This window comes from Salarias fasciatus, chromosome 17, assembly GCF_902148845.1.
Source record: "Salarias fasciatus chromosome 17, fSalaFa1.1, whole genome shotgun sequence".
Taxonomy (NCBI): Eukaryota; Metazoa; Chordata; class Actinopteri; order Blenniiformes; family Blenniidae; genus Salarias; species Salarias fasciatus.
Genome location: NC_043761.1, coordinates 80,887 through 222,258, shown reverse-complemented (window position 1 = coordinate 222,258; position 141,372 = coordinate 80,887). Strand labels below are relative to the sequence as shown.

The following is a 141,372-nucleotide window of genomic DNA, read 5'->3' as shown; positions in this document are numbered from 1 at the left end:
CTCCAGTGGGACAGGTGGTGTCCTCCACCTCCAGTAGAACAGGTGGTGTCCTCCACCTCCAGTAGAACAGGTGGTGTCCTCCACCTCCAGTGGGACAGGTGGTGTCCTCCACGTCCAGTAGAACAGGTGGTGTCCTCCACCTCCAGTGGGACAGGTGGTGTCCTCCACCTCCAGTGGGACAGGTGGTGTCCTCCACCTCCAGTGGGACAGGTGGTGTCCTCCACCTCCAGTAGAACAGGTGGTGTCCTGCACCTCCAGTGGGACAGGTGGTGTCCTCCACCTCCAGTGGGACAGGTGGTGTCCTCCACCTCCAGTAGAACAGGTGGTGTCCTCCACCTCCAGTGGGACAGGTGGTGTCCTCCACCTCCAGTAGAACAGGTGGTGTCCTGCACCTCCAGTGGGACAGGTGGTGTCCTCCACCTCCAGTGGGACAGGTGGTGTCCTCCACCTCCAGTAGAACAGGTGGTGTCCTCCACCTCCAGTGGGACAGGTGGTGTCCTCCACCTCCAGTGGGACAGGTGGTGTCCTCCACCTCCAGTAGAACAGGTGGTGTCCTGCACCTCCAGTGGGACAGGTGGTGTCCTCCACCTCCAGTAGAACAGGTGGTGTCCTCCACCTCCAGTAGAACAGGTGGTGTCCTCCACCTCCAGTAGAACAGGTGGTGTCCTCCACCTCCAGTGGGACAGGTGGTGTCCTCCACGTCCAGTAGAACAGGTGGTGTCCTCCACCTCCAGTGGGACAGGTGGTGTCCTCCACCTCCAGTAGAACAGGTGGTGTCCTCCACCTCCAGTAGAACAGGTGGTGTCCTCCACCTCCAGTAGAACAGGTGGTGTCCTCCACCTCCAGTGGGACAGGTGGTGTCCTCCACGTCCAGTGGGACAGGTGGTGTCCTCCACGTCCAGTAGAACAGGTGGTGTCCTCCACCTCCAGTGGGACAGGTGGTGTCCTCCACCTCCAGTAGAACAGGTGGTGTCCTCCACCTCCAGTAGAACAGGTGGTGTCCTCCACCTCCAGTGGGACAGGTGGTGTCCTCCACGTCCAGTGGGACAGGTGGTGTCCTCCACGTCCACCTTCTGCCTCTGAGGACAGCAGCCGAGGCTGGAGCAGCGTCCTCCAGAGAGCTGGTCTGGACCGTGGGTTCGGTTGCTTCCTCTGTCAGTGAGAACCTGTACAGGGTCTAGTACAGGTTGCTATGGAAACGGGCCATGTGTTGGTGGTTCCACTGCCACGACAGCAGCAGCAGCAGAGCGTGACGGAGCTGAAGCTGAGTGGTGGTTGGAGCAGGAAGTGGAGGTTGGACTGAGTCCCTTCTGGTCTGAGGAGTGCTGGTCTTCACAGGGACGCATGGACCGATTAGAGCCTAATGGAACGTCTCCGGGGACGCTGTAGAGACAGATAGACCTGCAGGAAGCGGCGCCGCCCGGCAGCTGGAATGAAGAATGTCCACTTCCTGTCTGGAGCAAGCAGCAGGGCAGCGGTGCTGGTTCGGGGGGGGGGGTCAGTCCTTAGTCCTTATTTCAGATGTTTTGTTTTTTTATTGTGAACTCTGAATTCAGAGTTTTCCACAGCGATCTCTAAAAGCACCAGAAAACCTTATAGTGAAAGAATGAAAACCAGGCAACATTCAGAGAAAGGCTTTTATTTTTCTTCAAAAGAGAGAATCCGTGCAGCCATGTGGAGGACAGTTTGTGTTGATACAGTATAAGGATTCAAACTCTTCATACTGTATGTTATTAAATCACACTCCGTGTTCCGACTGTGCTTGATGGGCAGTGGGTTGTCTCTGCCATCGATATCTTATAGAACATCTGATCTTATAGACGAGGTGCCTCGTCACGCTGCCGGCCAATGAAGTCGGACGTCCGCAGAGGTCGGCCATCTTTGTCGGGGAATCTGGCTCGCTCGTTACGTTGTGCTGATGAGACATGAACTGTTTAACAAGCTGTAACTCGCTCAAATTTCAACCGATTTTCAAACCGTTTGGTTTGTAATAAACATCAAATCTCTGTTAATGACAAGACATATGCTTGATGAGCATGGCGTGCCCTAAATATATAAAATAAATATATATCATATCCTGAATATTCATAATATTGTTCATATTAGGCTCCATGTTCAAATCCTGACACTGAGATGTATTTCTAGCACTGCAGACTTATTTAGACAAAGCACACATGTCCATATTTTTAGTTTTGTATGGAAATATTTTAAGCTGTGGCAGGGCTGCAGTGGAGGCTGAAGATAAACTATTCACCCACCTGAAACTTCAGAAATACTTAAATCTCATGAACCTCATTATATTGCAGATATTATATTTATTAATATATAACATTAAACAGTAACCTTCCACATTATTAAATCTATTGTGAATGTATAATGCCCCCCATAGATTATTTAAACATGAAATAGTGCACCAGAAAACACACTGTCCGTGCGCTTCCACAGATTTATAATTTCGGAACTGCTCACATGCGTAGGCGCCGACGCCGTAAACCAGGCAGTTTGTGAGTCCAGCGCCGGAGTCGGATGCAGCGATGCGGCGTCGGAGCTCCAGTCTCTGGTTTTCAGGTCATACGGATCAGTTCAGCCACACCGGGCCCTGGCCTCCTGTATGAGTCTGTCTCTACCGTTCCCTCTCGCTGCTCTTCTCCATGAGGGAAAATGCCAAAAAGAAGGTGATGAAATCACTGTGGTGCGCTCACTGCTCTGTTGTTTTCGGCCCCAAAATGGCACATGGGGGGGCGTGTCGCCGGTTTGGTCACGTGTCTGCAAAAGAGCGATTAGATATCTATGTTCTCCGCTGTTCCTTCTTCTCATTCTGGTCAGTTTCTGGCAGACAACTTGTAACAAAGGCACATTACTGCCCCCCACAGGCCACCGGCTCCCAGTCTGCAGCTTCTCCCTGAAGCCAGCGATCGAGGCTCCTCGAATGCAGCGACCTCTCGTCTCCCGGCTTCTCCTGGCAGGAATCGTCACGGCTGAACCGTCTGAGCTCAGTGCTTCTCTGGAAGAAGCTGATTCAACACGGATAGAATCCAGATTCATCTCAGAAGGACGTCAGAATTTATTTTAACTTCAGTCAGTCACAAACAGAAGACAGCAGGGGTCAGCAGGGGTCAGCAGGGGTCAGCAGGGGTCAGCAGGGGTCAGCAGGTCCCCGCTGGGCTGCTGACGCTGCTGTTCATCAGTATCGGCACCAGTCGGGCTCAGTGGGCGGCGGCTGACGTACCCAACCAATCAGAAGTCACTGTGGCCCTGACCTGATCGCCACTGACCCCTGCTTACCCTGAGCATGTTGGGCACAAGTGAGCAAAAGTATTGGCAGACTCAATACTGCAGCGCCCCCTGGAGTGTGGATGCCAGCATCAACAATTTACACATGTAAAACAACAAATGTTCTTTTTTCTTTTCAAATCAGTGCCGTTGTAGGGCTGCGAGTGAGCAGCAGCAACACACTGTCCTGTGTCCTCCGTTACCGAGGCAACTGAGCCTGCAAGTCCACACTGAGGACCAAGGACGTCCTCTGGAATCAACAAACATTCGATTAAGCAGTCAGGCTTCATAACAGCAGTGAAATGATGCGGGGATGCAGTGGGGTTGTGGATCTGCGGTTCCTGCAAACTCAGATGTGAAAGTGTGAAACAAACTAGTCTGAATGTATGAATGTATGAACATATGAATGTATGAATGTAGCTGTGGCTGTTTTTGGGGCGTCAAATGGCTTGTCCTGCAGGATCAGCTGTAAAATTCAGGTGAATGGAGGGTTGAAGACAAGGACATTCAGGAGGGTTGACCTGGACCACAGGTGAGGACAGGGACACTTCCAGGTCTTGACAGCCACACATGGCGGTGCTCGGCCTGGAGGCTGCGGGGTTGAAACGCGGGTCAGGAGGCCGACGGGACCTGCGGATGGGTTTCGGCATTGATGTGGTTCACGTCCCCGGAGGGCTCGGCCGGGCGGGGGCCCTGCAGGTTGGACAGCAGGGTGGTCCTGCGGAAGCTGCTGTCGGAGTCCCGGTACCGGAAGGCGGTCCGGAGGCGGCGGCAGCAAGGCAGACCGCCGGCACGGTGGAGCAGCTGGCCGCTGAAGACCAGGTAGATCCAGGGGTTGCAGCAGCTGTTGAGGCTGGCCAGCAGGGCAGACAGGGTGACGGCGGCGCTCTCCGAGTCTGAGGGGACAGCCACGTCACGTTAGAAGACATGCATGAGGACAAGAGCAGCGGCCACGTGGACCGAGCGGCTGACATAGCATGGCGTAAACACGAGCCCTGACTGGAGGAGCTGCTGCTCAGCGCCTTCAGAGTCCACAGAAATCTCCTCAGCTGATTTCCCCTGGCCCAGCGGGGCGCCATGACAACCGCTCAGCTGTTCAGGGCTGTAGTTTGTCCTCAAAGAGTTTTATTCAGCGTGACTCAGAGTTTTGTTTATTTATCTGCATTTACATGGACTCTGGTCAGACTCCACCGTCCTCTCAGTGACGGAGTTTCAATCATTAACGGTATGTAAAAGGTGGGCGGAGCTAACGAGTGTTCTGATTGACTGTATATAGAGGTGGGCGGAGCTAACGAGTGTTCTGATTGACTGTATGTAGAGGTGGGCGGAGCTAACGAGTGTTCTGATTGACTGTATATAGAGGTGGGCGGAGCTAACGAGTGTTCTGATTGACTGTATATAGAGGTGGGCGGAGCTAACGAGTGTTCTGATTGACTGTATATAGAGGTGGGCGGAGCTAACGAGTGTTCTGATTGACTGTATATAGAGGTGGGCGGAGCTAACGAGTGTTCTGATTGACTGTATATAGAGGTGGGCGGAGCTAACGAGTGTCCTGATTGACTGTATATAGAGGTGGGCGGAGCTAACGAGTGTTCTGATTGACTGTATATAGAGGTGGGCGGAGCTAACGAGTGTTCTGATTGACTGTATATAGAGGTGGGGCGGAGCTAACGAGTGTTCTGATTGACTGTATATAGAGGTGGGCGGAGCTAACGAGTGTTCTGATTGACTGTATATAGAGGTGGGCGGAGCTAACGAGTGTTCTGATTGACTGTATATAGAGGTGGGCGGAGCTAACGAGTGTTCTGATTGACTGTATATAGAGGTGGGCGGAGCTAACGAGTGTTCTGATTGACTGTATATAGAGGTGGGCGGAGCTAACGAGTGTTCTGATTGACTGTATATAGAGGTGGGCGGAGCTAACGAGTGTTCTGATTGACTGTATATAGAGGTGGGCGGAGCTAACGAGTGTTCTGATTGACTGTATATAGAGGTGGGCGGAGCTAACGAGTGTTCTGATTGACTGTATATAGAGGTGGGCGGAGCTAACGAGTGTTCTGATTGACTGTATATAGAGGTGGGCGGAGCTAACGAGTGTTCTGATTGACTGTATATAGAGGTGGGCGGAGCTAACGAGTGTTCTGATTGACTGTATATAGAGGTTGGGCGTGGCATCATGGCGTCCCCCACAGTCTTCTGAAGCTTCCAGCAGGTCGTCTCCATACTGGACTCTGTAAACCAGATGTAATGTGATTGGTCCAGCCTGTCACATGACTGCATCACGTGGATGGAGGAGGAGCTGTGATTGGCTGATTTATGCTGAACTTTAACTCCTGAAATCAAACCAACAGATGACTGATGTGAACGTGGGAGTCTGGTCCAGACGACTCTCTGGATGAAACTAGTGACAGAGACCAGAACATGGTCTGGAACCAGGATTTCAGATGGTTAATTACACTCTGAAAGTCAATATTTTCAGAGGGTTCTAATGGGTTCTAATGGGACTCTGGCTCTTTTTGAAACCAACATCATCCCCCCTGCGGGTAAATATGGTGTTTTTATGTTCTTAGGTAGGGTCTCTCAAAGCAGGTATAAAAAAAATGTGAATAAAGTTTCAGAGTGAAGTCTCATGGAGATTCATGATCAGACATGATGGGATGGGAGGGTCCAGTGGATCACATGGTGTGAACACCAGTCAGCGGGGACCTCGACCATTTCCCCAAATTTAGAGAGCAGCGTCTGTCGGTGCCTGTTGGAACGAGGCGCATGCCCCAGAACCATCGCACCCGTCTGCGGCTCAGACTGTTACCTGTACGTGCACGTCGCTCTCGCTGTCGCAGACTTTCCTAAAGATACGGCAAAATCAGCACAACAGTGACTGGTTGAGACCGGAGCTCACGGGGTGATTCGGCACTCGTACGCATGTGCAGCCAGCTGAGCTGAGCTGAGCTAGCCACGTGAGCCAGCTAGGTAAAATGGCCAGGTGACCTAGCCATGTGAACTAGCCATGTGAGCTAGCCAGGTGAGCTAGCCAGCTGAGCTGAGCCAGCCATGTGAGCTAGCCAGGTGAGCTAGCCAGCTGAGCTGAGCCAGCCAGGTGAGCTAGCCAGGAGAGCTAGCCAGCTGAGCTGAGCTGAGCCAGCCAGGTGAACTAGCCATGTGAGTTAGCCAGGTGAGCTAGCCAGCTGAGCTGAGCCAGCCATGTGAGCTAGCCAGGTGAGCTAGCCAGGAGAGCTAGCCAGCTGAGCTGAGCTGAGCCAGCCAGGTGAACTAGCCATGTGAGTTAGCCAGGTGAGCTAGCCAGCTGAGCTGAGCCAGCCATGTGAGCTAGCCAGGTGAGCTAGCCAGGAGAGCTAGCCAGCTGAGCTGAGCTGAGCCAGCCAGGTGAGCTAGCCAGGTGAGCTAGCCAGGTGAGCTGAGCTGAGCTAGCCAGGTGAGCTAGCCAGGTGAGCTGAGCTGAGCTAGCCAGCTGAGCTGAGCTGAGCCAGCCAGGTGAGCTAGCCAGGGGGAGCACACTGAACATCTTTACATAAAATCATAGAAAACACTGAACATTTCACAGAATACTATTTCCTACAGATGTACTTTGTTACCCTCATCTCCTGATTTTGATAGTAAATTGATTGAAGTATTTTGATGAATAAAGTTAGATTGTATTTAAGTCGGAGTAAAATTATTAAAGTATTGTTTTAATTCATTTTAAATAACTAGAAAACAGACAAACACATGTACTTAATGACTTTTGACTCCTACTATTTAAAATATAAGCAAATTATTTTGTGTCAGTTGTATTTAAGTATTACTAAATTACAAAAAAAGTTCAAGAAGTACTTGATTATCTTCATCGTTTTAGAAAAATTCAGTATACTTCGAGATGTAAAGTGTACTTCTGTAAAATATTTATACTTTACATGTTGCTCCAGAAACACTGAAGCGGATGTGGAACATGGTTCTAGACGAGGAACGGATGACATGAACCGGCTCGTACCGTCCCAGGAGAAGGTCTCGTCCCACACGGACCACATCTGCACAGTGAAGAACGGCGCCCAGCACACCGTGTACACCGCCACGATCACCGCTGTCATCTTGACCGTGCGAAGCTTGGCGCGTGACATGGTGCCGACGCCGCTGACGGAGTTCCCGCCCAGCATCTCGCCGGCTGGGCCCGGGCTCCTCCCGCCGGTCAGGCTCCTCCCACCGCCCGGGCTCCTCCCACAGCCTGGGCTCCTCCCACTGCCCAGGCTCCTCCCGCCGGTCTTGTGTCGAACGTTGGTCCAGATGGTGCGGCAGATGAAGCCATAGCAGAAGAGCAGCGCGGCCACGGGCAGCACGAAGATGGCGGCGGCGGTCCAGGTGACGTAGGCGCGCGGCCCCCACGGCTGCACGAAGTGGCCCCAGCAGTCGAAGACGGCAGAGCCGGGACGCACCTCGCTCAGGGAGAAGATGAAGTACTGCGGGCAGCTGAGCGCCAGGCTGCAGGCCCAGGCCCAGCCGATCATGGCACGGGCGCGGCGCGCCGGCCGGCGGACCGCCCGCAGCGGGTGGCACACGGCCAGGTAGCGGTCCGCCGTCATGGCCACCGTCACGTAGGTGGAGGCGTACATGCCCAGCACCTGCAGGTGCTTGACCAGGCGGCACAGGAAGTCCGGCCCTCGGAAGCGGAAGGTGACCTTCCAGCACAGCTGCGGCAGCACCTGGAAGAAGGCCACCGCCAGGTCGGCCAGGCTCAGGTGCTTCATGAACAGCTGCATGCGCGACGGCTTCCGGCGCCGGGCGCAGGTGACCAGCAGCACGCCGGCGTTCCCCAACACCGCCGCCAGCAGCGCCAGGCTCAGCACGGCCAGCTCCAGCCGGGCCAGGTCCTCGTCCCGGACCAGCAGGTCAGAGTGGTTCCTGCTGAGGTTCTCCGTAGACCAGGTCCAACGGCCGAGGACCAGGTCCGAGCAGTTCCTGCAGGAGTCTGAGGAGGACAGCATGGTGGCTACTGCTCTCCTCCTCCTCTTCCTCCTCTTCCTCTCCCCCTCCTCTCTTCCTCTCCTTCTCCTCTCTTCCTCTCCTCCTCTCCTCTTCCTCTCCCTCCTCTCCTCCTCCTCTCTTCCTCTTCCTCCCCCACCTCTCCTCCTCCTCCTCCTCCTCCTCTCTTCCTCTCCCTTATCTCCTCCTCCTCCTCTCCTTCTCCTCTCTTCCTCCTCCTCCTCTCCTCTTCCTCTCCCTCCTCTCCTCCTCTTCCTCCTCCTCTTTCTCCTCCTCTCTTCCTCTCCTCTTCCTCCTCCTCCTCTCCTCCTCTTCCTCCTCCTCCTCTCCTCCTCTTCCTCCTCCTCTTCCCCTCCTCCTCTCCCTCCTCTCCTCCTCCTCTCTTCCTCTCCTCCTCTTCCTCCTCCTCCTCTCCTCTTCCTCTCCCTCCTCTCCTCCTCCTCTCTTCCTCTCCTCCTCTTCCTCCTCCTCTCTTTCTCTTCCTCCCCCACCTCTCCTCCTCCTCCTCCTCCTCCTCTCTTCCTCTCCCTTATCTCCTCCTCCTCCTCCTCCTCCTCTTCCTCCTCCTCTCTTCCTCTTCCTCCCCCACCTCTCCTCCTCCTCCTCCTCTCTTCCTCCCCCCTCTCCTCTCCTGCCCCTCAGCGCTCGGAGTGACCTCTGACCTCTGGGTTTGTCACCAGCAGTGTCACGGCGTTTCCATTGTGCGATCAGAGCGTCAGTCAGCGGACAATAAGAGAAGAAGAAGAGTGTTTTTTCTTCCCAGCGCTGCTCCGGAGCTGAATCCAGGCTCCAGCGGAGGAGGTCCGGACGCTTCTGAGTCTTTCAGTGGCGACGCAGAGACCACTGCTCTGACCACTCCCACTGCTCTGACCACTCCCACTGCTCTGACCACTCCCACTGCTCTGACCACTCCCTTCAATCAGCGTCTGAGGGACTGAGGGAGGAGCAACAGCAGGCCCCCCAAGCACTGCTGAAACGGCCGGTTACTTTATAACATCCTACTGTGGAAAACAGGAGGAAGAAGAACAGACACACAAAGTCGAAAAGGCTCTCATGGATGTGGTCACAGTATTAATCAAATGGATAAAGTGGCCAAATCTTATTCATAACTGAACAGATAATACTTTGAATCACAAGAAGTCACCCTACAGGAAACATCCAGAGGCTGCTGAGTGTCACAGAACTGACATTTAAGTGTTCACAGCTTTTCTACAGGTGTGAGGAGCCGAAAATGGTGCCTGATGAAAGCAACTCAAATAGGCTGACGTTAGTTTACATCTGCTGCTTGAAAATATTTATGAAAGAGGGAAAAAAAAGAAAAAAATGGTGGAGCACTAGAACCGTGTTCTCTGAAAGAAGCATGTTGTCCACATATAATGATATCTTATGTTGATTGTCACTGATATAGATGCGCTACAGGCTAATTCTTGGCTAATTGCCTGAGCCAGTGATTATATGAAGAGACGGCCTGCAGGACAGCCTGGTATATGCTGCACTGTATAGCCGCAGGGTGAGACGGAGTGGCCGAAAGATGAGACGGATTGGCCATAGGGTGAGACGGAGTGGCCGTAGGGTGAGACGGAGTGGCCGTACGGTCCGTAGGGTGAGACGGAGTGGCCGAAAGATGAGACGGATTGGCCATAGGGTGAGACGGAGTGGCCGTAGGGTGAGACGGAGTGGCCGCAGGGTGAGACGGAGTGGCCGTAGGGTGAGACGGAGTGGCCGTACGGTCCGTAGGGTGAGACGGAGTGGCCGAAAGATGAGACGGATTGGCCATAGGGTGAGACGGAGTGGCCGTAGGGTGAGACGGAGTGGCCGTAGGGTGAGACGGAGTGGCCGTACGGTCCGTAGGGTGAGACGGAGTGGCCGCAGGGTGAGACGGAGTGGCCGTAGGGTCCGTAGGGTGAGACGGAGTGGCTGTAGGGTGAGACGGAGTGGCCGCAGGGTGAGACGGAGTGGCCGTAGGGTCCGCAGGGTGAGACGGAGTGGCCGCAGGGTGAGACGGAGTGGCCGAAAGATGAGACGGATTGGCCATAGGGTGAGACGGAGTGGCCGTAGGGTGAGACGGAGTGGCCGCAGGGTGAGACGGAGTGGCCGTAGGGTGAGACGGAGTGGCCGCAGGGTGAGACGGAGTGGCCGTAGGGTGAGACGGATTGGCCGTAGGGTGAGACGGAGTGGCCATACGGTCTGTAGGGTGAGACAGAGTGGCCGCAGGGTGAGACGGAGTGGCCGTAGGGTCCGTAGGGTGAAACGGAGTGGCCGTAGGGTGAGACGGAGTGGCTGTAGGGTGAGACGGAGTGGCCGCAGGGTGAGACGGAGTGGCCGTAAGATGAGACGGATTGGCCGTAGGGTGAGACGGAGTGGCCGTAGGGTCCGTAGGGTGAGACGGCGTGGCCGTAGGGTGAGACGGAGTGGCCATAAGGTGAGACGGAGTGGCCCTAAGGTGAGACGGAGTGGCCGTAGGGTGAGGCAGAGTAGCCTAACCGAACCCAAATTAATCAATAAGTTAGATAATGCTACCGTACATTAGCAGAAAAAATAAAATAAACTCAATTTTCTAATATGCTTCACCAAACGTGGTTATGTAGTTAAGTGCTAGTTTGAGCTAAGACACCATAACTTACTAATATTACACATTTTCCAGCATATATGAAGATGTTTCTAATATATTACTGTAATAGTAAAGTTCAGTAAGTTACTCTGACATGTAGTGATAAAATTTACCTCAGTTTATAGAAGCCAAATTGTGACCGTAAACGAAGTGCTTTTGCTAACGGTTGACTTTGACGAGCAGGAGTGGGCGGGCAGAGAATCATCAGTTCGGCCCTTTGGAGTCGTCTGGCCCCACCCCCTTGCTGTCTTTTTTTCATTTCTGGCTCCAAAAATCCATCATGTCAGCCTCCGAGCTAGCTTCATTTGCCGCAATTGAAAACAAACGGGTGATATCACGAAGGCGCTGTCCACTTTTTCCTACCGTCTATGGCAGGGGTCATTAACTGGCGGACCGCGGTCCGGATCCGGACCCAGACGCCATCCAATGCAGACCCGGACTATATTTAGCGGAGCGCTGCATGCGGAGCAGTATGGCGTGCGACGTGCGGATCAGTGCGGCGGCGCGCAGAACGGTGCGGCACGGTGCCTGCATGCGGTGCCCATCCAGGCTTCACATGTCCGCGCGTTGTGCATTGCGCGTTGGTCCGCGTGACGTAAAAATCGTCATGAATTCCTGTCCGCTTGGGTCCCGCAGAGCAATCCACGGACGTCCACGCAGCAGCTCGCGGCGGTGTACGCCTGCGCCAGAGCGCCACAGCAAACAAAATATGACGGTAAAAGTGAAAGTAGACGGAGCTCCAGCCTGATGGCTCCACTTCAAGACACCGAAAGAGTGATAAACTTGTGAAAAGAGAGAGCAGACTGTCTGGAGGGAGGAGGAGGTCTGCAGACAGAAGTGAAAGTAACTAATCGCTCCGGCGCCGCCCCGTGAGTCAGAAACAGGAAAAAAAAGCTAAATAAACTTTAATACTTAATGATAATGTACTGACAGTGTATGTGCTTAATTTTCTCTAAATAATCTGTAACAAAGGAGCAGATTAACAGTCTGTAGAGCCGGAAAAGCTTCGAGGATGCGTGGGTCAGCGTTCCTATTGAACGCTGCACAGCTGAGCTCAAAATGTAGTCTGGGAGAACTATGGGAGAAGGCACGTCCGCCTCGGTGGAGCGCGGACACTCCAAAGGGGACACTCCAAAGGGGACACTCCAAAGGGGACACTCCAAAGCGGACACTCCAAAGGGGACACTCCAAAGTGGACACTCCAAAGGGGACACTCCAAAGCGGACACTCCAAAGGGAACACTCCAAAGGGGACACTCCAAAGGGGACACTCCAAAGTGGACACTCCAAAGCGGACACCCAAAAGCGGACGTGGAAACGCGTCCATGTGAAGCATGGACCAGCCTTGGGTTGGGGAGGCGCGGAGCGGCGCGGTGCCTGCATGCTGCATCGGGATCCGTGAGTGGGGTGCTGGATGCCCCCCCCCCCCCCGCCTTGAATTCTGGTCCCCCCCCAACCCTGGGCCCGGCACAACAGACCCGTTTCCCCCCGCCGTCGGCGGGCCTGGAGCCCAGTATGATCAGTCCACCAGGATCCTGACAGTCACTCACTGCCCAGCAACGTGCAAATGAATGTTCCCTCAGAGTTGCTTGGATTTTGGGGAACCACAAAAAACCATTTAGTGATGGGAGGTTGTCAAGGAGGGCGTGGATTCATTTGATTTGATAGTCATCTGTTGATGACATGCAGACGCTCATAGAACTTCCAGGTTACAGCAGCATATATCACACTCATTCAGTTAGACATTATGATGTTCCGGACCTTTGAACCAGCGCTAGCTATAGCGAGGTAGCGGCAGGGCTCGCAGCCCGTTCCCGCAGTGAGAGGAGTGTTAGCAAGCCTAGCCCCGCAGCGTGTCCCGAGCAGCCGGGACAAGACCAGGACCGGTTTGTGACAGTCCGGAGGAAGGCTAGTGCTAAGCACCGCCACGTAGCACTCCAAGAACCGCTTCACGTCTGCAATAGGTTCTCTCCCCTCAGCGACGACACGCCGGCTGAACTGGACACGCTGGTGATTGGCAGCTCTATAGTTAGAGACGTGAAGCTGCCAGCGGTGAAGGTTAGGTGTTACCCGGGGGCCAGAGTGGGGGACATCGAGGGGAACCTCAGGCTTTTAAAACAGGAAGGTAGGAGATTCCGTCGAGTCGTGATTCATGCAGGCGGTAATGATGCCCGGCGGAGACAATCAGAGGTGCTCAAATTACAAGTAGCCTCGGTGTGTGAATTGGCTAAGTCGATGTCTGATGCCGTAATATTCTCTGGTCCCCTGCCCAATTTGGTCAATGATGAAATGTATAGCCGACTTTCATCATTCAATCGCTGGTTGTCTAGATGGAGTGAGGAAAACGGAGTTATTTTTCTAAACAACTGGCGCACCTTCTGGGGAAAGCCTGGGCTCATCCGCAGGGACGGCATCCACCCAACTTTGGATGGTGCAGCCCTTTTAGCTCACAATATGGCTGATCGGCTTCGAACTCTAAATTGACAATCCAGCTATGAGCCCCGGGCGCAGAGCAGTCGTGTAGAACACTCCTCTGTTGATCTTGTTGATCCCGTCACTAATCCTGCTCCCGGATTTTTACAAGTCAAGCATGGAGGTTTACCTAGGCTAACAGAGACTGAGTCTGTCCAAAGTGCTCAAAGCATTAAAAAAAAGTCAATGGGTAAAAAGCTTAACATCTGTACAAGACAAAATAACTTTTCCAGTAGGAAATACATAAAATGTGGTCTACTAAACATTAGAGCAATCTCCACTAAATCTCTGTTAGTTAATGACCTTATCGGTGACAATAACATTGATCTCCTTGCTCTAACAGAAACTTGGCTCCAGCAAGATGACTATGTGAGGCTCAATGAATGTACCCCTCCAACCTATGTTAATTTCCAAACAGCTAGATCAACAGGTCGAGGTGGAGGTGTGGCAGTGATTTCCCACTCCAGTCTTCTTCTTAAACCCAAAACTAATGTTAAATTCAACTCTTTTGAAAGCTTAATACTAACGCTTACTTGTCCAAATTGGAAGAATCAAAAAGCTGTGCTATTAATTATTGTGTATCGACCTCCTGGTCCTTACTCTGACTTTTTAACTGAGTTCTCAGAGTTTTTAAGCAATATAGTATTGACTCATAACAAGATCCTTATAATAGGTGACTTTAACATCCATGTGGATGATTCTGGTGATAGTTTGAGTAATGCGTTTATTGCAGTATTAGATAGTATCGGTTTCACTCAAAATGTTGATGAATCCACTCATAGTCACAAGCACACCCTGGATCTGGTCTTAACATATGGGATAGAAGTCAGTGACCTAAATGTTCTCCCTCAGAACCCCATACTCTCAGACCATTTTTTAATTACTTTTCAGGTTTTGATTGAAGACTACTGTGCTCAAAAAGATAAAATTCAGCTGATACGGACATTATCTGAAAAATCTGTGGCTCGGTACAAAGAATTGATCCAGCCTGCATTTGCTGCATTATCTTGTGAACTCACAGAAATGAGCTTATTGACCAGTGGTGATAATAGTGATCAGTTCATTGACAGTGCTATGCACTCACTAAAATCTGCCCTTGACGTAGTGGCCCCGTTGCAGCTGAAAACCAATCGACCCAGGCGCGTTGCTCCATGGTTTAATTCTGAAACCCGTGTTCTCAAACAAAAAACTCGGCAATTAGAAAGACTGTGGCGTAAATCTAAATCAGAACAATCTCTGAAGGCCTGGAAATGTAGCTTGCTAAGCTATAAACAAATTCTCTTTAAAGCCAAGACATTATATTACTCTCGTTTAATAGACATAAACAAAAATAACCCTCGGTTTCTATTCAACACTGTAGCCAGACTGACAACCAGTCATACTGTAGTGGAACCAGTAATCCCAGAATCTTTAAACTGCCATGACTTTCTTAAATTCTTTAATGATAAAATCATAACCATTAGAGGTAAAATCAGTGAAGCGCTTTCCTCAGATCAAGCTCAGGGAATCCAGCCACTGCCTCCACCTGAAATACCTGAAATACTAGATAGTTTCTCATTAGTAAATGGGGCTGAGATTACTTCAATTGTAATGTCTTCTAAAACCTCAACCTGTCTCCTAGATCCAATTCCAACTAAGCTTTTCAAAGATATCCTTCCAGTTATCTTAAATACGATCATAACTATAATAAATACCTCTCTAGAAAATGGCTATGTGCCACAGTCATTTAAATTCGCAGTAATCAAACCACTGCTGAAAAAACCTAATCTCGATCCTGATATTCTAGCTAACTACAGACCGATATCAAATCTGCCTTTTATTTCAAAAGTCCTGGAAAAAGTTGTGGTTAAACAGCTTTACCGCCACCTACAGGACAATAGTTTATTTGAGAAATTTCAGTCAGGATATAGAGCTTATCACAGCACTGAGACTGCGTTAGTTAAAGTCACTAATGACTTGCTATTGGCGGCTGACGCAGGTCTAGTCTCAATCCTGGTTCTCCTAGACCTCAGTGCAGCTTTTGATACAATCGACCACAATATTCTCCTGCAGAGGTTAGAATGTGAGGTTGGCATCAGAGGAAAAGCCCTCTGCTGGTTCAAATCCTATTTATCTAATAGGTACCAATTTGTTCACGTTAACCAACAGTCCTCACCGTGCTCCCAGGTCAGTTATGGGGTTCCTCAAGGGTCCGTGCTCGGGCCAATTTTATTTCTGTTATATATGCTTCCTTTAGGGAACATAATTAGAAGTCACGATATCAATTTTCATTGCTATGCAGATGACACACAACTGTATTTATCTATGAAACCTGATCAAACTAATCAAATAGACAGACTCAGTGACTGTATCAGAGAAATTAAAACCTGGATGACTACGAACTATCTCCGTCTGAATCCTGGCAAAACAGAGGTCATTATACTAGGCCCCCATAAACTGAGAGAGTGTCTATCCAAACAGATTATTACCTTAGATAACGTCAGTGTATCCTCCTCCTCTACTGTGAGGAACCTCGGGGTCTTATTTGATCAGGATATCTCATTTAAAGCACACATCAACCTGGCTTGTAAAACAGCATATTTCCACTTGCGCAACATAGCTAAAATAAGAAACATTTTACCTAGAAGCGATGCAGAAAAACTCATCCATGCATTTGTTTCTGCGAGATTGGACTACTGCAACTCCCTTCTCGCAGCCTGCCCAAAAAGTGTATTAAAAAACTTTCAGTTGGTTCAAAATGCAGCCGCCAGATTATTAACTGGAACTAGAAGACGTGAACACATTACTCCCGTTCTAAAATCTCTTCACTGGCTTCCAGTCGAGTTTAGAGTTAGATTTAAAATCCTTCTCCTCACTTACAAAATCCTAAATGGGATGGCTCCAACCTATCTCCAAGATGCTTTAACGCCTTATCAACCAATCAGAGCACTTCGCTCTCAAAATGCAGGGTTACTGGTGACTCCTAGAGTCTCTAAATGGACACTAGGTGGAAGAGCCTTTAGCTATCAGGCACCATTTTTATGGAACCAGCTTCCAAGTGGTGTCAAAGAGGCAGACACAGTCTCCACATTTAAGGTTAGGCTCAAGACGTTTCTCTTCGATGCAGCCTATGATCAGGTCAGCTAGGGATTCTAAACTAAACTAAACTAAACTAAACTAAACTAAACTAAACTAAACTAAACTAAACTAAACTAAAACAAACCAAACTAAAGTAAACCAAACTAAACTAAACTAAACTAAAACAAACCAAACTACAGTAAACCAAACTAAACTAAACTAAACTAAACTAAACTAAACTAAAACAAACCAAACCAAACCAAACCAAACCAAACTAAACTAAACTAAACTAAACTAAACTAAACTAAACTAAACTAAACTAAACTAAACTAAACTAAACTAAACTAAACTAAATTAAATTAAATTAAATTAAATTAAACTAAACCAAACCAAACCAAATTACACTAAACAAAATTAAACTAAACCAAACTAAATTAAACTAAACTAAACTATACTAACTAAATACTAGTTTAAACAGTTAAGTATCCACAAAGCTGCCCCAGGAGCTAGAATGCTGTGGGAAGTACGGTGCACTGAGCCCTGTCCTCTAATGTCTGAATGTTCTTCCCTTTAGTCCGTTCATTGCTTTTCACCTGCTGTCCCCCCCTTCGAGGGGGAGTCTTCTCCAGTTTCAGTTGCTGACTCCACTATTACGAAGGCCTATGAACAAGCTCCGTCCGGACCGGGAGGACACCCCTGTCGGTCCTGCCCGTGGACTGGCTTCGGTTCTACTGCTGGGATCCGTGGTTCTTGTGCTGGACCGTCCAACGGACTGTCCTCAACATAGTCCTAGGCTTTACTTCTTATTGTCTCATGCTAGCTGTTGCCAAAGCTGTCCGTCCCTGGGAGAGGGATCCCTCCATACTGTGGTTCTCCCCAAGATTTCTTCTTTTCCCACTGGGTTTCTGGAGATTTTTCTTGCCGGATGTGAGGGTCGAAGGCGGTGGTTGCTTCGTTCTGTCTCGTTACTGTAAATATTGACATATTACCATTATGCTTATTCACTGTTTTTACTTTTACCGACAAATGTAACATCTTGAAGCCCTCTGAGGCAACTGTTGTTGTGATACTGGGCTATACAAAAATAAATTGATTGATTGATTGATTGATTGACCTTTGCTTTAACAAAAAAGCCCTGACCGGACCTCTGTGAATTTTAGTTGCATACCCCTGGTCTATGGTCTGGGCCGAGGGTAGACCAGGGGGTGGACCGGGTGTGGACAGGGTTTGGGCTGGGTATCTATCGGGTTTGGGCCAGGTGTGGGATTGGTTTTAGGGTTAGGGTTACACATGATAGGAAGTCTCTGAGCTCACACCGCCTGCTGTGAAGCTCCTGGGGGGTTCACTTTGGAGGGATTTCTCAGATCAGCTGATCTGACATGATCCCTGTTTTCTGACTGAAGCCTCAGAAAATCATCAGCTGCTGCATTCAGACACCAGCAGAGGACGAGAACACCCTGAGGAACACCAGGACAGACCCTGAGGAACACCAGGACAGACCCTGACAGGAGAGAATACAAAAAACAATCTCTTTAGAAGCATATGTGGTGGCGCTCCAGGACACCGTCCTGTCACCTGTCCTCTTCACCATCTACACCTGGGACTTCTACAACGTGGACAGCTGTCCCTCCAGAAGTTCTCTGAGGACTCTGACATTGCGGGCTGAGGGGAACCAGCTGGAGAACCGGTCATCATCAGGAACTTTGTGGACTGGTGTGAGGACAACCAGCTGAGATGGAACACCAGGAAGACGAAGAAGACGGTGACGGACTTCAGGAGGAGGACTCTTACACACCCACCGGTGAATGTCTAGGGCAGGGGTGTCGAACTCATTTCACATCGTGGGCCACATATGGCCTAGGTAGATGTCAAGTGGGCTGGACCATTAGAATTATACCATACTCTGCTATAAATAACCAAAATATCATGTCTTTCCTTTGTTTTGGTGTAAAGAAGGACAAGAACATTTGGAAAATCTTGAAATTTAATGAACAATCCTTTTACAAAACATTTCATGAAACACCTCATATTTCCTCAGACAAATGTGCAATTTACTTTTATCATTCACATATCTGCATTGCAACTGATCCCACTGATTGTACAAGGGCACAAAACTTTAACAAGTAATTGGTCTTGAAAAATATAGTAATGCACTTTAAGATTAAATGACACTTATAAAGAAAGGAATATTTAAACCTATTTAAACATATAAAATTGAATCCCTGCCTACACCTTAAAAAACTCAGGAGAGTGCTATTAAATGTGTAAAGAAGAAAGTATTGACCTGTCCTGTAAATGTGTGACCTTCATCCATGAAACATACAGACACACACAATACATCCTGAAAACTGATGGAGTTGCATGAACACTAGAATTTCACCAAACTCTTTTGTAGTGAAGCTGCTGACTAACATTAAATTGCACATCTTTTTCCTCACCACAGTAAGGTTTCATCTTCACAGAGCTGTATTCTTTCAATGCAAACAGAATCTAAGGCAGCATTTTAAAGGAGTTATTCTAGTCTGGACTGGTTTCTGTTCCTGAAACTTGGCACCTTTTGGCCTGTACAAGTGCATCAACGCCAGGTGTCCTGACTGGCTGTCACTTTCAGAAAGTCATTTAAGTGCTTGTTTGTGAGCCTTGAACACATTTTTGTTTTGTTGATATTCATTACTGAGAAAATTTGTTCACAAAGGCTGGTTGTCCCAAACATGCACTAAATTTGAGCAGCCAGGGCTGTTAATTTGGGGGACCCTGGTAGGAGATAATGATAAAATTTGTCCAGACCTACAGAGCCAAATTTGTCTTTCAAATCAGCATCACATTGCAAATCAATTATTTCCAGCTGGATGTCAACCGGCAGATCAGAAGCTTTAGCTGTGAAAGGTGAGCGAAGAACTGAAAATTCTGCCTCAAGTTCACCAAATACCTGAAAACGTTTCTTAAAGTCCCACAGTCCTGCAGTCTTGTCTCTGCACCGTTTCACATCAGGTCTGGTCACACACACATCTCTCAGACGGGGAGCGAGCAGGGACCGCCTGCTGTGTTCGGTCTTCTTCTTCTTCTTTGCTGTTTTATGGCAGCTTGCATCCCCTGCGGCTGCACTACCGCCATCTGCTGATCGTTACCTCCCTCAGGAATGTACTCAAATATCCTCCATCTCTTCCCCACTTCAATGCTGTGTTCGGGCTGATCCAAACAGTGCGCCCCCTAGCGGATAGTCCATGAATTGCAGCTAATTAAAGTTTTTTTCACTAGTACGGCTGCGGAACGTTCCAGACCGCAGACCAGCGCAGTCTGTGAGCCTCCACCTGGACGCAGCCTCACGTACTGGAAGTATAACTTGTAAGCAGTCTCTGCTGGCAGCTCTTGGTACTGCAGTCTGGTCTGACAGCTGTACATCCGGACACTAGGGGGAGACAGAGGCCGTTTCTCAATACGCGTACTTCTCTGTACACGGACTCGTGAAACGTCATCAGTCAGAGACCAAGTACTGTTCCAATTCAAAGGCTGTGTTCGAAACCGCGTACTTACCTACTACTCATACTAACTTATTGAGTATGCAGTGTGTTCACACTGGCAGTATGCGATTTTGAGTATGCGAGAAGTTCCCGGATGCATACTGCATTCGCCAGAAATGTTGAGTAGACATCATGAGTTCACTACTCATACTGAAATTACCCAAGATGCAACGCGACGGACATTTGAATAAACTTTATTCAGTTCACAATGACCGTTTCTTCATGATGTACATTTAGCAAGCTGAGTATGGTTCTAGATTTAATCTTCCCTCCATTGTTTGTGCTCGTAGGTATGTCATGTTACGAGATTTCTGATTGGATTGACAATGATTAAAAATAGTAAAACAAAAACAACAACAAAAAAACCCTTACATCTGACAACAAGTCCATGCTGAAAGCGACCATGATGCACCGAAGACGGCGAGCCGATCTTTGTTGAAGAGCCGAAGAAACTGTCCGTCGGTAAAGCATCATAATTGGCATCATAACTGGTCCGTTAACGGGACACCGGTCCAAACGGCGACGTTAAGCCAGATATATTGCTGAAAGGTTGCCTTCTTGTTTTCAAAGTAAAAGCACAGATTTATCACTGAGGTGTTTTTGCATGAGAAAGGGAAAGGGGTGGTTTATTTTGGTGAAAATAACCGGAAGTGCGTTGCTCACTGCGGCTGGCTTGAATTTCGCTGAATTCGTCCGAACAAAATCATAAACGGCTGGTATTCGGACAAATAAACGACACAGTCGGCTCTGAACCACCACTCTGTCGCCTAATTTAAAAAAAAAATCTGGATGAAGTTGTACATTTGAAGAGTTTAGAGCTAAAGTGAAATCAGCTTTAGCAGGTCGATTTCAGCTCAGTGCAATGCATTGTGGGTTATTATGTAGTATGCTGGAGTGTAAACGCTTTGTATACTGTTTGATGGACTGAGTATGCAGGATGCAGTATGGGCAGTATGAGTATGGAAGGATGTAGTAGGCAGTATGCGGTTTTGAACACAGCCAAAGTTCACATCTCACCAAGTACGCATGAAATACCCGGATGTGACTAACTCCGCCCACTTTACAGAGTCTGCTTCGGACCAGACTTGTGCAGACTTGAGAAGCGAAATTACCCAGAATGCATTTCGCAAGACATGCCGGAGGAGGAAACACAGTGGTGAATAAAAAAAATTCTCTGAAATATTAGCGTTATTGTTTGACAGAACGTAGTTTTAACGGTGTTTCAGGCGAGAATATAGCTGTTTAGAATGTTGATATGAAGTCAGTCTTTTCACATCAAGCTTATTTGAAAATTTGTTCCGACGATTTCGGACATTTGGGGACCGGACGGCTTAACGAGGCGACCCGGCGCTCAGCTGCTTCCTGCCGGCTGCAGCAGGCTGCGACTCTCCTGTGGTTCAACAGAGGATCTGGATCGTTTAGTGTGAATCCAGCAGTGTCTTGGTCCAGTGTAATCTGTTTCAGAGTAGATCTGCTCAGCTGAAGGAAACGTTCACGTTTAAAGTTGTTTAATTTAACTTTAATTTATAAATGAGAGGTGAATGTTAATATTGACTATAAAGTTCAGTCTCAGTGGTGTAAATGTCTTCTAGGATCAGGTGTTCTAAAACCCAGCACTTATGGACCACTGACGAAGTTGACACACACACACACACACACACTCACAAAAAAAGAAAAAAAAAAGGAGGGGGGGGGGTAGTGGCTCCTCTTCTGCAACTTGACGGCAGCTCCCTCGACCAATCGCACTTGAAGCAATTGAAGCATTTACTGATGGTTTCTTTCTTTCTTATGTCTGTATTCTTGCTTGTGTTGGACGTCGCTTTGGACAAAAGCGTCCGCTGAATGAAATTGTAGAATTGTAGAATTCTACTGGTTCTACTGGTGAATGTTTTGCATTTAGACTAAAACCATGAACTGTTTCAATCAAGGGACCACTGAGGAACCAGAACCTGGTCCAGAGGTGATCTGCAGCCAGATGTGGATGGAGGGAGGTTTGCTTTTCCATGCTTTAATTAATGCACGTATGAATAATATATTGAGTTGGTAGAGTGTTCTTTTTTTTTGTCCTCCTCAGGGACTTTGGGACGTCTGCAGGGTCGGGTGTGACCAACTTTAAATATAAGAGGCATAATCTGAAGACCTGATCCAAGGTATCAGACCTGTTTCTTTACTTTGACACCAGAGAGGCTTCCTGTTATTGATAAATTGTGATGTTATGGTAAGAATTCACTGTGGACATGTTTGTGTTTCTGGTTATTGAGATAAAGCCTCTTCCTTCCAACAGGTAGCAGTCTGGAGTCATAAAGGCTCCTGGTTCTGCAGGTCTGAGTCTGAACCTCCACCCAGCAGAGGACCAGCTGGTTCATGGGGGTCTGAGCAGGACCAGGGCCTCATCACGTCCCAGGTTGTCAATATAGACCTCAGGAAAGCTCCTCTGGCGTCACAAACACCCTGCAGGAGGATGGAGGGGAAACTCTCTGTTTAGGTAAAATATGTTTCTGTGGTTCTGCAGGAGGAAGAGTTCTGATCTGGCTCCATGAACAGACTCCAGCAGGACGGAGAAATGCCTGAAGACCAGGACAGCAAAGCTCCAGGTTCCTCCTCCTGCTCCGGTCTGGAAGTGGATCACTGAGATGAGGTTCATCAGCTGATCCACCACACTGAGGACGGTCCAGCAGAACCCTGCAGAACCAGACCGGAGCTCCTGACTCCAGCCGGGGGGTTTCTGATGGAGCAGCATCTGTAGGATCTGTTCTCCCAGGAACCCTGGAGACTGGAGTCACATGACCTCTGGAGAACCCTGGAGACTGGAGTCACATGACCTCTGGAGAACCCTGGAGACTGGAGTCACATGACCTCCTTATCGTTGACCTGTCCATGTTGTTGTTGTTGCTGGTAAATAAAAGAAAGAACTTTCCTGATGTTTCCACTTATTTTTGCTTTTATTCTTGAAGGTTCTGTTGACGTTTGATACATTTTCCTTGAACTCCTGACTTTTTTTGTTAGACATGTGTTTAGGATTAATATGTGTCTTTGCTGAATAGTGTAACACACTGATGTATTTACTGAAGACAGAACTGAATAGTGAGAATTATGTGTTCAACTATATAATGTATATTAGACTCATGTAAATCAGTGCAACATGAAGACTGGAGCAGACGGAGGACAAAAGGCAGTAAAACAAAGTGAAATAATTGTGTTTGTAGAAATGCCTGATCAGCTGCTGTTATGCTGAGATCAGCTCCAGGTAGTTAAACACTAATTGAAAAGCTGTTTAGGAGGGCAGGAGGCTAGAAGTGAGAGTAACTCTGTATTACACACAGCATTTATGAGACAGAACAGGTACCAGCAGTTTTGCCACATTTTTCTGTGTAGACCATCCTGTATCGTCATTTTAACCTTTTTCCAATATTTACTGCAGCGACTTGCTATATAAAGTTTTTAAAGTTATTAAATGTATTAAAATATTTTTTTTTTCCTTTCTAATCAATTTTTCAAAACTGAAATGTTTAAAAATAAAAAATAAATACTTTTGATCAGGGGTGAGCTTAATGAGGAGACTTACGGGGTGGAAAACGTTCAGAAAATGACTTATCTGACATGTTTTCAGAGCAGCTAAAGTTTGCGAATAGTCAGAACAGGACAAAAGGATTGTAAATGTTCCCACAGGGAATTTTTTACCTTTGAAACAGTTAGATCACATTTTCAAAATGTATGTAGAATCAAATTCCTTCACTGAAAATGTTTTAACTCTCATAAATACAATAAATAAATCCCACCTTGTGATAGAAAAAACCCCACAAAGGAGTCTTGTGTAAACAAAGAAATCTTGAAGGGTTCAGCCTATATTTCTTTCCTTCTCTCCCTCTATTTTGTAATAATACCTCCACATTGTGCAATAAATGATCTTTGTGACCCCAGGCTTGTGACTTCGGAATTGAGAGGAATACATGAAGCCCACTGGTGTGAGGATCCAGGAAAAGCAGCGTTCCTCTCTGACAGCAGCCTGCTGGGCGGCTCCCCAGATGTCATGGTGTCCAGTGACTGCATCACTGAGATGAAATGTCCCTGCAGCCAGAAATAACATGTTTATAAGTGAAATAGTTATCTGTGCCTTCGTACCAGTTAATAATGTTGTGTGATTTATTATTAAAAATATAAGCAGTAACAAGATAAAACAAATGATGTCATAATAAATGAAGCGGCAGCCACATAACCAGTGTGGAGATTTGTGTTTAAGTAGTTCAGCATCCCTGACACTTACTGCCAAAGAATATTCAAATACTTCTTCTAATCATGCATTCAGATATTATTTGAAAAAACTGAATTGTACTGAGAATGTAATGTTGTAACAGACAAACATAGACCCTAAAGAGAGAATCTCAGATTTATTTTAAACATTTCAGTTTTGAAAAATTGATTAGAAAGGAAAAAATATATTTTAATACATTTAATATATCAATCGTCACGTGGACAATGAAACATATATGGAAAAAAATTCCTCACTCAGTTTTAAAGCACCTGGCGGCGCTCGGCATTTGAGACGCCGGAAGTTGTTTCAAAATAAAAGCGCCTGGCGGCGCTTGGCGTTAAAAGCGGCGTTCTTAACAGCGTTTTGTACCAGGCAATGTATGGCACAAACAGCCACCCATAGGTGTGAGCTCTGCTCTGCGTGTCGATGTTTCCAATTAACTGGTGCCCGTGTTAACTTGTGACCAATACATGATTGAAACATGTAGTCGTTCTGGCGAACGCCGGTTATCGACAGTTCCGGTGAGTGTGTACGTTTAAAGTCTGTTGTGAGTCTTACTTTAACAACTGCTGTAATCAAAATGTGTTTACACAGACCTCCGCCGTCATTCATTAACACGGGACCCAGTTAATCCATAACACCAGTCGGCGATCGCTGGTATTCTGCTATAGAGCTCTTTATACAACTCGCTGTTGCCGGTTTGGCTCCATCCCGCCTCTCCAATGTTTATTCTGTCGGGTTTTTTTTATTAAAAAAGTGTTTTTCAACCACCGTGGCGTTCTCTGCTGGTTTTTTGACTGTGCTGCTTCCTGTTTACTGGCACGTCACACTTCACTATGTATGAACGCTTGCGCAGAACAAACACTCCCCAGTTCAGTCCGCTCCGCTGTCGGACTCGTCTATCAGGGACACGGAGCGGATTGTCGATCGGCGTAGACCGCCTCCTACTACAATCCGCTCCGAGTGAAGCGGATCCACTCGGTCGTTTACATGACACATTGTACAATCCGCTCCACGTACAATCCGCTTATACGTGGTCCATGTGAACGTGCCTCCTGGGGCTGAAGTGACTGAAACGGGCAGCAGCAGTTAAATGTAATGACTGGAGTGAGGCCAGGGTTTCTCAGCACAACTTGATTTCTTTTCCCTTCACAGCTGCAGCTCCTCAGTCAGGACTCAAGCCCCGCCCCCAGCGCGGACACACCCATCCCTCACCGGTGTGTCATTTAGTGCCCTGTGCGTGCACGTGCGCGCCATCTTGTTGGCGCGTGCACGCGCCTCCCTGCAGAACCCCCGGTGCACGTGCATGCATGCATGCGTGCAGCGACTGCGTTGAGGAGTGAGAAGCGGCCATTCCCCCGCCCATCCTCCCCCCCGCCGGAGGACCCCCCCCCCCCCCGCCACCGGCTCCGCGGCTGCGGCACTGGACGGACGCGTGCAGCATGTGAGCGGCTGGAGCCTCGGGCGGCGCGCGGACGGAAGTGAGCACGGCTGTCGGGATCGTCTGTCCTCCTGCGCGGTGCACCTGCCGCTGCCGCTGCGGCGCCGCCGCCTCCTCCTTCTCCATCACCTCCTCCATCACCTCCTCCTCCACCTCCTCCTCCACCTCCTCCTCCATCACCTCCTCCTCCACCTCCTCCTCCATCACCTCCTCCACCATGTCCAACTCGAACAAAAGCAAGAAGGACAAAGAAATCCTGGCGGAGTACGAGAGCCAAGTCAAAGGTAAGCCCACCGGGACCCCGCTGTCCGCGTGCACGCTGCACCGCCAACCTCACAGTCACACCCACCTTTGAAATCTCACCTTGACACACACACACACACACACACACACACACACACACACACACACCTGTGTGTCCTACACAGCTCGTCAGCGAAGCACGAGGCGTCAGATGGGTTCATCCTGAGTGCTGCATGGCGCGTGAGTGGGGAGGAGGTGGGGGTGTGCATGGAGGAAGGCTGCTAGTAGCCCCCCCCACACACACACGCACACACGCACACACACACACACAGGCACACACCAGGTGCAGCCTGCTGCAGTCACAGTCTCAAAGGAATACCAATGCATGAACAACTGAGCGCGTGCGTGCGTTGGGGGGATGAGGGGGGTCAGGTGAGGGGACTGGGTGCTGTGACCATAGGACACCTCTCTTCATCCTCATACCCCCCCCCCCCCACACACACACACACACACACACACACACACACACACACACCTTTTGCCATGGTTACCGTCCTCCTGCTGATGGTCGAAATAAATGACCTTTTCTGAAAGACTCCAGCAGGCTGCTGGTCTCTGCTGGTCTCTGCTGGTCTCTGCTGGTCTCTGCTGGTCTCTGCTGGTCTCTGTGGTGGTCTGCGCTGGTTTGTGGTGGTCTCTGGCGGTCTGTGCTGGTCTGTGATTCTCTGCTGGGTTTTACTGGACTGGGGTTCTCTCTACTGACCCGTGCTGGTCTCTGGCGGTCTGTACTGGTCTGTGCTGGTCTGTACTGGTCTGTACTGGTCTGTAATAGGGCTGTGAACGTTTACAGCCTGTGTCCTGGGGGGACAGCCGGTCCTGGAGGCTGCAGTCCTGCATGTCCTCCATGTCTCCCTGCTTAACCACAGTTGATGGTCATGAGACTTGCTATCAGGCTCTCTGCTGGACTTGGCCCTGAACCTTCAGGTTTCAGGTGTTGAAGCAGGGAGAGCAGGGAGAACATGCAGGCTGCGGCCTCCAGGACCAGGACTGCAGTTTGACACCCCTGGTTTAGTTTTTTCAGCAGCTGTAACGGGACTTCTACCCGCTGAGTAACCGGTTCCACTTCAGAGTACTGATCCTTCTCCGTGGCAGTGTCACTCTGTAACCACTAGAGGGCTCTGTCTCCATGGAAACCTACCACTAGAGGGCTCTGTCTCCATGGAAACCCACCACTAGAGGGCTCTGTCTCCATGGAAACCCACCACTAGAGGGCTCTGTCTCCATGGAAACCTACCACTAGAGGGCTCTGTCTCCATGGAAACCTACCACTAGAGGGCTCTGTCTCCATGGAAACCCAGTCCCTCATGGTCCCTCACTTCTCAGACAGAAGCTGTTTCACCAGTTTCACCAAGTCTCCGTCACTTTTCTTTACTTTGTCTGTGAAATCCCTCCAGCTAGCCTGTGAGCCGCTAGCGGTAGCGGTAAAGAGTTAGCGAGCTAGCTAACTGCAGTAGCTCTGTCCCTCCAGCTAGCCTGTGAGCCGCTAGCGGTAGCGGTAAAGAGCTAGCTTGCTAGCTAGCTGCAGTAGCTCTGTCCCTCCAGCTAGCCTGTGAGCCACCAGCGGTAGCAGTAAAGAGCTAGCTAGCTAGCTAGCTGCAGTAGCTCTGTCCCTCCAGCTAGCCTGTGAGCCGCTAGCGGTAGCAATAAAGAGCTAGCTAGCTAGCTAGCTGCAGTAGCTCTGTCCCTCCAGCTAGCCTGTGAGCCGCTAGCGGTAGCAGTAAAGAGCTAGCTAGCTAGCTAGCTGCAGTAGCTCTGTCCCTCCAGCTAGCCTGTGAGCCGCCAGCGTTAGCAGTAAAGAGCTAGCTAGCTAGCTAGCTGCAGCAGCTCTGTCCCTCCAGCTAGCCTGTGAGCCGCTAGCGGTAGCAGTAAAGAGCTAGCTAGCTAGCTAGCTGCAGCAGCTCTGTCCCTCCAGCTAGCCTGTGAGCCGCTAGCGGTAGCAGTAAAGAGCTAGCTAGCTAGCTAGCTGCAGTAGCTCTGTCCCTCCAGCTAGCCTGTGAGCCGCCAGCGGTAGCAGTAAAGAGCTAGCTAGCTAGCTAGCTAGCTGCAGCAGCTCTGTCCCTCCAGCTAGCCTGTGAGCCGCTAGCGGTAGCAGTAAAGAGCTAGCGAGCTAGCTAGCTAGCTGCAGCAGCTCTGTCCCTCCAGCTAGCCTGTGAGCCGCTAGCGGTAGCAGTAAAGAGCTAGCGAGCTAGCTAGCTAGCTGCAGCAGCTCTGTCCCTCCAGCTAGCCTGTGAGCCGCTAGCGGTAGCAGTAAAGAGCTAGCGAGCTAGCTAGCTAGCTGCAGCAGCTCTGTCCCTCCAGCTTGCTGGGCTGTTTCCATTGCAACTGTTGTAAACCAGCTCTTCCTGACTCAGCCTCCACCCAGCAGGGTTTCTTTCTGGTTTTTGTAACCATGGTAACATTGTGCCGCTGTGTGTTTGATATTTCAATTTATTCAGGAATCACGCCAGTCGTTTCATGTGTTTATTTTTGGTGGGTGTAGTTTTCAGGCAGTGGTGGTGCAAGGGTCCTTGGGGGCTCCAAGCAAGAAATTCATTGGGCCGCCACCCCATGCGTGCACAGGGAAAAAAATAGCTTTTCTGCACACATTTTGCACCTAGCGGGGGCCCTCTAAAAGCCGGGGCCCCAGGAAAATGCCTGGTTTGCCTGTAGGCACGCCCACCTCTGTTTTCAGGTGAACGGATGAATGCATGGCTGTGCTTCTGAGCCTCTTCCAGGAGAAACACCTTCCTCTTCCTTCTCTGTGAAAGGAGAACTATGCAAGATCTGCTCTGGCGCCCCCCTACTGGTCTCCTGTGAAAGCTCACTGTCGTCAACGCTCTCCACATCACCCCCCCCCCCCCGCAGAGAGCGTCCCACTCCCGTTTCCTTTATTTTCCGCTCGTTAGACAAAGTTTTTTTCTGTCTTTTTGGCCCTGCCACCGTGAGCAGCTCAGGGTGGCGTTGCTAACGCTAGCGAGGGTTTCATGTTTGTTTTACGAGCTTTTATCCTTGTTGTCCCGTCTGAGCGCTGTAAAGCAGGTTTGTTCTCGCCAGATGTAGTCGGGTCGGATCCTCTGAAAGCTGCAAGCGCTGTTTTCAGGACACAGACCACGGGGGGGTGGGGGGGGAATCATCGCCTAGTCTTTGTTTACCCCCACAGGGTCTGAAAAACATGTATTGTGGTAAAAAAGTTGCATAGTTCTGCTTTAATGGAGTAAATCATCTGTATTGAAATGACTTCATGGACTGCCGTGAAGCAGCTGTGAGCCAGCGTCTGACCTCTGACCTGTGCAGGAGGTGTGGCTGTAAGGCGACCACGGCTGTGGTTTCGGCTCTGACCCTTGTTGCCATGCCGCCGCTGGCCTGTTAAAAAGATCTTTTCAGTCACCAAAACGCCAACAGTCGTCCCCTCTTTGCGGCGGTGTAAAGCAGCTGCTACGTTCTGTGCGCAGTGACGTTTTCCTCATGGGCCGATTCTTTCGTCATGTGATGCACTTCCTGATTTCTGCACACACACTTGATGCGTCGCCCCTTTGAGAATGGTCCGCCCCCTTGCTGATGCCCCGCCCCCTTATTGTGATAGCTGGATATGGAGGCAGGGCCTAAGGCACGGGCGCCCCGTGGGAGCGGGGGAGAGGGGCCGGGCGAGCGAGCCATGCCGAGCAGTGCGCGCACAGCCCCGCCCCCTATGGCTCGGCGCCCAGTCGGCCCAGCCTAATCGCCGGCCCTGTGTGGAGGAGAAAAGCCTGAAGACAATGTGTACCTCGATACATTTAAAAAAAAAAAATCTGCATTTATATATGAAATTGATATTCTGCTGAGGAGCGAAGCTGCCCGGCGCCCAGGGCTGTGAACAACACAACATTAATAAATGTGTTAACATTTAGCTTTTAGCTTCACTCCAGGCGTCAGCGAGTGCTTCTAGTTAGTGGAAACATCCAAACCACCAGTGGCAGCGCCAGGAAGAACTGAGACGAATGTTTAAAACTCATTTACCTGGCCTTAAGCGAGCCTGCAGAGACGACACTGCTGAGACAAGAAAATAACATGAAATAACAAACCTGGCCTTCATTTCCAGCCTGTAGTGCAATTCCTGTAGCTGCCGTTGAGCGTGACAGTGCATCAGTGTTGAGAAAACAAAGTAAATAGCTTCAGTCTTTCTCTGCTTCAGATGAATTTGAAGATGTGATCAGAGACTCATGGCAGACTGTGACCAGCACAGCATTAGCAGCTGTTTGAACAAAGAATCAGTGTCTGTGAAGGAAAACTGATGGGCTGACTTCAGCAGGCCTCTCTGGGCAGGAACCTGCTGCTACACCTGGACCTGGACTGCAGAGAGGACTTCTGTCCAGACTGGACGGAAGAGGGGAAGGCCTTCCTTCTCTCTCCACCAATCAGTGGGTTTCCAGACAGCTTTAATGGCTGCCTGAGCAGTGGGACATGTGTCCTTTCCTGTCCCGTCGCTTTGGGGCCAGGAAGTCTCTCCAAAGGAATGTGACAGAGCACAGTTGTTTCTGCAGGGTGGGGGACTGAGGGCCCATCTTCAGTCTTCTCCTCAGCAACGACAGGCTCCTCTTCATCAGTCTTCTTCTGAAATCACAATAAAAACATTCGTGCAAAGTTGCCATTCATCTACAAGTCCCTCAAGTTTGCACTTTAAAGCTCGGGTCGACGATCTTGGAAAACTAGCATGTAGCACGTATGTAGCATGTCCCCAAGGCTCCGCCCAGCTCCCACCCCATTGGAGGAGCTCCCGAAGCGCCGCGCACACAGAGTTTGTGATCGCCTCCAATGTTATGAACCTTTCTGACTGCTGCACACAACGCGCACAGCAGCGCAGCGCGCCGCTCCGCTTCCTTCTATTTTTCACGCGAGCCGCGAGCGCCGAGAGCGCCTTGGCAACGCGCTCTGAACCAGGGCCAGCGCACGCCATTGAAATGAACGCGCAGGAGGCTGGTAGAACGGCGAAGGGATTTGATTGGTTCCTTAAGAGCGGTCCGCGCGATTTGATTGGTCGGAGTTTTTACACTCCTGTGGCCGCTACAGCGGTCAGATTTTTTCCGCACCTTTTTCCGTCCACATAATGTACTGACTTCTCCCAGGGGGCAGGGAGCGCTTCACTCAGGATGACAAGAAGTGCTTTTGGACAACATCGTCTAACCTAGCTTGAAGCTCATAGCCGGGTTGATTGTAATGACAGTTATTGAAATGTTTGTTTCCTATACAGTCTTTAAATAGCAGTAAGGGAAATATGGGCGAGATTGGTTTGGCCTGGGCTCCAGCAGTGGTGAAGACGTCCTCTCCTCATCCTCTGTCAGAAAGGGGAGTGCTTCAAAACGGCCATCAAGGCCAGATGCCTCATGCAGAAAGGTTCTGTCGGCATAGCTCTTCTGCAGGTCTTGTTCCAGTCTTCTGCCACGTCTCTTCCGCAGGTCTTGTGTCGGTGCTTCTTCCATGTCTCTGGTGATCGTTGGTCTACACTGTGGTCCTTCGGCATGGCTGGTCCTGTAACGCTGCAGTGACGGACGCCGTTGGAGTTTTCTCTTCAGACATGACGAGCGCTGCAGGTCAAAGTGGGGGCAGGGCTTTAGCGGCATCTTCAGCGTTCAGGTCTGCTTCTGGTGAATTCCACAGATCCTTCTCACACACCTCAGTGGAGGCAAAGTGGAGGAAGAGCAGCTGTTGTTCCACCACTTCAGAGGCGCTGTTCTCTCCGGTAGGAACGTCCGTCATTAGCTTGTGCTCGGGAGGATCCAGCAGCTGCTTCTCTTTGAGGACGTGGCTGGCGACAGTACTGGTCCTGAAGAAGCCGCTATCTGGCCAATCCGTCCCAGCAGACGGTGAATTGCGCTGGTCTGCAGAGAGCGTATGAGCGAAGCGTCGGGTGTGTGTTCATCTACTCAGCTCTGCTGCAGTAGCATGTTGGAGGCCTTGTCCGTGACCAACACTGGGTCCTGGTCTTGAACCTCCCGTCCTTCGACCCTGCTGCAGTGAATCCGCCACGTTTGCTCAGGTGTGGCGGGCAAACACAACTCCAGTTTGAAGTACGTCCAAAAACCATTTTCCATTGTAGAGAAACATGGTGGCATGTTAGTGTTCTGTAGGACTGTGGCCCTCGCCGTCCACGCATCACATGTCATGGCTACTCTGCTCGCATCTGAAATACTCGATTACATCCTGTTGTACTTGTGGGTATAACTGAGCCACAGCAGTTTTCGCCATAAAGTGGCGAGTGGGCCTGGTATCGTGGTTCGCATCCTTCCATCAGCTCTCGGATCCTTCTCACTCGCACCGTCTTCCTCCAGGTTGGGCTTTCTTCTGCTTCGGTTTCTGGCACATCCTGCCAGCGCGGTGGCTTTCAAGGCAACCGTTTTTTCTGTATGAATCAACGCGCCATATCAACACCAAATCTATCTCAAAATCCATCCTGCAGCCCTCATATCGATACGTGCATCCCCTAGAAGCCCGCAACCATGTATTGCCATATGGATTTTTTTTTGCACACCCCCAGTTAAAAGGCGTAAGCGTTCTGTCAAAGTGGTGCTTCGTCGGGGGGGGGGGGGGGATGGGCGGGGGGGGGGGGGGGGGGGGTTGGCTGTCACTAGTGAAGAATAGAACTTTCAAAACGAAACATCAAAACTGGATGGGCTTACTTCCTCCAGCTCAGCGTTTTTCTCATTGCATTTCATCGTCTGGAAGAGAGATCAGCTGGTCTATCTGAAAATATATTAATACTCAATCTTGCATAGAGCGTTAAAGCTTTCACAATGAGGGGCGGGGCTACTTGATTGACAGGTCTGCTATGGAATGATTGACAGATCTTTCCAGCTTCCAGCAGGTTTACATTAAGGAGTCTGACATTAAGATTAAAGGTGTAATACAACATTTTGATTTCCGGGTGGATCACCTAAATAACTGGTGGGTCTGTTTGTCAATCATTCTGACGAGCTGCTTTCGTAAGGCGGTTCTCCGTGCTCGCGCCCAATCAGCTTCTCCCTTTTGCGCAGTCAGAGTGTTTATGCAGCCGGTGAGCTTCTGAGCTAGTACTGACTGATGGCGAGTCTGACATAATGAAACTGGAACTGTTTCGGGAAAAAAAGCTTTATTTATGAGCGAGGCGGATCGCAGAAACTGTAAACAGAGCCGTGCACGGCGGAGAAGAGGAGGTCGCGCTCGTACACTTCCGCGTTTCCTGGGAGAAGCAGGAGAGCCGGGCGATGGTCTGGAGCATGGCGTTGTTCAAAAAGTGAGTAACAGACGTGGGGCTTCGTCTTTTCGAGAAAATCGTGTATTAGACCTTTAAGTTCTCCTGCACTAGTTATTATCCACAGTGACTCAGTTTGTTGACTAGGTTTAATTAGTTGTTGATTCATTGTAACCTTGAGTACTTCCTGGATTAACTACTCAAAAAGACCCGCGAAAGATTCTGCTGTCCAGTTTTTTTCTGTAATTTTTACATTTATATACAGTATAGTGTTAACAGTAAATATGCTGGGTTGTGTTCATTCTTTCCGAGGTGTTGTGTCCGGAACATGAAGTTCAGAGAACTTTAAGCAGCAACAGGTTGTATTTTCCAGGCAGTCGTCAGGATGCACGCTCCTCAGGAACCCATGAACTTAGGTGTGGGGTTCCCCAAGACTCAGTTTTAGGTCCCATTCTACTCTTGGGAACGTCATCAGGAGACACGGCATCAGTTTCCATAGTTACTCTGATGATGCTCATCTGTTCATCAGTCTCCATAGTTACTCTGATGATACTTAACTGTTCATCAGTCTCCATAGTTACTCTGGTGATAATACTCAGCTGTTCATCAGTCTCCATATTTACTCTGATGATGCTGAGCTGTTCATCAGTTTCCATAGTTACTCTGATGATGCTGAGCTGTTCATCAGTCTCCATAGTTACTCTGATGATAATACTCAGCTGTTCATCAGTCTCCATATTTACTCTGATGATAATACTCAGCTGTTCATCAGTCTCCATAGTTACTCTGATGATAATACTCAGCTGTTCATCAGTCTCCATATTTACTCTGATGATAATACTCAGCTGTTCATCAGTCTCCATATTTACTCTGATGATAATACTCAGCTGTTCATCAGTCTCCATATTTACTCTGATGATAATACTCAGCTGTTCATCAGTCTCCATATTTACTCTGATGATAATACTCAGCTGTTCATCAGTCTCCATAGTTACTCTGATGATACTCAGCTGTTCATGGCCGTGTCTCCTGGTGACTCAGGACCAATAGAAACACATTTTAACTGGATCTCAGACATCCAGTCGTGGATATCAGTGAATTTCTTGCAGCTCAACAGGGCAAAGCTGAGGTTCTAGTTTTTGGTTCTGAAGGCCAGAGAGAGAAACTTTTACCAAAACTGCTAGATTTCAAACCAGAGCAACTTGTTAAAAACCTGGGCCTGATTTTTTACTCTGAGCTGGGTTTTATTCCACACATTAAGAATAGAACTAAGATTGGTTTTTAGCATCTTCACAATAAAGCCAGAGTCACCCGTTTCTCTCTCAGGCCAGCAGGAGGCGCTAATGCAGCTTTTATCTCCTGTTGGTTAGATTACTGTAATGCCTTGCTCTCTGGTCTGAAACAAAAACTGTCTCAAATATCCAATTATTACGTGCTGACGAGGACCGGGTGGCGGGGCCACATTACTCCAGTTTAAAGTCCTGATAGGACCAGGGGCGGGGCCACATTACTCCAGTTTAAAGTCCTGATAGGACCAGGGGGCGGGGCCACATTACTCCAGGTTAAAGTCCTGATAGGACCGGGTGGCGGGGCCACATTACTCCAGGTTAAAGTCCTGATAGGACCAGGGGGCGGGGCCACATTACTCCAGGTTAAAGTCCTGATAGGACCAGGGGGCGGGGCCACATTACTCCAGGTTAAAGTCCTGATAGGACCAGGGGGCGGGGCCACATTACTCCAGGTTAAAGTCCTGATAGGACCAGGGGGCGGGGCCACATTCCCTTCTCGCTCCTTCTTCTTCAGCTGATCTGTTTTCACCATCTGGACCCTTGGGGCCCTGAGGTGCTCTGGCAGCGTCCTAAAGCCAGGACCCAGACCCCGGTGAGGCGGTCTTCAGCCATGACGGCCCCCGCCTGTGGAACAGGCAAATGGATAAAATAATCAAAACCCAGTGGCTGTCGAAATTAGAATTCAGTACTGGTCTTGCTTCACAGGAAATTACTTAGACAACAGTTTTCAACGTGAAATAAATGGAAATTAAAAACTTCCGAACCACAAATAGGCACCACTCAGAAACCAACTTCAGCTCGCAATACAAGTACTCAGTACTACTATTATACAAAGCGAGTAGATCATTGTTACCAGCTAAATTACAAAAACTATTTACATTAAGGGAAACGGCGTATAATCTGCGAGGACATCTCGAATTTGAAGTTCCGTTGGTGTGTTCAGCTATAAAATGTATGTGTGTGTCGGTGAAAGGGGTCCGGCTCTGGAACGGGTTGGAGAAAGATTATAAGCAATGCCCTACTCTGTACAGTTTTAAAAAAAAGTATAAAGTAAGAATATTACTGCAGTATAGTGTTGAGGAGGGGCTTTAAATGTTGTTTCGTTATATATTAACAGATGTGGTTGTTGCCTATTGTCACTCTTGTCATTGTTAATCTAGTTATTAACCGCTTTGTGTTGCACTGGATGCAAGGGACCAGCTGGGTGGGGGCCTGGTGAGGGGGGGCGAGTACCTCTCTCAGCTGACCGCTCACCCAGGCTTTTTCATGCACTGCACCAAATGAAGGGAAGCACCTAAATTACTCACATATGTGTACTTACACTGTTTAGATAAATACATGCTGGTTAGGGCAGCCAGGCGGAGGTGTGCTGAGCGGGGGGGGGGGGGGGGGGGGGGGGGGGGGGAGCGGGGGGGGGGGGGGGGGGGGGGGGGGGGGGGAGCACCTCACACAACTGGCCTCCTGTTACCCGACTTCTGAATGCACCGCATCAAGACAGGAATACACCTGTAATATCTAACAACAGTTAAGTCAGAGAAACAAGAAACATACTGTGATTATCATGCATGAGACTAATTAATGATATTGTAATGAGGTTAGTGAAGCGGCTGGATCACCGGGGGCTGAACTGTATGACGGAGGGACTGCTGCCCTGCAGGGTGGAGCGGCATCGCTGATCATCTGCTTGGAACACCATTCAGAAACTGGACAGATCATTATGATGGGCTGCTCTGTGTGTGTGACGTGTGATCAAATGTTTAGTGTGTGACGTTACGACCAATAGATCATGGACAGGTGTGTGTGTGTCTGTGGAATGTGACCATTCGAAGCTCACGTGTTGTTATGGGAAAAGGAAGAAAGAAAAAGAGAGAGAGACTCTGGACCTTGTTTCTTTTTGTTTTATTGTTTCTTTTGTTTTTCATGTATGATTGTTCTTTATAAAGCACCCCACATCGTATAGGGGGAAGAGGAGGATTAAGGTGTGTATATTGCACTGATAGTGTTTGATGCTTTCACCTCTGGACTTGCTTGTTATTTTTTTAATTTTTTAATTTTTAATTTTTTTCTCTCAAACACAGACTGCAGTGGGAGGTGCTGGGGCTCCGGGTGGCTGTATGGGGGTAGGCATAAATACGCTTCAGCTTCAGCCTACTCCTTTTTTTGAGCCAACATGTATTTTTTTGTTGTAAATCTTGAAAGTGACCGATGTAAACTGCTCAAAAAATGAAATAAATTAAACTAAACTAAACATTAAAGAACAGAACTCGCCAGCCTCTGAAGATAAAGGCTGAAATAAATCAATCAATCAAATTATTGCTGTAGTCTTCTTAGATCACACTCCGTTCAGTAGTCTCTCCGGGTCCTTGTCCCTCAGTCTTGGCTCCATGTCTTCATGGAGGAAGAGGAGCGATGAAGGCTGGGCGCTGTGGGGCGATCGAGGAGAGAGAGAACAACCTGCCACTGGGACTCCTGGTGGGACGGGAGTCCAGGTTTCTGCACACTGGGGGACTGAGTCCTCTGAGACACTGGGGGACTACTGGGGACTGCTGGGGGACTGTGTCCTCTGAGACACTGGGGGACTACTGGGGACTACTGGGGGACTGAGTCCTCTGAGACACTGGGGGACTACTGGGGACTACTGGGGGACTGTGTCCTCTGAGACACTGGGGGACTACTGGGGACTACTGGGGGACTGAGTCCTCTGAGACACTGGGGGACTACTGGGGACTACTGGGGGACTGTGTCCTCTGAGACATTCTGGGACTACTGGGGACTACTGGGGGACTGAGTCCTTTGAGACACTGGGGGACTACTGGGGACTACTGGGGGACTGTGTCCTCTGAGACACTGGGGGACTACTGGGGACTACTGGGGGACTGTGTCCTCTGAGACACTGGGGGACTACTGGGGACTACTGGGGGACTGAGTCCTCTGAGACACTGGACGACTACTGGGGGACTGTGTCCTCTGAGACACTGGGGGACTACTGGGGACTACTGGGGGACTGTGTCCTCTGAGACATTCTGGGACTACTGGGGACTACTGGGGGACTGAGTCCTTTGAGACACTGGGGGACTACTGGGGACTACTGGGGGACTGTGTCCTCTGAGACACTGGACGACTACTGGGGGACTGTGTCCTCTGAGACACTGGGGGACTACTGGGGGACTACTGGGGGACTGTGTCCTCAGACACTGGACGACTACTGGGGGACTGTGTCCTCTGAGACACTGGGGGACTACTGGGGGACTACTGGGGGACTGGGGACCCTGTGGCGTGTGCGGCCGTCCCTCCTGCTGCTCGCAGCTCCTCGTATTGAGAACCTGCTGGTTGTAACTATGTGCTTTTCAAATCTGCCTCCTGCTCCGGCTGCTGATTGGTGGAGGGGAGGACTGGCGGGGAGGGGGGAAGTGATGGAGCCTGGCGGAGCAGGAGGGGGGGAGGGGGGCATGCTCACTGCTGACAGGACAGATTTGTGGGGTGTGGTGGCGCCCCCTGCTGGCCCCAGCAGACCAGCAACATGTTGTGTTCATGAGGAAATGCAAATATGGAGCAAAGAACGAGGAGGAGGGAGGACCAGCAGGTCCACTGCAGGAGATTAGTGAGCCAACACACCTGGAGGACTCGCCACTTACAGACAGCAGTCTGAAGCTCCTGCAGGACCAGTCCTGGAAGTGTGTCTGTCCCCCTGTCCCTCACCCCGACTCTGTGTCCCTGGTCTCATGAAGACTCTTTCAGATGCTGAGCATAGATCAAAAGAGGTCTTCGCTTTCTTCTTGTGCTTTTTATGGTTTTTTATCTCTCTTCTAGTCAACTTTGCTGTCTGGTCAAACCAGATCTTGTTGTCAGGAAGTCTGTTCATCCAACTCTGCTTTTGCACTTCAGCCAAATGAGGACATTGAGAAAAACCACAGCGAGGCCTGGGCCCGGTCTCGGACCTGGAGCTGCACCATGCAGGAGCTGATCTTCACAGCAGAGCGCTGCTTTGCTCGCACGTCGCTGTGGTTTAAAAACAGAACATGTTCTCCCCACAGAAGACACACATGGCAGACTATTCTGCAAATTCTCCAACAGAGGGATCACATGCATGAAGGAAAACCCCAGTGCTACAGTGCTAACCACTGCACCAACGTGCCACATTCTCGGCCCGTCAGTGTTGATCCAGTGTGAGCTGGACTGGTCAGAGAGCCATGACTCTATCAGGAGGGTCAGAGGTCGAGACCTGCTGAGAGCAGACCACTGCTTGTGAAGAAACTGAAACTGAAATTGGGTTTTTTTCTTCAGAAATAAATTTTGTTTTTCTTTCAATGTGAAAAAGCGGCTTGTCACTGGAACATTTTCATCAGTTTTAGATTATGGAGACGAGGGCTGGGTTTATTAAATCGATTAATCGATTTTGAATCGATTCTCCTTTTAATAGCCCTATATCGATTCATAAAACCCTTGAATCGATCTATTTAATGCATATTTTTCCCCCACAGTGTCACGTGACATCTCGCGTGACTAGTGAACAGCGGTACAAAACATCATGGCGGAGGCGCTGGAAGCACCGGACCTGCCAACCTGGACGCTTTTTGCGTAGCAGGTACTTAATTTGACATCATGATGCGCTGGAACTCCGTCTCATTAAACTACGCAAAAAAGCTGCAGACATCTGTGAGCGCTGTTAGAAATGTGGACGTGCAGTACTCATGTTGACCACACGGTGCAGCAGTGCAGCGCTGCAGTTTCAACCAATCAGCATTGAGTAGCTGAGAATATTGGGTCTGCCGAACCTTCAGCGTCGGCCGCTCCCTCTTGTCCTCCGCCTCCTCCTCCTCTCTTCCCCCCCACCCCCCCCCCCCCCCCCCCCCCCCCACCCCCCCACCCGCAGCAGCTGGCGGCTAAAACGCTTAAAATGGTGTGTGTGTGTGTGTGTGTGTGTGTGTGTGTGTGTCTTTTGGCAAATATGTACTTTTAACGTTACTTTCACGTTGAAAATACGATGTCATAACGGGGAAATAAGAGCCAAAAGCTTTTTTTCCTATCGACATGAGCGCGAGCTGTGTGTATGCGTGTGTGCGCGCGCGTGCTAAGCTAGCTAAGTGGTACTCTAAAAATTTCACCGAAGTTGGCCGGTCTGAAGCACCAACAAAAAAGAGGCAGATGTCTGGAAATACTTTGGATTTCATTTTGACCCCACGGGTGATGCGCCTATGAAATTAAAGGTGCGTGGCTTGGTAGGTCACTAGAGCAGAGGGGGGAGGCGGAACCTCGAGACGCTGGATTAAAAAAAACCTCTCTTTCTTTCAAAACTCCAGACACGAGCCTTAACTGGAAAAAAACAATCGTCAAAGAATCGAATCGAATCGAAAATCGTGAATCGAATTGAATTCAGCCCTTGTGAATCGAATCGAATCGTTTTCGGAAATTCAAATCGATACCCAGCCGTAATGGAGACCTGCTGTACATGAAGGCCTCAGCTCAATGTCTTCGGAAGACTGACACCGTTTATCGTGTCTCACTGAGGTTTATTACACCTGCAGAGCTCTGGCTCGTCATTGTGATCTGTATTGTGTGGGATGGACGCCTTTGTCCACCAGGAGGTTGGGACATCGGTACATTTTTATTTTCAAGGCCATGCGTGGTCGACTGCCCTCCTACATCTGCAACTTAATCACACGAAGAAGTGTTGATTCTTACGGCTCGCGGTCAAATGATCGTTTGTTGTTCTGTGTTCCTTTTGTCCGAACAGAACTGGGGAAAGAGCTTCCACTGCATGGAACATGTTGCAAAAAAACTGGAGATCAACTGAGATTATCTCATTGAAAACATTTAAAGCCGGACTGAGAGCTCTTGAAATGGACTCTTTAAATAGTAATTGTTTTATGTAATTTGTTATGGACATTGTTTGATGTTTTTATTGTAACAGTTGTAACTTTGCTGCCTCTGGGCCAGGACTCCCTGGAAAAAGAGGTTCTGAATCTCAACGGGATTCTCCTGGTTAAATAAAGGTTAGAGGGAGAGGACCTGAGGACACTGGCGTCCTCGGTGGTCTTCCATGCAGTGGTGTGTTGGGAGGGGGATGGTCTGAGCGAGACGAGAACAGACTCAGCAGACTGATTCCAGATCCAGCTGGGTCTGTGGAGGGCCGTGGCCAGACTGAACTCTCCCAGCAGCAGCCTGCAGCTCCTCGGTGGAAGGAGTGTTTCCACAGCTCGTTCATTCCAGCGTCTGTCAGACTCTACAGTGCCACTGCATAGACTTCACTGTGTGCTGTTCTCATGGGCTCTGGCCTCCTCCTCTGCACACACACATCCACACACACATCTGTTTCTGTGCAGTGGCGAATGCCCATCCTCCTGAGTGTGGTCTGTCGGCGGTGCGAGGCGTGTGCACGGCGTTATCTGCAAAATGTCTGCAATGTTTGCCTGAAATTTTTTTTGCACTTTGTGTTTTCTTGTTTTCCTTTTTATACTTATTTATAATTAGGGATGGGACGAGATCTCGTGTCACGAGATCTTGCGAGATCGAAATGCTGCGAGATCGAATGCCGCGAGATCGAGTACGTTTATATGCAGGCAAAAACTCTTTATTAACTGGAATATTGACCATCTGTAGTAGCCCTCCCTTGATGCACGCCCCGAGTTTACTACTAGTTACTAGTCTGTTCACTACTATGGTTTGTCAGGGGGGGGGAAAAAAAAAGGGGAAAAAAAATGAGTATATATATGTATGGTTGTGTCAGTGTCTGTGTTGGTTGTCAGCTCTGTGTTGGTGTTGTCCAGATTGGGGTTTGGGATTGTTCTTGGTTGCGTGTGGTGCGTCGACAACACTGTTTTGCATTTGTTGTGAATTTGTACATAGGTTGTGCCCCCCCCCCCCCCCTCTTTCTTTCTCTCTTTCTGTCCCTCACTCTCTGAGCGTCTCCGTCCCGGTCCTGTCCTCAGCCATGCCGGATGCCAGCTTTAAATAAAGGCAGCAGCAGGAGGAGACTCAGTCTCGTCCTGCTGCTGACATTAAAATCTGTTCGGACAGTAAAAGGCTACAATCAGACAGTATTGACGCCCCAGCTGCTGAACAGGACAAGGGAAAAAAAAACAAAAAAAAACTGGAATATTGACAGAATAATACATTACACGGCGCACAGCCATAGAAACACGTGCAAAACCCTGAATATGCTCATATTCATATTTAAAAACCCGGTCGAAAGGGACATGAAATACTGTTCTGCGCATGTTCTGTCCGCAAGGAATCTTGGTCTTTTGAGTCCACAAACTACTTCTGATACAGTTTAGTTGCTACGACGTAAAGAAAAAGTGCGGAAACAATCGTTCAGTTCTTCTCTTTTATTGGAAAAACGGTGCATCGCATCAACGAACATTTTACCACGTCTTGCCGGCTCACACTCTTTTTCTAACAGCATGCAGAGAGCCTGCAGCGGCTGCGGCGCCCTTCTTCCTCTGTGGTGTCTGTGTAAAATAAGGTTGAACATGCAAACAGCGCACCTAGTGGCATGAAGTGCAAATGCAGTCATGGCGTCGTTTGTGCGCCGCGGTTTGAACGGGAAAAGGCGAACTAGGCGGCCGCCTAGGGCGCAGTGTACGGGGGGGCGCCGTGGCCGGACAAGGGGCGCCCCGACGCTCCATGTTCCGTGTGAGCACTGCTCTGCGCCGCTCCGACGCTGCATGTGCGTACCGCACCGCTCCGCACCAGCCCCCCCCGTCTCGTCTCGATCTCGTGAGACATCTCGTCTCGTGGAATTTGCGTCTCGTCCCACCGCTATTTCTAATATATTTGGTGTTGTGATACTTCCTCCTGGGGCTGCTGGAACTGTGAAATTTCCCCATCGTGGAATCAGTGAAGTTTTATCTTGTCTGATCCTAAAACAAAGGTCTGGCTGTTTCTCCAAATAAACTCTGACACCGGGGGGACATGCAGGCCTGGACTCAAACATGCCTCTACAGACATTCATCTTGTGCAGTGACAATACCAACCACTTCACCATGACCTGCTGAAATGCAAACAAAAGATCAGCGTGTCCATAAAGAAAAGGTGAACTGTGTGAACTTCAGGGTTAGAGGTTAGGGGTTCAGGGTTGGGGGTTCAGGGTTGGGGGTTCAGGGTTAGGGGTTCAGGGTTAGAGGTTAGGGGTTCAGGGTTAGGGGTTCAGGGTTAGAGGTTAGGGGTTCAGGGTTAGAGGTTAGGGGTTCAGGGTTAGAGGTTAGAGGTTAGGGGTTCAGGGTTAGAGGTTAGGGGTTCAGGGTTGGGGGTTCAGGGTTAGAGGTTAGGGGTTCAGGGTTAGGGGTTCAGGGTTAGGGTTGGACTGTAGACGGTGTTTTCTTTAGTAAAGAGCAGAACAGAGATCCTCGGCTTGGAAGCCATCGACTCAGTTCTTGTCCTGCAGATTCAGGCTGAAGAATGTGAGCCTGTTAAATTCAGTTCATCTTTATTTAAATAGCACCAATTACAACACAGCCAATGACAACCCGGCTTCGGTGTGTGAAGGCCAGGTTCCACTGAAAGCTGAAGGAAGCCGGTTTGCTGGGTGTGAAGTGAAGGAAAAGACAGATCCAAGCTTCACTGCCGGCTGCTGCTGTCCTCCAGCATGTCCATCTTCAGCCAATCACAGCCCGGTACATCTTACAGAAACAGACGTTTATATGGGAGGGTTACTGCTCAACAGCAAGAGATGGCAGCCATTTGAAATACCAATCAATAACCACACACACACACACACACACACACACACACACACCAAGTCGATTCACACAGAACGCTGCCAAGTCTTTAAAACACTCCCTCACTCTGTGTGTGTGTGTGTGTGTGTGTGTGTGTGCCAGATTCAGGCTCTTCTCACCTTCGCCGTCACATGGTTCACACGCAGTGTGTGGTTGCCAAGACAACAGGTAGTGGAGTAGATTCGAGGAGGGGGAGGGGGAGGGGCTCAGAGAGACGGCTGAAGCAGTGAAGCATGCAGCCTGGTGTTACCATGCTGACTGTAGGACTGACTGTGTGTGTGTGTGTGTGTGTGTGTGTGTGTGTGTGTGTGTGTGTGTGTGAGAGATCTGTCAGTGCGGTCACAGGATGTCATCCAAGGTGACTCCTGACAGAAAAACAGTCTCCTCAGTGATCAGATCAGGATGAAGGAACCTAAAAACCATGAAATGTGGATTTTTATCAGGATTTCGTGCCAAAATGTGAAGATTTTTCCTGAACAACTAAAATAAACCAATAAATAAAATGTGCTCGTACGTCAAGTGTTTGATTTTATGAATCCAAAGATTCATTTGCACTAACGTGTGTCACAGCACCCTCTTGTGGTTCAAAGCAGCATTTCAGTCAACAGTTGTCAGACATATTGTAAATGTCAGGCCTTTTAATGACAATAACACGTTGGCTTTTTCCATGTCAGCTTCATTTTAGTGCCACAGCAGAAATCAGCCCAGGACTGGCTTTTTAAAGTCAGATCTGTTAAAATGTATGGATCTGATAGATAGATGGATAGATAGATAAAACTTTATTAATCTCCCAAAGGGAGAAATTCAGGTGTCCAGCAGCACACAAATCATTCGCACGCAAATAAATAACAAAAGTACAATAAAATAGTGCTAAAGTGCTCATAATGTACTCGGTTGGACTCAGGCACATCTGTTCAACAGCCTGACTGCTGAGGGGATGAACGACCTCTGGAAGCCTCAGTTCTGCAGCGCAGTGACAGCAGCCTGTCACTCCGGTCACTCTTCTGAGCTGCGACTGTCCTGCAGTGGATGTTTGGAGTTCCTCCAGATACCCTCCATTAGAGCCCCATCCTCCTCTCCAGGACTGCTCCAGCAGAGTCCACCTTCCTCCCATCACAGACACACACCTCCTGGTCAGTCTGTCCAGCCGACTGCTGTCTCTGTTTGTCATACTGCTGCCCCAACAGACAACCCCAAAGAAAACAGCAGCTGTAGCAACAGACTGTAGAAAATGTACAGCATGTCACCACACAGGTCAGAGGACTTAAGTCTCCTCAGGAGAAGCAGCCTGCTCTGTCCTTTCTTATCCAGAACCCGAGCTGCTCTGACCAGTCCAGTCTGTGGTCAAGGTGCACACCCAGGTATTTGTAGGTGTGAACAACCTCAATACTCTCTCCGTTGATGATGACAGGTTGATGAGAGGCTTCCTGCCAAAGTCAATGATCATCTCCTTCGTCTTCGAGGTGTTCAGAATAAGACCATTGTCCCTGCTCCAGGTGGTGAATCCCGCGATGAGCTCCCTGTACTCCTTTTCATCCCTACCCTTCACACATGCCACAATTGCAGTGTAATCTGAATACTTCTGCACATGACACACAGCAGATCTATGAGCAAAGTCAGCAGTGTACAGTGTGAAGAGAAAGGGGGATAGTACAGTCCCCTGCGGTGCACCAGTGTTGCTCATCAGGGTCCCAGACCCCCCCCCCCCCCCCCCCCCCCCCCCCCGCCCCCCCCCCCCCCCCCCCCCCCCCCCCCCCCCGAGCCGGACGTATTGTGACCTCAGAGTCAGGTAGTTGTGGATCCAGCGAACAAACAGAGGATCCACTCCCATCCTCTCAAGCTTCCCCTTCAGTAGCTGAGGCTGGATGGTGTCAAAGGCGCTTGTAAAGTCGAAAAACATCAACCTCACAGCCTCCAGCTCCCTCCAGAAAGGAGAGCGCCTGATGGACCAGAAACAAGACCGCATCGTCCACTCCCATGCTGTCCTGATAGGCGGACTGAAGGGGGTCCAGCCCCCCCTCCTCTTGAGGTTTGAGCAGCCGGAGCAGCAGCCTCTCAAAAGTCTTCATCACCACGGATGTTAGGGCCACTGGTCTGTAGTCCTTCATCCCTGCAGGCCTTGCCCCCCTGGGCACTGGGACAAGGCATGAGGTCTTCCACAACGCAGGGACACGTCCAGTCTGAAGACTCCGATTGAAGATGGTTTGGAGAGGCACAGCCAGCTCTGACGCACACTCCTTCAGCAGCCGTGGTGATATCCCATCAGGCCCTGCAGCTTTCCGTCCAGGAGCCTCCTCAGCTCCACACGTACCTCCTCCACAGTGAAGGCCGGAGTCAGCAGAGGTGGAGCAGCCGCTGGGTGGAGGAGAGGAGCAGGTCACAGCAGCAGAGGTGGAGCAGCTGCTGGGTGGAGGAGAGGAGCAGGTCACAGCAGCAGAGGTGGAGCAGCCGCTGGGTGGAGGAGAGGAGCAGGTCACAGCAGCAGAGGTGGAGCAGCCGCTGGGTGGAGGAGAGGAGGAGCAGGTCACAGCAGCAGAGGTGGAGCAGCCGCTGGGTGGAGGAGAGGAGCAGGTCACAGCAGCAGAGGTGGAGCAGCCGCTGGGTGGAGGAGAGGAGCAGGTCACAGCAGCAGAGGTGGAGCAGCCGCTGGGTGGAGGAGAGGAGGAGCAGGTCACAGCAGCAGAGGTGGAGCAGCCGCCGGGTGGAGGAGAGGAGCAGGTCACAGCAGCAGAGGTGGAGCAGCCGCCGGGTGGAGGAGAGGAGCAGGTCACAGCAGCAGAGGTGGAGCAGCCGCCGGGTGGAGGAGAGGAGCAGGTCACAGCAGCAGAGGTGGAGCAGCCGCCGGGTGGAGGAGAGGAGGAGCAGGTCACAGCAGCAGAGGTGGAGCAGCCGCTGGGTGGAGGAGAGGAGGAGCAGGTCACAGCAGCAGAGGTGGAGCAGCTGCTGGGTGGAGGAGAGGAGCAGGTCACAGCAGCAGAGGTGGAGCAGCTGCTGGGTGGAGGAGAGGAGGAGCAGGTCACAGCAGCAGAGGTGGAGCAGCCGCTGGGTGGAGGAGAGGAGGAGCAGGTCACAGCAGCAGAGGTGGAGCAGCCGCCGGGTGGAGAAGAGGAGCAGGTCACAGCAGCAGAGATGGAGCAGCTGCTGGGTGGAGGAGAAGAGCAGGTCACAGCAGCAGAGGTGGAGCAGCCGCCGGGTGGAGGAGAGGAGCAGGTCACAGCAGCAGAGGTGGAGCAGCCGCTGGGTGGAGGAGAGGAGCAGGTCACAGCAGCAGAGGTGGAGCAGCCGCTGGGTGGAGGAGAGGAGGAGCAGGTCACAGCAGCAGAGGTGGAGCAGCCGCCGGGTGGAGGAGAGGAGCAGGTCACAGCAGCAGAGGTGGAGCAGCCGCCGGGTGGAGGAGAGGAGCAGGTCACAGCAGCAGAGGTGGAGCAGCCGCTGGGTGGAGGAGAGGAGCAGGTCACAGCAGCAGAGGTGGAGCAGCCGCTGGGTGGAGGAGAAGAGCAGGTCACAGCAGCAGAGGTGGAGCAGCCGCTGGGTGGAGGAGAGGAGCAGGTCACAGCAGCAGAGGTGGAGCAGCCGCTGGGTGGAGGAGAGGAGCAGGTCACAGCAGCAGAGGTGGAGCAGCCGCCGGGTGGAGGAGAGGAGCAGGTCACAGCAGCAGAGGTGGAGCAGCCGCCGGGTGGACATCCATTAGTGTGTGTGTGCGTTTGTGCAGAGTCAAACCGGTTGTAAAAACGGTTGAACTCGTCCGCCATGTCCACATCACCAGGAGCTACACATCCCTTCTCCTTGAAACCAGTAAAGGTTCTCATGCCCTTCCAGACCTCTCGGGAGCTCCTATCCTGCAGCTTCCTCTCCAGTCCTGCTTTGTCCTCCCTCCTGGCCCGTCTCACGGCCCTCCTCAGGTCATGCTGAGCAGTCCTCATTCTCTGCCGGTCACCAGACTTAAAAGCCTCCTTTTACAGTTCAGCAGATGTTTTGTGTCGCTTTTGATCCACGGCCTGTTGTTCGGGAAGCAGCGCACAGTTTTCAGGGGCACTGCCACATCCGTGCAGAAATGTATGTAGTCTGTGACACAGACCAGACTCTCATCCATGTCGCTGTCCATGTCTGAACCCACAAGCAGATTCCAATCTGTGGATTCAAAACAGTCCGTCAGCCTGGCTGTTGTCTCGGGGGTCCACTGCCTGAAAGACCTCCTGACTGCAGGCAGTCTCATCACAGATGGTTTGTATGCTGGTCTGAGGTGTATGAGATTTTAAGCAACCGATTGTCTATGCTCCCCTAAAAAGCATGTGCATTTCTGTCTGTGGGGTGAAATTGTGGAATGGTCTGGATGAACAAACAAACACGAGTAAAAATGTCCATCAACTTAAGACAATTTATAAAAAAGCTATGATTGAAAGGTGTAGAATTATGGAAACAGAGTCAAGTAAGTTTTAGAGGCTTTGGGTTAATCCTTAAGTGGACGGCTTATTCTTGTCATGACTGTCAAACCATGCAAAATACAGGCAAGTTTGTGTATTTATATATTTGTTTGTGTGTGTGTGTGTATGGGTATAATATGTGAATGCAGACGGGTATATGTGCTTATGAATGTGATTTGTTTTGGAAGTGGAACCTCTAATAACCAGTCAGCATATACTCCACGTATGAATGAATGGATGAGGGGTGAGTGAGGGGGTTTGGTTAATATAGAGGGAGACTAAGTGGGGGCAGGACATGAAAAGCTTTTGCTTCTTCCTACTCCTTTTTGGACATATTAAATGATTTATTTCTTTAGTACTTATGAACAACTGTGGTATTCTGTACCCTTAAATTGACTTTTTTATTTTATTTTTATTTTTTCAATTGTTTTCTTTGTCCAAATAAAATTGAACTGAACTGTACGGCCGTCAGCATTAACACCTTGATCTCCACTGGGTCAGTGCACTCCACGGCGTGGTAGAAATGAATCCGGTTTTGACCTCGAGCCTTTTTGTCCCTTCAGCTCACCGTAGCCGGCTCCTCGGACCGCAGCACTTCATTTAGCATCAGCTTTCTGCAGCGATCTTATGGTGGGATAGAGATGAAACGCTGTTCCAAACCTCCAGGTGCTTCAGCTGACCCGTCAGGATTCCACCCGAGCACCAGGAGCACAGGGAGGGCCAGCGAGGAGGAGATGCTCGAACAAATGAGAAGAGATTTAAACTGAAGGAAAGGATGATCTCGGGTTTAGTGTTCCACTAAAACTGGTTCTGAGAAAAGGAAGAAAGACCGGCCCAGGTTCATCAAAGTTCTGAAGTGATCTGTAATCCACCAGCTGCAGAGAACAGCTCGGCTCTACAGGCTGGGAGCTTCTCCGCTTCCTGTCAGGTCATGGAGGCAGACGCTGAACAGGAAGTCCCATCATGCATTTCACAACATCCAGGAAATTAACTCGGCTCCATAAATGAAAGAATACTGACGTTGGTTCCTGCAGGCTCACATCTGCAGAACGACTCCTTCATTCATTCATTTGTTCTCATTACCCTGAATTAAACTCATGTCGTTGTCCCTCCCCCTTCTCCCTCTTAGCCAATCAGCTGCCAGCTCCCTCTAAATAATAATAATAATAATAATGCATTGGTTTTATACAGCGCTTTTCAGGACACTCAGACGCTTTACATTGCATTCTTCGTTCTCTCCATACTGGGTGGTGGTAAGCTGCTGCTGTAGCCACAGCTGTCCTGGGGGGGGCAGACTGACGGAGGCGAGGCTGCCAGTCTGCGCCATCGGCCCCTCCCACCACCAACCATTCACTCTGTTCTGTTCTGTTCCTGGACTTCAGTGCTGGTCTGCTGGACAGACTGTCAGGGTCTGGTGGGAACATCTGGCCAAATCTGCTGTCACCAGGGTTTCCAACTACCACCCAGTCCAAGCGGCTGTGGAGGATGAACTGGGTCTGGAGGAGTCCAGGAGGACATGGAGGACGACTACCCTCTGTCAGACCGTCCAGCCCCTCAGGAGGGACAGCAGGTCTCCGCCAACACTGTTACAGTGGAGGACAGAGCCGCCGTCCTCCACTGGGGACATTAGAGGACGGTGGCAGGAGAACTCCCAGGACCTCCTCAGTCCCGTCCCCACATCTAGCACCTCCACCACTTCCACCACCTCCACCCACAGACTCTTTGGAGCCCAGCCCACACGCATTGACCCTCCAAGAACACCAGGTCCGCAGCGTGTTCAGGGCAGTGGACCAGAGGAAAGCCGCAGGCCGTGTGCTGAAGGCCTGCGCAGACAGATGTCCTCTGTCTTCACCAGCCTCTTCAACCTCTCCCTGTCTCAAGCCTCCGTCCCCCACTGTCTGAAGTCAGCTACTATAATCCCCATTCCCAAGTCCACCTGCATCAGTAGCCTCAACAGCTACAGACCTGTTGCTCTGACACCCGTAGTGCCAAATGCTTTGAGAAGCTGGTCTTAAAGGGGACGGCCTCCCATCGGTTCAGACTTCAGCCAGTTTGCCTACAGGGCGACGGATCCACCGACGACGCCATCTCCACTGCGCTGCTCTCTGCCCTGCACCACCTGGAGAATCCTGGGACTTCAGTCAGGATGCTCTTCATAGATTTCAGCTCGGCCTTTAACACCATTATCCTGGACATCCTTACATCTGAGCTGGCCGAGCTGGGCCTCCCCCCACCACAACCGCCAGGATCAAAGACTTCCTCACTGACCGCCCACAGTCGGTGAGAATTGGTAACAGGAGTTCATCCGCCCTGTCGCTCAGTACCGGCTCTCCTCAGGGCTCTCCTGTACACCATCTCCACACATGACTGCTCACCCATACATCCATGCAACACCATTACCAAGTTCGCTGACGACACCGCTCTGGCAGGGCTGATCACTGAGGACGATGACTCAACCTGCAGAGATGAGGTCCGGCGGCTAACTGAATGATGTGACGCGAATAACCTCACCCTGAACACCTGCAAAACGAAGGAAATGGTCATGGATATCCGCAGGCGCAAATCTGACCCTCCTCTCCTCCGCATCAAAGGTGTCAATGTGGAGAGGGCGCCCACCTTCAAGTTCCTCAGGACCCACATCTCGAGGGTCCCGTCCTGGGCGGCCAATACAACATCTCTGGTCAGAAAAGTCCAGCAGCGCCTCCACTTCCTGAGAGTCCTGAAGAGGACCAGGCTGCAGACGGACCTGCTGGTCTCTTTCTGTCGGGCTACAGTTGCGAGCCTGCTTCTGCATGCCATCTGGAAGAAGGCTCAGATCCATCAAGAGCAGAACAAACAGGCTCAAAAACAGCTTCTTCCCCTGGGCAGTTACAACACTGAACTCAACATGAACATCTCCTACATAAATCACTGTGTATCATTTCTCACCACCACCTACACACCATATTACCATGTGCAATACCTGCTATCTTATTTTCCAACTATTTATTTTTCCTATGTGCAATGTGACATTATTTAATACTCTGTATATAGTCCCTCTCCTCCTTACCCATCACCAAATACTCTATTAACTATTGTTGATTTTTGTCACTCGTTGTGTCTTATTTGTTTGTTATAATGTAGAACTTTTATGTATTTTATGCACTTTAGTGGATCTGCTGCAATTTCGCTGGCCAGGAAACTGACCAGTGACAAAGAATCTTGAATCTTCCTGGAGGAAGCAAAGACTGAGGACTCAGAGGAGGACTGAGGGCTCAGAGGAGGACTGAGGACTCAGAGGAGGACTGAGGTCCCGGAGGAGGACTGAGGTCTCAGAGGGGGACTGAGGACTCAGAGGAGGACTGAGGTCTCAGAGGAGGACTGAGGTCTCAGAGGAGGACTGAGGACTCAGAGGAGGACTGAGGACTCAGAGGAGGACTGAGGTCTCAGAGGAGGACTGAGGACTCAGAGGAGGACTGAGGACTCAGAGGAGGACTGAGGACTCAGAGGAGGACTGAGGACTCAGAGGAGGACTGAGGACTCAGAGGAGGACTGAGGGCTCAGAGGGGGACTGAGGACTCAGAGGAGGACTGAGGGCTCAGAGGAGGACTGAGGACTCAGAGGAGGACTGAGGTCTCAGAGGGGGACTGAGGTCTCAGAGGAGGACTGAGGACTCAGAGGAGGACTGAGGGCTCAGAGGAGGACTGAGGACTCAGAGGAGGACTGAGGACTCAGAGGAGGACTGAGGACTCAGAGGAGGACTGAGGTCTCAGAGGAGGACTGAGGTCTCAGAGGGGGACTGAGGTCTCAGAGGAGGACTGAGGTCTCAGAGGAGGACTGAGGTCTCAGAGGAGGACTGAGGTCTCAGAGGAGGACTGAGGTCTCAGAGGAGGACTGAGGACTCAGAGGAGGACTGAGGTCTCAGAGGAGGACTGAGGTCTCAGAGGAGGACTGAGGACTCAGAGGAGGACTGAGGACTCAGAGGAGGACTGAGGACTCAGAGGAGGACTGAGGTCTCAGAGGAGGACTGAGGTCTCAGAGGGGGACTGAGGACTCAGAGGAGGACTGAGGGCTCAGAGGAGGACTGAGGACTCAGAGGAGGACTGAGGTCTCAGAGGGGGACTGAGGTCTCAGAGGAGGACTGAGGACTCAGAGGAGGACTGAGGGCTCAGAGGAGGACTGAGGGCTCAGAGGAGGACTGAGGTCTCAGAGGAGGACTGAGGACTCAGAGGAGGACTGAGGACTCAGAGGAGGACTGAGGTCTCAGAGGAGGACTGAGGACTCAGAGGAGGACTGAGGACTCAGAGGAGGACTGAGGTCTCAGAGGAGGACTGAGGACTCAGAGGAGGACTGAGGTCTCAGAGGAGGACTGAGGTCTCAGAGGAGGACTCATCGATCTCTGAGCTGGTTGGTCAGCTCCTGGGTCTTAAGGCTCCGGGGGGACGAAGTTCTTCCTGAGTCCCTGAAGTCTCTGGATGTCCAGGACTGTCTTGTTGACCGGTCTCTGCATCATGGTGGTGCTTGGGGACTGGGGTTGACGTGCTTGGGGTCTCACTCCTCAGCCTCCCTGGGACTCTTCCAGGTGCTGGAGGGGAGGATTCCAGAGACAGAATAGAACAGAATCCTTTATTGATCTCACAGTGGAGGAATTCCCAGGTTCCCGAAGCTCAGAACAGCCGTGAGAGGAAACAAGAAGAAGAAATGGTGCCTGAAGACAGGAAGATCTACCTGGTCAGGAGTCTTAAACATTTAACCGGAAATATATAATAAATACTGCATACAATGTATAAAATATTATAAATATAATAAATACAAAAGTAAAAAAGCAATAATAATAATAATAATAATAATAATGATAAATAGTAGTAATATTAGTAGTAATAAATAGTGAACCTCAGATCCAGGAAGAACTATGTGGTTTTCATCCTGGTCCTGGAGCTCTGGAGCAGCTCTAGACCCTCCATAGGGGCTGGAGGGCTCGTGGGAGTTCGCCCAACCAGTCCACGTGTGTTTTGTGGACTTGGAGAAGGCGTTGGACCGCGTCCCTCGCTCAGCCTATCAGAACGCTCCTGGCTGTTAGCATGGTGGCTAGTGGTAGTTTAGCCGTGCTCGGAGCGTGCGTTGTGCTGCCTGTCCTCGGCCTGCTGGGCCAGCAGTGGCTGTAAACCACACGGCGGGTGTCAGCTGATCACGGCGGGTGTCAGCTGATCACGGCGGGTGTCAGCTGATCACGGCGGGTGTCAGCTGATCACGGCGGGTGTCAGCTGATCACGGCGGCGGTGCCGGGGCGTCCCGCATCACTTTGAATGCTCTCGTCCATCAGCATCGGCCCGGCTTGGTGGCGTTCACAGCAGCCACCACAGGACGTCCTGATCAGCTGTCCTACTTGTAAAGTTTAGTTTGAAGGTGTGTGTGTGTTTGTTGCAGATGTTCGGACGCAGCTGGTGGAGCAGCAGCGCTGTCTGGAGCAGCAGACCGAGATGCGGGTTCAGCTGCTCCAGGATCTGCAGGACTTCTTCAGGAAGAAGGCCGAGATCGAGACGGAGTATTCCAGAAACCTGGAGAAGCTGGCTGAGCGGTTCATGGCCAAAACACGCAGCACCAAGGACCACCAGCAGTACAAGTAGGCCTGTGTGTGTGTGTCTGTCTGTCTGTCCGTCCGTCCGTCCGTCCGTCCGTCCGTCCGTCCGTCCAGTCACGTCACATTCACCAGTGAATAAACTGAAGGCTGGAATAATAGTCCTGCTGGACGTCTCCCCTCCTTCCTGACGTCTTCATTGGTTCATTTTGTCACCTGAAGGTTTCAGCTCAGACACATTAAATCAGACGAAGACAGCAGGCGGTCTTTAAACCGTTTTCTCAGCAGTGTGAACCGACGTCAGTGTTTATGCTGATGCCTTTAGAGGGTCTTGTGCTGGACTGTAGTGGTCGGAGCTGCTCTGGAGCCTCACCAGTCTGATTAAATCCACCGTGGAGACAAATCTCTGGGTAGCACGACAATCGAGGTACTTGGGACAAAACAGAACGCAGAAAACGAAGTTCCTCCTGAAATGAGTGTGTTCTTCTTGATCTGTCCTCCAGGAAGGACCAGAACCTGCTGTCTCCGGTCAACTGCTGGTACCTGCTCCTGAACCAGGTGAGGACGCGCCGCTGCTCCTCAGAGCCCAGAGCCTGGAGCAGGTCCGGCTTCATGTCCGTCCCCCTTCTGTCCCCTCAGGTCAGACGGGAGAGCAAAGACCACGCCACCCTCAGCGACCTGTACCTGAACAACGTCATCACCCGGCTGACACACATCGGCGAGGACTCGGCCCGCCTGCTGAAGAGGGTGAGGCTGGACCGGAACCAGACCAGAACTCGCCTTCCCCCCTGCTGCAGCCTCATCCTCATCCTCTACAGCTGAGCTGCTGCTTTCAGTTTTCCCACCGGTCTCCCTGGTCTCCCAGGACGCTTCACAGCAGCTCTGCTGGGTCCTGACCAGAGGGGGACCCTGAACCCTGGTCCTCTGGAACCCGGGGTGGGAGGATGATGATGATGATGATGATGATGATGCTCCCCTGCAGCATCAACACATTCATGAGGAAGCTGAGTTTCTGTCTGCTGTGTCACCTGGCGGCGGGCATGTCTCCATGGTACATGGAGCAGTCGTGGGGTGGAGGAGGAAGAGGAAGAGGAAGAGGAGGAGGAAGGGGAAGAGGAGGAGTCTGTTCAGCATCATCACGTTCTCCGCTCTGCTGCTGAACTTCAGGGGTTGAAATAAAGACGAGCTGGAAGATTGTCCTGGACAGACAGGATTGAGGACAGGAGACTGAGACCTGAGGTCTGGGTGGTCCCTGGTTCCCATGGCACCGGGTGGAGCAGCAGGTCCAGGCTGGTCCTGAACAGTCCGGTTCTGGTCTAGCATGGTTCTTCATGGTACCAGTGTTTGTTCCCCCTGGGGGTGTGTCTGCATGTACGTCCTCACCCCGTCCCCCTGGTACCTCCTGTCTTTGAAGGAAGAGTCTCTGTGGGGCAGTTAGTCACTTGGCGCTGTAAGTCTCTGTGGGGCAGTTAGTCGCTCGGGGCAGTGAGTCTCTGTGGGGCAGTTAGTCACTCTAGGCAGTTAGTCACTGGGGCAGTTAGTTGCTCGGGGCTGTAAGTCTCTGTGGGGCAGTTAGTCACTGTGGGGCAGTTAGTCGCTCGGGGCTGTTAGTGACTGTGGGGCAGTTAGTCCCTCAAGTCTGTTAGTCACTGTGGGGCAGTTAGTCGCTCAGGGCTGTTAGTCTCTGTGGGGCAGTTAGTCACTTGGCGCTGTAAGTCTCTGTGGGGCAGTTAGTCGCTCGGGGCAGTGAGTCTCTGTGGGGCAGTTAGTCACTCTAGGCAGTTAGTCACTGGGGCAGTTAGTTGCTCGGGGCTGTAAGTCTCTGTGGGGCAGTTAGTCACTGTGGGGCAGTTAGTCGCTCGGGGCTGTTAGTGACTGTGGGGCAGTTAGTCCCTCAAGTCTGTTAGTCACTGTGGGGCAGTTAGTCGCTCAGGGCTGTTAGTCTCTGTGGGGCAGTTAGTCGCTCGGGGCTGTTAGTCACTGTGGGGCAGTTAGTCGCTCGGGGCTGTTAGTGACTGTGGGGCAGTTAGTCCCTCAAGTCTGTTAGTCACTGTGGGGCAGTTAGTCGCTCAGGGCTGTTAGTCTCTGTGGGGCAGTTAGTCGCTCGGGGCTGTTAGTCACTGTGGGGCAGTTAGTCGCTCGGGGCTGTTAGTCTCTATGGGGCAGTTAGTGACTGTGGGGCAGTTAGTTGCTCGGGGCTGTTAGTCTCTGTGGGGCAGTTAGTCACTCGGGGCTGTTAGTCTCTGTGGGGCAGTTAGTCACTGTGGGGCAGTTAGTCGCTCGGGGCTGTTAGTGACTGTGGGGCAGTTAGTTGCTCGGGGCTGTTAGTCTCTATGGGGCAGTTAGTCGCTCGGGGCTGTTAGTGACTGTGGGGCAGTTAGTCGTTCGGGGCTGTTAGTCACTGTGGGGCAGTTAGTCACTCTAGGCAGTTAGTCGCTGTGGGGCAGTTAGTTGCTCGGGGCTGTTAGTCACTGTGGGGCAGTCAGTCACATGGGGCTGTTGGTGACTGTGGGGCAGTTAGTCGCTCAGGGCTGTTAGTCTCTGTGGGGCAGTTAGTCGCTCGGGGCAGTGAGTCGTTGTGGGGCAGTTTGTCGCTCGGGGCTGTTAGTCACTGTGGGGCAGTTAGTTCCTTTTGGCAGTTAGTCACTGTGGGGCAGTTAGTCACTCGGGGCTGTTAGTGACTGTGGGGCTGTTAGTCACTCGGGGCTGTTAGTGGCTGTGGGGCAGTTAGTCGCTCAGGGCTGTTAGTCACTGTGGGGCAGTTAGTCGCTCGGAGCTGTTAGTCACTGTGGGGCAGTTAGTCGCTCGGGGCTGTTAGTCGCTGTGGGGCAGTTAGTCGCTCGGGGTTTGTTAGTCACTGTGGGGCAGTTAGTTGCTCGAGGCAGTTAGTTGCTGTGGGGCAGTTAGTTGCTCGGGGCTGTTAGTCGCTGTGGGGCAGTTAGTTGCTCAGGGCAGTTAGTCACTGTGGTTCAGTTACTTGTTTGGGGCAGTTATTCTCTCAGGGCAGTTAGTCGCTCGGGGCAGTTGGACGCGCTGCCAGCCCTGTGGCTGCTCCGTTGGTTCCTGCTAGCAGCTCTCTGAGGCCGTCAGCGGTGCAGTTTATCGTTTTGGGGCAGTTCGTCGCTCAGAGCTGATAGTTGCTGGGGGCAGTTAGTCACTGTGGGGCAGTTAGTTGCTCAGGGCCATTAGTCGCTATGGGGCAGTTAGTCGCTCGGGGCAGTTGAACTCGCTGCCAGCCCTGTGGCTGCTCCGTTGGTTCCTGCTAGCAGCTCTCTGAGGTTGTCAGCGGTGTAGTTTATCGCTGTGGGGCAGTTAGTTGCTGTGGGGCAGTTAGTTGCTCGGGGCTGATAGTCGCTGGGGACTGTTAGTTGCTGTGGGTCAGTTAGTTGCTTGGGGCTGATAGTCGCTCGGGGCAGTTTGTCACTGTGGGGCAGTTAGTTGCTCAGGGCAGTTAGTCGCTCAGGGCTGTTAGTTGCTGTGGTTCAGTTAGTCGCTCGGGGCAGTTAGTCGCCGTGGGGCAGTTAGTTGCTCGGGGCTGTTAGTCGCTGTGGGGCTGTTAGTCGCTGTGGGGCAGTTAGTTGCTCGGGGCTGTTAGTTGCTCGGGGAAGTTAGTCGCTAGGGGCAGTTGGACGCGCTGCCAGCCCTGTGGCTGCTCCGTTGGTTCCTGCTAGCAGCTCTCTGAGGCCGTCAGCGGTGCAGTTTATCGTTGTGGGGCAGTTAGTCGCTGTTGGGCAGTTAGTCACTGTGGGGCAGTTAGTTGCTCGGCGCTGATAGTCGCTGGGGAATGTTAGTTGCTGTGGGTCAGTTAGTTGCTTGGGGCTGATAGTCGCTGGGGGCAGTTAGTCGCTGTGGGGCAGTTAGTCGCTTGGGGCAGTTAGTTGCTCAGGGCAGTTAGTCACTGTGGGGCAGTTGGACTCACTGCCAGCCCTGTGGCTGCTCCGTTGGTTCCTGCTAGCAGCTCTCTGAGGTCGCTGTTAGTTGCTGTGGGGCAGTTAGTCGCTCGGGGCTGATAGTCGCTCGGGGCTGATAGTCGCTCGGGGCAGTTAGTCGCTGTGGGGCAGTTAGTCGCTCGGGGCAGTTAGTCGCTGTGGGGCAGTTAGTCGCTCGGGGCAGTTGAACTCGCTGCCAGCCCTGCGGCTGCTCCGTTGGTTCCTGCTAGCAGCTCTCTGAGGCCGTCAGCGGTGCAGTTTATCGCTCTGGGGCAGTTAGATGCTGTGGTTCAGTTAGTCGCTGTGGGGCAGTTAGTCGCTCTTCTGTCCTGAGTCCCTCCACATATTTCACTGCTGCATGTCAACAACCATCGTCTCTCTTCTAGTCCGTGAACTCTGTCCCTCTCGTAGGCTCTCCCCAGGATCTCCATCTGGAGTCTCTACAGGATCTCTTCTGAGGCCTCACTGATCCACCTGCTCCGAGTGGAGCACCGCTGGATGGATCCAGAGAATCAGTCTGTCTGTCCGCTCACTCCAATGGGAATAGCAGAAAGCCTCCTCCTCTGATCCTGGTTCTGCAGGGTTCTCCTCCTCTCAGACTGGTCCTGCAGGGTTCTCCTCTGAGCCTGGTTCTGCAGGGTTCTCCTCCTCTCAGACTGGTCCTGCAGGGTTCTCCTCTGAGCCTGGTTCTGCAGGGTTATCCTCTGATCCTGGTTCTGCAGGGTTCTCCTCCCTGATCCTGGTTCTGCAGGGTTCTCCTCCTCTGGGCCTGGTTCTGCAGGGTTCTCCTCCTCTGGGCCTGGTTCTGCAGGGTTCTCCTCCTCTGGGCCTGGTCCTGCAGGGTTCTCCTCCTCTGGGCCTGGTCCTGCAGGGTTCTCCTCCTCTGAGCATGGTTCTGCAGGGTTCTCCTCCTCTCAGACTGGTCCTGCAGGGTTCTCCTCTGAGCCTGGTTCTGCAGGGTTCTCCTCCTCTCAGACTGGTCCTGCAGGGTTCTCCTCTGAGCCTGGTTCTGCAGGGTTCTCCTCCCTGATCCTGGTTCTGCAGGGTTCTCCTCCCTGATCCTGGTTCTGCAGGGTTCTCCTCCTCTGGGCCTGGTTCTGCAGGGTTCTCCTCCTCTGGGCCTGGTTCTGCAGGGTTCTCCTCCTCTGAGCCTGGTTCTGCAGGGTTCTCCTCCTCTGAGCCTGGTTCTGCAGGGTTCTCCTCCTCTGAGCATGGTTCTGCAGGGTTCTCCTCCTCTGAGCATGGTTCTGCAGGGTTCTCCTCCTCTGAGCCTGATTCTGCAGGGTTCTCCTCCTCTGAGCATGGTTCTGCAGGGTTCTCCTCCTCTGGGCCTGGTTCTGCAGGGTTCTCCTCCTCTGAGCCTGGTTCTGCAGGGTTCTCCTCCTCTGAGCATGGTTCTGCAGGGTTCTCCTCCTCTGAGCCTGGTTCTGTTGGGTCCTCCTCCTCTGAGCCTGGTTCTGTTGGGTTCTCCTCCTCTGAGCCTGGTTCTGCAGGGTCCTCCTCCTCTGAGCCTGGTTCTGTTGGGTCCTCCTCCTCTGAGCCTGGTTCTGCAGGGTTCTCCTCCTCTGAGCCTGGTTCTGCAGGGTCCTCCTCCTCTGAGCCTGGTTCTGTTGGGTCCTCCTCCTCTGAGCCTGGTTCTGCAGGGTTCTCCTCCTCTGAGCCTGATTCTGCAGGGTTCTCCTCTTCTGAGCCTGATTCTGCAGGGTTCTCCTCTTCTGAGCCTGGTTCTGCAGGGTTCTCCTCCTCTGAGCCTGGTTCTGCAGGGTTCTCCTCCTCTGGGCCTGGTTCTGCAGGGTTCTCCTCCTCTGGGCCTGGTTCTGCAGGGTTCTCCTCCTCTGGGCCTGGTTCTGCAGGGTTCTCCTCCTCTGAGCCTGGTTCTGCAGGGTTCTCCTCCTCTGAGCATGGTTCTGCAGGGTTCTCCTCCTCTGAGCATGGTTCTGCAGGGTTCTCCTCCTCTGAGCCTGATTCTGCAGGGTTCTCCTCTTCTGAGCCTGGTTCTGCAGGGTTCTCCTCCTCTGAGCCTGGTTCTGCAGGGTCCTCCTCCTCTGAGCCTGGTTCTGTTGGGTCCTCCTCCTCTGAGCCTGGTTCTGTTGGGTTCTCCTCCTCTGAGCCTGGTTCTGCAGGGTCCTCCTCCTCTGAGCCTGGTTCTGTTGGGTCCTCCTCCTCTGAGCCTGGTTCTGCAGGGTTCTCCTCCTCTGAGCCTGATTCTGCAGGGTTCTCCTCTTCTGAGCCTGATTCTGCAGGGTTCTCCTCCTCTGAGCCTGGTTCTGCAGGGTCCTCCTCCTCTGAGCCTGGTTCTGTTGGGTCCTCCTCCTCTGAGCCTGGTTCTGCAGGGTTCTCCTCCTCTGAGCCTGATTCTGCAGGGTTCTCCTCTTCTGAGCCTGATTCTGCAGGGTCCTCCTCCTCTGAGCCTGGTTCTGTTGGGTCCTCCTCCTCTGAGCCTGGTTCTGTTGGGTTCTCCTCCTCTGAGCCTGGTTCTGCAGGGTCCTCCTCCTCTGAGCCTGGTTCTGTTGGGTCCTCCTCCTCTGAGCCTGGTTCTGCAGGGTTCTCCTCCTCTGAGCCTGATTCTGCAGGGTTCTCCTCTTCTGAGCCTGATTCTGCAGGGTTCTCCTCTTCTGAGCCTGATTCTGCAGGGTTCTCCTCTTCTGAGCCTGATTCTGCAGGGTTCTCCTCCTCTGAGCCTGGTTCTGCAGGGTTCTCCTCCTCTGAGCATGGTTCTGCAGGGTTCTCCTCCTCTGAGCATGGTTCTGCAGGGTTCTCCTCCTCTGAGCCTGATTCTGCAGGGTTCTCCTCTTCTGAGCCTGGTTCTGCAGGGTTCTCCTCCTCTGAGCCTGGTTCTGCAGGGTCCTCCTCCTCTGAGCCTGGTTCTGTTGGGTTCTCCTCCTCTGAGCCTGGTTCTGCAGGGTCCTCCTCCTCTGAGCCTGGTTCTGTTGGGTCCTCCTCCTCTGAGCCTGGTTCTGCAGGGTCCTCCTCCTCTGAGCCTGGTTCTGCAGGGTTCTCCTCCTCTGAGCCTGATTCTGCAGGGTTCTCCTCTTCTGAGCCTGATTCTGCAGGGTTCTCCTCTTCTGAGCCTGGTTCTGCAGGGTTCTCCTCCTCTGATCCTGGTTCTGCAGGGTTCTCCTCCTCTGATCCTGGTTCTGCAGGGTTCTCCTCCTCTCAGACTGGTCCTGCAGGGTTCTCCTCTTAGCCTGGTTCTGCAGGGTTCTCCTCCCTGATCCTGGTTCTGCAGGGTTCTCCTCCCTGATCCTGGTTCTGCAGGGTTCTCCTCCTCTGGGCCTGGTTCTGCAGGGTTCTCCTCCTCTGAGCCTGGTTCTGCAGGGTTCTCCTCCTCTGAGCATGGTTCTGCAGGGTTCTCCTCCTCTGAGCATGGTTCTGCAGGGTTCTCCTCCTCTGAGCCTGATTCTGCAGGGTTCTCCTCTTCTGAGCCTGGTTCTGCAGGGTTCTCCTCCTCTGAGCGTGGTTCTGCCGGGGTCTCCTCCTCTCAGACTGGTCCTGCAGGGTTCTCCTCTGAGCCTGGTTCTGCAGGGTTCTCCTCCTCTGAGCCTGGTTCTGCAGGGTTCTCCTCCTCTGAGCCTCGTTCTGCAGGGTTCTCCTCCTCTGAGCCTGGTTCTGCAAGGTTCTCCTCCTCTGAGCCTGGTTCTGCAGGGTTCTCCTCCTCTGATCCTGGTTCTGCAGGGTTCTCCTCCTCTGAGCCTCGTTCTGCAGGGTTCTCCTCCTCTGAGCCTGGTTCTGCAGGGTTCTCCTCCTCTGAGCCTGGTTCTGCAGGGTTCTCCTCCTCTGATCCTGGTTCTGCAGGGTTCTCCTCCTCTGGGCCTGGTTCTGCAGGGTTCTCCTCCTCTGAGCCTGGTTCTGCAGGGTTCTCCTCCTCTGAGCCTGATTCTGCAGGGTTCTCCTCTTCTGAGCCTGGTTCTGCAGGGTTCTCCTCCTCTGAGCCTGGTTCTGCAGGGTTCTCCTCCTCTGAGCCTGGTTCTGCAGGGTTCTCCTCCTCTGAGCCTGATTCTGCAGGGTTCTCCTCCTCTGAGCCTGGTTCTGCAGGGTTCTCCTCCTCTGGGCCTGGTTCTGCAGGGTTCTCCTCCTCTGAGCCTGGTTCTGCAGGGTTCTCCTCCTCTGAGCCTGATTCTGCAGGGTTCTCCTCTTCTGAGCCTGGTTCTGCAGGGTTCTCCTCCTCTGAGCCTGGTTCTGCAGGGTTCTCCTCCTCTGAGCCTGGTTCTGCAGGGTTCTCCTCCTCTGAGCCTGATTCTGCAGGGTTCTCCTCTGAGCCTGGTTCTGCAGGGTTCTCTTCCTCTCAGACTGGTCCTGCAGGGTTCTCCTCTGAGCCTGGTTCTGCAGGGTTATCCTCTGATCCTGGTTCTGCAGGGTTCTCCTCCCTGATCCTGGTTCTGCAGGGTTCTCCTCCTCTGGGCCTGGTTCTGCAGGGTTCTCCTCCTCTGGGCCTGGTTCTGCAGGGTTCTCCTCCTCTGGGCCTGGTTCTGCAGGGTTCTCCTCCTCTGAGCCTGGTTCTGCAGGGTTCTCCTCCTCTCAGACTGGTCCTGCAGGGTTCTCCTCTGAGCCTGGTTCTGCAGGGTTCTCCTCCTCTCAGACTGGTCCTGCAGGGTTCTCCTCTGAGCCTGGTTCTGCAGGGTTCTCCTCCCTGATCCTGGTTCTGCAGGGTTCTCCTCCCTGATCCTGGTTCTGCAGGGTTCTCCTCCTCTGGGCCTGGTTCTGCAGGGTTCTCCTCCTCTGGGCCTGGTTCTGCAGGGTTCTCCTCCTCTGGGCCTGGTTCTGCAGGGTTCTCCTCCTCTGAGCCTGGTTCTGCAGGGTTCTCCTCCTCTGAGCCTGGTTCTGCAGGGTTCTCCTCCTCTGAGCATGGTTCTGCAGGGTTCTCCTCCTCTGGGCCTGGTTCTGCAGGGTTCTCCTCCTCTGGGCCTGGTTCTGCAGGGTTCTCCTCCTCTGATCCTGGTTCTGCAGGGTTCTCCTCCTCTGAGCATGGTTCTGCAGGGTTCTCCTCCTCTGATCCTGGTTCTGCAGGGTTCTCCTCCTCTGATCCTGGTTCTGCAGGGTTCTCCTCCTCTCAGACTGGTCCTGCAGGGTTCTCCTCTGAGCCTGGTTCTGCAGGGTTCTCCTCCCTGATCCTGGTTCTGCAGGGTTCTCCTCCCTGATCCTGGTTCTGCAGGGCTCTCCTCCTCTGAGCCTGGTTCTGCAGGGTTCTCCTCCTCTGAGCATGGTTCTGCAGGGTTCTCCTCCTCTGGGCCTGGTTCTGCAGGGCTCTCCTCCTCTGAGCCTGGTTCTGCAGGGTTCTCCTCCTCTGAGCATGGTTCTGCAGGGTTCTCCTCCTCTGAGCCTGGTTCTGCAGGGTTCTCCTCCTCTGAGCATGGTTCTGCAGGGTTCTCCTCTGAGCCTGGTTCTGCAGGGTTCTCCTCCTCTGAGCCTGGTTCTGCAGGGTTCTCCTCTTCTGAGCCTGGTTCTGCAGGGTTCTCCTCCTCTGAGCCTGGTTCTGCAGGGTTCTCCTCCTCTGAGCCTGGTTCTGCAGGGTTCTCCTCCTCTGAGCCTGATTCTGCAGGGTTCTCCTCTGAGCCTGGTTCTGCAGGGTTCTCTTCCTCTCAGACTGGTCCTGCAGGGTTCTCCTCTGAGCCTGGTTCTGCAGGGTTATCCTCTGATCCTGGTTCTGCAGGGTTCTCCTCCCTGATCCTGGTTCTGCAGGGTTCTCCTCCTCTGGGCCTGGTTCTGCAGGGTTCTCCTCCTCTGGGCCTGGTTCTGCAGGGTTCTCCTCCTCTGGGCCTGGTTCTGCAGGGTTCTCCTCCTCTGAGCCTGGTTCTGCAGGGTTCTCCTCCTCTCAGACTGGTCCTGCAGGGTTCTCCTCTGAGCCTGGTTCTGCAGGGTTCTCCTCCTCTCAGACTGGTCCTGCAGGGTTCTCCTCTGAGCCTGGTTCTGCAGGGTTCTCCTCCCTGATCCTGGTTCTGCAGGGTTCTCCTCCCTGATCCTGGTTCTGCAGGGTTCTCCTCCTCTGGGCCTGGTTCTGCAGGGTTCTCCTCCTCTGGGCCTGGTTCTGCAGGGTTCTCCTCCTCTGAGCCTGGTTCTGCAGGGTTCTCCTCCTCTGAGCATGGTTCTGCAGGGTTCTCCTCCTCTGATCCTGGTTCTGCAGGGTTCTCCTCCTCTGAGCATGGTTCTGCAGGGTTCTCCTCCTCTGGGCCTGGTTCTGCAGGGTTCTCCTCCTCTGGGCCTGGTTCTGCAGGGTTCTCCTCCTCTGATCCTGGTTCTGCAGGGTTCTCCTCCTCTGAGCATGGTTCTGCAGGGTTCTCCTCCTCTGATCCTGGTTCTGCAGGGTTCTCCTCCTCTCAGACTGGTCCTGCAGGGTTCTCCTCTGAGCCTGGTTCTGCAGGGTTCTCCTCCCTGATCCTGGTTCTGCAGGGTTCTCCTCCCTGATCCTGGTTCTGCAGGGCTCTCCTCCTCTGAGCCTGGTTCTGCAGGGTTCTCCTCCTCTGAGCATGGTTCTGCAGGGTTCTCCTCCTCTGGGCCTGGTTCTGCAGGGCTCTCCTCCTCTGAGCCTGGTTCTGCAGGGTTCTCCTCCTCTGAGCATGGTTCTGCAGGGTTCTCCTCCTCTGAGCCTGGTTCTGCAGGGTTCTCCTCCTCTGAGCATGGTTCTGCAGGGTTCTCCTCTGAGCCTGGTTCTGCAGGGTTCTCCTCCTCTGAGCCTGGTTCTGCAGGGTTCTCCTCCTCTGAGCCTGGTTCTGCAGGGTTCTCCTCCTCTGAGCCTGGTTCTGCAGGGTTCTCCTCCTCTGGGCCTGGTTCTGCAGGGTTCTCCTCCTCTGAGCCTGGTTCTGCAGGGTTCTCCTCCTCTGAGCCTGGTTCTGCAGGGTTCTCCTCCTCTGAGCCTGGTTCTGCAGGGTTCTCCTCCTCTGAGCCTGGTTCTGTTGGCCTGGAATAATGATGTTGTAATGGACGCTGTATAAATAAAGCTGAGTTGAAGCCTGGCTCCGCTCTGCTCCAGGCCGCCAGGGGCTCGCCGGAGCTGTGGACAGTCTCGAAGTCTCAAAGTGGATTCTGTGTTCCTCCTGGATTCCGGTGATCCTTGGTGGGAGTCTGGACTCTGGGTGCCGGCCTCTCGTCTTGGTTTTGGCCTTGGTCCGAGGCCTCCGTCCTTTGCCAGCCATTAGCCATTAGCTAGCCTCCTCTCAGGTGTGGTCTGTGTTCTGGGAGTGAAGGGCTGAGCCCCCTTCATGCTTACTGGGACCAGAACCATCATGATCCTGTGTCCATCAGGTTTTCCTGTCTTTCCAGGACCACTGCAGTTTGTGGATGTGAAGGATGCAGCGCAGGATTTACACTGATACTACGTTCTCCTCTGCTTTTGTCTTTTAGAGCAAAGACATCATCTTCCAGCTTCAGGAAGACCTCATGAAGCTTCTGAATGAGCTCTACACCGTGAGTACCAGCTGAGGAGGCTGCAGTGCCAGATTCTACTGGATCAAGAGATTTTACTGTGGAGAAAAATGAGTGTTGTGTTACTGAGTTCAAGTTGAGGATTGTAAGGGGATTTTGACCCTGATGGGTGGAAGTGTTAGAGCAGGGGTTTTCAAAGTGCAGAATAGCGAGCCTCCCCAAATAGAAGTCAAAAAGTTGGTGGCCCCCCTTTACCCACTTACTCATACCATCTGACCGGGGGGGGTCCTTATCAATACTGCTTATCGGTATTCCTCATCCGTTCTCTTAGCGATTCTCATTGAGTGAGAAATGAAACAATACCAATGGGTGTTTGCATGAACTCTTTAATATCTTCATCCTGAACAGAAGAAAAACATATCCATGTCATGAAAGCTTAGCAGCTGCAGTCGCCCCAGTTTCATCTTTTGGTGTGAAATCCAGCAAAACTCTGGAGCTTCTTCCTGACGCCAGGTTGGAAAGCTCAAAACCAGATTCCACCGTCTCACACTGGATGCCCCTGTCTGGTCCAGCTCTGCAGCGCTGTCACTCACAGTCTCAGTGTGTGTGCTGTCAGCTGATGGAGGTTGCCAGATCTGCCCCAAATATAATGTTAATTCCATCCAACAATGGAAAGCAGTCCAAACCTCCATCTCTGAAGAAAATGCATGTTAAAACCATAAAAACCGGATTTGCATTTAAAAAAAACACACATCACAAACATATAGCCATTCCATCAACCCACCTCGGGTTCAAGAGAAGCTTGATTGTGCAGAAACCTGCCCAATCTGGCAACACAGCCGCTCCGGTCATGGAGCTTTGATTTGTGCAATTTCTTGTCGTTTGAATTTCCTACAATGAGTAAACCTGTACCTGTATGAGTAAGTAACCCCTGTTCTAATGCATATAATGATCAGATCGCGTTGTTTGTCATATATTCTACCAGAAGAATTACAAAAAACAATGTTACGGCAAAAACACGACAGATTTTATTTTGAAATCACTGATTTAGGAACACGTATCTGTTGTGGAATTTTTGGTGAATCAGAGCCAAAGATGACGAGTCAAGGTGTTGACGCTGCACAAGGAGGATTTATTGAGGATTGCAGAGGAAGCACACACAAATCAGCTGATTGAGAGCAAGGCTGTTGCTCCAAGGAGAATCCAACCCGACTCTGGCAGGACTTCCGGCCATGCCAGGTCATATAGCCAGATCTCACGAGACGAGCAGACGCTGTTTCCAAGTGACTTCAGACAAAACAGAGCGGCCGTCACACTGTGTTCCTGAGAACTTTGAAAACAAAGCATTATTCCATATCAGTATCTACTTTACATCTGGCACCAACTTGGTTCTGTTCAGACTGAAGCAGCAGGGCTCCGGAGTGAGGAAAAATAGGGTCCTTGCTGAAAGTTTCAGGTCCACGGCTCTGTGGCGGCGCCCGAGCGGACCACAGCCGTGCTGTGAGTCCATGCGCAGAGCGCATGGTGCGACGTCACGCACAGCGGAACCGATAAGCAGAATCGTTAAGGAGACAGCCAAATAATTCCTTGGAATCGAGACATGAGGAACCGGTTCTACAAAAGAACCGGTTCTCGACTCCCATCCCAAGCGGGGGCTGGGGGTGAAGAATCTCACAGGACACACTGGCCCTCATTTATCAAACGGTCGTACGGTGGTATACTGGCGTACACCCGTCGTACATCCATATGAAAGACGGGTTGGTTATTTATCAATTTGATCGTGATCATTTGGAAAGATGAAATCTCATGACAGGCCTGACATCGTGTACGCAAGTTTCAGTCAGTGATGACTTGCGGTGCAGTGCAGAAAAACCTGGCGGAGCGTGAAAATAATTATAAAGCGCATCTCAAACACGCTATAAAGCACAAGCAACACACATTCAGATTAAAAAATAATTAAAAATAAAATGATGCCCTTACGGAATTTCTAATAAAATTTTTCCTTGTGGGATTAATACACGATTTTTAACTTTCAATAAGTCCGCTGGTCCATCCTGCCACAGAGAGGAGCAGTTTTAACAGTGTGCAAAGACACACAGCTGCTGCTGCAGAGCAGCTTCAGACGCTCAGATCCAGCGGGGGAAACGCTGCTGTTCCTGTTCATCCCCGAAAATGTGTGTGACTTTTTTTAGGCAGTTTTACACAATATTGCACTGGCCGATAGAGTTACTTTTGATGTGCTTGCGCCACAAGAGGATACGGGAACCAGCAGAGCTGCACTGGGTCTGGAGTCTGGACGGAGGAGACAGGACCTGAAGAACCGCTACTGAAATGTAAATAAACTCTAAAGTTTAGAAAATGATTTATTTAATCAGTGATGTGATGCCAGTAACCTAGAAAATAACATATGAACTAAAGGGAGATGAAATACAGACAGAGGACATTTAGTCAAACATTTTATTGAGATTTCTATAAATTGTCTTTCATTTAAGCAGCACCGGCAGTGGGTGACACGCGCCGCCCTCGGTGGACTGAGTCCCGGGTCCTGTTCGGTCCCAGGTTCTGTTCAGTCCGAGGTAATTCTCGGCACCAGGTCCAGCGCTGGGTGTGTGTGTCTCTGTCTCGGTGGGACCGTCCCCACTGTGGGGGGACACCGGGCCGCGGTGCCGCTGCTGACTTTGAGAGATGATTAAACAAAACAAAAAAACTCTGAGCTGTACAACATGAATCAGCCTCATTATTTGTAATACCAGGGTTAAATCAACGGACCGTTCAGACCTCAGCTGGTGTCTGTTCGTCCAGGTGACGCTGCTCACCACTGCTGCGAGCTTCCTCTAGACAGCGTTTTTCCCTTTAATTTTCAGTTTTTATTCTTCCAAAGAGCTCCTCCTGATTTACCTCCATCTCAGACCTGACAGGATCCATTTCCAGCTCCCAAAAGTTTCTTTTTTCGCTAAAATCCTCCTTTTCCGTGTTTGACCTCAGTGGGCGTGGCTTCGGAACTATGAATATTTCAGGGCGTAACATTGTTAATGACGATCAGATTCAGCCGCCGCATTTATCAACACCCGATCACTCAAACGCTGAGATCGGCGAGGTCCGGAAGTTTTTGTAATGCCACGCGAGCCCCGTCGTACCATGCGCTCACCGCTCAGATATACACCCGTTTGAAAGACGGATTGATAGATGAGGGCCACAGTGTGCGGCTGCTGCGGAAGCCCACACCGTTTGGTTTTTTTTCTTCTTCTCTGACGCTCCGCGCCTCCCCTGAAACCCTCTGGCGCCCCCCAGGGGAGGCGCGCCTCACACTTTGAAAACCGCTGAGTTAGAGGAAAACTTTCATTTCATTAAACCTACAGGTCAGCTACTCATGCAAACTGGAGATTCTCTTCTGAACTTGACAAATATAAAAGCACCTGGTTACTTTGAGAAGTAACTGTTTGGTTCCATAATGTTCAACTGTTACTGATGGTCACACCTGCACAGCTGTCCGCTCTGTGTGGCTGACTTTAATGACTGTCAGATGAGGAAGATGCTCTATAGTCTGATGTCAGAGGAGGAAGATGCTCTATAGTCTGATGTCAGAGGAGGAAGATGCTCTATAGCCTGATGTCAGAGGAGGAAGATGCTCTATAGTCTGATGTCAGAGGAGGAAGATGCTCTATAGCCTGATGTCAGAGGAGGAAGATGCTCTATAGTCTGACGTTAGAGGAGGAAGATGCTCTATAGTCTGACGTTAGGAGGAAGATGCTCTATAGTCTGACGTTAGAGGAGGAAGATGCTCTATAGTCTGACGTTAGGAGGAAGATGCTCTATAGTCTGACGTTACAGGAGGAAGATGCTCTATAATCTGATGTCAGAGGAGGAAGATGCTCTATAGTCTGACGTTAGGAGGAAGATGCTCTATAGTCTGACGTTAGAGGAGGAAGATGCTCTATAGTCTGATTTTAGAGGAGGAAGATGCTCTATAGTCTGACGTTAGGAGGAAGATGCTCTATAGTCTGATGTCAGAGTAGGAAGATGCTCTATAGTCTGACGTTACAGGAGGAAGATGCTCTATAGTCTGATTTTAGAGGAGGAAGATGCTCTATAGTCTGACGTTAGGAGGAAGATGCTCTATAATCTGATGTTAGGAGGAAGATGCTCTATAGTCTGACGTTACAGGAGGAAGATGCTCTATAGTCTGATGTCAGAGTAGGAAGATGCTCTATAATCTGACGTTACAGGAGGAAGATGCTCTATAGTCTGACGTTACAGGAGGAAGATCAGAATCAGAATAGCATTTATTGTCATCATACAAAAGTACAACGAAACTGGAGAGCTTCTCCTTCAGTGCAAATATGATAAACTAAAAAAAGAGCATAAATAATACATAAAAAAAGTAGCAGCAGCCGCAGTGGCAGGCATAAATATCACAGCACCAGGGACCAGGTCGTTGTAAACCCGGGTTCAGGATGGTGACGGCTCTGGGAAGAAGCTGTTCTTCAGTCTGTTTTAGTGTTAGTGCTCCTGTAGCGCCTGCCAGAGGGCAGCAGGGCAAACAGCTGGCCCCGGGGGGGGGGGGGGGCCTGTCCTGATGATGTTACGAGCTCTGCTGAGGACCCGGGGGGAGGAGACATCCATCAGGGAGGGGAGAGGGCAGCCTGGACTGTCCTCTGAAGCCTCCCTCTGTCCCGGACCGGGTGGGGATGCAGCAGGTCAGCAGGCTCTGGATGGACCAGCGGTAGAAGGCCAGCAGCAGCTCCCGGTCCAGCCTGGTCCTCTGAGGACTCTCAGGAAGTGGAGGCGCTGCTGGGCCTTCTTGATGACCTCTGTGACGCTGGCCGTCCAGGAGAGGTCATCGGAGATCTGGACCCCCAGGAACCTGAATGTGTGGACCCTTTCCACACATTCGCCATTGATGTAGAGGGGGGGCGGGTCGCTCCTGTTCCTCCTGAAGTCCACCATGATCTTCTTGGTTTTTTGTGTGTTCAGTGCCAAGTTGTTGTCAGAGCACCAGGTGGTCAGCCTCTGGACCGGGTCTCTGTAGGCTGCCTCGCCTCCCTGTGAGATCAGTCCCACCACCGTGGAGTCGTCAGCAGACTTGATGATGGTGTTGCTTTGGGGGGCCGGACTGCAGTCGTGGGTGTAGAGCAGTCCAGGTTGTGTTGAAGGCCGAGCTGTAATCCACAAAGATGTGCCGTTGTTCCAGCTGGCTCAGCACCATGCAGGGCTATGGTGATGGCGTCCTCTGTGGACCTGTTCCCCGGTATGCGAACTGGTGGGGGTCCAGTGCGGGGGGAGACAGTCCTGTATGTGGTGAAGAACCAGTCTCTGGAAGCACTTCATGATGACTGGTGTGAGGGCAGCAGGGCGGGAGTCACTGAGGCTGGATGCGGGTGACTTTTTCGAAATGGGGATGATTGTGGCGGATTTCAGGCGGGGGGGGGGGGGGGCTGCTGGGGCCAGAGAGAGGTTGAAGATCCTGCAGAAGACTCCGGACAGCTGGTGTGCCCAGGCCCAGAGCACCTTTCCAGGTACACCGTCAGGGCCCGGGGCCTTCCTGGGTTCACTGCCAGGAGCACACGCCTCACATCCTGCCCGCCGACAGTTAGCGTGGGGATGGCGGGACCTGGTGGGGGTGGGGGCGGGGCTGGAGCAGGTGAGTGTCGCTGCGGTGTTTCAAAGATGCTCTATAGTCTGATGTCAGGAGGAAGATGCTTTGTAATCTGGGAGTTAAATGTAGGAAAAATGTCCGTTTACAGTCAATAAAGCATCAAGGTGACATCTAACCATGAATAAAACATTAAAGTGACACCTGACAGCCAGTGAAACATGGATGTTCGAGGTCAGCTGATGTTTTGTTGACATGGTGAAAAACGTCTTTGGTGAATCTAAAAGGTTGAAACAGCGTTTCCTCCTTAAAGGTGATGAAGACGTATCACATGTACCACGCGGAGACCATCAGTGCAGAAACCAAGCTGCGGGAGGCGGAGCGTCAAGAGGGCCGCGTGAAGGGCGTGTCGGGCTCTGGCGGGGGGGCGGAGCCTGTGTTCGGCCTGCGGATCGATGAGCGCCACCAGAGACGCAACGCCGCCCGCAAGATGGAGAAGATGAAGGAGAAGGTGAGGCGCTGACCTGCCAGCAGGAGCACAGCTCAGGACGGTTTACTTCAGATGATTTATCACCTTTTTGTTAACAGTAAGCAGAAGTAGACAAACAATGTCTTAAAGATTATCTCTTCTTATTATGATAAAATATTTAAAATATATTCATCAGTCAGATGAAGTCAGCCCCTTGATTGGCTGACAATGATCGTTCCTGAAGAAGCTGAACTGAAGGCTCTTCTCTTTTTCAGAGGAAGGCAAAATACTCTGAGAACAAACTGAAGACCCTGAAAGCCCGGAACGAGTACCTGCTGACCCTTGAGGCCACCAATGCGTCCGTCTTCAAGTACTACATCCACGACTTGCCCGACATCATTGACGTGAGTCAGTCAGCAGCACCGTGGAGTTCTCTGCCTTTCTGAACGGAGAATCTTCTCACTTCTCAGTCCTCGTGACACTGGAAGTTAGTTCTCCATTGACCCTTTCCCTCAGTTTGACCAGTTTTGGAGCTTTGGATATGATGAGAAAGGCTTTGAGTTGCATTTAGTTTAGAAGACACAAAGAAGACATTCAGAAGGATCTAACATCCTGAGCAGCCCAAGCCACTTCAGCCGGCCCCTCTCCATGTGGAGGATGAGTGGATCTACTCCGAGTGTGGAGGAGCTCCGTCACCTCCCCTGGTGACTGAGCTCCTCCCCCTGGGGATGTAGCTCCTCCCCCTGGGGGACATAGCTCCTCCCCTGGTGATGTAGCTCCTCCCCCTGGGGGACATAGCCCCTCCCCTGGTGATGAAGCTCCTCCCCCAGGGACGTAGCTCCTCCCCCAGGGATGTAGCTCCTCCCCCTGGAGATATAGCCCCTCCCCCTGGGGGATGTAGCTCCTCCCCCTGTCTCGAGAGTGATGCACAGCCAGCCTACAGAGGAAGCTCATTTCAGCCGCTTGTATCCGGATCTGGTCTTTGGGTTTCGACCCAGACTCAGGACCAGAGGTGAGGGAGGGAACGCAGACTGACCTACCGACCCCTTCTTCACCACGACGGAAGACGCTGCACCACCCGCCTGCCAGTCTCACCTCCACCCTTCCTCCACTCGTGGACACAACCCAGAGATACTAGAACTCCTCCACCTGAACCAGAGTCTCTCCACTGACCTGGACAGGACAGACACCTTTCTTCTGGTCCAGGACCAGGGCCTGAGATTTGCATGGTGCTGATCCTCATCCCTGTCACTTCATACTCAAATATAACCCACTGGTGAATTCCCATGAACCCTCGAGCCCCTATGGAGGGTCTAGACCTGCTCCAGGGTTCCAGGACCAGGACACCACAGTCATCACAGTCAGACCTCAGTCCTCCTCTGAGACCTCAGTCCTCCTCTGAGACCTCAGTCCTTCTCTGAGACCTCAGTCCTTCTCTGAGACCTCAGTCCTCCTCTGAGACGTCAGTCCTCCTCTGAGACCTCAGTCCTCCTCTGAGACCTCAGTCCTCCTCTGAGACCTCAGCCTCTGCTTCCTCCAGGAAGACGTGGGGACGGGATTGAGGAGGTCCTGGAAGTCTTCCTTCCACCGTCCTCTAATGTCCCCAGTTGAGGACACCAGCTCCATCCTCCACTGTAACAGTGCTGCTGGAGACCTGCTGTCCGCTGTGGACTAGCTGCAGACTGCACCGAAGGCCAACCATGGAACAGCGATCAGGGAGGCCCGGCGTCCCAGTGACCCCCCCCAGGTCTCACTCTCACTGCCCACGTGGGCCTAGAAGTCCCCCAGTAGAACCATGGAGTCCCCAGTAGAACCATGGAGTCCTCAGCTGGAGCAAAGTCCAGCACCCGTCCCAGGGACTCCAGGAAGACCGGGTACCCTTGGCCAAAACAACAGTGAGGAACCTGTCCAAGCCCCGGAGGACCAGGGACCAGACCCTGGTTCTCTGGGGGAAGTCCAACACATGGAGGTTATAAGCAGACCCACATCAGACCATGCCTCTGGAGGGTTTGGGCTTCAGAGTACCTCTCAACCTCCCCTACAAGCTCAGGGTGCTTTCACACCTGCAGCATGTGGTCCGCTTGAAGCGGACTTGCGTCCCCAACTCCTGCAGGTTCGGTTCGTACGCGCTGGTGTGAAAGCAGACCAGTTAGTTTTGGTCCAGGACAAAGAACTGCACCGAGACCTCCTGGAGGAGGCGGTCTCGGTGCGGTCTCGGTGAGTCCGCTGCTGGTGTGAACGTTGACCGGCCTCGGTCCTGTCCGCTCTGTTGTGGAGAAGGCTTTTTGGTCAGCGGAGGCTTCCATAGCAAGCCGCGCGGCGCGTCACGTCACACATGCTGGCCAATCAGGGTTCACTTCCGCCACCCAAAACACACTATTATGTGAACAGCGCCACCAAGGGGCAGGAGGCTCATAGTGGATAGTTCATCTGCAAAAACAAGTGGTGTGAACGCGAACCAAACTAGTTGACAGCTGCAACATTTATGAATAATTTATGTCCGAGCCGAACCACTCTAGCGGACTAGTAGGTGTGAAAGCACCCTCAGGCTCCTCCCCCCAGTAAGGTGACATTCCATGTCCCAGGAGTCCCGGAGCTGGTCTGTGTCCAGGAATGAGGTTGCTTGGGACTGTGCTCTTCCCCTGGCCCGTTCGGTTCCTTCAGTGGGTGGAGGTCACTGGAGGTCGGGTGAATGCCGACCCTGTGGGCGGAGCCTGGCCACCAGGCTCTCACAGGCAAGCCCCGCCCCCGACCTGGCTTTAGGGCAGGGCCCTGGTTGTGCCATACCGAGCGCCGTAGCAGTCCTTCTGTTATTCTCTGTTGGGGCTTTTGAACTGCTTTTGGTCTGGCCCAATGCCCGGGACCTGTAGGGGGCCCTGCCAGGGGGCCCCCTGTGGATCCTGTAGGCACTGAAATTCCCCCAATATGTTACGGTGGCAGTTCACGGATGGGGGGGAGGAACGCATCAAATTTAGATACATTTTGGAAATAACAGTTGGAAATTTTGCAGTAAAATTTACAAAAAAACACATTTTCTTTTGACATCTTCTCATATCTCCCTCTAGAACTGCCACCTTATTGTGGTGGGGGAGTTTGAGAGCCCGCATGATCTCAGGAGCTCTGTTGCTGGGGGGCTTTATGCCCCCTAGTAGGGTCTCCCATGGCAAACAGGTCCTGGGTGACGGGCCAGGCTGAGAGCAGCTCAAAAGCCCCAATAAGAAGGAAAACAACAAAGGTTGTGACGTCGCCCGGCATGGCGCAGCCGGGGCCCCACCCTGGAGCCAGGTCTGGGGTTGGGGCTCATAAATGAGTGCCTGGTGGCCGGGCCTTTGCCCACGGGGCCCGGCCGGGCTCAGCCCGAAGGGACGACGTGGACCTGACTTCCGGTGGCCCCTCCACCCGCTGAGGGAACCGTAGGGGCTGGGTGCAGTGTGGATCGGGTGGCAGCTGACGGCAGGGTGCCCGGCGACCCGATCCTCAGACACAGAGACTGGCTCTAGGGACATGGAATGCCACCTCATTGGTGGGGAAGGAGCCCGAGCTTGTGAGGGAGGTTGAGAGATACCGGCTAGATATAGTCGGGCTCACCTCCACACAGCCTGGACTCCTGAACCCTCCTCTGGAGAAGGGCTGGACTCTCCACTTCTCTGGCGTTGCAAGTGGTGAGAGGCGGCGGGCTGGAGTGGGTTTGCTTATGGCCCCACAGCTCAGCGCCAGGTGCTGGAGTTCACCCCAGTGAACCAGAGGGTCTGGTCCCTGGTCTTTCGGGTCGGGGACAGGTGCCTCACTATTGTCTCGGCTTACAGGCCGAACAGCAGTGCAGAGTACCCGGCCTTCTTGGAGTCCCTGGGAGGGGTGCTGGACAGTGCTCCGACTGGGGACTCCATGGTTCTACTGGGGGACTTCAACGCCCACGTGGGCAGCAACAGTGAGACCTGGAAGGGGGTGATTGGATCGCACGGCCTCCCCGATCTGAACCCAAGTGGTGTTCTGTTACTGGACTTCTGTGCTAGTCACAGTTTGTCCTTAACAAACACCATGTTCCAGCACAGGGGGGTCCATAAGACCACCTGGCACCAGGACACCCTAGGTCGGAGGTCGATGATCGACTTTGTTGTTGTGTCGTCTGACCTCTGACCTCGTGTCTTGGACACTCGAGTGAAGAGAGGAGCAGAGCTGTGGACCGATCTCCACCTGGTGGTGAGTTGGATTCTCTGGCGGAGGAGGAAACCGGACAGACTTGGCAGACCCAAACGTGTTGTGAGGGTCTGCTGGGAAGGTCTGGTGGAACCCTCTGTCAGCAGGGCTTTCAACTCCCACCTCCGGGAGAGCTTCTCTCAGGTCCCGAGGGAGGCTGGGGACATTGAGTCCCAGTGGACCATGTTCTCCATGTTCTCCACCTCCATTGTCCAAGCAGCTGCCTGGAGCTGTGGTCTCCAGGTCTCCGGTGCCTGTTGTGGCGCCAACCCCCGAACCCGGTGGTGGAGACAGGAAGTGAGGGCTGCCGTCCAGCTGAAGAAGGAGTCCTATCGAGCCCTGGTGGCTCATGGGACTCCAGAAGCAGCTGACAGGTACCGGCAGGCCAAACGAACTGCAGCCCGAGTGGTTGTGGAGGCAAAAACTGGGTCTGGAGGAGTTCAGAGGCCATGGAGGAGGACTATCGGTCGGCCTCGAAGAAATTCTGGCAAACCGTCTGGCGCCTCAGGAGGGGAAAGCAGGTCTCCACTAACACTGTTTACAGTGGAGGAGGAGCTGCTGACCTCAACTGGGGACATTGTTGGACGGTGGAAGGAAGACTTCGAGGACCTCCTCAATCCCCTCGCCATGTCTTCCTGGAGGAAGCAGAGGCTGAGGTCTCAGAGGTGGACTGAGGTCTCAGAGGAGGACTGAGGTCTCAGAGGTGGACTGAGGTCTCAGAGGAGGACTGAGGTCTCAGAGGTGGACTGAGGTCTCAGAGGAGGACTGAGGTCTCAGAGGAGGACTGAGGTCTCAGAGGAGGACTGAGGTCTCAGAGGAGGACTGAGGTCTCAGAGGAGGACTGAGGTCTCAGAGGTGGACTCGTCCATCACCCAAGCTGAAGTCACCGAGGTGGCAAGGCACCGGGGGTGGACGAGATTCGCTCTGAGTATCTTAAGTCTCCAGATGTGCAGGGACTGTCTTGGTTGACACGTCCCTGTAACATCGCGTGGCGGTCGGGGACAGAACCTCCGGATTGGCAGACCGGGGTGGTGGTCCCCCTGTTTAAAAACGGGGACCGGAGGGTGTGCTCCAACTGTAGGGGGATCACACTCCTCAGCCTTCCTGGGAAAGTCTATTCCAGGTACTGGAGAGGAGGATTCGACTGATAGTCGAACCTCGGATCCAGGAGGAACAATGCGGTTTTCATCCTGGTCGTGGAACAGTGGACCAGCTCTATACCCTCCATAGGGGCTTGAGGGTTCGTGGGAGTTCACCCAACCAGACCACATGTGTTTTGTGGACTTGGAGAAGGTGTTCGACCGCGTCCCTCGTGGTGTCTTGCTGGGGGGCTCCGGGAATACGGAGTCCGGGGCCCCTTGTTAAGGGCCGTCCGGTCTCTGTAGGACCAGAGTAGGAGTCTGGTCCACATTGCCAGCAGTAAGTCGGACCTGTTCCCGGTGCATGTTGGACTCCGGCAGGGCTGCCCTTTGTCACTGGTTCTGTTCATAATCTTTATGGACAGAATTTCTAGGTGCAGCCAGGGGCCGGAGGGGGTCCGGTTCGGGAACCACAGGATTTCATCTCTGCTTTTTGCAGATGATGTTGTCCTGTTGGCTTCATCGAACCAGGACCTGCAGCATGCACTGGGGTGGTTCGCAGCTGAGTGTGAAGCAACAGGAATGAGGATCAGCACCTCCAAATCCAAGGCCATGGTCCTCGACCGGAAGAAGGTGGCCTGTTCCCTCCAGGTCGGTGGAGAGACTCTGGTCCAAGTGGAGGAGTTTCAGTATCTTGGGGTATTGTTCACAGTGGGGGACGGATGGAGGTGAGATTGACAGGCGGATCGGTGCAGCGGCCGCAGTGATCAGTCGTTGTATCGGTCCGTTGTGGTGAAGAGGGAGCTGAGCCGAAAGGCGAAGCTCTGGATTTACCAGTCAGTCTACGTTCCCACCCTCACCTGTGGTCATGAGCTTTGGGTCATGACCGAAAGGACAAGTTCCCGGATACAAGCGGCCGAAATGAGCTTCCTCCGAGATAGGGTGAGGAGCTCAGTCACCAGGGAGGAGCTCGGAGTAGAGCCGCTACTCCTCCACATCGAGAGGGGCCAGCTGAGGTGGCTCGGGCATCTGGTTAGGATGCCTCCTGGACGCCTCCCTGGGGAGGAGTTCCAGGCATGTCCCACCGGGAGGAGATCCCGGGGAAGACCCAGGACACGCTGGAGAGACTATGTCTCTCGGCTGGCCTGGGAACGCCTTGGGACCCTCCCAGAGGAGCTGGAAGAAGAGTCTGGGGACAGGAAGTCTGGGCATCCCTGCTGAGACTGCTGACCCCGCGACCCGGCCCCGGATAAGCGGTGCAAGATGGGTCGATGAATCTTAAAATATCCCAGAGGAAAAACATTGAGTTTCTGCACTGGCCTTCTCCCATCCTCACTGACCCCTCTCACCTCCTCCTCAGACCCCTCCCACCTCATCACCTCCTCCTCAGACCCCTCCCACCTCCTTCTCAGACCCCACCCACCTCATCCTCAGACCCCTCCCACCTCATTCTCAGACCCCTCCCACCTCATTCTCAGACCCCACCCACCTCCTCAGACCCCTCTGACCTCATTCTCAGACCCCTCCCACCTCCTCAGACCCCACCCACCTCCTCCTCAGACCCCACCCACCTCCTCCTCAGACCCCTCCCACCTCATCCTCAGACCACCTCATCACGTCTTCCTGAGACATGTCCAGGGTGTGGGACAGACAGACAGTCCGGGTGTGGGACGGACATGGTGGGCTGTGAGACTGACGGACGGTCCTGTCTCCACAGTGCTGTGACCTAGGGTACCACTCCAGTCTGAGCCGGGCCCTGAGGACCTACCTTTCTGCCGAGCTGAGCCTCGAGGCCTCCAGGAGGGCGGGTCTGGAGGTTCTGGAGGGGGCCGTGGAGGGTCTGGACCCGGCCCGGGACCGCCAGCGCCTGCTGGGACTGTATCCCAACGCCTTCTGCCCGCCGCAGCGCTTCGGCTTCCAGGCACACATGGGCGACGCGGTCAGTTCCTCCTGGTCCTCCACTCAGCGTCTTGTGCAGACTGTTGACGTAGTTTTCAAAATGAAAGTCTGAACATGTGGGGATGAAGATAATCTTCTGTCTCTCCATCTTCCTCTTTCACCTTTCTCCACCGATCTTCCTGCTTCAAACCATCCAAGCTGTGTTTGGTCCCTGCTCCTCTCAGTGTAAAGCTTCTTTACATCACTTTCATTTCCCTTCCCAACAGAAACCAGCATCTGTAGGATGTGCAGACATCAGATTAACGGTTTAGTGTCAGTAACATGAAAACAACACAGGTCCAGCCAGAGGACAAACCAGAAAATGAGACAGAAGACAAGCCAGAGGAAGACCAGAGGATGAATTGGAGGAGGAATCAGAGAAAGACATAAGACAGAAGCCATAAGACAGCCCAGAACCCACTGGTCCCAGTGTTCTGGTGTCGGTAACATGGAAGAACCAGAACAATAATCAGAAGAAGAGCCAGAAGGCTGATCACAAGAAGAACCAGGAGAAGAGCCAGAGGAAGAACCAACATCAGTTTCCTTTGTGTGACACATTTAAAAGGTGTCTGGCCGGCCGGCGCTTTACAGCACAGAATGTCCCGTACAAGGCCAACAATGACAGAGTAGAGACGAACACAAAGACAAGAAAACCCAACAGTCTGAGGGGACTGTGCTCAGCTGAAGGCCAGCGTGAACCGCCAGGATTTTACAATACCAGGCAGAGCGCACCGAGAGGAGGACTGTTCCAGTCTGGGACCCTGTGGAGGACCGGCTGGTCAGCTGACCCCAGAACTCTGGAGGGCTGGTGGACCCTAACCTGAACCCTGGCTCCAGTCCCTTCAGTGACTTAAAAACAGATAAGAGAATCTTAAAATCAATCCTGCACCTGGCTGGAAGCCTGGACCTGGACCAATCAGGAAGCTAGCAGAAGCTAGCTGAGGACCTCTGAGGACCTGGACCAATCAGGAAGCTAGCAGAAGCTAGCTGAGGACCTCTGAGGACCTGGACCAATCAGGAAGCTAGGAGAAGCTAGCTGAGGAACTGGACCAATCAGGAAGGTGGATGAAGCTAGCTGAGGAACTGGACCAATCAGGAAGCTGGATGAAGCTAGCTGACGACCTGGACCAATCAGGAAGCTGGATGAAGCTAGCTGAGGAACTGGACCAATCAGGAAGCTGGATGAAGCTAGCTGACGAACTGGACCAATCAGGAAGCTGGATGAAGCTAACTGAGGAACTGGACCAATCAGGAAGCTGGATGAAGCTAACTGAGGAACTGGACCAATCAGGAAGCTGGATGAAGCTAGCTGACGACCTGGACCAATCAGGAAGCTGGATGAAGCTCACTGAGGAACTGGACCAATCAGGAAGCTGGATGAAGCTGGCCTTCACCCCGGTGCTGAAGTGCTGGTGTAGTTTGAACGCCCCATCAATAACACCACCCAGGTTTCTATCCTGAGGTCTTATTCAGGGTTTCAGTAGACCAGGTAAGAACCAGAAGACCAACCAGAAGACGAGCCTCAACAGAACCAGAACCTTCTAGTCTCCATGTCCTCCACGCACTCAAAGTCCAGCTTCCACATGAAAAACTCACGATGCTGGTCTGGGCTCATTCTTGCACTGTGGAGCAGGTGTGGGCAGTCCTGGTCCTGGAGGTCCAGGTTTCCCTGCTCCAACACTCCTGAAGGGAGTTACTCGTCATGATGAAGCTTTGCTTCCCACTGCTTCAGAAGTTGCCTCTTTATTGGATGTCCTCCAGACTCGGTCTGTCCAGACGGCCGCTGCCCCACACCAGAAGACACATCAGTGGACTTCAGCCATCAGGACCTGGAGAACCAGAGTTTGACCTTCGTTCCAAAGAAAAAGTGTCCGAAAGATGTGCCGTCCATCAGACGGATCAAGCAGAACTTCTAGATAAGAGTCAACACAAGAACATCAAGCTGTTGGTTTCTTTACGGCCAGATTCCTTTCAGGTGATACATGTTCTAAACACAGCAGCACGCTTCACTCCGAAGAAGAGAACACCATTCCTCTCACGTTCATGTACAGCAGGTGTAGCAGGTGCAGCGATGTGCTTCCTGCCTGCCGTCTGTTGGCTTCGGGGAATGTTTGAGTTGGTAATGAAAGGTTCTTGTGGTTCTCCAGGTGACCCAGATTGCCTCTCAGCCTCAGGTCCAGGCTGAGCTCACCCTGCGGCTCACCCAGCTTCAGACCCGCCTCACATCTCTGAAGATCGAGAACGAGGAGGTCAGAACCTTTCACAAGCTGCTCTTCCCCTGTTCTGCACGTCACTAACTCTCCGAACCAAATGTCCTTCAGATGGAGCCGATACCGCTCGGAACCAGAGAACACTGACAGGAACTGATTTTCAGGAACATTCTAGAGTCAACAGGAGAGGTCACCTGTAATGTTCTAGATTTAGCAGCAGAGGTCACCTGTAATGTTCTAGATTTAGCAGCAGAGGTCACCTGTAATGTTCTAGATTTAGCAGCAGAGGTCACCTGTAATGTTCTAGATTTAGCAGCAGAGGTCACCTGTAATGTTCTAGATTTAGCAGGAGAGGTCACCTGTAATGTTCTAGATTTAGCAGCAGAGGTCACCTGTAATGTTCTAGATTTAGGAGCAGAGGTCATCAGAACCAGAATCCTTCAGAATCATATTTATCGACAGTACAGTTGCCCATACAAGGAGTTTGATGCTCGGACAGACACCAAGCCGTCTCCTGCGGCGCCTTATCTTGAAGAGGTCATCAAGAGTGGGGGGAGGGGGGTGATCCAAAAAAACTACATCAGTTCAGAAGGGATGGAATTATTAAGAATTCCGTGATTCCGATTCCATTATCGATACTGCTTATCGACACGATTCCTTATCGATTCTCATTGAGTGAGAAATGAAATGACACCAGTGGTGTTTGTATTAACTCTTTAATATCTTCATCCTGAACAGAAGAAAAAATCCACGTCATGAAAAGTTGCAGCGTTGCCGGTCGCCCCAGTTTCACCTTTTGGTGTGAAAAACAGTCGAACTCTGAGCTTCTTCCTGACGCCAGGCTGGAAAGCTCAGTACAGCGTCGTTCATTCTTCTAATGAGTATCATGAGTAGATTGCGTTGTTTCTTATATATTCCAACAGAAGAATTACAAAAACAATGCTAAGGCAAAAACACGACAGATTTTATTTTGAAATCTCATATTTTGGAACACGTATCTACTTTCCTTCTGGCGCCCGACTTGCTTGTGTTTAGATTGAAGCGGCAGGAACAACAGGATCCTTGCTGAAAGTTTCCGGACCGCGGCTCTGTAGCGGCGCCGGAGCCGGTCTGTAGCGGGGGGGCGGGTGCTGTGTGTGGATTGAGATCAGGACTCCAGGTGTGTGTGCTCCTTGGAGCTCCAGTCACTGCGTCCCAGCTGCAGATGGTCGTTGCCGTGGAGACGACCTCCACAGAAGCGGTCCGGAGGTGAGGCGGGGGGCGTCGATGGAGAGAAGCAGTTCTTTGGCATCGAGTCAAGGGGGGTTGTTCTGAATTCAAGGGGTGCCAGGATGGCCAATCAGCTGCTGCAGTCACACAGAAAGAGAGTTTTTAGAGAGAGCGACGGGAAAAGCGTCGTCCTCCTCCAACAGCCATCAGGAAACACCTGCGATGTTCTCGGGTCGCCAGGAGAGGTCACCGTTAGGTTGTCCAGATCGAGCCTGTGCTGTGTGTCAGGAGGCTTGACAACAGGTGAATGAGGAGAGGCAGAGGGAACACTCATCGCAGAAACTGGACAGTCTGATGATCCAATGACTTATCAGGAGAATTAGGATTACAAACATCTGTTGCACTCGTCAGTGCACAGATAAGACAAAGTCTCATTCCAGGTTTTTAGAAGCTGGTGTGGCCGGACCGCTGTGGCGGCAGAAGCAGCAGTCTGGTTCTGCTGCTGATCATCAGTTTTCCCATAAAGCTCTGCTCAGTCTGTCAGTTCACCAGTAAAACAACATCCTGTTAGCAGCAGCGTGAGCCGTCCTCTGTCCTCTGTCCTCCTCAATGAACCACTGTTAGCATTAGCATGATGCTAGCTCCTGTCTTCCTAGTGAAACAGCTGTGTTCCTGTGAGCTGGAGGAGGAACTAACGTAGTCCTCCGACAGCAACAGGAAGCATGAGCGTCTGTGGTTAGCATCAGCATGCTGGAGTAGCAGTTAGCTTCTGCCAATCTGATGCATCCATGAGTCACCACAGCCCCGCCCCTCTGCCCCTTCAGGTGAAGAAGACCTGGGGGGCCACCCTGACCACCCTGCAGGACATGACGGTGCTGGAGGACTACGACGTGTCGCAGAGCTTCACCCACAGCCCGTCCTCCGAGTCCGTCAAGTCCAGCGTGTCGGACGGATACCTCAACAAGCCCAGTCTGGCCAAGAGGCGGGCCAACCAGCAGGAGACCGAGCTCTTCTACTTCAACGTGAGTGGAGCCGGACCCTGGATCCACAACTCAAACCCCACACCCTGAACACGAGCCCTGAACCATCAACTCAAACGCCAAACCCCACACCCTGAACCTGAACCCTGAACCCACAATCTGGAACCCCAGAACCTCAGTGGCCCAGTTCACATGGGTGTTTTTTTCAACGATGAAGTGTGTGTGGTTCCAGGGTGTTTTTAAGCGGGAAGTGGTTTATTCCGAACTAATTAATTCATAAATTATATTCATGAGCGTCATGTTAAATCCTCTCTCATGCCGGGGTCTGTGCAGGGTTCTGATTGGACGGGGCGCCGTGACATAGTGACATCTCCAGGAAGTAAACGGTGCTTTTCTCTCTTTCTGGGCTAACTTCGACGCTGCAGCTTTGAAGATGTCCGTGTTGTTTTGCTCCCGTTGATCCGATCGTTTCATTTTATCCATTTCTTCCAAAACTCCCGTTAAATAAATGGTCTCCGTATGAGTTGAACGGTGAGCTGCTGGCCACCATCTTGAAATATTGCATCTCACTAGCGGGCTAGCGGCAGAGCGTGAGCAGAAGGCCGGAATAATATCGTCTAATTTACATGTAATTCTGCTTCTGAGGGAGAATAAACCAGCCGGTCTGTTCAGATTAGAGGTTAGGGTCAACCAGAACTCTAACCCTTTAGAATCAGGCTTTATTCGGATTCATACAGGAATATCAAGTCCCATGTAAACACTTGGACTGTGGCGACAGATGCTAACTGCTAGCTTCCTGCCTCAGGAAGACCAGGACTCCTCTGATGCAGCTCTGCTTCCTGCTTTAATGAGTCTTCAGTTTCCTTGCGGCACACTGCCGATGCTTTCAGCTCCGATACGACCCTCCGCTGTCTCTGCTTGACTGGAAGTTTCCACCACAGCAGCGTTCCAGCTGTTTGAATTCTCTCCTGACGGCTGGAGAGTGAAACTCACATTTCCTCGTCCTGTCGACATAATGAGTGGAAAAACCAACATGTCGTTATTGTAACACTGCTGTTCTGCCTCTTGTACCTGTAGAAAAGCTGTAAACGCTGGAATCTCACAACTCGATGTTTATTGAAACTCACAAGCTGCTGGACGTGTGTTTAACTCAGATCAAATTAAGTCCCACAGGACGAGCTCAGAACGGAACATTTTCATGGACTGTCCTCAGATTTGTCCAAAATGTGGATTCATCTAGAACAGGGTCTGTAGAGGGCCACATTTGTCTTGATGCCCCCAGTGGCGGGCCATGCTCTCTTGAAGTTGTGGAGCGGGGGGGCACAGTAGTGCACGTTCAGGTTCTTTAATGTTGAAAATGTCGACTAATAAGGACAGTAGGGTCCGTGTACCTCTCGGCCATTCGATTTTCGTTGTATTTTGGGAAATCCAAAATCGGGAAACGAGCCAACTTCCGTTTCCCGATTTGATGTTGGGAAACAAAATACGGGAGACGTTCCGTTTCCCATTTCTCGTTTGGAAATTGAAAATCGAAAAACAAAAGAATGAGCCTTCATATGATTTCTAATTATGCGTTTATCAAACAAAAGTCGGGAAATAAAATACGGCCATTTTTTAATTCTATTATTTCTCAAGTTGGCATTGCCGGACAACCGGAAGTCGAGTTTTCTCTTCTTCTGCTGCTGCTTCATTCTCTTTGCTTCTGCTTCTCCGTTCACTACACCGAACTATAAAAAACACGCATTTTCTTTGAAAATGTCTTTGGACGATTGGGCCCACTTAATAGTGGACATGAATGCCAGCGGCATGACTGCAGGTGGAATCTCTGCACACCTGTGCAGTCACTTTGGCCTGGTCCGGGGGTTTCAGACAGAAATGTCCGAAGATGGATCTCGGAGCGCCGCCTCTCCACCGTGGTGTCTGATGATCGACTCCCGGCTGAAGTCGCTGCAGCGTCTGCCGAGGTGAGCAGCGACATGCCACATTAATTTATATGAGTATGATTAAAATGGCAGCTTTTCATTGATTTTACTGCAGTTGTACAGCGACACCTACTGGCAGCAGCAGCACACTGCAGATTCTGCTGCCTCGGATCTCATTCATCACGTTGACACAAACACATTTTCAGGAGAGAAAAGCACACATAAAAAATAGTAATATCAAATCTGAGGCTACAGATGCTCTCAGTATCAGTAAGGATGTTTTCAGTTACAACTGGGTATTCACACTTTCTAATGAACAAATTATTCCATTTTGTATATTGGTTATTGGTTCATAATACAATCCAAAAATGTGTTATTGTTCTTCTCAACAACCTGATGTTTTTCTGTTTGCTGTTGTGTGTCATTTTCATCAACTTACTGAATCGTGTGTTTCTGGAATTGATGGGTTGGGCCAACGTACGGGAGGAAGATGATGACAGGATTCCTGTCTTCTAAAGGCAGACAGCCCGTGAGAGGAGGGTGGAGCTGCTTTACCAGGCTCGCCAACATGTAAGCCTACTTTCCAGAGAATCACAGCCGAACAGTAGTTAATTCTGTCAGATTTACCAAGTTTCTTTTGTTTTTCTCTCTTTTAGGGAGCCTGGAACCTGAACCCAGTCCCGTACAGAGCGGACTACTTTGGACAGAAGCTCCACATGGACCAGAATGAGGAGCTGGTCATGTTTGGAGTGACCCATGTTGTTGCCATCGATGGGTACAGTGGGAAACTGGTGGCCCATTCCACCATGGCAGTTAAAAACAACCTCAGAATACATGAGGAGGTGCACAGGTAGAGTGTTAACTCTTACACGTATTTGAAAAACAGTGTAGTTGTGACAGAGACACGGGATGTTAAACTGAGGTTTCATGTCGGCGTGTTGTGAGAACGGAGAGAGCATGACTTTAGACCTGCTGTCTTTTGCTCTTAAACACAGACATATCAGCGTATGTACTCCTCATGTTGTTTATTGCTGTTGTTTTAGGGCAGCAGTGATGAAGTCCGGGCTGCAGGATCAGCTTCGGGCAGACTGTGGGACGGAGTTTGATCTGAGTCTCTTCATGCAAGAGAAACTGTCTACAGATACAAGGAGCGTCCAGCATTTCTGCAGACGCCATCGACATCGGTAGGTTTTCTTTGCTGCTCTTTTTCCGAACGACACATCGTGAAATGAACATGCTCTGATAATTCAGTTTGATTCTACTTCACAGGAATGATATTGTTGAAATATTTTAATGTTTTACTTTTTCATCCATTTGAATCTTTTGTTTACATGCAACCGATCATCATTCATGAATTCAAATCTCTCCTGTTTTTGTACTTCTTTACTTCCAGAACCATGGCATCGAGCGGGCTTGGGTCGAGGTTTGTATGTTTTTCTTTGTGTGAGATATTAAATGTGTTTAACTGAGCTCAGATACAATTTAATTGTGATGTGTGTGTGACTTTGTAGGTCAACAACAGGGTCAACTACAAAATCAAGGCCTGCCCGACACATGTGGGACCAGGAGGTCCTGGATATGCAGGACGGGGTTGTCAGGTTCTGCGTCGCAGCTCGATCATGCCGGGTCGCCAGTGCTGGCACCAGCCGGTTTGTGGAGTCCTGGAATGCTCTCAGAGTTCCTGGTACTTTCATTTTCATGCTCCTTGGTTTAGTGTGTCTGTATTCGTGACAGTTTGAGGAAAAATAGTGACCAGTCACTGCAGGTCTTGGCTATGATGTCCTGCCTTTTGGCTGTTTCAGTTGTTGTCCTTTCTGTAACCCAGTGCAGGAAGAGGGATCCCCAGTGTTCTGGCCTCAGGGGGCGGTCCAGTCCAGGTTCCTGAGAACCTGCTGCCTTGTGGCTCTGTAGCGGCAGACTGGTACGATGCAGAGAGGCTCTTCCCTGACCAGGGTCTCAGGATTTGGAGTTGATCCTTTCACCACAGAAGAGGCGAGACAACAGGCTGGAAGACGGTTTTCTGAGGCTTTTGGCGACATCGATGGCATCACCAGTGACAACCCAACGGCCTCTCTGGATGCTGCAGCACCTCATCCATGTCAGCAGTGAGTGAAGACATCAGGGGACAGAAAGAAAGCGCAGAGAGTTTGTTCTTCCATTAAAGTTCCTTGAAAAAAGTTTGAATGTTTAATTTTTTTTCTTTTTGCAGCACAAGATTAAGATAAGGGTTGTTCATGAATTAAGAACAGAATCAAGAACCATATAATTAACCAATACCCAGGATATGAAATATCAATACATTTATTCCATAATACTGCAAATAATGACATTAGAAAAATTCAACAATTAATTGCAACAATGAGATAAACTATGTACAATCACAAAATAGAAACTACAAAAACATGAAAGTGCATTGAACAGGAGAGCAAAGGAGAAAACACATTTATTCCCTGATTTGAAAAAGGCCAAGGCAGCATCCAGACCCTTCGCCTGGTGGACGTTTGACTCGAAGTCTGGGCTTCTGCGCTTCAGGCAGCGGTCTGCGTTTCTGAGCCACTGCCTCACACAGGCTCCGCCCCCACCAGTGAGCCACAGCAGGTGGAAAACACGGGCTCATCCATGATAGCTGTAAATGCAAACACAATTCTGATACAGAAACGTCACATTTAAACGGTACATTGAAATTACACAAAGTGTACGTTAGCTGAAGGTTGTATCTTGCACTTCACAAGTCCCTGTGTTACTAATCTTCTGCACACCTTTACAAACCAAGCAGGAGAAAGCTTCCACTGCTGGCTGGACATCTTCTCGAATTTTCTTCATGGTCATCTCAGATAGCTGATTGATGTTGTCTGAGATGCCATGAAGGCTCTCAGCAGCATTCTTCAGCTCATCGATGTTGTGGATGACATCCTGCAGACGGCCGTCTGGAGCCCTTCGACTTACATGTGGAAGCAAAAAAGAAGCAACTGACGACAAAGGACAATAAATCATTTAAAGGTGCATTAAGGAGTTTTACAACCTTAAAAATACTTATTTTCAACCATAAATATGTTCCACATTTTTAATGCTGTGTACAATGTGCCCTGACATATTCATTGCTAGTACCGCTAACAGCGCTAAATTCTCACTTGAAAGTCACAGTGCCGGTCCGGCTCCACAGTTTTTTGGGGAGAATTTGAAAGGAATGACGTAATGCGCGCTCCGGCTCCTTGAGTTTCGTTTTGTCCGCCATTACTCCGCCAGATGCTTAGTGAGCAACAACTGAGCAGGATCTTCCAGAAAGTCAGAACAGACTGGCTTCTAGCGCTGCAGCTCCACACAGACTCCACCAGGGAGAGACACTTACATCTTACTGGAGCGCTGCTAGAAGAGCGAGGAAGGAGTTCTCCTCTTCCGTGCACGTAAGCCACAGGGACGAGTGTTTCACTAAGCGGCATTACGCCCAAGGCCTGCAGGGGGCGCTGTTTCGCATAAAACGTGCAAACTCCTTAATGCACCTTTAAGATTTCTGTGTGTAAGATTCTGTTACAATGTGTGCAGATAAAACGCACACATTGTAAGTCACGACCTAAATGATGCATTTTTACTTCATGTCAAACGTTAGTGCTATTATCACATTTCACTGTGTCACACTAAATGCATTCAATCTGTGTGTGTGTATGTGTGTGTGTGTGTAGTGACACCGGCTTCACTAAGGTCTGTCTGTCACAGTCTAACACACAATGTGTTTCTTACGTATCCCAGTCATCGTCGGCAACCGGAAAAGACGCGTAGTCCTCCGCAAACGCAATCCACACAACCGCTCTCTCTGGAAGTGGTCCAGCCCACACTCAGTTACCTTCGGTCTCTGGAACTGTCAGTCCGCAGTTAATAAGACAGAATTCATCAGTTCTCTGATGAAACTCTCAGACATTCAGGTCCTAGCCCTGACTGAGACCTGGATCCGCCCAGAAAACTCAGCTACACCAGCTGCACTCTCTGCGTCCGCTGCGTTAAGCCACACCCCTCGCTCTACTGGCCGAGGAGGCAGTGCTACGTTAAGCCACGCCCCTCGCTCTACTGGCCGAGGAGGCGGTGCTGGGTTCTCATTCCGGACAACTGGTCCTTCTCCTCACTGCGCCCGTCGAACAACAACACAACGTTTGAATATCATGCTTTAACGGTCACTACTCCCATCAAAGCATATATTCTGGTTGTGTACCGCCCACCAGGGGGCGATCTGGACGGCTTTGTCTCTGAAATGGACATGTTACTCTCTGACATCCCTGATGATGGCACACCACTGGTTGTCATGGAGACATGAACATTCACGTTGACAAACCCCAGGCACAGGACTTTTTGGCACTGATGGCTTCCTTTGCACTTGTACTGGCTCCGCCCCCCCCCCCCACAAAGCTGGCAAAATCCTTGACTTGGTGCTGACTCGTAACTGCTCCATAGCAGAGGTGACGGTTACTCCACTACACCTATCTGACCATTTCCTGGTAAAATTTGCGGCTGCCTTTCTGCCGCTGCAGACCCCGACACAGATGGTCTCCTTCCAGAACCCTGAAGTCCCTCACAGCAGCTCAGCTCCGTCCTGCCGGACTACTCTCACTTCTCATCACTTCCTGTTAATGAGGCTACAGAAACACTCTGGTCCTCTCTGGTCCTCTTTGGACAAACTCTGCCCCCGGGTGTCCAAACCAGCCAAGACAAAACAACCAGGTCCATGGCTCTCAGAAGTTCTGAGAGAACAAAGAGCTGGACTCAGGGCAGCAGAAAGAAAGTGGCGTAAATCCCACGAGCCGCTGATTGGTCCTCATACAAACAGAAACTTGCTTCCTTTACCTCCCGCCTGCAGTCCGCAAAGAAAGCTTTTTATCAGAACCAGATCTGTGCAGCTTCTGATTCCAGAAAACTGTTTATGGCGTTCAACTCCCTGCTTCCTCCTCCAGCTGCTCAGCCGTCCACTGAGATGATCCTGACATGTTCGCCTCCTTTTCCACTGAGAAGGAGGCTGCAGTCAGAACCAGTTCTCTGAGCCGGACCAGCCCAGTCAGCTCAGACCCACCACTGCTCCTTCTCTCTGCTCGTTTGCTCCTCTGAGTGAGGACGAGGTCTCCAGACTTCTTCTGAGCTCAAAACCAACAACATGTCCTCTCGATCCAACACCCAGCAGCATCCTGCAGACCATCTGGTCCATAATCAGACCTGCAGTCACACATTGTCAACTCCTCCCTGGAAACCGGCATTTTTCCTGTTACTTTTAAACAAGCCCGCGTCCCCCACTGCTCAGAAAGTCTCACCTCAACCCAGCCCAGGCTGAAGACTCCAGGCCAGTCTCACTTCTACCAGTCCTGTCAAATACTGGAGGCTCAGTATTTAACCAAGTCTCTGAACACCTGCAGAACCAGAACCTGCTGGACCCTTTTCAGTCAGGCTTCAGATGAGACCACTCCACCCAGACTGCTCTCCTGTCAGTCACAGAATCTCTGGTCAGTCCTCTGTCCTCCTGCTGCTGGACAGTCCTCTGTCCTCCTGCTGCTGGTCAGTTCTCTGTCCTCCTGCTGCTGGTCAGTCCTCTGTCCTCCTGCTGCTGGTCCGTCCTCTGTCCTCCTGCTGCTGGACAGTCCTCTGTCCTCCTGCTGCTGGACAGTCCTCTGTCCTCCTGCTGCTGGACAGTCCTCTGTCCTCCTGCTGCTGGTCAGTCCTCTGTCCTCCTGCTGCTGATCAGTCCTCTGTCCTCCTGCTGCTGGTCAGTCCTCTGTCCTCCTGCTGCTGGACAGTCCTCTGTCCTCCTGCTGCTGGACAGTCCTTTGTCCTCCTGCTGCTGGTCAGTCCTCTGTCCTCCTGCTGCTGATCAGTCCTCTGTCCTCCTGCTGCTGGACAGTCCTCTGTCCTCCTGCTGCTGGTCAGTCCTCTGTCCTCCTGCTGCTGGACAGTCCTCTGTCCTCCTGCTGCTGGACAGTCCTTTGTCCTCCTGCTGCTGGTCAGTCCTCTGTCCTCCTGCTGCTGATCAGTCCTCTGTCCTCCTGCTGCTGGACAGTCCTCTGTCCTCCTGCTGCTGGACAGTCCTCTGTCCTCCTGCTGCTGGTCAGTCCTCTGTCCTCCTGCTGCTGATCAGTCCTCTGTCCTCCTGCTGCTGATCAGTCCTCTGTCCTCCTGCTGCTGGACAGTCCTCTGTCCTCCTGCTGCTGGACAGTCCTCTGTCCTCCTGCTGCTGGTCAGTCCTCTGTCCTCCTGCTGCTGGACTTGTCTGCTGCCTTTGACACCGTGAACCATCAGATCCTCCTCCTCACTCTCTGACCTCGGCCTCTCAGGTTCCGTCCTGTTGTGGTCCAGGTCCACCTCACAGGCAGATCTTTCAGAGTTTCATGGCGAGGGGAGGAGTCCAGGTCACATGGCCTATCAACAGGGGTCCCTCAGGGGTCGGTGCTTGGCCCCTTACTCTTCTCTCTGTACACCACCTCACCTGGTGCAGTGATTCGCTCCCATGGCTTCTCCTACCACTGTATGCTGACGACACTCAGCTCTTCCTCTCTCTTCCACCTGACGACACCACAGTCTCAGCTGGAGATCAGCAGGTCTGGCTGATATCTCCACCTGGATGAAGGAACGCCACCTTCAGCTAAATCTGTCTAAGACTGAACTCATGGTCTGTCCAGCTTGTCCATCTGTCCAGCCTCAGATCAGTGTCCAGCTTCACTCCAGCCTACTTGTGCCCACAAACTCAGCCAGAAACCTGGGTGTCATGATTGATGACCTGCTGACCTTTAAGGTTCACGTGGCCTCAGTTTCTCGGTCTTGTCGTTATGCCCTCTACAACATCAGGAAGATCAGACCCTTCCTGACCCAACAGGCCCCCCAGCTTCTGGTTCAGGCTCTCGTGATATCACGCATTGACTACTGCAACTCTCTTCTGGCGGGTCTCCCTGCAGGTCCAGTCAAACCTCTACAGAGGACCCAGAATGCAGCAGGTCTGGTCTTCAACCAGCCCACAGAGCTCATGTCCTCCTCTGTTCATCTCCCTTCATTGGCTTCCAGTTGCAGCCAGGATCAAATTCAAATCTCTCCTCCTGGCTTACAAAACGCTTACAAGAACGGCTCCGGCCGACCTGGACTCCCTGATCCAGGTCTACTCTCCTTCACGCCCTCTTCGCTCTGCATGTGAGAGACGTCTGGAGCTTCCAGCCCAGCTCGGCTCTGAACCTCCAGCCAGACTCTTCTCCTCTGTTGTTCCCAAATGGTGGAACGAACTTCCTAACTCTGTGCGTTCCGCCGAGTCTCTTTCTACTTTCAAGAAACAATTGAAGACTCAATTGTTCAGAGAACACCGAGGGTCTTAATCCAACCCCATGTTCGGGGAAGAATAGATCAGGTGTTCTAAAACCCAGCACTTATGGACCACTGACTAAGTTGACACACAAAAAAAAAAAAAAAAAAAGGGGGGGGGGGGTAGTGGCTCCTCTTCTGCAACTTGATGGCAACTCCCTTGACCAATCGCACTTGAAGCTATTGAAGCATTTACTAATGGTTTCTTTCTTTCTTATGTCTATATTCTTGCTTGTGTTGTACGTCGCTTTGGACAAAAGCGTCTGCTAAATGAAATTGTAGAATTGTAGAATATTACCTTGTTCTGGCCCGCCGTCCACTCTAGAATTCTTGGAATTCACTGTCGAACAAGGCAAACACTTTCCGGGAATTCTGTTTCCATTAGTGGGAGCCTGAAGATTCAGAAAGAATGTATATTAGTTTTCCATTTAAAAGCTCAAAATAATTATAAATTGCTATTATATAATTCCCAGTTTGGATGTGTGATATGTACCAAAGAGTCCCAGATAACCTCTCATGCCTGAGAAAACCCCCCCCAAAAAAACAACTTACTTCTTGTTCCCTCAGAATCTATGATTTGTGTCAGTCAGGGTAACGTCCTCCTCACTGTCCAGAGCGTCTCGGGCCTTGGAGGCAGTCCCCTCAACAGTGGCCTCTGCTTCAGAGAAGCAGATCACTGTTCTAGAGGTTGCCAACCTCCCATTGACAACCTCACCGATATGGATTGACCTGCAGATGGATGAATGGATGAATAGACACTTTATTACTTCCTGAGGGATATTAAATAATCCAGTAGTTCACTATCAAATATATAACATTTCCAGCTAATGAACAATAATCAGTAATAAACAGTTATTTTCTGATTAGGGGAGGTTGAAGAATGACATTTCACTCATTGCCTCAATTACATAATCATGTAGTAACCTTTACCTCTGCAGTGGTCTAGAAAAGCCAACGGGTCTTCATGTCCCCAATCCCGGTGCTCCTGAGCCCACTGAGGGGACAGACAGCGAGGGCATGGAGAAGGGGACAGGGGCCCTGTTGACTGGGGTCATGCTCGGCCCCTGGTCTCCGTGGACCTCATAATGGCCACGGTTCGTGAGGTTTGTTAGGGGGAAATTCCCTGAGAGGTCAGGGAAAATGGCGGTGTTTGTGTCGTCAGTGATGAAGACACTGCCAGCACTAACCCGTATAATTAGATCAAATGGAAGATTAATATAAATGATCTGCACAACACAAAGGTTTAATCAAGTTCAAATTCATCATAGCATCTTTGCTCCAATAACAGTGTTTGATTACTATGACTGAGTAAAGAAGTATTGGGTAGTGCATTATAAGCAGTAGAAATAAAAAGTAGTTAAACACCAAAAACAGTACAGTGTGAAGTCCGCGGAAAATTATTGCCAATTATTGCTAGCTAACCTGGATTGATGCTAAATCCATTCACTAAATCCATCTTCCACAAATGCAATTCAGACTTTTACTATCATGTTATGTGGCGTTTACTCACCTGAAAAATCCTGCAGACTTTGTCCACCGTCATGTCTTCCGCTCTTAGAGACACTCTTGTCCCTCCGTGAAATCACAGCTAGGACTGCATCACGTTGTAATGTCCTCAGCCAGAGAGATGGCGAGCGAGGTCGTCTGGAGCGAGGGGGCAGCTGGGCTACAGACGTAACATTGACGTCTGCGGCGTGGCGGGCTCAGCTTTTAAGCTCACAGACAGACAGAAGGGGGCAGCACACACAATACTCTGACCTTTCAAACGAAGAAGAACGTCTTCCGGGTTTCCGTCAAAGCAAGCTTGAGAAAAAGAATGATGGCCGTATTTTATTTCCCGACTTCTGTTTGATAAACGCATAATTAGAAATCAGATGAAGGCTCGTTTTTCGATTTTCAATTTCCAAACAAGAAACGGGAAACGGACCGTCTCCCGTATTTTGTTTCCCAACATCAAATCGGGAAACGGAAGTCGGCTCGTTTCCCGATTTTGGATTTCCCAAAATAAAACGAAAATCGAATGGCCGAGAGGTACACGGACTGAGTAGGGATATTGTTCCGTTATCAGATCAAGTGAACAATCTTGACGTAACACACACCGGTACCGGGAGAAACTACAGATTTCAGGCTGCAGCAGGACCCGGACTTGATGCCAGCGCCTTTTCCAGCCATGCACAGCTGAGACTCAAGAACCCCGCGACCTGGAGAACGCCGACATTTAGTGCGTTGATCTGCTAACTTACATGTCAGAGTTGAACTCCAGGCCAAAATGGACTTGTTCATCACCGAAGTCATTTACAGACCCTGTACGGTAGAGACCCGGTACCGGATCCAGCAGCCGTCTGCTCCACTTCAGCCAGTGTATAAAGAGACTAAAACGCTGTGAGGACGATTTCTTTCACCTGTGTCTCAAACAAGAAGCCTTAATCTCACTAACTGGATGCCACAGCTGCTCTCTGACCACCGAGTCTTTGTTTCAGAACAACTTTAAAATCCAGATGCAACGATTAGACACGCCCCCCTCCCCTCCCCCGCTCCTCCAGACACAAAACGCTACACAACATAGGATCCCTTTGCTCCACCGCAACATGTTGGATATCATGTGAAACTAGAAAATCTACACTTTAAGAGACGGCAGGCAGAATCTTCTCTGAGCCGACCTCCTCCCGTCAGCGGCAAAACATACCCAAAACCGATCTTCACATCTCACAGCAGCACCTCAGATCATGTTTCTCACACATTCTTCGCTAAATCTCAAAGCTGTTCAACCAAACACATGTTCTGTCCTCACCGTTCTGTGGTCATTTTCCATCTCCTCACTCTCCTCTGGCCAAAATTAGCCGCATGATCCTCTGGAGGAGTGACAGAGCGTCATGCGCCTGAATGTTTGTTTTCACTCCAACATGGTGGTGACTACCCAGAGTGCATTGCGAGACCGGGTGTGTGACGTCAGCTGCTGGAGGCTGGAGGCGCGGAGGGCGTGCCATCTGGTGGCCAAACTATGTCATTGCAACTCAATGTGTGCAGCAAAACGCACATTTTTCTTTTTCAAAAATTAATTGGGGGGCCGTACGGAAGGAGGGTGTGGGCCGAATTCGGCCCGCAGGCCGCCAGTTGCCCCTCCCTGATCTACAGCATAAAACAAGACCCAGGAGCAGTTCAAGAATTCCTTCTTTGGATACATATCTTGTCAGGTTCATTAAAGAATCCACAGTTTGGATCGTCTGAAGTCAGGCTCGGTGTTCATCAGAACGTTACTGATGCTGAGTGAGGGCGCGGCAGTGATCCTGGACATTTCTTGCATTTCATATTGAGGTCAAAGTTCTTGTTTCAATTCTCAGAAATTCCGTGAATACCTCGAAGGAAGTAACCTGATCTCCAAACTGCAAGCCAAACACGACATCCTGAAGAAAGCCTTAGCTGAGGGTGAGACGCCACACGATTCCAGGACAAACACTCTGCATATGCTGCTAATTACAGTTTCTCTCTCATGCTTGATGCTCATTTCTTTTCTGGCAGGATATAAAGCCGAGCTGCTGACCACCAGGTGAGACTTTTCCTCCGGCTGCACTGCACATTTTCTCTGGAGCTGAAGAAGACTGTTGATTCTGTTGTGAAATCTTGGTGCTGAACTCTGACACTGAGAAACTGAGCCTGTCCTCTCCCCCCATTGCTGCAGTCGTGGGCGGAAGAACTCCCACAGCAAGCACCAGGTATGGCTGCCCCCCTTCCTACCCTCAGACTCTGTCTGACTCCCAGTGGGAACAGAATTCAGTACTTCTATAGGTACCAACCACCGATTCACATAAAACCAAACGCTGCCGTGTTTTGGTACATTAAGGCATTGTTGGAGCCCAGCACCTCCGTCCGGCCGACTCCACCCGGTTCTTTGCTTCTATGCTTGGTATGAAAAATGCCAAAACGACTGACTTCAGATTATTACCCTTTATTTAAGACACGGGGGTCGAAACCGACCCGGTACCACCGGGGATGGAAACAGAAAGCGAGCAGGAGGAGGGTTAAGGACAGCCAGAGGTCATGTTCAGCTGGACCTGTACAGGAAAGATCCGCAGGACTTCACCCCGAAAGGATCCTGATTGTTCTTGAGACAGAGCTTTGTTCCAGGTTCTTCTGGGCGGGGCCTGCCCAGGTTCTCAACCCCCAGACTCAGAGACCGGTTCTCCTTCCCCAGACTCAGAGACCGGTTCTCCACCCCCAGACTCAGAGACCGGTTCTCCATTCCCAGACTCAGAGACTGGTTCTCCACCCCCAGACTCAGAGACCGGTTCTCCATTCCCAGACTCAGAGACCGGTTCTCCTTCCCCAGACTCAGAGACCGGTTCTCCTTCCCCAGACTCAGAGACCGGTTCTCCATTCCCAGACTCAGAGACCGGTTCTCCTTCCCCAGACTCAGAGACCGGTTCTCCACCCCCAGACTCAGAGACTGGTTCTCCACCCCCAGACTCAGAGACCGGTTCTCCATTCCCAGACTCAGAGACCGGTTCTCCACCCCCAGACTCAGAGACTGGTTCTCCATTCCCAGACTCAGAGACCGGTTCTCCTCCCTCAGACTCAGAGACCGGTTCTCCACCCCCAGACTCAGAGACCGGTTCTCCATTCCCAGACTCAGAGACTGGTTCTCCTTCCCCAGACTCAGAGACCGGTTCTCCATTCCCAGACTCAGAGACCGGTTCTCCACCCCCAGACTCAGAGACCGGTTCTCCATTCCCAGACTCAGAGACCGGTTCTCCACCCCCAGACTCAGAGACTGGTTCTCCACCCCCAGACTCAGAGACCGGTTCTCCATTCCCAGACTCAGAGACCGGTTCTCCACCCCCAGACTCAGAGACCGGTTCTCCTCCCCCCAGACTCAGAGACCGGTTCTCCTTCCCCAGACTCAGAGACCGGTTCTCCATTCCCAGACTCAGAGACCGGTTCTCCACCCCCAGACTCAGAGACCGGTTCTCCTCCCCCAGACTCAGAGACCGGTTCTCCATCCCCAGACTCAGAGACCGGTTCTCCATTCCCAGACTCAGAGACCGGTTCTCCATTCCCAGACTCAGAGACCGGTTCTCCTCCGTCAGACTCAGAGACCGGTTCTCCTCCGTCAGACTCAGAGACCGGTTCTCCATTCCCAGACTCAGAGACCGGTTCTCCTTCCCCAGACTCAGAGACCGGTTCTCCTCCCTCAGACTCAGAGAGAGACCGGTTCTCTGTCCCCGGAGAGGCTGGTTCTATGGACCTGGTAAAGTCACCTCATTGATGGGACGAAATCTGAGTTTATTAGAGAGCTTGAGACGTACCGACTCCACCTCCAAACACAGACTGAACCGAAGAACCCAGCCCCCCCAGAGGAACTGGACTCTGGAACCCAGCCCCTCCAGAGGAACTGGACTCTGGAACCCAGCCCCTCCAGAGGAGCTGGACTCTGGAACCCAGCCCCTCCAGAGGAGCTGGACAAGAACCCAGCCTCCTCCAGAGGAACTGGACTCTGGAACCCAGCCCCTCCAGAGGAGCTGGACTAGAACCCAGCCCCTCCAGAGGAACTGGACTCTGGAACCCAGCCCCTCCAGAGGAGCTGGACTAGAACCCAGCCCCTCCAGAGGACCTGGACTCTGGAACCCAGCCCCTCCAGAGGAACTGGACTCTGGAACCCAGCCCCTCCAGAGGAGCTGGACTCTGGAACCCAGCCCCTCCAGAGGAGCTGGACAAGAACCCAGCCTCCTCCAGAGGAACTGGACTCTGGAACCCAGCCCCTCCAGAGGAGCTGGACTAGAACCCAGCCCCTCCAGAGGAACTGGACTCTGGAACCCAGCCCCTCCAGAGGAGCTGGACTAGAACCCAGCCCCTCCAGAGGACCTGGACTCTGGAACCCAGCCCCTCCAGAGGAGCTGGACTCTGGAACCCAGCCCCTCCAGAGGAGCTGGACTCTGGAACCCAGCCCCTCCAGAGGAGCTGGACAAGAACCCAGCCCCCTCCAGAGGAACTGGACTCTGGAACCCAGCCCCTCCAGAGGAGCTGGACTCTGGAACCCAGCCCCTCCAGAGGAGCTGGACAAGAACCCAGCCCCCTCCAGAGGACCTGGACTCTGGAACCCAGCCCCTCCAGAGGACCTGGACTAGAACCCAGCCCCTCCAGAGGACCTGGACTCTGGAACCCAGCCCCTCCAGAGGAGCTGGACTCTGGAACCCAGCCCCTCCAGAGGAGCTGGACAAGAACCCAGCCTCCTCCAGAGGAACTGGACTCTGGAACCCAGCCCCTCCAGAGGAGCTGGACTAGAACCCAGCCCCTCCAGAGGAACTGGACCCTGGAACCCAGCCCCTCCAGAGGAGCTGGACTAGAACCCGGCCCCTCCAGAGGACCTGGACTCTGGAACCCAGCCCCTCCAGAGGAACTGGACTCTGGAACCCAGCCCCTCCAGAGGAGCTGGACTCTGGAACCCAGCCCCTCCAGAGGAGCTGGACAAGAACCCAGCCTCCTCCAGAGGAACTGGACTCTGGAACCCAGCCCCTCCAGAGGAGCTGGACTAGAACCCAGCCCCTCCCGAGGAACTGGACTCTGGAACCCAGCCCCTCCAGAGGAGCTGGACTAGAACCCAGCCCCTCCAGAGGACCTGGACTCTGGAACCCAGCCCCTCCAGAGGAGCTGGACTCTGGAACCCAGCCCCTCCAGAGGAGCTGGACTCTGGAACCCAGCCCCTCCAGAGGAGCTGGACAAGAACCCAGCCCCCTCCAGAGGAACTGGACTCTGGAACCCAGCCCCTCCAGAGGAGCTGGACTCTGGAACCCAGCCCCTCCAGAGGAGCTGGACAAGAACCCAGCCCCCTCCAGAGGACCTGGACTCTGGAACCCAGCCCCTCCAGAGGACCTGGACTAGAACCCAGCCCCTCCAGAGGACCTGGACTCTGGAACCCAGCCCCTCCAGAGGAGCTGGACTCTGGAACCCAGCCCCTCCAGAGGAACTGGACTCTGGAACCAAGCCCCTCCAGAGGAGCTGGACTCTGGAACCCAGCCCCTCCAGAGGAACTGGACTCTGGAACCAAGCCCCTCCAGAGGAACTGGACTCTGGAACCAAGCCCCTCCAGAGGATCTGGACTCTGGAACCCAGCCCCTCCAGAGGACCTGGACTAGAACCCAGCCCCCTCCAGAGGAACTGGACTCTGGAACCCAGCCCCTCCAGAGGACCTGGACTAGAACCCAGCCCCCTCCAGAGGAACTGGACTCTGGAACCCAGCCCCTCCAGAGGAGCTGGACTCTGGAACCCAGCCCCTCCAGAGGAGCTGGACAAGAACCCAGCCCCTCCAGAGGACCTGGACTAGAACCCAGCCCCTCCAGAGGAGCTGGACAAGAACCCAGCCCCTCCAGAGGACCTGGACTAGAACCCAGCCCCTCCAGAGGAGCTGGACTTCAGGGGACTGTTGGACTGTGAATGACAGTAGAGCAGGTGGGTGGAGCGTTGTTCCTGCAGGAAGTGACGTGTTCCTCTGTGTTCTGCTGGGTTCCAGGACTCTGCTAAAGCCATCCCTCTGCTGGTGGAGAGCTGCATCCGCTACATCAACCTTCACGGTAGGCCATCATGTGTTTTCCAGAATTTGACAGGAAGAAGAGTCAGTCCCAGAAAGGTTCTCCTACACTGTTTGTTCTCCAGGTCTTCAGCATCAGGGTATTTTCCGGGTGTCTGGGTCACAGGTGGAGGTCAACGACATCAAGAACTCCTTCGAGAGAGGTCAGAGGCCAACAGAGCATGAACCGGAGGAACCGAGGGAACGGCACATTGTTGACCTGCCAACGTGCTCCTCCTGTGTTCTAGGTAACGACCCGCTGATTGACGAGGAGAACAACCACGACATCAACTCGGTGGCGGGAGTCCTGAAGCTGTACTTCAGGGGTCTGGAGAACCCGCTGTTCCCCAAGGACCGCTTCAACGACCTGCTGTCCTGCGTCCGTGAGTCCCGCCTCTGCTGTTCGGCAGCCGTCAGGAGAACCGCTGAGCTAGAAAAGACTGGAGCGTTCTAGAGGAGGCAAACGTAGAGCCAAACGCTGCACTCCAGTCGCTTCAGCTTCAGCTTCAGCTTCAGCTCTGATTCCTGCCTCAGCTGGAGAGATTTTTCTGAAAAAACTGAACGTAGTTCAGACAGAACATGAACCGTGATGAAACCGTGTCGCGTGGCCTCGTTCTCCGTTCTCTGCTTCAGTCCTGGAAGGTTGAAATCTGGTCAGGATCCGCTGTGAGGGAATAAATTCCAGGATCTATTTCAAGAGAAAAGTAGACTCCTCATATATTTCAGTGCAAGTGAAGTTCTATCAAATGGTCCAGACGGTCAGGGGCCACATGAATGGAACCTGAAATTAATCCAGACTACAGTCTGTCTGACACCAGAGTCAAATGAGAACTCTGATCAGTTTATTAATGATTTACTTTGTAATCGGTTCAGACATCAATACTTTGCTAAACTATCAAATACTCAAATTAAAAAGCGCTTAAAAAGTTAATAGCAGTATCAAGTCTTCAGTTTCTTTCTCTCTTTGGTTCCACACAGCTCTGACCTTCATGTTGGGAACTTTGTTCTCAGCGCTGACATTACAGTCAGTATATCGAAGCAGCACACACGCACACACACACGCACACACACACACACACACACACACACACTGCTCCCTCGTTCTAAACTGTGCTAAGCTCCACCATGGTTCCTCCTGGAACAGTTCTGTAGGGTAGCTGAAGGTTCTCCTCCTTCATTCAGCGCTCAGACGCTGACAGTTCAGAGGATGAACGCTCCCCAGCCGCCGTGTTGTCTCCGTGCTGCAGTGGACCAATCAGGGGCTTCACAGCCTCAGCCTGAAAGCGCCACTGGCTGGGAAAAAGCACCTGAACCAACTGTCAATTTCTAGTTTCCATCAAATCTTGTTGTTAAACCGTTTACTGGTAAGCTTCCTCACCAGTGTGTGTGTGTGTGTGTGTGTGTGTGTGTGTGTGTGTGTGTGTGTGTGTGTTTATGTGTAAATGTGTGCATTTATGCATGTTATTGTAAATTGTGTAAGAGACGTATGTGTTTATGGACCCCCTCGAAAACGAGATGCTACATCTCAAGGGGCGTTCCATTAATAAGCTTTAAACTTTAACCCAGTAATGTGACATTATGGTCAGACATACCAGCTGTCAGATCACATGTCTGTTATTCTCTCAGGCTGATTTGTAAACATCAGATGGATCTGGGTCTGTGAGCACTGTGTTGTTCTGGCTGGACCTTCCACCGCTGACTGAGGCTAAACTTGTCTGTCATTTCTTTTAGTTTTTTCCTATCTGATTTAGTACTGCAGTTACAATCTACGTCACCAAAAATGATCATTTCCTTTTTGCCATCACATTCTTTAAGCCTGGAATGTAGGTGTTCATAGAACGAGCTGTTGGCTGAGGGTGGTCTATACAAGCCAATAACAGACATTTCTGGAGACAGTGTGATGTTTGCCCAGTGCATTCCAAATCTGTTTCATGAGGCGGCCATTCAACAAGACTACATTGCAATGTATTTCTTAGGTACATCAACATGCCTCCCCCCATTTTCCCTCCTAAAGCCGTGTTTCCACCGGACGCGTTCTACCCGACGGCATTCGCTCGACAAATGACTCTGTGTCGCGCTCGACGCTCGAGTTTTATCACTGGTACAAATATGCAAAACAGAACATCCTGCAGAAACATCACTGTCTCCTGCACTGCAGCAGTGGACAGGACTCTTCTTCTGTTTGTCCCACAGTCCTGTGTCCACCCGGCTGTCTCTCTCTCTGTCTCTCTCTCTCCATGCTGATCGATGGTGCGGTTTTTGTTCTTTTTGTTTTTATGACTGTTTTTACTGTTTAGCTCTTTCCGTTGTTTTTATGAATTTGAGAAGTGTTTTTACAAATAAAGATTGAGGTTGAGCTGCCTCCGCAGAAGCGGCACGCCGCTTGCCTTGGCGTCACGCCAACTATTCTGGTGGCCGGAGCCCTGCTATCTTAGGTCAGCTCGTCCGTGAAGACCTCCACGCTGAGAGGCTGTCTTGGCGCCAATTCGCTTGAAAAGTTCAATTCTTTCAACTTGAACGACGAGCAGTGAAGCAGCGGGCGGCGATCATCGAGCGGCAGGCGGCGGCAAATGGCAGTGCAAGTCGATGGGTGTGCGACTTTTTCGCTGGAAATGCTTGCCGCCGGCCGCTCGCCCCATCATCGCACGCCGTCTGCGACAGTCGCGTCATTACATTGACTTTGTGTGTAATCCCGCGTGGCGTCCGGTGGAAACACGGCTTAGCTTAAGATGCTCTAACCCGGCAGATTAATCGCTGCCTCTGAGGAGTTCCAGTTTAACCATGTTTCTGAAAGGCCAAGACAGTCCAGGCTGGAGTGAGATAACCAGTGTTCCAGTTGGACGCTACGGATGTTCAAATGTCCACCCAGTAGTCCCGTTGCTTTGGATCGTGGGTCCCAGATTATTTTTGGATGATTGAATGTTTTGAAGATTTTTGTCTTCTGATATTTCTTGATCGCTGGATTTCGTCCCCTTGGTTTGTGTTTCTTGGGGCACTGAGATGTCACCGTGGTTAATTCGTACTCACCACCACCGCCGCTGCCGGCTGATTGTGGACACAAGTGTCCCCCGCCGGCGCCGAACTCCTCCGCCGCCGCAGACGCAGGTTGAGCCGCCCGCTGCTCCAGCTCCTCCAGCGATGAAGGCCTGTCTGTGGACACAGCACATCGGTTGTAATCAGCTATACAGCTCAGGACAAAAACAACAAGAGTAAATTAAATTAAATACATTAAAATGGGGGTGGGGTACCAACAAAAACTAATGAATAAAATATAGTCCAACATCTTCATATGTAAGTACACAAAAAGAAAATAAAAGAAAATGAGGTAAAGACCATATATATGAGTATCTTTAGGTGTAATCCTTGGAGGACCTCGAACTCGCAACTTATTTGGAACAGGAAGGATCTTTCTCCAATCTGACTGAATCTGTCCTTTCAACAGAGGACATCCGAGACCTGGAGGTAAATATTCCAGGACAGGATTCCAGATTCTAAGATTCTTTCACAGAGCGTAGCGCTGAATGTTTCTCGATACGTACTGTTGCTGTAGCTGGAGGGCGATGGACCCGTTTTCAGAGGATGCATCTGCAAAGCAGCAGCTTGTCCAGCAATTCATACTGAATAGTCGGAAGTGCTCGTTCAACAAACCTGGACTTTTTCTTATTACTGTCTTAAAGATCCGGCCCAGTTCCTGAGCTATGCTATTCAAAAATTTAGAAATCTTCTCACAATCGCAAAAGTATTGAAAATGAGTCCCAAGTTCAGTTCCGCACTTTCCACAAATGAGAGAAAAGGTTTGAGACATGTTCTGGAGGGCAGCCTCTGTGGTACTTCCTACTGGATCTCCGCTCGTCTGCTGGAACTGGAGGTCGAGTCGTCTGCAGGATGTTCTTACTTATCGAGGGCAACCTCCCATTTTCTAGAGAATGTACTTATGTCAGAGTCATTTCTGTTCCTTCCTCAGCATGTTCTTTCCAGGAAGTGTCTCCATCTCCTGTCTGTCTCCATGTGTCCGTCGTCCTCTTCAGGGATGGACAGTCTGTATGAGCGAGCTCAGTGCATCAGGAAGATCCTGCTGGGCGTCCCCAGAGCTACGCTGGTGGTGATGCGCTACCTGTTCGCCTTCCTCAACCAGTGAGTAGCCTCCTCCCTTCTCCACCCAGAGCCCTCCACCCTCCACCCAGAGCCCTCCACCCTCCACCCAGAGCCCTCCACCCAGAGCCCTCCACCCAGAGCCCTCCACCCTCCACCCAGAGCCCTCCACCCAGAGCCCTCCACCCTCCACCCAGAGCCCTCCACCCAGAGCCCTCCACCCCCCACCCAGAGCCCTCCACCCAGAGCCCTCCACCCTCCACCCAGAGCCCTCCACCCAGAGCCCTCCACCCTCCACCCAGAGCCCTCCACCCAGAGCCCTCCACCCTCCACCCAGAGCCCTCCACCCAGAGCCCTCCACCCTCCACCCTCCCTCCACCCAGAGCCCTCCACCCTCCACCCTCCCTCCACCCCCCGCCCTCGGCCCTCCCTCCAGCCTCTGGTTCTGAGGCGGAGTGCTGCTGGAGGTCGTGCCCCTCTGGTGGAAGCAGTGTTCAGTAACTCAGCTCTGCCCCTGGAATCAGTGGAAGTCTAGAGAGTTCTGATGAACCCAGACCCAGACTGTTCATCTGTTTTAGCTGTGGACCAGTGACGGATGCAGCCGCTCAGGCCAGAGCAGACGTCAGGCTTTACCTGAAAACAAAGCACCAAGAGCGCTTTGCTCAGAATTTTACACTGCTTACAATTCTGAAACTGTTAACATCCAAAACATCTGGAAATGAGAGCTTGAGAAATGACTTAAGTGCATTTCATTAGCAGTAAATAATGTCACGGAGATTTGTTTTAACAATTCATCTGTCAAACTGAACATGTGCAGTAAGTAGTGAGGTCTTTATGCCTTCTCATCAACAACATTTTATATTTCACAGTACATGTAAACTGGGTTGGTCTGTTTTGGATATTTTTAGTAGATTTGGGACATGGTGTGGACTGGTTTGGTCTGGTTTAGGACATGTTTTGGACTGGTTTAAGACATGGTTTTGGACTGGTTTGGGACATGGTTTTGGAATAGTTGGGACATGGTTTTATACTTGTTTGTTTATTCATTTATTTATGTATTTATTTGATAGGGACAGTGCGCATTAATAAACGTCTGCATTGCCAGACAATAACAGGCGTAAATATGCCGGATTATAGCCACAAGGCTAATTTACATCCGTAGTCCCTCGGCAGATACAAGAAGAAAAGAACACAATTAGTACAAAGGAAAACATTTTAAAAATAGAATCAGTGATTACAAGACTGGTTTGCTTTAAGCCACACTTTGAGCTGAGCTCTGAACAGAGGAAAAGTGGAGCGTTCCCTGACAGTGAGGGGGAGACTGTTCCAGATCTTACTGGCCTTCACAGACAGAGCATTTTGTTCAAAAGCAGTTCTTCTGAATGGCAGCTCACAGTCGCCCCTAGAGGTGGAGCGTGTCCTTGCACCAGTCTTTATTTTAAAATAGTCCAACAGTGGAGGGGGTGCCGGTCCATGAAACACTTTATACACAAAACATGCTGATTTGAAATGCTTAAAATTCTCTAAACTCAGGAAGTTGTGCTTTTGTAAAACATCACAGATATGGTGGGATCTGGCATTTTTTCAAAAACGTGTAACGAATTTTTGTAAGGAGATTCTATAGATTTTGAAGTACCCACACTCTGACCAGCATGTGACAGAGTATTCGATGTGGGACAAAATCATTGAATGTAAGAAAATGTTTGCGGCCATAGTTTTGGAATAGTTTGAGACATGGTTTTGGACTGGTTTTAAAGTTGTTTTGGACTGGTTTGGGATGTGTTTTGGTCTGGTTTAAGACATGGGTTTGGGACATGTTTTGGTGTGCATTGAGGAATGGTTTTGGATTGTTTGGGACATGGTTTTGGATCGTTTGGGACATGGTTTTGGATCGTTTGGGACATGGTTTTGGACTGGTTTAAGACGTGGGTTTGGAACATGCTTTGGTCTGCATTGGGGAATGGTTTTGGATTGTCTGGGACATGGTTTTGGATTGTTTGGGACATGGTTTTGGATCGTTTGGGACATGGTTTTGGACTGGTTTTAAAGTTGTTTTGGACTGGTTTGGGACGTGTTTTGGTCTGGTTTAAGACATGGGTTTGGGACATGTTTTGGTGTGCATTGAGGAATGGTTTTGGATTGTTTGGGACATGGTTTTGGATCGTTTGGGACATGGTTTTGGACTGGTTTAGAACATGTTTTGGACTGGTTTAAGACGTGGGTTTGGAACATGCTTTGGTCTGCATTGGGGAATGGTTTTGGATAGTTTGGGACATGGTTTTGGATTGTTTGGGACATGGTTTTGAATATGGTTTGGATATTCTTAAGATTAGCTGAGGACATTTTGTCTCCTGTCTCCCAGTCTCTCCCAGTACAGCGATGAGAACATGATGGACGCTGGAAATCTAGCCATCGTGTTTGGACCGACACTCCTGCCGACCCCCGACACGCTGGACCAGGTGGCCTGTCAGGCACACGTCAACGAGGTGGTGAAAACAGTCATCCTGAACCACGACAACATCTTCCCCGACTCCAAGGAGCTGCCGGGCCCGGTCTATGAGAAGTGCATGACGGGAGACCAGTACTGGTGAGACCCTGTGTGAGGGGGTTCCTTCTGAGACGTGTCTACGTTGACTGTTCAGTAAAATGGTGTTTATTTCGCTGCTCATGAAATACCTGTCATTACAGAAATATTTGCATGTTGGAAAAAATGGAACAGAAGTATCCACAGAGGAAATTGAGGTTTTGATCTTTCTTGAACTCTTCCAGCTCCCTCCAAAGAAAACAAAGAAAGAACAATGTGTGACAACTCCAGATTGGGTTCTTGGTCTGGCTGGAGCTCTGTTTGGCGCTCCTTCCTCACGCCAGAGACAGCCAGGTGTCCAGTCAGACCAGCCCTCTCAGTTCCTGCATTTGCACCATTGACTTTCTGACCCTCTGACTGCCTCACTCTGATTTCAAGTCTGTCTCTCTATTGCTCTAACTTTCCACTAAAGACTCATCTCAACCAGTCAAAATGGCTTCCTTGCATTTGATAAGCCCCTCCTGTTGGGTGTGACTATCAAATATAATACATTCAAAATAGGCACATTTGTGGCCACTAATTTAACCAAAACAATCATATTAAACAGCAGTATATGAAATAAAATAAAATAAAAACCCGCCCCAGTTCAAAATACCCTTAAATTGACAGAAATACACATAATAGGTTCATTCATTCATTCAAGTGCATCTGGTGGGGGGGCTTTTTCCCTCCCAGTGCCCCTGTGAGGCTGTGGAGCAGCGCCTCTGTTTGGCCTCATGAATGTCTGAGTGCATGAGGAAGCAGCATGGCCTCTGAGTGTGTGTTCTCTGTTGAAAGTGGAGATGAAGGAGTGGACCTGTCCAATGAGAACACTCCTTTGCTTCAGGGAGAACCATGAGGAGGTTCTGTGAGGGGTGTAGAGAACCAGGAAGTAGGGAAGTGTTTGGCATGTGATGTTTAGCATGTGTGTGTGTGTGTGTGTACACGTGTGTGCTGTTCATAGTCAGTGACGGAGCCGGCTCCATCACGCCGTGTCCTGATGTGGACAAACCCCATGCTCACCTCCACGTCTTCTCCTTCTTTGTCTCCTCATCCTCCTTCATCTCCTTGTCCTGCTCATCCTCCACCTCCTGCTCTTCATCCTGCTCCCTTTCTTGCTCCTCCTTTTACAGCGAGAGTCCGTTCAGCGAGCCAGGAGCCTTGGAGGAGACTGAGCCTGATGGTGGCACTGAGACCCAGACCAGCGATGAGGGTACACATGACCTTTGACCTTCACACCACCACCCACATGTTCCCATCTTGACTCACTCTCCAGCTGTCACTCTCTCCCTCCTGGTGGAGAGGGGTTGTCATGGCAACTGCAGCCATGGAGACAAAATCGTCACCACCACCATCTTCCTCCTCTCTCTCTTCTATCTGAATTCATAGAATTGTCCTTTCTTGAAATGCTGGTCTCCGATTGGTTGAACCGAGGGCAGAACAAAAGCCTTCAGAGACAGCCGACTGACAGGTTGCCTCCCCCCCCCTCCCCCTCCCCCACCACCTCCTTCCCCAGACGGTGAAGCTGTGGAGGCAGTGGCAAGGTTTGACTACGTGGGCCGATCGGGTCGCGAGCTGTCCTTCCAGAAAGGGGCATCGCTGCAGCTCTTCCAGCGGGCCTCACATGACTGGTGGGAGGGCCGGCTGAACGGCAGCCGCGGCTTGGTGCCTCATCAGTACATCGTGGTGAAGGACAGGCGAGTGAACAGCCCCAGATGGTTTGTACACTTCACACCTCCAGTCTGGCTCCCCTCTTAGTGATCATCACCTGTTGCTTCTCCGATCATCTTAAAAACATCCTAATGAGTAATGTCTAAAAATGTTTTTTCTGTTGAACGTGATTGGGAATCATTCTTGACGGTCATATTTTAATTTATATTGAGTTCTTATCTAATTCCATAATTTTTACCTCCACCAGGAGGTTATGTAATCATGTCGGTTGTCACCTGTTTTATAAGTAATATTCCAGTGTTTTTTGATGGTTACTGTCCAATTTTCAGTTTTTATAGTAAATAACATGTGATGTTTACAGTAGAGAGCGGGGTGTTTACAGTAGAGAGCGAGTTTTTCTACAGTGGAGACCAGGGTGTTTACAGTGGAGAGCGGGGTGTTTACATTAAAGTGTTTACAGTGGAGAGTGGGGTGTTTACAGTAGAGTGTTCACAGTGGAGAGTGGGGTGTTTACATTAAAGTGTTTACAGTGGAGAGCGGGGTGTTTACAGTAGAGTGTTCACAGTGGAGAGTGGGGTGTTTACAGTAGAGTGTTCACAGTGGAGAGTGGGGTGTCTACATTAAAGTGTTTACAGTGGAGAGCGGGGTGTTTACAGTAGAGTGTTCACAGTGGAGAGTGGGGTGTTTACAGTAGAGTGTTCACAGTGGAGAGTGGGGTGTTTGCAGTGGAGAGCGGGGTGTTTACAGTAGAGTGTTCACAGTGGAGAGTGGGGTGTTTACAGTAGAGTGTTCACAGTGGAGAGTGGGGTGTTTGCAGTGGAGAGTGGGGTGTTTACAGTAGAGTGTTCACAGTGGAGAGCGGGGTGTTTACAGTAGAGTGTTCACACTGGAGAGTGGGGTGTTTGCAGTGGAGAGCGGGGTGTTTACAGTAGAGTGGGGTGTTTACAGTAGAGTGTTCACAGTGGAGAGTGGGGTGTTTGCAGTGGAGTGTTCACAGTGGAGAGTGGGGTGTTTACATTAAAGTGTTTACAGTGGAGAGCGGGGTGTTTACAGTAGAGTGTTCACAGTGGAGAGTGGGGTGTTTGCAGTGGAGAGCGGGGTGTTTACAGTAGAGTGTTCACAGTGGAGAGTGGGGTGTTTACAGTAGAGTGTTCACAGTGGAGAGTGGGGTGTTTGCAGTGGAGAGTGGGGTGTTTACAGTAGAGTGTTCACAGTGGAGAGCGGGGTGTTTACAGTAGAGTGTTCACACTGGAGAGTGGGGTGTTTGCAGTGGAGAGCGGGGTGTTTACAGTAGAGTGGGGTGTTTACAGTAGAGTGTTCACAGTGGAGAGTGGGGTGTTTACAGTAGAGTGTTCACAGTGGAGAGTGGGGTGTTTGCAGTGGAGAGCGGGGTGTTTACAGTAGAGTGTTCACAGTGGAGAGTGGGGTGTTTGCAGTGGAGAGTGGGGTGTTTACAGTAGAGTGTTCACAGTGGAGAGCGGGGTGTTTACAGTAGAGTGTTCACACTGGAGAGTGGGGTGTTTGCAGTGGAGAGCGGGGTGTTTACAGTAGAGTGGGGTGTTTACAGTAGAGTGTTCACAGTGGAGAGTGGGGTGTTTGCAGTGGAGAGCGGGGTGTTTACAGTAGAGTGTTCACAGTGGAGAGTGGGGTGTTTACAGTAGAGTGTTCACAGTGGAGAGCGGGGTGTTTACAGTAGAGTGTTCACAGTGGAGAGTGGGGTGTTTACAGTAGAGTGTTCACAGTGGAGTGCGGGGTGTTTACAGTAGAGTGTTCACAGTGGAGAGTGGGGTGTTTACAGTGGAGAGTGGGGTGTTTACAGTAGACAGCGGGGTGTTTACAGTAGAGTGTTTACAGTGGAGTGCGGGGTGTTTACAGTGGAGAGTGGGGTGTTTACAGTAGAGTGTCTACAGTGGAGAGTGGGGTGTTTACAGTAGAGTGTCTACAGTGGAGAGTGGGGTGTTTACAGTACAGTGTTTACAGTGGAGTGCGGGGTGTTTACAGTGGAGAGTGGGGTGTTTACAGTAGAGTGTTCACAGTGGAGAGTGGGGTGTTTACAGTAGAGTGTTCACAGTGGAGAGCGGGGTGTTTACAGTAGAGTGTTCACAGTGGAGAGTGGGGTGTTTACAGTAGTGTTCACAGTGGAGTGCGGGGTGTTTACAGTAGAGTGTTCACAGTGGAGAGCGGGGTGTTTACAGTAGAGTGTTCACAGTGGAGAGTGGGGTGTTTACAGTAGACAGCGGGGTGTTTACAGTAGAGTGTTTACAGTGGAGTGCGGGGTGTTTACAGTGGAGAGTGGGGTGTTTACAGTAGAGTGTCTACAGTGGAGAGTGGGGTGTTTACAGTAGAGTGTCTACAGTGGAGAGTGGGGTGTTTACAGTACAGTGTTTACATTGGAAAGTGGGGTGTTTACAGTAGAGTGTTTATAGTGGACAGTGGGGTGTTTACAGGAGGGTGTTTATAGTGGACAGTGGGGTGTTTACAGTGGAGAGTACAGTGTTTACAGTAGAGTGTTTACAGTGGAGAGCGGGGCGTTTGCAGTGGAGAGTGGGTGTTTACAGTAGAGTTTTTACAGTGGAATGCGGGGTGTTTACAGTACAGTGTTTACAGTGGAGAGCAGGGTGTTTACAGTAGAGTGTCTACAGTGGAGAGCAGGGTGTTTACAGTAGAGTGTTTATAGTGGAGAGCAGGGTGTTTACAGTAGAGTGTCTACAGTAGAGAGTGGGGTGTTTACAGTGGAGTGGCTACAGTGGGGAGGAGGGTGTTTGCAGTGGAGAGTGGGGTGTTTACAGTAGAGTGTCTACAGTGGAGAGTGGGGTGTTTACAGTGGAGTGGCTACAGTGGGGAGGAGGGTGTTTGCAGTGGAGAGTGGGGTGTTTACAGTAGAGTGTCTACAGTAGAGAGTGGGGTGTTTACAGTGGAGTGGCTACAGTGGGGAGGAGGGTGTTTGCAGTGGAGAGTGGGGTGTTTACAGTAGAGTGTTCACAGTGGAGAGTGGGGTGTTTACAGTACAGTGTTTACAGTGGGGAGGAGGGTGTTTGCAGTGGAGAGTGGGGTGTTTACAGTAGAGTGTTCATAGTGGAGAGTGGGGTGTTTACAGTACAGTGTTTACAGTGGAGAGTGGGGTGTTTACAGTAGAGTGTCTACAGTGGAGAGTGTGGTGTTTACAGTAGAGTGTTTACTTTGGAAAGTGGGGTGTTTACAGTAGAGTGTTTATAGTGGACAGTGGGGTGTTTACAGGAGGGTGTTTATAGTGGACAGTGGGGTGTTTACAGTGGAGAGTACAGTGTTTACAGTAGAGTGTTTACAGTGGACAGCGGGGTGTTTACAGTGGAGAGCGGGGCGTTTGCAGTGGAGAGTGGGTGTTTACAGTAGAGTTTTTACAGTGGAATGCGGGGTGTTTGCAGTACAGTGTTTACAGTGGAGAGCAGGGTGTTTACAGTAGAGTGTCTACAGTAGAGAGTGGGGTGTTTACAGTAGAGTGTTTATAGTGGAGAGCAGGGTGTTTACAGTAGAGTGTCTACAGTAGAGAGTGGGGTGTTTACAGTGGAGTGGCTACAGTGGGGAGGAGGGTGTTTACAGTGGAGAGCAGGGTGTTTACAGTAGAGTGTTTATACTGGAGAGTGGGGTGTTTACAGTACAGTGTTTACAGTGGGGAGGAGGGTGTTTATAGTGGAGAGCAGGGTGTTTACAGTAGAGTGTTTACAGTGGGGAGGAGGGTGTTTATAGTGGAGAGCAGGGTGTTTACAGTAGAGTGTTCACAGTGGAGAGGAGGGTGTTTACAGTACAGTGTTTACAGTGGGGAGGAGGGTGTTTGCAGTGGAGAGTGGGGTGTTACAGTAGAGTGTTCACAGTGGAGAGGGGGGTGTTTACAGTAGAGTGTTTATAGTGGAGAGTGGGGTGTGTACAGTACAGTGTTTACAGTGGAGAGGAGGGTGTTTACAGTAGAGTGTTCACAGTGGAGAGTGGAGTGTTTATAGTAGAGTGTTTACAATGGAGACCTGGGTGTTTAAATTGGAGAGTACGAGGTATTTCAACTACATTCAGACATTTCTTGTTCTTGCTGTTGAACCTTGGTGCATTTGACTGCATGGCATTAGGATGCAGGAGGGTCAGCAGCTCTGTGGACTTGTTGATTGCTAAATTTATTAATTGGAGGAACTTTCTAAGCACACATACTGTGGAGTTATTGTTGGACGACTGGCGCTCTGCGGTGTGCCGAGGGTTCTGATGCTCAGTCTGTTGTGTTCAGGGCTGACGCCACGTCTGACACACTGAGCCAGAAGACCGATAGCGACGGAGGGAGCAGCAGCACCGATGACAGGCGCTCCCGCAGCGAGCTGAGCTCCCCCACCGACATCCGCCCGCCGGAGACCTACAACAGGTCTGTGATGTAAGACTCCGTCTCGATCAGGGCACCAGCGACTTGTCCTCCACCTTTTATAGCTCAGTGTGAAAACCATTTATCGCCCTGTCATCTCACCGCCAAGAATACCTGAAGAAGACCTCCTCAGTTGTCACAGCTTCCCCAAGACACACACACACACACACACACACACACAACACTATCAAAAATAACAAAAGCATACAATGTGATGCTATCCAAAATGACAACAAAACTAAACAATCTGAAAACACTCTCTAAAATAAAAGCAAAACGATGACAACTAATATATCCAAAAACAAGTACTTTTTTTCAAAATAACAACTAAACTGTCCAAAATGACAAAAAAAAACTGTCAGTCGCTGAAGCTATCTGCTGAAAAAAGTGAGAAGTTCAAAGGTCACTCCATGACCTTTACCTATTGGTTGACCCCTAACACTGGTTTTTGGTCACAACAATAGATTAATACATCTAAATTTGATTGATGTATTTGTCAATTTACCAGCCTGGTTACCAGATGGCAATTTCTTATATTCATATAAAAACATACAAAAAATGAAGAAATAAACCACTTAAGAAGAATCATATTTCTTAGAGGTGTTTTGACTATACCAGCACTCCCACCCCAAGTCCAGGTCCAAGACCCATTAGCCCCGCCCAACCATTAGGGCTGTGACTGTGTAACTTCAATTAAAGGAGCTGGTGGTTTATTGCTCGTATGTATTTATTAAGGAACTTCCTATTACTGTTTGATTTTTATTTTAACTTATATGGAATGTGCTCCAACTATAGGAGGATCACACTCGTCAGCCTCCCTGGAAAGTGTATTCCAGGGTCCTGGAGAGGAGGGCTTGACTGACAGTCGAACCTCTGATTCAGGAGGAACAGTGCGCTTTTCGTCCAGGTCACGGATGTATGGATGGAATGTGCATTTATATATAATCTATGAATAACTCTTATCCATCCATCCATCCATCCATGCATTTTCAATTGCTTATCTGGGACCGGGTCTCGGGGGCAGCAGTCTAAGCAGGGATGCCCAGACTTCCTTGACTATTCTTCCAGCTTCTCCTTGGGAATCCCAATTCGATCTCAGGCCAGTCGAGAGACATAGTCTCTCGGGCGTGTCCTGGGTCTTCCCCAGGGCCTCCTCCTAGTGGGACATGTCCAGAACTCCTCCCCAGCGAGGCATCCAGGAGGCACAAACAGATGCCTGAGCCTCCTCAGCTGCTCCTCTCAGTGTGAAGGAGCAGCAGCTCTACTCCTAGCTCCTCCCTGGTGGCTTAGCTCCTCCTCCTGGTGACATAGCTCCTCCCTGGTGGCTTAGCTCCTCCTCCTGGTGACATAGCTCCTCCCCCTGGTGGCATAGCTCCTCCCCCTGGTGACACAGCTCCTCCCCCTGGTGATGTAGCTCCTCCCCATGCGGACGTAGCTCCTCCCCTGGTGACTGAGCTCCTCCCCCTGGTGAAGTAGCTCCTCCCCTGGCAACATAGCTCCTCCCCCTGGTGACGTAGCTCCTCCCCTGGTGATGTAGCTCCTCCCCTGCTGACTAAGCTCCTCCCCTGCTGACTGAGCTCCTCCCCCTGGTGACGTAGCTCCTCCCCCTGCTGACTGAGCTCCTCCCCTGGTGAAGTAGCTCCTCCCCCTGCTGACTGAGCTCCTCCCCTAGTGACATGGCTCCTCCCCCTATCTTTAAGGCAGCGCCCAGCCACCCTACAGAGGAAGCTCATTTCAGCTGCTTGTATCAAGGATCTCTCAGTCATGACCCAAAGCTCATGACCATAGGTGAGGGTGGGAACGAAATTTGACCGTCAAATCGAGAGCTTCACCTTTGGACCCAGCTCCTTCTCCACCACAGTGGACTGATACGACAACTGCATCACTGCAGACGCTGCACCGATCCGGGGTAGGTCCGAGTTCTATGAAGCCAACAGGAACACATTGCTGTTGTTTTAGCTACCAAACTTGACCCCCTCAGAGCAAATCTTGTCCACCCACGGTGCCTTGAGACCAAGGAGCTGACCAATCACCTCAGACTTCAACTTGGGTGATGGATGAGTCCACCTCTGAGACCTGAGATCTGGGTCCACCTCTGAGACACCACCCTCTATTTTCTCCAGGAAGATGTGGGGACGGGATTGAGGAGGTCCTGAAAGTCTTCCTTCCACCGTCCTATAATGTCCCCAGTGGAGGACAGCGGCTCCCGTCCTCCACTGTAAACAGTGTTGGTGGAGACCTGCTGTCCCTACTGAGGCACCGGACGGTTTTCTAGAATGTCTTTGAGGCTGACCGGTAGTCCTCCTCCATGTCCTCTTGGACTCCTTCAGACCCAGTTCTTCCTCCACAGCCACTCGGGCTGAGGTTCTCTGGTTCTGCCGGTTCCTGTCAGCTGCTTCTGGACTCTACAGGACTCCTTCAGTCCTTACTTCCTGTCTGCACCACTGGGTTCGGGGTTTCTGCCACAACAGCACTGACACCTGGAGACAACAGCTCCGAGCAGCTGCTTGAAAACTGAGGTGGAGAACCTGGAGAACATGGTCCACTGGGACTCAATGGCCCTCATTTATCAAACGGTAGTACGACGGTACATGGGCGTATGCCCGTCGTACGGCCATATGAAAGACGGGTTTGGTATTTGTCAATATGAACGTGATCGTATGGAAAGATGAAATCTCTCCACAGGTCTGACATAGTGGAGCAGGTTTCATTAAGGTTGGATTTACGGTGCGGCTCAGAAAAACCTGGCAGAGCATGAAAATAATTAAGAAGCACATCTCAAACAGGCCATAAAGCAGAAGCAGCACAGATTCAGTACAGATTAAAAAGTAAAAGAATAAAAACTAAAATAATGCCCTTACAGAATATCTAATGCAACTAATCCCCTTGTGGGATTAATAAAGGATTTTTAACTCTCAATAACTCCGCTGGTCCATCCTGTCACGGAGAGGAGTGCAGTTTTAAAAGTGCGAAAAGACGAACACACTGCTGTAGAGCAGCTTCAGACCCAGCAGGGGGTGCTACTGTTTAGCCCTGAAAAGATGTGACTTTATTTTGGCCTGTGCAGATTTACACAATATTGCCCTGGCTGATAGTTTTGATTCGCCAGCACTACGAGAGGAGCTGATGTGGAAACCAGCATGCTGGACGGAGGAGACCGGACCTGAAGAACCACTACTGAGTAAATAAACTGCAATGTTTAAAAAATGATTTATTTAATCAGTGATGTGATGCCAGCAGCCTGTAAAACAACATGTTAGCTAAAGGGAGATTAAACACAGACAGTGGACATTTAGTCAAACATTTTATCAAGTCTTCTATAAATTGTCTTTCATTTAAGCAGCACCGGCAGCGGGGGGCACGCCCCGCCTTCGTGGACTGAGTCCTGGGTCCTGTTCGGTCCTGTGTCCTGCTCGGTCCGGGTCCAGTGCTGGGTGTATGTCTCGGTGAGACTGTCCCCGCTGTGGGGAGGAGACTGGGCCGCGGTGCCGCTGCTGTCTGACTCTGAGACATCGTTAAACAAAAGATTAACGATCTGAGCTGTATAACGAGAGTCAGCCTCATTATTTGTAATATCAGGGTTAAATTAACGGACCTAGAATCTGTTCAGACCTCAGCCGGTGTCCGTTCGTCCAGGAGACGCTGCTCATCGCCGCCATGATCGTCCTCCAGACAGTTTTTCTATTCTGCTTTAATTTCAGTTTTTATTCTTCCAAAGAGCTCCTCTTGATTTACCTCCACCTCAGACCTGAGAGGATTCATTTCCAGCTCAGAGAAATGTCTTTTTTTTTGTCAAAATCGCTCCTTTTCCATGTTTCACCTCAGTGGGCGGGGCTATTCTAATAATTTTCTAATATGCGGGTCGTCTTATAACCGGAAGCTTGGCGGTTCGATCCCCGCTCCCACAGGCGTAAAACTGTCATCGTGCCCTTGAGCAAGACACTTCACCCACCTTGCCTAGGTATGAAAGTAGTGTGAGAGTGAATGGTTGGTGGTGGTGGGAGGGGCCAATGGCGCAGATTGGCAGCCTCGCTTCCGTCAGTTTGCCCCAGGACAGCTGTGGCTACAGCAGCAGCTTACCACCATCCAGTATGGTGTGAACAGGTTGATGTGATATTGCAGTGTGAAGCGCTTTGGGCTCTGTCATGCGGGGTAAAAAGTGCTATACCAGTGTAGTCCATTTACCATTTACCATTTCAGGGCGTAAGATGTTAATGACGATCAAATTCAGCCGCTGTATTTATCAACACCCGATCATTCAGACGCTGAGATCGGCGAGGACCGGAAGTTTCAGTAACGGGGTGCGAGCCCCGTCGTACGACGAGCTCACCGCTCAAGGCCTCAGTATGCTTCCCCATTGCAGCGACGTCATTCCTACGCCGGCAGCCCTACGCCGCCACTGAACATATCTTGCTTCTGCGTCAAGGGAACGCCCTCCTCTGCAAATTTACCGCCAAGCCGCTAGCAGTCACAACAACAATGTTTTGTTTTTCCCTCCTTAACCAAACTATTGTTTGAGGGCCTATTTTTGTTAAAACCTACCTGTCCCCACCTAGTGTGTTTTGTAGTCGCCCCCATTTTTCAGTATTGTCTTCTTCCTGGAGAAGGGCTCCAGGTAAGACACCCCGGGGTCTACATTTCAGCACCTAGGAAAAATCCTGTCTATACACACTAGGTAAGCGTGGGCGGCTGCCACGATCTTCTGTAGCAGGCAGGTAAGGTAAGGTAAGGCTTGGTTAGTTAGTTAGGGCTTGTCACTGGTTAAGGTAGTTAGGGTCACAGGGTTGAGGTGTGGGGGAAGATTAGGGTTTTGTGTTTAGTGGCACCGCCCACAGGGCCCTTCTCCTACGTCCTCCTGCCCTCCATTAGCTCTCCCCATTTTTGCTTTTTGCCAGCTTTTTGTTTAAAGCCTGCTGGTTGAGTGCTGGCCTTATTTTTGTTGTACTTGTAAATTTGTTTGTAACACTGCTTCTGTTTAATTATATCCTTTGTTATATACATTCCCCTTTTCCCTTGGAAAAGGCCACCCAAGTTCTTTTGTGTTGTGTACCTTGTTTTGCCCGCTCACCATTTGAAGCCTAATTTACATCTGCCCAGTAGGCCTGTGCATAAGTGTTGCTTTTTCCCCCTCGCTCCTGGCTTGGCCAATTGTAACATCTTAAGGGGGGGGCGTAACACTGACCTAGGGTGTCCTGGTGCCAAGTGCACTTGTGGACCCCCCTGTCCTCGAATTCAGTTCAGTTCAATTTAGCTTATTTATAAAGTGCCAATTACAACACAGTCATTTCTAGACACACATCATCCAGGATAACCACGATACCCTGGCTCAATCCCTGACCTTCGTTTTGTGCAGCAGGCTTCTGGTCTGAAACTGGTCTGTTGTGATCCAGCCACAGGAGGAAACGGACCGAAGGCCTCTTCCGCCGCCCGCTCTGCCGCTCAGATGCCCACAGCAATGGAGGCGTGCTGGAGCGGAGCTCTCCGCCTGTGACGGGTCACTTCAGCCCCAGAGACCTGTTGCTGGGCCGCAGTCAGGGCCTGACCCCGCCCCTCGACAGCCCGGAACGCCGCCGCCGCTCCGCCGCCGCCGTCACCATGACGGTGAGCCGACACGACTCCCTGCGCCGCCTGGAGGACAAGTCCGTCCGACGCTCCAGCAGCGGGCAGCACGGATTCGGAGAACCGCACCGGTCCAGAGGTCTGGACCCCGACGGCCTGGCTCAGGTGAGTCACCTTCTCCCGAACCAGATGATGTCCCGGGCCCCGTCACCACATCCTCCTAGCTCTGAAGGCTTTCCTCTGAGCTCAGTGGATGTGACAGCTTCACAAATGGTGGGCCAGTTCATGGTGCCCCGTCCAGACTGTCCTCCTGTCCCCTGACTGATCCATGTCCCCCACTGCTCCTTGTTTACCCCCACTGCCCCTTGCCCCCCCCCCCCCCCCTGCAGGACCTGGAGGTGACGGTGACCCTGGGGGATCTGGGGGATCTGCGGATCCAGGGCTGCCGTCCAGCACCGGACGTGGTTCTGGACACCTTGGAGCAGGTGAAGAACGGCCCTGGCACCGCCTGCTCCTCTGAATCGCCGAGCCCCCACAGCACCCCCAGCACCCCGGGCACGCCGGGCACCCCGGGCACGCCGGGCACCCCGAGCCCCCTCAGCCCGCTGAGCCCCCTCAGCCCGCTGCCGGGACCCCCGCCGGGACCCCCGAGGCCCTCCAACCCGTCGCCGGATGCCCCGGGATCCTTCCAGCCCGTGGCGACGGCGGCCGCCCGTGGTGCCGGGACCCCGCTGAGGCCCCCGGCCCTCAGGCCCAAACCCTCGGTCCCACCGAAGAGCGGCACCCCCCCTCTGCCCTCGCCGCTCGACAAATCCTGCACCATGTGAGCCAAACTGGGCCGGAAGTGCGCCGAATCAGGCCGGCCCGGGCCAGAACTGGGCCAGACGAGGAGATCAGGGTAGTTTTTCTAACAAATGAGGGTAGAAAGAGTTGAAAGAGCAAAAGAGAATTCCCATGTACTATTAAAATCTAATATTAGACAGGAGCTGATATGATATGCCATGATATGTGTGTGTTGTCAGGTTGGTGTTTCTCTCGGTGTGTAGGAGTTTTCTTTCTCCATGTATCCAGCATTTATCAGAGGTGAGCAGCGCTGCTGCTGAGGAGGAGCCGTGAACATGTGGTTTCAGTGCCGTAAATGTTGGCTGTTCTGTGGTGACGACGGGCCTGGAAACCGTCCCTGGACCTGAAAAACTATTTGACACGTCGAGCGAACGTCTGCAGAGACGCCGGACTCTGACGACGGTCTCTTCATGAATGTTTCTCTATTTTAACGACTGTTCAGCCAACGAGTGAATGTTCAGCAGCGGGGGCCGCCCCCAACAGCCTTCTTCTTCTATTTCCTGTTCTTCTTCTGCTGTGTCTTCTTCTTCCTCCGTTTTCTCCTCCTCTTGGTGAATTTTTTAGAGCCCCCCCATCAGCTGGAGCTTCGAACAGGGTGTGATGTGGAGGCAGCTTGGATTTAGCGTTCCTTCTGTGTGTGTGTGTGTGTGTGTGTGTGTGTGTGTGTGTGTGTGTGTGTGTGTGTGTGGTTCAGGTGTTTGTATCATCCTGTGTGTGTGTGTGTGTGTGTGGTTTTTCATATCTTTGTTCCAATTCCACCTGTCCTCCGCCCCTGCAGGCCGGGTCTCGTTACAGGACAGTCGTCCAGATTGTGTCCAGTCGTCGGGTGTCTTCAAACGAGACGACGTCTGCCATTCCTGTGGAGTTGAGGGAGTGTTTTCTGGTGGCAGCCTCTGGGGATGTCAGAAAGGAGACCGTAGATCAGAAGCATGTTTGAAGGAGTGTGTGGAGTGAGAGAGGAGCCAATCAGCTCAGAGCCAGCTGACCACACCCCCTAACAGACCTCCCTGATTGGCTGACAGCTCCGACTCAGCTACTGCTTTTAAAAATCCCCTCAGCTGTAGAGACATGTATATATAACAGTGAAATATATTCAGAATATATATCGGTGAAATATAAAATATATAGACCCTGAAAACAGGTTTGGGTCTGCCGAGTCTGTCTGGGCTCCTCCCCCGCCCCCTGCCAGCAGATCCAACTCGCCACCAGATGATCGGTCCACAGCTCTGCTCCTCTCTTCATCCGAGTGTCCAAGACACGAGGTCAGAGGTCAGATGACACGACAGGAAAGTCGATCATCGACCTCCGACCTAGGGTGTCCCGATCACCCCCTTCCAGGTCTCTCTGTCGCTGCCCACATGGGCGTTGAAGTCCCCAGTAGAACCATGGAGTCCCCAGTAGAGCACCCCAGCACTGCAGCACCCCTCCCAGGGACTCAGAAGGTCAAATACTCTATTCTGCTGTTTGGTCCGTAGGCCCAGACAACAGTGAGGAACCTGTCCCCGACCTGAAGGACCAGGGACCCTCTAGTTCACCGGGCTGAACTCCAACACATGACGGCTGAGCTGTGGGGCTTCAAACAAACCTTCACCAGACCACCGCCTGTTAGGGGTTGGGTTCCAGAGTCCAGCTCCGCTGGAGGGGCTGGGTTCTAGTCCAGGTCCTCTGGGGGGCTGGGTTCCAGAGTCCCGGTCCTCTGGAGTCCAGGCTGTGTTGAGCTAAGCCCAACTCTGTCTATCTGGCAACTTACCCCCCTCAGTCTCTGTCCAGGTATGGGGTCCCCAGGCCCCCTGCTGGTCCTCACTGGACCCAGTTCCTGGGTTCCTCCGGGGTTGGTGAGTACTCCAGTGTTCCACTTGGGCCGAGCCTGGAGACTTTTTTTAATTTTGAGGTTTTTGTTTGGTTTCAGACATTGGATACGGTTAGATGTTGGTGATTTTACAGGAATTATTCTGGGATGGATTTTGACCTCGACGTTCTTCGTTGATCAGCTTTCGTTCCATGTTTCAATGCATTGCTTCAGTTTTCTTTGATCTGTTTTCTTCCTCATTTATTTCACACATTTAGGATATTATGTGTCTGACGTTCACCTTTTTGTTTCGGGCTTTGGAGAAGATCTGTGCCTTTTTTTGTTGGATGTTTTCAGTCGTTCTCTTGCTCCTTGTTGTTTTCGGTTCACGTTTCAGCTCAGTCTGGTGTCTTTGTTCGCTGTAGCAGTTTTGTGTCTTTGTGGGACAGTCAGGTTTTATTTTGGGAGATGATGTCCTCTGATTCAGCAGACTCCTGGGGGTCCAGATGTCCTGCTGACGTGTGTGTGTGTGTGTGTCTGTCAGAATAATGGTTTACTTGCTTGTTACACTGAAGTCACGAGTTAACCTTAAATTCACAATAAGCTAACAGGGTGGGGCTGTGGGTGGAGGCCCAGAAGGATGACAACAGACACACAAAAACTAAACAAAAAAACAAACACTTGAACAGCGCACTGAATGTGGCCTGAAGCCGTCTGAGAAGTGATTGAAATTAAATATGATGTGGTGTGCGTGTGTGTGTGTGTGTAAGTGCCTTTTTTTTTAACAAACAAAAAACAAACCTCGTTTTTTTGTGGGGAGAGTTGTGAATCCACTCACGCATGTCCTGAAGGAAGAGCAGCAGTGAAGTGTTTGGTAGATTTCCTGACTTGGCTGGAGCATTATCTCATTGTAAAGTTGCACTCTGACGTAGAGGATTGTGTACTTGGCATGTAGCATCATAACATTTTGGTGCATTTTAACTCAAAACGGGAGGTTTCCTTGAATGTGTTTGATGATAAAGGAAATGGTTTTTGTCTGTTAGTGTTGCTGTGTTTGAGAAACTCGAGCTTCCTGAAGACGAGCTCATATAGCCAAACGGATTGTATCAGTGTGTTGTATTTATAATACAAATAAACCCCAATAAAGTCATCAGAGACTTAACACTGAAGTTGTTGATTCACGGTGCCCTTCTTCACGAAGAAATATTTTGAGGTGTGTTTCCTGACACCTCAACTAACGCGTTTCAGTGCACATCCTGCAGAAATGAAGAATTTACTGACAGACACAATGTACTATTTGGATGTTAAAGTAACTAATTGGAAAACAACTATATTGCATTTGTGGTCATTTGAGCCACTTCAAGTGTGATGCATTGGGTGCCAGGCACACAGGCATTCAATGGAGGTGCGTTCACTGACCTTGACACTGGGAGGCCCTCTTGGATGTGAGGTACACACTGCTGGTGATGCATTCAGGGACATGTATGCTGACTGTGTTTCACCAGTAATGTGCTGTCGCTCAGTGATGCTTTCACTGACGAACACACTCAATCTGCATTTCTATTGTGTTCTGAAATGAATTGCTAAATTGTGCTTTATTGTTGCTGTATTAACTTTCACAATTTAATTCCACGGGATTCATTAATTCACACACACACATAAATACACGTCAGTGATGTTTTGTACAAACTGCAGCCCATTTCAATGAGTTCCAACATCCCCTGAATAACACGGGATGCATTCACTGACACTTTGCATTCATCAGCCTGTGAATGCCTCACTGTTACAGGAGTCCAAGAATGCATCAGCCATCCTATCTATCCAAGTATTTCTTCTTGGAATCATGAGAAGCAGCAGCCATTTGTCTCCAAACTTTATTGAAATTGATAAAGTACAACAGAAGTGAACACTGAAAAATAAAATCTGAACCTGTTAAAACCACATTAATACAGGCTGAAAGATTAAAATGAATGATTAAAATAAATTAATGGAAAGTTTAAATCTCTTTGGTCTGGAACTCGGTTTTGGGCTTGGAAGATAGACACCGTTTGGACCGCAGGACACAGTTTTCCAAACAAGTTGTTGCTGGGCTCGGCTCAAGCCTTGGAGCTTGGTGGTTCTGGGCCCGGCTCAGGCCTTGGAGCTTGGTGGTTCTGGGCCCGGCTCAAGCCTTGGAGCTTGGTGGTTCTGGGCTCGGCTCAGGCCTTGGAGCTTAGTGGTTCTGGGCCCGGCTCAGGCCTTGGAGCTTAGTGGTTCTGGGCCCGGCTCAGGCCTTGGAGCTTGGTGGTTCTGGGCCCGGCTCAAGCCTTGGAGCTTGGTGGTTCTGGGCTCGGCTCAGGCCTTGGAGCTTGGTGGTTCTGGGCCCGGCTCAGGCCTTGGAGCCCGGTTTGAGGGTGCTGAAAGGCTTGGAGTTGCGCAGCGAGCTGCAGGTCTCCTGCAGGAAGGCGACGATGTGCAGGTCCTTCTCAGACTTGCGCCCGTCGAAGATGACCACCAGAGTGAAGTGCGGCTCGGGCCGCGTCAGGTAGTAGGTGCTCTGGACTTTGTCGTCGTAGAAGTGCACCACCTTGTCCAGGGTGTTGAGCTCGGCGGCGCGGTCGCCCATCATCATGATGACGTTGGGCCAGTGTGTGAGGGGCCGCTCGCCCGTGGGCAGCGACACCACGGCGGGGAACTGCTCCACCCCTTTGGGCGCCTCGCGGTACGACTGCGGGTGGTGGTAGCCATGACCCTGGAAGCTGTCCAGGCCGCGGTTGTCGAATACCAGAGACACGTTGCTGGCGTCGTGCTTGCGGATGAAGCCGGAGATCTTGCCGTGGTAGTCCGGTGCGGCCCGGGCCGTGAGCGCCCTCATGTCCGCCGGCGTCGTCTGCCGACTCAGGGCCTCGTAGAAGTAGAAGCTGAACTTGGCAAGCAGCGCCGCCTGGAAGCGCTGCAGCCACAGGTAGAGGTGGGGCGGCTGCACGGCCTTCTGCGACTGACCGCCGAACAGGTGCTTGCGGGTTTCCTTCTGCCGCTGGAACAGCTGTCCCCACGCCGTCAGCTTGGTGTGGGCGCCGTGCAGGCTGAGCAGGGCGGGCAGGAAGTGCCACTCCGACACCTGAGCCTGGCCGCGCAGCAGCTGGGTCACCACCTCCACCTCCGTCTGGAAGCTCTCCTCCACCCGGCCCAGGATGGGGTGATGGAACCTGCAGTAGGAAGACTTTCAGTTCATGTTCATCTACCGCTCCCTACATGAAGGCAGGTTCTACCGGAAGGCCAGGGCACCGTTTGGATCCACTGGTGACCATGACATAGAACGACTGCCGACACGAGTTGCTGCTAATGCTAATGCTACTGGTTCAACTGCTGCTACTGATACAGCTACTAATGCTACAGCTACTACTACTTCTGCTACTGCTGCTGCTACTGTTGTTACAGCTACTACTGATGCTACAGCTACTGCTAATGGTTCAACTGCTGCTACAGCTACTAATGCTACAGCTGCTGCTAATGCTACTGCTAATGGTTCAACTGCTGCTACTGCTACAGCAACTACTACTGCTACTGTTGCTACAGCTACTACTAAAGCTACTGCTACTGCTGATACTGCTACAGCTACTACTAATGCTACAGGTACTACTGTTACAGCTGCTGCTACTGCCAATGGTTCAACTACTGCTACAGCTACTACTACTGCTGCTACAGCTGCTGCTGCTGTTGTTACAGCTACTACTAATGCTACAGCTGCTGCTAATGCTACTTCTACAGCTACTACTAATGCTAGAACATCTGGTACTACTGTTACAGCTACTGCTGCTACAGCTACTACTAATGCTACAGCTACTGCTAATGGTTCAACTGCTGCTACTGCTACTACTACTACTACTGCTGCTACTGCTACTACTAATGTTAGAACAGCTGCTGCTACTGCTACTATGCTGCTACAGCTACTACTAATGCTACAGCTACTGCTAATGGTTCAACTGCTGCTACTGCTACTACTACTACTACTGCTGCTACTGCTACTACTGTTAGAACAGCTGCTGCTACTGCTACTATGCTGCTACAGCTACTACTAATGCTACAGCTACTGCTACTGCTAATGGTTCAACTGCTGCTGCTGCTACTACTACTGCTACTACTAATGTTAGAACAGCTGCTGCTACTGCTACAGCTACTATTAATGGTTCAACTGCTGCTACAGCTACTACTAATGCTACTACCGCTACCGCTACTACTAATGTTAGAACAGCTGCTGCTACTGCTACTATGCTGCTACAGCTACTACTAATGCTACAGCTACAACTTATGCTAGAACATCTGCTACTACTGTTACAGCTGCTGCTGCTACAGCTACTATTAATGGTTCAACTGCTGCTACAGCTACTACTAATGCTACAGCTACTGCTACTGCTAATGGTTCAACTGCTGCTGCTGCTACTACTACCGCTACTACTAATGTTAGAACAGCTGCTGCTACTGCTACAGCTACTATTAATGGTTCAACTGCTGCTACAGCTACTACTAATGCTACTACCGCTACCGCTACTACTAATGTTAGAACAGCTGCTGCTACTGCTACAGCTACTATTAATGGTTCAACTGCTGCTACAGCTACTACTAATGCTACTACCGCTACCGCTACTACTAATGTTAGAACAGCTGCTGCTACTGCTACTATGCTGCTACAGCTACTACTAATGCTACAGCTACAACTTATGCTAGAACATCTGCTACTACTGTTACAGCTGCTGCTGCTACAGCTACTATTAATGGTTCAACTGCTGCTACAGCTACTACTAATGCTACTACCGCTACCGCTACTACTAATGTTAGAACTGCTGCTGCTACTGCTACCAGTGTTGTTTTCGTTAACGATGACGACAACGAAAATATTTCGTCAAAGTCCCTTTATTCCGTGACTAAAACGAGACGTGACGAGCTAAAAATATCTCTTTAAAGACGGAAATGTGACGAGACATATCTGGTGTTTTCATTGACGAGACGAGACGAGACGAAAACGTCAGTATTTTCACTTTCAAAATAAATTAAAACAAATGCGATTCTCCCAGCTTGTTCACGCAGATCAGCTGCTTTACTCTGAAAATATTAGCAATTCATGAGCTGCTTCCTGTTTGACCACGCCTGCACTGCATGCACCAGCGCACCGGCTCACTCAAGAGCATAGCAGCAACTTATTCGCCGGGGCTCGGCGGGAGGAAAAGACGCAGTGATTTATGGATGTACTTTGATCAGAATCCAGCAGAAAATAAAACAGAATGATTGTTAGTGGGAGACGGAGGATCTAATCCAACTGTTTGACTGCTTGTTCTTACTGTGAAACTGCAATAGGAGTCCACCATTGATTAGTGAAGTTTTTTTCCCCAAAAAAAATCAGGTGTTGTCTTATTTTGAAGAAATGTATTTTTGTATTTTTGACTTTTGTTTAATATTTGTATAGAGAAAATTCAGGTAAGGAATTCTTACAAAGTTTATCAAACTCATGTTTGTCATTTCAGTTTTGAAGACTTCCAAGTGTTTCATACCAACAAGTGTACCCAAGATATTAATTTAGTTTATCTTACTTGTTTTAATGGTAGTATTTTCCTAATAACCATCTTAATATTGGTTTTATCGTTCCTCCACATAATAACAGGCAGTTACTCTTACCAGTTCAAATCAGTAACATAGAAACATGACAGACCAGTTTTAATAAAAGGTCTCAGCCTTTATATCAGTATGGACATTATAAAAATAGCTTGAAAGTATCAGCAAAATCATATTTGTCCTCTCATTCCGTCTGGCAGAGCTCATATAAGCACTGCATTGAGGTTGTAAAGTATCAGAATAGTCCAGTTTATTATTTGATATTCAAAGGCATCAATGTGTTCTGTTGGTTTTGTGCCATTTAATTATTATTATTTTTTTTTTTTTGTTTACAGTTTCCTTTACCTTTTTTTCCTTTTAAGGCTTTCTTTATGACTAAAACTGGACTAAAACCCATTTGGTTTTTGTCGACTAAAACTACACTAAAACTATGAAGTGTCAAAATGACTAAAATGTGACTAAAACTAATAAGCATTTCGTCCAAAAGACTAAAACTAAATCAAAATAGGCTGCCAAGAACAACACTGACTGCTACTATGTTGCTACAGCTACTACTAATGCTCCAGCTACTAAAACTACTATCTGCTGTGGTAGTCAGTACATTTATGATGTTGCACTTCAGCATTGGGAGTTATATTTAGAGTATATTAAGAACAAAAACTTCTAACATTAATATGAATTAGTGGTGAGTAATTCCACACCTCCATCATCACAGGACACTTCATGTATCTTGTATCCGTCACTAAATGGCAGTGTGGTGATCTCCCCATTGTGTGGTGAATAAAATCTGATCTTGATGTTGCTCTGTGTGATGTTTTCCCTGGCTGTTGAGCAAACGCCCGTGGACATGAGGACGCTCAAACCGACACTCACTTGGAGCTGTACTTGCGCAGCACGGCCTCCAGCGTGGCGACCAGCTCGTCCGAGTTGACGCTCTTCTGGCCGCCCAGCGAGTGCATCTTCTCGTACAGGTCGGCCATCTCCGTGCGAGCCTGCGTGAAGTGGCAGAGCTGCTCGGACAGGTGCGACAGCAGGTCCTCCAGGTGGTGGTGGGAAGAGGAGGCGGCGGCGGCGGAGGAGAGGGTTTGCTGGCTGTGGCGGCCCATCGTCACCACCTTCCTCAGCTCGTTGAACAGAGACGTGTAGATGGTCCGGATGGAGTCCTTTCTGCTGAAGAAGGACTGGCCCCCTGCAGAGAGACCAGATCAGACTTGCTGAGCATCAGCTCCCTCTGCTGGTGGAATTAAGTCAATGACACTAGATTTCACACTCTCAGTATGTGGTTCCAGTCCGCCGCTCCCAAACTCTGGAAAGTGTCTGGCTGTTTGTGTTTCGCTCAAACCACAACGACTCGGCACTTGAAGCGAAAACCGCTCTGCCACCAGCAGGCGCAGGAGGTAGAGGTTTTCCAAAGATCAGCTGCAAACCTCGGTCTGCCCAGTTCCTGTCAATCTCATCCTGGTTCCTGCAGCTGCCGAGTCCTCCGGAGCAGAGGAAGCTCCGTCCGCTGGCAAGACCACTGGAAACGGCAGAACCAGCAGAACCAGACACAGCCCAGCAGAACCAGGAGGAGCCCAGCAGAATCAGGAGGAGCCCAGCAGAACCAGGAGGAGCTCAGCAGAACCAGGAAGAGCCCAGTAGAACCAGGAAGAGCCCAGCAGAACCAGGAAGAGCCCAGTAGAACCAGGAAGAGCCCAGCAGAACCAGACACAGCCCAGCAGAACCAGGAGGAGCCCAGCAGAACCAGGAGGAGCCCAGCAGAACCAGCAGGAGCCCAGCAGAACCAGCAGGAGCCCAGCAGAACCAGACACAGCCCAGCAGAACCAGACACAGCCCAGCAGAACCAGGAGGAGCCCAGCAGAACCAGGAAGAGCCCAGCAGAACCAGACACAGCCCAGCAGAACCAGGAGGAGCCCAGCAGAACCAGGAAGAGCCCAGCAGAACCAGACACAGCCCAGCAGAACCAGGAGGAGCCCAGCAGAACCAGCAGGAGCCCAGCAGAACCAGGAAGAGCCCAGCAGAACCAGACACAGCCCAGCAGAACCAGACACAGCCCAGCAGAACCAGGAGGAGCCCAGCAGAACCAGGAAGAGCCCAGCAGAACCAGACACAGCCCAGCAGAACCAGGAGGAGCCCAGCAGAACCAGGAGGAGCCCAGCAGAACCAGGAAGAGCCCAGCAGAACCAGACACAGCCCAGCAGAACCAGGAGGAGCCCAGCAGAACCAGCAGGAGCCCAGCAGAACCAGCAGGAGCCCAGCAGAACCAGCTACTGTTCTCTGACACTTCAGAGCATCCTCGGCAGACACGCTGACAGCGCTCCTGTGTCGGTGTTGAATCATTTCGCCACTGTAATGAATGGAGCATGGAGTGGACCGGAAACTATTTTGTCTGTTATCTGATGTCCGTGATCAGGTCCAGACTGGACCCTTTAACCCGGTCTGAAGGACCCTGTTGAACCCCTCCCTACCCGGCTCCTCACCTATCTTCTGTCCCAGGAATGTCATGTGATGGTAGGCCTTCTCGGCCGCAGCCAGGTGAGCCAGCGCGGCGAGCAGCGCCGCCCAGAGCGCCCCGGAGCTCCTGCTGCTGCCGTCCTTCTCCTTCTCCAGGTAGTCCTTGGCCCGGTCGAAAGAGAAGACTCCGAGCTGGGTGAAGAAGCTCTCCAGGATGGCTCTCTCGCGGGGCACGGGCCGCAGCTCCTCCTCGGTCATGGCTGCTGAATCTCCGGAGGCCAGTGGAGTGCTGGTAACGCCTTAAGAAGACATTAGAGCGCTATCTTCAAACTTAAATACTCGCATTTTTTCCAAACGGACGATAAAGTTTAACAAAATTTAAAAGAGGACTAGCAGCTACCAGCGCGGCGCCATGTTGGCAGGGCAGATGTAAACAGTACAGAAGGCACCGAGGGTCAAAATACTGGAAACGCGTTTGCGGTATGAACTGCACATGCGCAGAGCGTCGAGATGAGAAAAAAGTCCGATTATTTGATTATTGTTATTATGTTTTACTTTCGAAGATATAAAGTACGAAAATGCAGAACTGCCACAGTGAAGAAATATATTGTAGCGGCCATGGGGGCCGCTGGGGGTCGCTGCAGCAAGTGACTGTGCCCTGGCCAGCCGCAAGAGATTATGGGTGGAAATGTTTGGGCCGTTTTGGGTCTGTTGTGGGGTTTATTTGTATTCATTTATGTTCCCTTTATTATGACTTGTGTTAAGTAATTGTGTTCCTGTGTGCTGTTGCCACTTTCGTGTTGTTTTATGTTTATTATGTGTCGGACCGTGAGCCAAGGGGGTTGCAGAGTGAGTCAGATGGGGCCGGGAGCCGACATATGTTGGTCTTAAAGGGCACTTAAAGCTTTGTAAATCAGGTTTGGCTGGCCGTTTAATTAAAGGTACTGTAGGCAGGATTACCTTCGCAAAATGGTGATTTGACCCATCCAAGATGGCGATTTGAAACTCGGAGTCGTACCCACCTTGGGGTGCCGAGTGGGGCCGGCAGTGTCACGGCCGCCTGCCCCGGCAGGTTGATTCACCTGTGACCTTTTCACGGCGGGCCTGGGGTCAATGCCTTTTTTTCAAAGAATTTGTGCCGTAGGCAGGATTACCTTCGCAAGATGGCAATTTGACCCATCCAAGATTGCAATTTGAAACCCGTAGTTGGGTCGGCAATGTCACGGCTGCCTGCGCTGGCGGGTTGATTCACCTATGACCTTTTCACGGCGAGCCTGGGGTCAAAGCCTTTTTTTAAGAATTCCAGTAGAAACAGACGGTGTCCTCCGTGCATTTTTGATGATGTTATGTCCGATGAAGCAGGTAAATATGCAGGCCTGGACTTCCTCGTGTGCGTTCACGAGAAACAGAGCTTTAAAGCGGCGTCCCCTCGACCAATCAGGATAGAGCCTCAGGGGCTCTTCTGATTGGTCAAACATACCAGGAGCGGTCATGAATCCTTTTCAGCTCAGAACAGAGAAAGGAGAGGAGGGGGGGGGGCTGAGTTGTTGCGACAGCGCACGCTGGCACCTCGCCACTCCGAGTGGTGACGGGCGGTGCGGTGCTCACACGGAGCAGCGCAGAGCGGTGCTCACTCGGAACACGGAGCGTCGGGGCGCCCGGTGGGCCCGTGGGTTTTCATAACCCACCAACCCTACATAAATTACGCCTGTGAACTACGCTAAATGATCTAACCAACTCACTCTAATGCTAAAATGATGCTAATGCTAAAACAATGCTAATCTGATAATCGCTATGAGAAAGATGGCTCGCTCTGGTCCGACTCCAACTTGTGAGGGAGGCATCTGCTTATATAGGACTGTACTCGACGTACGATGGATGCAGCGGCGTGGGCGAAGCGTGCCATCATCCAGCCAATCACTAAACTCAAATGTAGTAAACACTGTTAAACCACTTGGGGCGGTAGTGAGACGGTTTTTGTCACAAAAATAGGATTTTAAACAAGTTTGCACTAAATTGTAAAAGTAATGTCAGAAATGAGTAGACAACAATATAAAACATGCATTTATACAGTTTATCAGCAAAAAAAAAGTGATTTGGGGATTAGTTGCTCTTTAAGGTCTGTGTGAGATGTTCTGGTGTTGTGCCGAGTTATGCATGCCTGCCAAGATCTGAATCTCCAGCTTAACAACAGTAAAGCTTATGTCCAGAGTTTTGAAAGAAAGAGAGTTTTTTTTTAATGTAACGTCTCAAGGTTCCGCCCTCCCTCTGCTTACCTGAGGGACCAAGCCACGTCCCTTTAATCCGGTTGTCAAGTCCTACGTCATTCGTGACGTTTCACCCATTTCCAGGTCCAAACTCTTTTGCGCGCTACATCGTTTACATCGGAAAACCATGGCGGAACCAGTCGTTCTATTTACCATCACTTCTTTTTTCGGCGATGCGTCAATTAGGGTGAAAAAAGGGCTGAATTCTTTTGACTCTAACAGAGTTATGAGTGTTTCTGTCCTCCCCGGAGGAATGATTAAGGGTAGCGTTCAAGCTTCAATGAAGAAGAGAGAATACAAAGTTGAGGTGAGTTAGGTATTAGCTGTTAGCTAGTAAGCCAGGTTTCTTGAATGAAGCTAAAATCTGTACATTCATAAACAGAAGCTGTCTATAAAAACTTATTTGAAGACAAAAGCAGTCAGTAAGGATTGATACCAAGCCTTCATATTATGAGTTTACTGGCTTAGGTGCAGGCTCGTAGGTTGTAGGTACTTTAATGACGGCCACGCGATGTAACTTCTAGGCTTTAGTTAAAGTAACAAACTTACGGCTAAAGAAGCCAGTGTGTTTCAACACCTTTTGAGTAAATGACATTACCATCTGTTCAGCGTAGTCTAGTCAGCTCTGATCTTTGTCAGGTGTCATTTACAAAAGTGTAAGTCACTGCTGTCTGTTCCCTTCTTAATTTAGAAAAATATTGAATATTATATTCCTGCTTTTTTTCCATCATTCGGAAAAATTTGCAAATTGAAACAACCCATATGCTTACCAGTGAATTTCCAAATTTAATACTTGTTTTTAGAGTTGTATAATTACTCATAAATCCAAAAGTTACCTATCCATGGGGTTAACATCTAATTCACTGTTCTGCTGCCCCTTGACTTGTTACAGAAATATAAATAAGATGATATTAACACAGCACAGAAAATCTCAAATAAGGTTGTTGGATGAGGGCAAATCTTTTGAGTGCAGGTGCATGTAGAGAATCAGCAGGTGAGGTACAGCAGTTGTGAGCGCCCAATTGGAAGGGACGAGTGCCATCATATGGCTGCTTTGCTGATCTGGGTGGAGAAGAATGTATCCCGGACAGATGTCGAGTGCAAATGGAGACGAGCAAAGACACCAAAAACGGACAACATCACCGACAAGAGAGTGTCTGAGATGGCTCCGTGCACAACACAAGGTTAGTTTTTAATCAAATCTGCTGCCATTTTTTTTCCTTTTTTTTGTGTGAATTGCACTTAATCTGTGCTACAAAAATCTTGTATTTTATGATAATTTCAAATATCATTACTTTAATGATTTCACAACTGTTGTTTCAGCTGGAATCAAAAGACCAGTCACACAGGAGGATAAGGATGGGCCATGGCGTCATTGGCAAAACTTGGCCGTTTTACAGGGATGGGTTGGATCCTCAGCCCTGAAAAGCCTCAGGTACAGCTTAACTGCTTTTCTTTTAACATCACAATCATACAATCCAAAATCATGCAACAATAAACATTGGTAATATTCAGTGTCAGAATTTTTCAGTATACCTATGCGAACATTTCCATCATTTCCCCGACTCTTCATTAGGGAGTCAAACTGGCGATATCGTTAAACAGCAGTCTGACATTGTGTGTGCATCTTTTTTTTACAGACTCTCCCTGTCAAAGCTTTTGCTGGACTGGCTGCCTCCCCAGAGTCTGACCAGGCAGAGGATACGGTCAGCTATGCGCTGGGCTCACTTGCTGTTTCTGAACAGGAGAAACAGCAGACTGACAGAGCCACGGCTGGACAGACAAAGAATCCATTCTGGTAAGAGAGTGACCAAGGCGATTCACAACAGGTTAATTGGAAAAAAGGTTTATTTTGACTTGGAAGTGATGGAAAAAAAATATGACAGGGTCTTATTTTGACTTCTTTTTACAGGTCAGCCTATCGCAAGAACCGCATCACAGCCAGCAAGTTGGGTGCAGTCTTGGCAGCAGTCAGGCGGAAGTCAGTCCCTCCTTCCCTGTTTAAAACCCTGCTTGGCCAGTATAACTCGAATGAAGGGTCTAAAGTGAGTACTAAGTTGTTTTTAAAAAAAATGAATCGAAATTTTCTGTGCATTTTATAAGGTAAAGTACAGTAAATTTTGTCTGGTGTCTGCCTGTTGGGGGACGGCAGGTGGAACTTAACTTAAGACTACAATGGGGTATTTTCACAGCTTCACTACTTCCTGAAAATAACTGTGCACATTCATTTCCTGTCTTGCATTATTGGCCAAACTGATTAATCCAGGTGTGTCTGGTTTAGACTGCTGCAACAAGACCAGCCAGAAGACCTGCATCGTGTCTGCGCAGCCTGAGCGTCTGACGTCACTCCGGTGAGTGTTTTCCGTGTTGGTGAAGCTTGCTGAAGCCTGCGAGCGACTGAAGTGCTTGCTGTCTCTCTCTTGCTATTACTGTTAATTCACGAAGCAATCAAAAATCGGGGTTATTTACGCCCCCGGGGTTACTTCGCCCCCGATTGACCAAGCGATCTCTCGTGAATTACATTTCTTCTCCGCCGTTAGCGCCACCGGCGTGCTGACTAGCTTAGCGTGCTAACTAGCTTGGTCCGCCGGGACCGCTATGGCGTCCTCCCCTCTGTCTTCTTTTCTTTCCTGCTCAGTGTGCCGTATGTTGAGTCAGAACCCTGCCTCCCTTGACGATAGGGGTATTTGCGTAAAGTGCAGTGTATTGACAGCGCTGGAGGCCAGGGTAACCGAGTTAGAGGAGCGGCTGCGCAGATGTGAGGGGCAGGGCAGCGCTAGCTATAGCGAGGTAGCGGCAGGGCTCGCAGCCCGTTCCCGCAGTGAGAGGAGTGTTAGCAAGCCTAGCCCCGCAGCGTGTCCCGAGCAGCCGGGACAAGACCAGGACCGGTTTGTGACAGTCCGGAGGAAGGCTAGTGCTAAGCACCGCCACGTAGCACTCCAAGAACCGCTTCACGTCTGCAATAGGTTCTCTCCCCTCAGCGACGACACGCCGGCTGAACTGGACACGCTGGTGATTGGCAGCTCTATAGTTAGAGACGTGAAGCTGCCAGCGGTGAAGGTTAGGTGTTACCCGGGGGCCAGAGTGGGGGACATCGAGGGGAACCTTAGGCTTTTAAAACAGGAAGGTAGGAGATTCCGTCGAGTCGTGATTCACGCAGGCGGTAATGATGCCCGGCGGAGACAATCAGAGGTGCTCAAATTACAAGTAGCCTCGGTGTGTGAATTGGCTAAGTCGATGTCTGATGCCGTAATATTCTCTGGTCCCCTGCCCAATTTGGTCAATGATGAAATGTATAGCCGACTTTCATCATTCAATCGCTGGTTGTCTAGATGGAGTGAGGAAAACGGAGTTATTTTTCTAAACAACTGGCGCACCTTCTGGGGAAAGCCTGGGCTCATCCGCAGGGACGGCATCCACCCAACTTTGGATGGTGCAGCCCTTTTAGCTCACAATATGGCTGATCGGCTTCGAACTCTAAATTGACAATCCAGCTATGAGCCCCGGGCGCAGAGCAGTCGTGTAGAACACTCCTCTGTTGATCTTGTTGATCTCGTCACTAATCCTGCTCCCGGATTTTTACAAGTCAAGCATGGAGGTTTACCGAGGCTAACAGAGACTGAGTCTGTCCAAAGTGCTCAAAGCATTAAAAAACAGTCAATGGGTAAAAAGCTTAACATCTGTACAAGACAAAATAACTTTTCCAGTAGGAAATGCATAAAATGTGGTCTACTAAACATTAGAGCAATCTCCACTAAATCTCTGTTAGTTAATGACCTTATTGGTGACAATAACATTGATCTCCTTGCTCTAACAGAAACTTGGCTCCAGCAAGATGATTATGTGAGGCTCAATGAATGTACCCCTCCAACCTATGTTAATTTCCAAACAGCTAGATCAACAGGTCGAGGTGGAGGTGTGGCAGTGATTTCCCACTCCAGTCTTCTTCTTAAACCCAAAACTAATGTTAAATTCAACTCTTTTGAAAGCTTAATACTAACGCTTACTTGTCCAAATTGGAAGAATCAAAAAGCTGTGCTATTAATTATTGTGTATCGACCTCCTGGTCCTTACTCTGACTTTTTAACTGAGTTCTCAGAGTTTTTAAGCAATATAGTATTGACTCATAACAAGATCCTTATAATAGGTGACTTTAACATCCATGTGGATGATTCTGGTGATAGTTTGAGTAATGCGTTTATTGCAGTATTAGATAGTATCGGTTTCACTCAAAATGTTGATGAATCCACTCATAGTCACAAGCACACCCTGGATCTGGTCTTAACATATGGGATAGAAGTCAGTGACCTAAATGTTCTCCCTCAGAACCCCATACTCTCAGACCATTTTTTAATTACTTTTCAGGTTTTGATTGAAGACTACTGTGCTCAAAAAGATAAAATTCAGCTGATACGGACATTATCTGAAAAATCTGTGGCTCGGTACAAAGAATTGATCCAGCCTGCATTTGCTGCATTATCTTGTGAACTCACAGAAATGAGCTTATTGACCAGTGGTGATAATAGTGATCAGTTTGTTGACAGTGCTATGCACTCACTAAAATCTGCCCTTGACGTAGTGGCCCCGTTGCAGCTGAAAACCAATCGACCCAGGCGCGTTGCTCCATGGTTTAATTCTGAAACCCGTGTTCTCAAACAAAAAACTCGGCAATTAGAAAGACTGTGGCGTAAATCTAAATCAGAACAATCTCTGAAGGCCTGGAAATGTAGCTTGCTAAGCTATAAACAAATTCTTTTTAAAGCCAAGACATTATATTACTCTCGTTTAATAGAAATAAACAAAAATAACCCTCGGTTTCAATTCAACACTGTAGCCAGACTGACAACCAGTCATACTGTAGTGGAACCAGTAATCCCAGAATCTTTAAACTGCCATGACTTTCTTAAATTCTTTAATGATAAAATCATAACCATTAGAGGTAAAATCAGTGAAGCGCTTTCCTCAGATCAAGCTCAGGGAATCCAGCCACTGCCTCCACCTGAAATACCTGAAATACTAGATAGTTTCTCATTAGTAAATGGGGCTGAGATTACTTCAATTGTAATGTCTTCTAAAACCTCAACCTGTCTCCTAGATCCAATTCCAACTAAGCTTTTCAAAGATATCCTTCCAGTTATCTTAAATACGATCATAACTATAATAAATACCTCTCTAGAAAATGGCTATGTGCCACAGTCATTTAAATTCGCAGTAATCAAACCACTGCTGAAAAAACCTAATCTCGATCCTGATATTCTAGCTAACTACAGACCGATATCAAATCTGCCTTTTATTTCAAAAGTCCTGGAAAAAGTTGTGGTTAAACAGCTTTACCGCCACCTACAGGACAATAGTTTATTTGAGAAATTTCAGTCAGGATATAGAGCTTATCACAGCACTGAGACTGCGTTAGTTAAAGTCACTAATGACTTGCTATTGGCGGCTGACGCAGGTCTAGTCTCAATCCTGGTTCTCCTAGACCTCAGTGCAGCTTTTGATACAATCGACCACAATATTCTCCTGCAGAGGTTAGAATGTGAGGTTGGCATCAGAGGAAAAGCCCTCTGCTGGTTCAAATCCTATTTATCTAATAGGTACCAATTTGTTCACGTTAACCAACAGTCCTCACCGTGCTCCCAGGTCAGTTATGGGGTTCCTCAAGGGTCCGTGCTCGGGCCAATTTTATTTCTGTTATATATGCTTCCTTTAGGGAACATAATTAGAAGTCACGATATCAATTTTCATTGCTATGCAGATGACACACAACTGTATTTATCTATGAAACCTGATCAAACTAATCAAATAGACAGACTCAGTGACTGTATCAGAGAAATTAAATCCTGGATGACTACGAACTATCTCCGTCTGAATCCTGGCAAAACAGAGGTCATTATACTAGGCCCCCATAAACTGAGAGAGTGTCTATCCAAACAGATTATTACCTTAGATAACGTCAGTGTATCCTCCTCCTCTACTGTCAGGAACCTCGGGGTCTTATTTGATCAGGATATCTCACTTAAAGCACACATCAACCTGGCTTGTAAAACAGCATATTTCCACTTGCGCAACATAGCTAAAATAAGAAACATTCTACCTAGAAGCGATGCAGAAAAACTCATCCATGCATTTGTTTCTGCGAGATTGGACTACTGCAACTCCCTTCTCGCAGCCTGCCCAAAAAGTGTATTAAAAAACTTTCAGTTGGTTCAAAATGCAGCCGCCAGATTATTAACTGGAACTAGAAGACGTGAACACATTACTCCCGTTCTAAAATCTCTTCACTGGCTTCCAGTCGAGTTTAGAGTTAGATTTAAAATCCTTCTCCTCACTTACAAAATCCTAAATGGGATGGCTCCAACCTATCTCCAAGATGCTTTAACGCCTTATCAACCAATCAGAGCACTTCGCTCTCAAAATGCAGGGTTACTGGTGACTCCTAGAGTCTCTAAATGGACACTAGGTGGAAGAGCCTTTAGCTATCAGGCACCATTTTTATGGAACCAGCTTCCAAGTGGTGTCAAAGAGGCAGACACAGTCTCCACATTTAAGGTTAGGCTCAAGACGTTTCTCTTCGATGCAGCCTATGATCAGGTCAGCTAGGGATTCTAAACTAAACTAAACTAAACTAAACTAAAACAAACCAAACCAAACTAAAGTAAACCAAACTAAACTAAACTAAACTAAACTAAAACAAACCAAACCAAACTACAGTAAACCAAACTAAACTAAACTAAACTAAACTAAACTAAACTAAAACAAACCAAACTAAAGTAAACCAAACCAAACTACAGTAAACCAAACTACAGTAAACCAAACTAAACCCAACTAAACCAAACCAAACTAAACTAAACTAAACTAAACTAAATTAAATTAAACTAAACCAAACCAAATTACACTAAACAAAATTAAACTAAACCAAACTAAATTAAACTAAACTAAACTATACTAACTAAATACTAGTTTAAACAGTTAAGTATCCACAAAGCTGCCCCAGGAGCTAGAATGCTGTGGGAAGTACGGTGCACTGAGCCCTGTCCTCTAATGTCTGAATGTTATTCCCTTTAGTCCGTTCATTGCTTTTCACCTGCTGTCCCCCCCTTCGAGGGGGAGTCTTCTCCAGTTTCAGTTGCTGACTCCACTATTACGAAGGCCTATGAACAAGCTCCGTCCGGACCGGGAGGACACCCCTGTCGGTCCTGCCCGTGGACTGGCTTCGGTTCTACTGCTGGGATCCGTGGTTCTTGTGCTGGACCGTCCAACGAACTGTCCTCAACATTGTCCTAGGCTTTACTTCTTATTGTCTCATGCTAGCTGTTGCCAAAGCTGTCCGTCCCTGGGAGAGGGATCCCTCCATACTGTGGTTCTCCCCAAGATTTCTTCTTTTCCCACTGGGTTTTTGGAGTTTTTTCTTGCCGGATGTGAGGGTCGAAGGCGGTGGTTGCTTCGTTCTGTCTCGTTACTGTAAATATTGACATATTACCATTATGCTTATTCACTGTTTTTACTTTTACCGACAAATGTAACATCTTGAAGCCCTCTGAGGCAACTGTTGTTGTGATACTGGGCTATACAAAAATAAATTGATTGATTGATTGATTGATTAATCATAGCACACAAACATTTTGATATTGTCCAGCTGGAGGACCCGTACATGGCCGTGCCACGTCACTCCACACATGCATCTCTAGTCAAACCAAACAAAGCCCAGGTCACAAAAGAAATGGCATATTTAAGACTGAATATACTTGAATTTATTTGTCTATTTTTATACTACATTCTCTAATAATACATCAGGCCTGATTGGTTTGCTGGATGTCCTCAACCTTTTTCTTATTTTGAATTTGATTTATGAAACACACTTAAAGTATAATTTGAGTTGCCTGATTGAGCTTAGAATTTTCTGGACAAGTTGCCTTGACTTTGGTTTTATGTAGTTACCAATAAAAATGTGGATTTAAAAATCTTCACTTCTTAGTATATTCATTTGATTAGTCATGTACTACAATTTTATAATATCCTAGGATTCAAATTCTTTATTTGGGTACTTCAAGAAGATATGACATTAGAATGTGATTAATTATAAATCCTGTAATTAGATTATTTTTTAATCATCTGACAGCCTTAAAAATAAATCAATAACTAAATACATCAATAAATACTCAAATATAAATTGTACTTAGTCTCTTGATCTCTCTTTCAGGCTTGTGAGTGGGGAATACATCATGAAGTGAAAGCGAAGCAGGATTTCATGGAACAAAAAGGTGTCGTCATTGAAGACGGTGGGTTGTTTCTGCCAGACTGTGGCCTGCTTGGTGGATCTCCCGATGGACTGATCTCACCAGACTGCGTCGTGGAGGTAAAACGCCCGCGGTCAGCCAGATCTGGGACAATCTGGGAGGCAGCAGGAAAGAAAGACTTTTTCCTACAGAAGGATGAAGGCCCTGGCTCCCTCAGTCTGAAGCAGACACAGAACTACTGGCATCAAATACAGGGCGACCTCTACCTTACAGGTGCTGAAAGCTGCCCCCTGCTGGTCTGGACCCCCCTTGACCTGGTCATCTTGGCTGTGGAGAAAGACCCAGCATGGGCCAGCAACATTGGGACTCTTGAAACTTTTTATCGAGACAGCTTTCTCAGACACATTTTGAATCTGTAAATAGTTGACTAGCTAGGTTCATTTAAATCAGTTCAAGTTTTTAAGTCTATTTCTTCAAATACTGTTATTTTAAACCTCTGAAAATCTTAATCCATGCTGTGCTGCTTATTATTGTGAATGTTCAAGTTTTTTCTACCTTGTTCTGTCATATCTGTTAGAGCTGTCGAGCAATTTACATTTTATTTACATGTTTAATTGCTGCTAAACAGTACTTAATATTTAAAGTTATCCCGTAATATTTATCTATGATTGCAGTTTACATGTGAAATTTAATAAATTATTTGCCCATGAAGACCAATTTTACATGTTTTAATCTGTATAGTTATTGAAATACAACAATTGTCTTGTCCTCTTCACTTTGTAAGTAAACTACAAATACATAAAATATATCATAATTATTAAACTGTTGTTTTGTTAACCAATATGTATGTGTTTCTGGGTGTTGTTGATAAATGGCTTTTGCTTTGCATAGTAGAGTTTTAACTTGCACTTCCAGATGTAACAACAGACTGTAGTGACTGACAGTGGTTTTCTGAACTGTTCCTGAGCCCCTGTGGTGATATCCTTAACACAGTGATGCCGGTTTTTGATGCAGTACCGCCTGAGGGATGGAAGATCACGGGCATTCAGTGTTGGTGTTTGGCCTTGCCGCTTACGTGCAGCAATTTCTCCAGATTCTCTGAACCGTTTGATGATATTATGGACCATAGATGATATCCCTAAATTCCTTGCAATAGCTGATTGAGAAATAATGTTCTTAAACTTTTGGACAATTTGCTCATGCATTTATTCACAAAGTGGTGACCCTCGCCCCATCCTTGATTGTGAATGACTGAGCATTTCAGGGAAGCTGCTTTTATACCCAATCATGGCACCACCTGTTCACCTGTGGGATGTTCCAAATAAGTGTTTGATGAGCTTTCCTCAACTTTCTCAGTCTTTTTTGCTACTTGTGCCAGCTTTTTTGAAACATGTTGAAGGCATCAATTTCCAAATGAGCTAATATTTGCAAAAAAAATAAAGTTTACCAGTTCGAACATTAAGTATCTTGCCTTTGCTGTGTATTTAATTGAATATAAGTTGAAAGGGATTCGGAAATCGTATTGTGTTTATTTACAATTTATACAACGTGCCAACTTCACTGGTTTTGGGTTTTGTATATTGCACATTGTGATACAGCCCTTTCAACATAAACAGTATCGAGTCATTAAGTGCTGCCATATTTTGGTGTATTGATGTTTTATTACACCGTGAATAATCAAACTGAACAAAATCTAAAATAAAGCACAATCGCATGAACAGAATGGTACAACAACAAACTTGATTGGCCAGAGGCATGACACATTTTTTAACCCATTTGCTTTCACTGTCAATGAGAGAAACAGAGGGAGGATAAACAATATCACAAGAAAAAAGCACTTTCAGGACATTTAACTTTTTTCCTTTCACATGACAGAAAAATGGGTCAATCATTTAGCAGGTCTTTCAGGACTCATGGGAACACTGAACTTCATCACAAATGAAATATTTACAACTATTTACAAACATTTACAAGAGGCAGATGAAACTTGGAGCAGATACTAAAGGGGCCGCGAGGTTCCAATTTACAAATATTTCACACAATTTCTCTGAGAATTGGCGTTTGCAGATTTGTAAGACACACACACACTTTAAGAATTTTGTTTGCATTTTTTCGGTATTGATAGGGGATATGTTGCAGAATTTTATATAATTTAATTCTCTGGATGGAACACTCAACATGAATTCTGGCATTTGAGATCTGCTTGTTGTGATTAACTTCCTGTTGAGTGAACTGTCCATTGACAAGGAAAGAGGGGATGTTTAATAAAACTCCTTCTGGCAAGATGTCTGTAATTGTGAAGCCCTTGTCTGCCATCACCATGTCACCTGGCTGTAGATGTCGGAGTATTCCCGAGTCAGCTGTAATAGCTTTGTCAGAGGTGCTCCCACCATACAGGTCACTGCTGAAGGTTATAACCCCATTTGGAGCAACACCGATGAGCGCCTTCAGCGTGGTCCGCCCTTTGTATCGGCTGTAGAGGTGGCTCTGGGTGTCCAGTCTCTCGGTGTTGGAGACAGCAACCTCTGTGCAGTCCAGCACTATCCTGCAGTTTGGGAACGGCTTGAAACACTCTGGCAGGGACTCTTGGTTCTTGGCTGTGGATGGGATGTTGTTCTCCAGCATGCCAACATAGAGGATGTCATACAGCGCACAGGTTATGGTGGTGAATATGTTTGTCACTGTGGCTGTGCTACAGTTAAATCGGGTGGCAAGATCTACATGGCCAAAATTTAGTTTTAATTTCATCAATGTCATTAACAACTGATCAACAAGAGGCAAAATTTGTACTGTCCAATCGGAGTGATACTTTAGCTCAAATTTAGAAAGAAGGGATTCCAAAAACAGGACAGTGACAGCATCAGGCAATCCAGTGTAATACTGAACTTTTTCAGGATTGGAAGAAATTTGGTCAAATGAAAAGGTTTGTTTCTGTTTCTCTAATTGTTTCTTTAGTTTCTCATTTTCATCTCTTAGCATATCATTTTCAGTCTGCAGAATTTCAGCTGTTTTTGATATCCTGGAGGTCTCCTCTGTTTGTGGCTGCTCCACAGGTTTGTCTGCCTCAGCAGCACAGGGATCTGCTGCCTTC

At 50.4% G+C, this 141,372-nt stretch overlaps 3 protein-coding genes and 1 long non-coding RNA gene across 4 annotated transcripts; 2 read left to right on the top strand and 2 right to left on the bottom strand.

The window, feature by feature from the left end:
• Window positions 1-3,040: 3,040 nt before the first annotated feature.
• LOC115403972 (arg8-vasotocin receptor-like) lies at window positions 3,041-8,319 on the bottom strand. The gene is made up of 2 exons (XM_030113062.1): window positions 7,262-8,319; window positions 3,041-4,169 (listed from the first exon to the last, which is right to left on the bottom strand). Exons 1-2 carry the CDS (start codon window positions 8,247-8,249, stop codon window positions 3,886-3,888), a joined length of 1,272 nt encoding a protein of 423 aa, XP_029968922.1. The 5' UTR covers window positions 8,250-8,319; the 3' UTR covers window positions 3,041-3,885.
• A 17,498-nt stretch (window positions 8,320-25,817) lies between these two features.
• Window positions 25,818-117,982, top strand: LOC115403973 (SLIT-ROBO Rho GTPase-activating protein 1-like). The gene is made up of 23 exons (XM_030113063.1): window positions 25,818-25,884; window positions 52,926-53,121; window positions 53,580-53,640; window positions 53,722-53,823; window positions 64,344-64,406; window positions 70,271-70,468; window positions 70,702-70,830; window positions 77,420-77,641; window positions 79,788-79,889; window positions 81,884-82,081; window positions 94,620-94,704; window positions 94,798-94,825; window positions 94,958-94,991; window positions 98,783-98,843; window positions 98,926-99,003; window positions 99,088-99,222; window positions 102,868-102,973; window positions 105,294-105,518; window positions 106,628-106,707; window positions 107,011-107,212; window positions 111,415-111,546; window positions 116,934-117,267; window positions 117,492-117,982. The coding sequence occupies exons 1-23, from the start codon at window positions 25,818-25,820 to the stop codon at window positions 117,927-117,929; spliced, it is 3,276 nt and encodes a 1,091-aa protein (XP_029968923.1). The 3' UTR covers window positions 117,930-117,982.
• Window positions 117,983-121,590: 3,608 nt separating this feature from the next.
• Window positions 121,591-128,200, bottom strand: kics2 (KICSTOR subunit 2). Its single transcript, XM_030113955.1, has 3 exons — window positions 127,804-128,200; window positions 126,197-126,512; window positions 121,591-122,922 (listed from the first exon to the last, which is right to left on the bottom strand). The coding sequence occupies exons 1-3, from the start codon at window positions 128,033-128,035 to the stop codon at window positions 122,103-122,105; spliced, it is 1,368 nt and encodes a 455-aa protein (XP_029969815.1). The 5' UTR covers window positions 128,036-128,200; the 3' UTR covers window positions 121,591-122,102.
• Window positions 128,201-131,367: 3,167 nt separating this feature from the next.
• Window positions 131,368-132,465, top strand: LOC115403915 (uncharacterized). Its single transcript, XR_003933272.1, has 4 exons — window positions 131,368-131,479; window positions 131,685-131,842; window positions 131,957-132,089; window positions 132,326-132,465. It is a non-coding gene; the product is annotated as an uncharacterized LOC115403915 (long non-coding RNA).
• Window positions 132,466-141,372: the final 8,907 nt, after the last annotated feature.

Coding starts and splice junctions, on each gene's coding strand:
- LOC115403973 (XM_030113063.1), top strand. CDS start 25,818: ATGTCCAACTCGAACAAAAGCAAGAAGGACAAAGAAATCCTGGCGGAG. Junction 77,642..79,787: donor AGGCACACATGGGCGACGCG/GTCAGTTCCTCC, acceptor GTGGTTCTCCAG/GTGACCCAGATTGCCTCTCA. Junction 94,992..98,782: donor ACTCCCACAGCAAGCACCAG/GTATGGCTGCCC, acceptor GCTGGGTTCCAG/GACTCTGCTAAAGCCATCCC.
- LOC115403972 (XM_030113062.1), bottom strand. CDS start 8,249: ATGCTGTCCTCCTCAGACTCCTGCAGGAACTGCTCGGACCTGGTCCTC. Junction 4,170..7,261: donor CGAGACCTTCTCCTGGGACG/GTACGAGCCGGT, acceptor CTGTCCCCTCAG/ACTCGGAGAGCGCCGCCGTC.
- kics2 (XM_030113955.1), bottom strand. CDS start 128,035: ATGACCGAGGAGGAGCTGCGGCCCGTGCCCCGCGAGAGAGCCATCCTG. Junction 126,513..127,803: donor ATTCCTGGGACAGAAGATAG/GTGAGGAGCCGG, acceptor GTCTCTCTGCAG/GGGGCCAGTCCTTCTTCAGC. Junction 122,923..126,196: donor CTGCGCAAGTACAGCTCCAA/GTGAGTGTCGGT, acceptor TTCCTACTGCAG/GTTCCATCACCCCATCCTGG.